Here is a 136,752-nt window from a genome sequence, read left to right as displayed (position 1 = left end):
CCCTGTCTGGTTAGCCATTCACAGGGGCTGATGGGAGTTGTAGTCAGGCTTGTGAATATAAGCATGCAATATTGGGCAAGAAGGTATCTGAGTGGCAGGGCAACTGGGTCACCACAGGAGCTCACTGGGGAGCTATTGAAACAAAGACATTGTGAAAGGAAAGGGGTCTTTCCTTCATTTATTCATTCAGCCACATTGATCTGAACGAAGAAATGAAGAAATGAAATGTGGGACCTTCTCCCCCAATCCCAGATATCGTGACCCCCAATGGACTGAATGTGAAGAAATTCTCTGCCATGCATGAGTTCCAGAACCTCCATGCTCAGAGCAAGGCTCGAATCCAGGAGTTTGTGCGGGGCCATTTTTATGGGTATGTAGGCCAGATACCTAGGTCTTGAGAGAGAGGGTGGTTGGGAACCCAGACTCCTGGGGCCAACAGAGGGGACAGCTGAGGACTCAGCCTCTTGAGTTCTTGAGCGCCAGAACAATGGCTGAGTATTTAAGGAAATCCCCATCTAAGCAGAAAAGAACATTTCCCAGGAGTTCCCATGATGCCTCTGTCCTAAGATGTTCTTTGCCCCTGTGGCTTCTGGGGTTTGTAGTTTCAAGGCTGGGGCTAGTGGGTGAGGGTCTTGGCTTCACCCTGTGCTGTGGCTTCTATAGGCACCTGGACTTCAACTTGGACAAGACCTTGTACTTCTTTATCGCTGGCCGCTATGAATTCTCCAACAAGGGGGCCGATGTCTTCCTGGAGGCCTTGGCCCGGCTCAACTATCTGCTCAGAGTAAGGCCTGGGCTGCAAGGGGACAAGGAGGATGAGAAAATCAGTACATGACTGGGGAGAACGGAGACCTGGGGAGGTGGGGGCAGGGAAACCCATGTGTAAAACAGGAGTGTAGGGACCCAGAAAGAAGATCAGAGTCCCCGTGGGAATGGTAGTTCTGTCCTATAATTCTCCTTGACAGTGAGGGGCATGGCAGGGTCCTCGTGGTCTTGGGGGGTGGAAAAGGGTGGGACAGCCTTCTCCCATGTGATCCTCACACACTCACACGCACATACACACACACACACACCCTCCCTTTCCTCTGCCCCAGGTGAATGGCAGCGAGCAGACAGTGGTTGCCTTCTTCATCATGCCAGCTCGGACCAACAATTTCAACGTGGAAACCCTTAAGGGCCAAGCCGTGCGCAAGCAGCTTTGGTCAGCAGCCCTCAGCCCGGCATCCCTGCTGCTCCCACTCCCAGCTGTGTGCTTTGGGTCCCCTGTTTCTCCTGGAGTCTCAGTTTTGTCATCTGTGACATGATCAACCCATCCCCCACCTGATTCCCAGCAAAGTTACTTGCTCCAGATGCCTGCAACTCGGGGGCAGTACGAAGTCGCAGTCGCAGGCAGGACAAGTGTGACAGCATGACCAGGGCTCTGGTATCAAGCTGGCGAGATCCCGCTCATGCCCCTGTCCTGCTCTGGCTTTGTGACTTTAGGCAAACCACTCCCCGTCTTCAAGCCTCAGTTTCCTCATCTGTAAAAAACGCGTATTAGCCATCAGCTATTTCTTGAGCTCCTACTGTGTGCCAGGTGCTGTTCTAGGCACTGGAACACAGCTGTGAGGCAGAAAGATAAAATCCCTGCCCTTATTGTGTTCACATTCTAGAAAGTTCTATAGAAAGTGCTCTGGCAAAAAAAAGCAGGACTGGAATATGAGACAGGGTTGTCAGGACAGGCCACACTGAGTAAGTGCCAGCAAGTAGAGACCAAGAGAGGAAACAAGGGAGGAAACCCTGTGTGTATCTGGGGAACAGCATTTCAGGCAGAGGGAATGGCAAGTGCAAAGGCCCTGAGGCATGTTTGAGAAACAGCAAGGAAGCCAGCGGGGCTGAAGCAGAGTACCCTAGGGAGATGGGGTAGAAAATGAGGCTAGAGCTACGAGAGGACCATGAACAGAGGAATGTCAATGAAGTTGTAGGGTGGCACTCTTTGCTAGCTTTACTTGTGTCCATACATTTTCCTCTCTCAGAATGTAATTTTCCCTTTTTATAAAATGGGGCTTAGCATCACGACTACCAGGACTAGCCTAAAGTCCTAATAATAGCTGACATTTTTGGAAGGCTCACTGTGTGATGGGCACTGTGCACTTTTTGTCATGACCTCATCGAATTCTCACTGCAAACCTTTGAGGTTGCTTCTATTTTTATCCCCATCTGACAGATGAGGCATTGAAGTCAGAGAGGGAAGGCCACCTGTCCCTGGCCGCAGAGCTGATGCAAAGCACAAGGGATCCGAGCCTTCCAGGGCCTATTCCCTGAGTCTCCATCCTCCAGCCAGAAATATCCAGAGCTTCTCTGCTCAGACCTCAACTTCCCAGCTGCCCCAGAAGCCTAACAATAAATGGCAGCTGGTCTATAAGTGATGTTGTCGCTCTGCTCCTTCCAGGGATACGGCCAACACAGTGAAGGAGAAGTTTGGGAGGAAGCTTTACGAATCCTTGCTGGTGTGAGTGTCCCGCCCTCAGCCCTGCATCCTCCTGGGCTCTAAACCCTCTCATCACCCATTCCCAGATGCATCCCACTGCTCACCTTACAGGGGGAGCCTCCCAGACATGAACAAGATGCTGGACAAGGAGGACTTCACTATGATGAAGAGAGCCATCTTTGCCACGCAGGTATGGTTTGGACTCCTGAGTTGAAAGATGGCGATTCCCAGCAGCCCTGGAGGCAGGTTGCCGTGTTAGCTCTGACCCCAGAGATGGCTGGGAGTTCTGCTTTGTTGGCAGTCCTTATTCAAGGAACCAGTTCTGAAGTCAGAAGGGTGTGTGTGAGCTGACTGGTAGAACTTGAATTCCCAGAAGCCTTTAGGGCAGCCTGCTTTCCCACAGCTTTTTCTGCCACAGAGGCTTCTGGGAGTTGTAGTTTCTTTGAGTCCTTGGGGATCCATGAACAAAAGGTGGAAGGGACCTTAAACTAAAGTCAAGATAGCCACAAAAGGAGAGCTGCAACTCCCAGCTAACCCTGGGCCTTGCTGCAAGCTACCTCCACCTCTTCCCCCAGAGACTGCTGGGAGTGGTAGTTTTGTTGGGCCTCTAGGGATAGAGCCAGGTCAGCTAAAAAAATTATTTCGGGACTTCCCTGGCAGTCCAGGGGTTAAGACTCTGTGCTTCAAATACAGGGGGTGCGGGTTCGATCCCTGCTTGGGGACTAAGATCCCACGTGCCGCATGGTGCGATCAAAGAAGAAGAAAAAACAACAAAAACAACAAAAAACAACAGTTATTCACTGAAGAACATTGAAAACTTTCAGCAGCTACTGTTTCTTATCCCACTGGTTGTGTCTTAGTCTCCAAATACCCCTGGGAGTTGTAGCTTCTTTAGATACCTGGGGTTAATTAGATGGGTGGGAAACCTTAGAGAAAATTAGCAGTCACAAAATGAGAACCACAACTCCCAGCAGCCCCCAGGGCTTTCTGCTACCTTGACTCTTCCCTTGCCCCAGAAACTTCTGGGAATTAGAGTTCTTTTATTCTCTGGAGTCAAGGGTTTTTGGTACCTATAGTCAGGGTTGGTGATTTCCCCCAATCCTGGGGAATGGAAACCCAGACAGCCAAGTTGCACAAACAAGGTGTGAATTGTTTCTGGCCAAACTATAATTTCCGGTAGTTCCTAAGGCAGTCGGCCTCACTGAGGATGTTTCTGCCATGGGGCTGCTGGGAGTTGTAGTTTCCTGGGCTCCTGGAGTCAGTAAACTGAAGATGAGTAGATCTTTTAATGAGAGGAATAATGGGACAGCTGCAAAGAACTATATATCCCAGCAGCCCCTGGGACTGCTGTCACACTAGCTCTGTCTTCCTCCAGTGGCTCTTGGGAATTGTGGTTTCTTTGGGCCTCTTTTGAGGGTGGAGGTGGAGAGAATACAGGATGGAGAGTAAAAGGAACTTGGAGAGAAAGAGATCCAGGATTTTCATAAGAAAACTATAACTTCCGGCAAGCAGCCCCTGAAAGGCACAGCCCCCATCAACTGCTGGGAGTTACAGTCTCTTTGGGTTTCTTTGATGAAAGCCCAGAGTACAGAACAAGATAGCTACAACTCCCTCTAGTCTATGAGGCATGTTAACACTGGCTCTGCCTCTAAGACAGCTGGGATTGTAGTTTCTTTTCGGCTTATGGTGGTTAAAGGGAAAAGAAAACCTTTACAGATAGAGCCAAGTAGGAAATCTACAACTCCTGGTAATCTCTTGGGTTTGTTGCTCCACAACCTGATGGGAATTGTCTCCTTAGATCCCCAGGATGAGCATGGCTCATGGGGAAGTAGGAAGCCCTCTGTCCCTTCCCTGACCCCCCCACCCCACTTGTGGCCCCTACAGCGGCAGTCTTTCCCTCCTGTGTGCACCCACAATATGCTGGACGACTCCTCAGATCCTATTTTGACCACCATCCGCCGAATTGGCCTCTTCAATAGTAGTGCCGACAGGGTCAAGGTGAGGGCACTGGCCAGGGTGGGTTGGGCATGGGGGGGTGGGGGGGTGCTGGGGAGGGCGGTGATATGGGGGCTGGAGCCTGAGCCTCACATTCCCCATCTCCCCTGGTATGTCAAAGGATTGCAATGTTTAGAAAGAACCTTTGCTTCTGAGGCAGACTTGGATTCCAGTCTTTGTCCTGACTCTGTCTTGTGTGGCTTTAGACAACTTTTTCATCCTCTCTGGGATCCCCAGGGAGTAGCTAAATAAGGTGCTCGGGCTGAGCCCTTGTTTTCCACTGCCAGGTGATTTTTCACCCGGAGTTCCTCTCCTCCACGAGCCCCCTGCTCCCTGTGGACTATGAGGAGTTTGTCCGCGGCTGCCACCTGGGCGTCTTCCCCTCCTACTATGAGCCTTGGGGCTACACACCAGGTGAGTTCAGCGTCTGGCGTGATCCCAGGACAAGGGACTGGCCCTTCCTGAGCTCCAGACTCCTCCTTTGCAAAACAGGAACAATGGAAACAAGTCTGTTCATGTGTTTTTGTGACACAGTAGCTCATGTGAGTAACTAGAGGGCTGATGTCAGGGTTCACACGTGATTTCTCCCAATTTGCTACTGTTTGGTTCCCCAAAACAACAACAGCTAAATGCACAGCTTGTTCTCTAACAATCAAGCTACTTTCATATGTTTTTAAGGCAAAATAAATACCACATTTGCTGTAATATTTCTTAAATGATGAGTGATTTGACAAGTTTGCCAGTTTCATCCACGGTTAAAATGGTGCATAGGTTTTGTGTGACCAGCTCCAACCCTATTTTTCCCATAAGCCTTGTTATATGTAGTGCCTACTTTTGCAGCTTACAGAGGTTTTTAGAAACACTTATATAAAAATTATAATAAACTCCTTGAAGCATTTCTCAGCGTTATTTAAGGGAGTAAGCGAGGTGTAGTAGGTGCTCTGTACACAGTGATAGTAATAATGAGAGACCTTGTCTTACCTCTTGTCAAAACAGACTGTAAAGCTATGACAACCAAAACAGTGCAGTCTGGCACAAAAAGGTGTCTTATAGGTCATGAGGATAAATTAAAATGGTAGACATTGGCCCAGAATACCGTGCTCAATAAATTAGCATCCTTATTACCCAATTATGGACTCTTCCTTACCCTGAGGCCTTGGGGCAAATCAATTCCCTTTTCTGAGCCTAGTAGCTTCCCCTCTAAGGAATAGGGACTATCATACTTTAATGCACAGCCTAATTTGTCTGGTTCCTGACTTGCGCGGCACAGCGCCCGGCTCTTATTAAAGGCGCCAATAGAGGGCGCCATTGGGGCTTTCACTGGGATTTAAGGCGATAAAGAGGGGCAAGCTAAGCGGACCTTTCTCACGCCTTCCCGCAGCTGAGTGCACGGTTATGGGTATCCCCAGTGTCTCCACCAACCTTTCTGGTTTCGGCTGCTTCATGGAGGAACACATCGCAGACCCCTCAGCTTACGGTCAGCGCCCAGAATGAGAGCCGGGACTCTTGGATCCTGGGAAGGAGGGGCGTGGTCTCTTGGGTCACTAAGAGAGGAGGGGGTGGACTCCTGAGTCCCAGTGGGAGGAGGCGTCCTGGTGTCCGCAGAGTCCCAGAGACAATGAAGGTTTCCCCAATCTGTTTTCTGAGACTCTTCCTGGCCCCGACAGGCATCTACATTCTGGACCGGCGTTTCCGAGGCCTGGATGATTCTTGCTCGCAGCTCACCTCCTTCCTCTACAGTTTCTGCCAGCAGAGCCGGCGGCAGCGCATTATCCAGCGGAACCGCACGGAGCGCCTCTCCGACCTTCTGGACTGGAAATACCTAGGCCGGGTATAATTCCCCTCCCTGTCCTCTGCTGTGAATAAGTCACTTACGGCTCTGGGTCTCTGATTCCCCGTGCCTCGAAAGCTGGCGCAAAGGGCATGGTCTCTTCCTATTTGTAACGCTTGCTGTCCCTTTAAGAAAAGAATCAACTTTCAGACTGGAAGACCACCGAGGTGGGAAGTTCTCTATTTGCATAAGGGTGCGGCCAAAGAGGTACCTGACTGGAGAATTCCGCCCCTGTTAAAGGAGTGTGGCTCAGAGACTGTCCATTCACAGCTCTGCTTATCTGCCTAAGGGGTGGAGCCTGAAAGATGGATGATTGGCAGAGGGGCCAACTGGAAACCACGGCAGGTTGTGCTCATCTGCGTAAAACGTGTAACCAGGGCTCACCCCCCCTCCAAACCTGCTGGGGGCGGGGTCAGGCTCCTGCCCCCTGATGCCCACTCCTCTTCTTTCCCCCCAACAAGTACTACATGTCTGCGCGCCACATGGCGCTGGCCAAGGCCTTTCCAGAACAGTTCACCTACGAGCCCCACGAGGCTGATGCGGTAAGTGGATCCGGGGTCTCTCTAGGGGGGGCCAGGAGCTAGAAGGGTGGGGTGAAGTAGGGTGTCCCTCCTGGAGTTGCAAGGCCTCAAGGACGCTGGACGCCCAGGCAGGCTGTAGAGGCCTCTGCTCACTATGCGGTTTGTGCCCACACCTCCGTACGCAGACCCAGGGCTACCGCTACCCGCGGCCAGCCTCAGTGCCACCATCGCCTTCACTGTCGAGACACTCCAGCCCGCACCAGAGCGAGGATGAGGAGGAGCCCCGGGACGGACCACCCGATGAAGATGGCGAGCGCTACGACGAGGACGAGGAGGCTGCCAAGGACCGGCGCAATATCCGCGCCCCGGAGTGGCCGCGCCGCGCCTCCTGCACGTCTTCAACCGGCGGGAGCAAGCGCGGCTCGGTGGACACAGCGCCCTCCAGCTCAGTCAGCACCCCCAGCGAGCCCCTCAGCCCCGCCAGCTCCCTGGGCGAGGAGCGCAACTAAGTCCCCTGACCCGCACTCCCCTGCCAACCCTGCCTCCCTTATCTTGAGGGTGGATGCAGAATGGCGCTGTCCCTAAACTCCACTCCAGATCCCTAGCCCTCTGTGGGGTCCACAGCTCTACCCCCTCCGCCATACACTCCAGCCCCTCTAGCTCCTCTCTCGAAATCCCAAACACTCCAGAATCCTCAACGCCGTGCCTTTCTTGGGTTCCAGAATGCATAATCTGTGCCCTGGAGTCCCCCAGGCCATCCCAGAGGCCAGGAATCTGCCATTATCCTGCCGTGGTGCCAGAGGTTTTCAGAAACCTGCTCTGTTGCCTTCTATGCTGGGGCTCCTTGAGCCCCTTGCGGCTTGCTAATTTTACAGCATACAGAGCCTGCCATGCCCAGGCCTGGCCCGGGGCCACCAAACACTGGAAACCACGTGGAGTCCCTGCTACTGAGACAATCAAGTCCAGAGCTGGGGCACTTTCAGGGACTTAATGCAGGTTAACTCCAGAACTTGGGCTCCAGGCCAGTGCACTCGTGTTTACTCTGATTTAGCCCTCCCTGGGGTGTCCGGCTCTGCCTGGAGGATCCCTCCACCCCTGCTCCCTTCTTCCTCTGCACTTTGGCCAAGCAAGTGGGGGCAGAACCACTTGGTTTCTCATTCCTACTGGAGAACAAGCTGTCTTGGTCTAGATGCCTTTCTGGACCAGACCCTACTCCTTCTTCCCTGAGTCTGAACTCTTCCCCATATCTCTAAACTCCTGCGCCCTACAGGGAATCCCTCTGCTGAGGACAACTGGCTGCCTTCCCCAGTACCTGCACACATAACCCCCAACCATGAAACCACTGGATTCTAGGTCCCAGCTGCCAAATTTAGAACCTCGCCACTTTGCTGCATCCTGGTCCCTTCCCTCTGGTCTAGAACTCAGCCCACTGGTTTCTAGAACCTCCATATTTACCTCGAGGCTCTTCCATCCCTAAGCTGTGCCCTGCCCCCAGCTTTGATGAAAGGGAGGGGCCCCTCACGTGTGCTGTGCTGTGTCTGCTGCCCTTGGTTTGCAATTGGGAGGGGGGAGGGCAGAAGGGGTGTGATTGAAGTGTGTCCAGAGATGAAAAAATACATCTATATTTAAGAATCTCAGGTCTAGTCTGACCGGAGGGCTTGGTGGGCCTCAATCCTGGCCCCACTCTCCTCTTCCTTCCCTCTTCACCTCTTGATTCCTCCCTGTGCCCACTGCTGGGTCCCGGTTCTCTTGTCTCATTCTACTGTCTTAGAGACTTGGATTGCCACTGGATTCCAGTGTTATTTCAAAGGAAGGCAACTCTCTTGTTTTTGACTCGACTTGCAAGTGGCAAAGTTGGCTCAGGCTCTTAAATTCCTCAGTAGCACTAGCCATATGCAAGGGCTCAATAGCCACTGTGGCCACAACATGTGGCCCATGGCTACCCTATTGGACAGCAGATACAGAACACTTCCATCACTGCAAAAAGTTCTGTTGGACAGCACTGGCTTAGAGCATGTTTCTAGGACCCTGGCCTCTGGACTTTGGCCCTACTGTCCCCTGGATGACTCTACTTTTGGAAAAAAATCTTTTTCTCCTTTCAGTTCTAATCATCCCTAGGCTACACGTGCATCTCTGAATCAGTCGCTTTTCAGGGGAGTAGAAAGCTCTGATTGTTTGAATTTGGATGTGTGATCATCTGTTAGCCGCAGTGTTTGTGACACCCAAGAGTCCCCTCCCCCACCAGAATTACCAGCAGGAGAGGCATGGTGCTGAGCAGACCAAAGAACAGCTGTATAGCAGCCATTTCCTCTTAGATTCAGCTACCAAAAATAGGATGGGGTAGGGGGGTCAGAGTTGACATCGTTTTATTGCTTGGACCCAGCAGCTAAGTCATCTTCAAGCTTCTTCAGTTCCCATTTGGATAATTTCACATCCCATTTCTGTCTGTGCTGAGCCCTGAACCCCTAGCTCAGCACCTTTCACCTCATGTGCCCTCAGCTGCTCAGACCCACTAGCCAGGTTCTACCTATTATGTGCCTTGAATTCCACACCTGTAACCAACAGCCTTTGGAGGTCAGACCTGGGTGTGCCTCCCGGTTACCATGGGTAATTTACACAGTTTGTCTCAACTTACCCATATAAAGGAGCTCACATTTCTACTTAGCCTCCCAGAATTGAGGCAGAGTACTTTCAGAGCTTGGCAAGTGCCTAGCAACATAACTCACGTGAACCAGTTTCTCATTACTGATCTCCTTAACAGCTGTCTGCTTCCAGCTAGCAACCCCAGGTTTTACTAGACTCTTCCTGGAGTCTGGGCTCTACCATCTTAGGAGGGGCAGTTAACAGCCTGGCAAAGCAGAAAACCCACTACAGCAACACCCCACAGGTGTTATGATGTCTTAGAAGTAGAGCGCCAAACTCCTCGCTCCCTGCCAGCCCAGTGCAGCCAGAGGCCTTGTGAAAACAGACCCCACCTTTTTCCCAGGATACACACATAAAACCACTAGGTGCTGCAAAAAGCTTTACTGTTTCCATCTGGTCCAAGGCTGGGGAGAGGGCTCCGGGGCGGTTAACAAGCTGCCTGCTGGCTGCAGAGGGGCTTCAGGTAAAAGCCCTGACACCAGAGGGGCTCCTCAAAGGCCGCTGGGCTCCGGAGGCTCCTAATCGTGCTTGAGAGTGAGCCTTTCGAAGAGATACTCGCCCAGCCCAGCCTGGGGACCAGCCAGCCTGCGGAGGTTGGTCAGGTGGTCACCCATCTTCTTGATGAGTTTCACCTCCTCATCTAGGAAGTGGCTCTCCAGGAAGTCGCAGAGCTGAGTGATAAGAGAGGAGAAAATGTTGCCACGTACAGATCTAACAATGTGACAGATGGGGGAAGGAGGCTCAGAAGGAAATCTGCCCAATCAAATGAGGCCAATGCTTGGTATGTAAGCATCATTCCAGGGAAGGTCTTATAGACATGACTGGAGATACTTACGTGGGGGTCTGCGCGGGCACAAGCCAGGGCATGCAGATCCAGAAGGGCCTGGTTCAGGTTCTTCTCCATTTTAATGGCGGCTTCCATAGCGTCCTGAGTTTTACCCCACTCATCTTGAGATGGCTTCTATACCGAAAACAAACGGCTCAGTACTAGCCACATACTCTGGAAAGAACTAAAAACTAATTTTCCAGTAGTTGCGAGAGTAGAGGGCTTAATCGGAAAAGAAAACGTCTAAGAGTTTGTATCTATCATTCCCCAGTGTCCTATAACTACACGTCCCAGGATACTACACGCTGCGCTCTAGACCGCCACGTCTTGGGAGAACTGGGTGCGCCTCGATCTCCAGCTGTAATAACCCACAAAAGACGGAACTCAATCTCCGAAAGGCCTACGCGGTGCCTAAACCGCTACAGTCAAGGGGCCTCTAGTGCAGGGGCTGTTGGGAGATGTAGTCCAATGCCCACACACTATTTACCTGCACGTCCTGGAAGAGGGCGCGGCCGCCGCGTTGGTTTTGCATTTTCAAGAGACGCTTGGCGCCCTCGTGCTTCTCTTCGGCCAATTCGCGGAAAAAGTGGCGCACGCCCTCCAGAGCCACATCGTCGCGGTCGAAATAGAAGCCCTGCGGGAAGAGATGGCGGGAACAATGGTTAGCAGGAGGCGAGGCCAGGCATGCGGACTCCGCCTCTGACTATCCAACAGGACAAAGAAGGCCCGCGCGTGCGCAGAGGGCCGGAGGTGCGCAGCTGAGGGGAACTTGGGCTGGGGGCGTCCTGGGGACCCTCACCAGAGAGAGGTAGGTGTAGGAGGCCCGCAGATGCATGTTGACCAGGCGGTTGACGGCGGCCTCCACCTCGGTGGAATAATTCTGACGAATCTGGGAGCTCATGGTTGACCGGTAATAAGGAGTTCGGCTCAAAAAATGGTGTTGGCTGGTCCCGGTGACCGAGGACAGCTGAGTGGCTGACTCCGAAGGTTGGAGGGTGGATAGATGAGTGGCTGACTCCGAAGGTTGGAGGGTGGTCGGAGGCTGGAAGAAAGGGCGACCCTGGGTCTGTTCCGTCCAAACACTGTTGAAGCAAGAGACAGATCCGGGGAACCGCCGAGCGCAATGAAAACGGCTGCGGCCAAGGCGGCTTCTTTTATAGCGCGCAGGCCCTCGGAAGTGGGACGGCCAGGGAGAGCAATCGGCCAATCTGCGGTGGTGGGAGGCGGGGCCTGGAGCCCACGCGTGACCAATCAGGAGCATATAGGACTCCTAGGACCACCCCCAGCCCCCGGAGGTGGGGAAGTCACGCGCCTGTAGGCGACGGCTGTTGTGAAATGGGGAATGGGGGGGTGGGGGTTTTCGCGGGATGCAACAGCTCTGGGGCTAATTCTGGGAAGTCAAGGGATTCTGGGGGGGTGGGGAGGGAGACTCTCTAGTAGGTGAAAGATTAATGAGGACACTGGGAACCCTGGAAAATAATGATTCCTGGGTCCTGGGGGTGTCTCAGGAAAGTAGATCGGATTCTCGTGCTGTGTCAGGGCACGGACTTTACTGGAACCCTGGGGGCGTTCCTCAGAGGTGCGGAAACCTCCAGATGACTGGGGTTTGCGCTGGGAGATAAGGGGGTACCCGGATCATTGAGAAGTTTGGAAGGCTGTGAGATGATATTTCTGGAACCTTGGGTCTCTCTCTGGGAGGACCTGGAGCCTTGGGGTTCAAAGGTGGGGGGAGTTTCTGTAGCTTTAGAGTTCACAGTGGAAGTCCATATTTTTCTGGAAACTTCCCCGGGGGGGTAGGGCGATCTTTAGGCCCTTGAAGTGATCTGCGAGATTAAAAGGACAGTTGTAGAGCCCTGCTGTTCAGCCCCGGAGTGGGGGAGAGGGATGTTTCCAGAAGGCTAGTAGGGGCTTTTTAAAGAGGTCAGGGGTCTTGGAGAGCCTTTTGGAGCCCTCGAAAGATTGTCTGAGCCCCTTGGAATACCTAGGGGCTATTTTAGGGGCTCACTTTTTCTGGAAGCTGAGATGGGGATGGGTGAAATGAGACTGGAGTTTTGGGGGTCCCTCTGAGGCTGCACTTCGTGGGGATGACTTTGAAGGAAGCCAGAGACTGGGAATTCTTTTTGACTCTGAAGCAGCCTCGCTGAAATTGTCCCTGTCTTGCCTGACACATGCTCCTTCAAGATGACGGAGAAGTACTGAGTCCTGGTGAAACAAGGAGGGTCTGGGGATCTATGGATGGGATGTCTGTCTTTAACCAATGGACATTTTTAAAGTGTGTCTGGTCCAGGCTGGTGCCTGGGTGGCAGAGCTGGCTGAAGGAGCCCTCCAGGAGCTCCCATTGTGGTTGTTTGCGGGGAAGGAGAAACAAAGACAGAACTTTGACCCTCTTTCAGTGCCCTAATGGAGGCAGCTGTCCGGCTGGGGCAGGAAAGCTGAAGCCGCTGGGGCGTTGGGAGCAGAGGTCAGGGCTCACCTTGCAGAGAAGCCTCTCCAAGCAGCGCGGGCAGGGTACTCCCTGATCGAGGGGACGCCAGTCAGGCTGGTATCTGGGGTCCTCAAGGGGTGTCTGGGCCAGTGGCCAGGAGAGCAGCCGTGCTGAGTCATGCTGAACTCAGCTCTGGAAGGGGCTCCCGCAGAGGGGCGGGGTGGAGCCCGCTCGCTGACCTCATCTACTTTGGGTGGACTGCAGTCTGCCTGCGACCCGGGGAACTAGGCCTGGCTGGGCCCCAAGTCTGCCCCCCTCCCCCACGGTGCCACCTTGAGTGCTTTGTCTCAAGGCACTGTCTTTTTTAGTTCCCTTGATGGTTTCCCTGGGCTCCCGCCGGTGGCCATATTGTCCCCTCTCTCTGGGTGGTGACTCAGTCTCCCCTCACTTCTGTCTTATCTGACATCTCTCCCCTGACTTGCCGTCTCTGCGGCAAGCCTCTGGGGAGGGGCAGTTGCCCCAGGCACACAGTCACAATGGGGTCTGAGTTACTCATTCACCAAATTTCATACCTCAGCCCAAAGACCTTTAGCCTGGGAAAGGAGAGGTGACCTGGGAAGTGCTCACAGGTGGAGGGAGAGGAAGGGGTGAGATAAAGATTATCTGAAGAAGGTGGGGTGAATCAGGGGGGATGGGAGAAGACAAGTGACCCAGGGAAACAGGGAGAGAGACACAGGGGGACAGAAAGACCCAGAGAGGGACAAAGAGACAGGAACAGAGACAGAGAAGGGGACAGAAGGACCCAAGAGAGAGGGGGATGGAGAGCCAGAGGGGTGGGACTTCCCTGGTGGTGCAGTGGTTAAGAATCCGCCTGCCAGTGCAGGGGACACGGGTTCGAGCCCTGGTCGGGGAATATCCCACATGCCGCAGAGCAACTAAGCCCACGAGCCACAACTACTGAGCCCGCCTGCCCTTGGGCCTGCGTGCCTCAACTACTGAAGCCCGCGCGCCTAAAGCCCATGCTCCGCAACAAGAGAAGCCCAGGCACCGCAATGAAGAGTAGCCCCCGCTCACCGCAACTAGAGAGAAAAAAAACCTGCGCATAGCAACGAAGACCCAACGCGGCCAAAGAAAGACAGCCAGAGAGGTGACAACCAACTGTGACTCTCCGAGTGACCTTATTCTCTGTAATTCCCTTTTCTGATTCTCCTTCTGTGGTTCAATCTACTGTGCCTCTTTGTGAGCGCAGCACCTTCCCAGGGGGCTGCCCCTCTCCTGGAGGGCCCTTCCCATTTACGGGGCCAGACCCTGGACTCCTCCTCCTCCAGCCCCTCCCTCCACAACCTGTCAGTCTCCAGCCTGTGTGTCTCCTCTGCAACCACACAGCTCAAGCTCAGGCCTCCCCTGGAGTCCTCCCTTGGACCCTCTCCAGCCTCCTCAGCCTTCCAGCCTCCAGGGCCTTCCCCAAAAGGCTCCAGAGCCCTCCCCTGCTTTCCTAGTCCTCCCGAGGTCTATCCCCCTCCAGCTTCTTCCCCATTTCTCCACCTCAGTAAATGTGCAACTTCCTGTGGTCCCATATGGTGGAAGCTTCCAGGCCCTAGTTCCCAGGGTCCAGGAGGCTGCTTTGCACCCTGCTACCCTGATATCCACCCCCCACCCCCGCCCCCGCCCCAGCCCCCTCTGCCGGGTTTGGGCCTGGCACAGTGCTGCCTCTAACACAGTACCCTAGGCCGTGACACATGAGTCATGTGATCTCGAGCCACCTCGGTTCCCCTCAGGACTGTGGGCTCCTTAAGGGCAGGGCCAAGACTTAACTCACCACCTACCCATAGAGGGCACCAGACAACCTCAGAATAAGATGGGTCAGCACGTGAAGCCTGGCCTCCTGCGACAGCCAGGAAGTGGGCCCAGTGACTCAGACTCTGGAAGTGTGGCCCGAAAGAGGTTTATTGCCCCCCGAAGACCACTCCTCCCCACCCCACCCCAATAATTACAAAAGTAAGAAAAATGCCCATGGCCCCCAGTCCCCACCCCTCCCGAAAAATGCCATAATTTATGCAGAAAAGACACAGTCCAAGGCCGCTGGTGGCCTCAGCCCATCTTCTTCCAGATGGTAAGCGAGGCAGTGAGTACTCCGGCCACGAAGATGGTCACTGTCTGCCACGTGGGTGTCCCAAAGTAGGAGAGGAGGCCGTCCTGGGGATAGGGACATGAGGCACTTCAGCAGCTCAGCCAAGGGGCAGGCCCTGGGCCAGCACGTGAGGGGTCACAGAGAGGTCAGAGGGCATGAGTGGGGGCAAGGGCCTAAGATTAATGGTACTAAAGAGTTGGGGGCCAAAGAGTTATCACAGAACTTGAGGGATTCCGAAGGAAGTAGAGGCACCAGGGAGGGCAGAAGGCACTAGTTGGGTCAGAGGTCACCAGGAGGTCAAGGGTCATGGAGAGGTCAGTGGGTGCCATATGAATCAGGGTTGATCAGACATGTAAGAAAACGCATTACAGAGTACATCTCATGATCCGAAAATGGGGAGGGGGGCACCACTGTGGTGGGCTCAGGAAGGCCCAGGGGTCCCAGAGGAGTGGGGGATTGGATGGGGTTAGGGGCCTCACCCAACCACCCTGGTCCTGGATCCAGCCCAGCAGTCGCTCTCGAAGAAAGTCCAGGGTCCAGCCCATGATGGTCCTGATCAGCTGGGGCACCTTGGTGCACAGGGCCTGCAGGGAGTGGGCTGGGCCTTAGGGACTAAGCCTTGTCCCCACTGCCTGGGGCCATGGCCCCCAGCCTCCTTTCTCAACTCTCTGCCTCCCCTCCTGCCCTTCTGCAGTCTCTTTTCCACTCACAGTCAGAATGAGCTTCATAAATTGTAAAGTGGATCTGGTCACTGTCAACTTCCCTGCTCACAAACCATCTATGGCTCCCTAGTACCTCTGGGATAAAAAATCAAAAGCACATCTTGGCCCACAAGGCTCTGTGTGAAGCCTCTGACCTGATCACATTCCAATTTTCCTCTTCTTTTCTGTGCCTCACTGCCCTTCTTCCATATCTTTTTTTCTTTTTTAATTTTAAACTTTTTTTATTTTTTCTTTGGCCACTCCACACAGCTCGTGGGATCTTAGTTCCCCAACCCGGGATCGAACCCGTGCCCCCTGCAGTGGAAGCACGGAGTCCTAACCACTGGACCACCAGGGAATTCCCACCCTTCTTCCATATCTTCATTCCCACCAAATTCTTAACCTGCTTCAGGACCTTTGCACATGCTGATTCTGCTGCCTCAATGGACCTCAACCAAGGGAATTTTCACTCATCCCTCACAGCTCAGGTCTAATGTCACTTCCCCAGAGAGGGCTTTCTGACCTTCAGACCAGGTAAGGCCTGACGCCTGCTCTTCAACTCCCTAAGCTTCCCTACTCAGCCTTTATCTCGCTGCTTCTCACCTGCTGTCCCCAGCTCCACACGGAGCCCTACCATCACCCTGACTGCTGTCCCCCTCATCTCTAACATTCAAGCCCCATCAGCTCAATCTTGCAAACACATCAAGAAATCTACTTCTCCACCTCCAATGCTGCCCCCTGACTCCAGGTCAGTCTTCCGTTAGCCAGGACTATTACAGGTACCTCTTTGTCAGCGTCCCAGTTTTTGCCCTTGTGCCCCATAATCCATTTTTCTACCCAAAAGGGCCAAAATAATTTGCTGGGCTTCCCCTCCCCCAATATTTTACAATGAGAATCTTCAGAGAGAAAAGTTAAAAAAATTTCTAAGCGTACAGGCATATACACACAACCTAGATTCTACAATTAACATTTTGCTCTCCTTGCTTGAAAAGTCTTTTCTCTTTACAAATCAGGTCACCTCACTCTCTTGTTTAAAACCAGCCAATCGCTCCTGTCGCAGAGTAAAGCTAGTCTTTACAGCGGCCCACAAGACCCTCGCAATCTGCCCTCATCTCTCACCTTCTCCCCCTCCTCACTCTGTTCTAACCACATGGGCCTCCTCATTGCCCACAACACACTAGGCTTGGCCCTACCTCAGGGCCTTTGCATGTTCTGCCCCTCTACGGGATGCCTTTTCCCCCATCTTTATGCAATATATCACTGCATCTTTCTTGTCATTCCAACTTTAGCTTTCACGTCACCTCCTCTTAGAAGTCTTTCCTGACCACTTTGCCCAATCACGTCACCCGAGTTTACTTCGCTCAGCACTCATCATACGACGTGGGCTCCCTGAGAGCAGGCACCTAGCCTTTTCCGTTCTGTGTCCTGGGTGCCGAGTACAGGCCACACACACCATAGGCCCCATAAATGTTTGTTGAATGAATAAATGAATGAAAAAGCAGACAAGCGGTCCATAGCTGCCTCTCTCCATTCCCTCTGTGGTTACTGGGCTGCCACAGGGGTTGACCTCACAAGTCCCAGGTCCTCATAGGGGAGCCTGCCTGGGCTCACAGCCCTGCAGCCGCCCACCTTGAGCACCAGTTTGCTGGCAAAGTAGAACAGGGCGACAACCCGGCCCCAGTTGAAGTTGCCGTCAGAAAACATTTCGGCCGCCACTCGGAAAAAGACCTCTCGGGGGGAGTCTGTGTCCACGGCCGCGATCATCCTGCAGGAGAGAGGAGAGCCAGTGCTGGGGAGGGAGGATCAGGTGGAGTGTGGAAACTCTGGTGTCCACCCCATACCAAAGATAAGGAAACTGAGGCCTGAGCCAGGAAGCCATCAAGGGGGAGAGCCACGAGGTGGACATTGAGGAAACTGGGGAAAATGACTCCCTGAAGGAGAGTTTCAAGATCCTAGGGCAGGGGAGGGCTGGGAGTCCAGAGTGCTGAGTTGAGTGGTGGGGCCCTGGACCCCTGGGTCTGACGGAAAAGGGGGCTGTGGGCCTGGACTCCAGGCTCCCAGGGAAAGTGGGGGCTGGGAGCTGGGACTCCTGGGTTCTGAGGGAGAAGGGGCTCACTGGCTGGACTCCTGGGTTCCAGGGACCACACCTCTGCAGCTCCATGTTACTGTCCAGTTCATCTCCAATGCGCTTGAGACACTCGCTCAGCTTCTTGGTGGATGCGTCCTGGGGCGCCTGCTCCAGGCCCAGCTCGGGTGTCTCTCCCCCCATTCGCCCTGCTCGATCCTGGATGAAACTAGAGTGGAAATGGAGTTGCAGGGAATGCAGAATCAGAATGGGGCCTCACTCCTCAAATCTGCTCCGCAATAATCAGACCTCAAACTCACCCCTGAAGCAAAAGGGCCCCTGTCTTCATGATCTGCTCAGAGCTGGTGGGCCCTAGAGGAGAAAGAAGGTAAGAGGTGCCTGGACTCTTGGGTCCTAGGGGGATCCAGGGAACTGGAGTGGCTCATGATCCCTGAGGGAGGACAACGCCAGGGGACCCTGCATTTCTGGGTCCCTGGTAGATAAAGTGACTGGGGGCCCAGGCAGCTGAGTCCCTGATGGAGAAAGAGGCAGGAGTCCTGGGCCTGTATCCTTCATTCTTCCGGGGGAGGAGGCTGAGGGAACACTTCATGCAACCAGACCCCTGGCCTGAGGGGACTGAGGGGAGACCCGCCCCTCCCACCAGGAAGTGGTGCCGGCAACAAGCCCGGGCCTGCCCCGTGGGCTTGGATTATGGGGTTCCCCAGCTTCTCGGGGGTCCGAAAGCGCCAGACAGGAAGGGATCCGGACGCAGAGGCCAGAGAGCCCGGGACCCCGGGAGTGGGTGGAAGCTGGCAGCGCCGGATCCCGGAGTTTCTGCCCCGGAGTGCTTGGCGATCGCACGGCCGCATACCGGCAGGAGGGATCCTGGGGTCGGCCGGCGAGGGGCTCGCCCTCCTCCCGCCCGTCCGCCTCCCGCCTCACCCCCGCCTCTGGGTTGCTCCCCGGACCCGTCCATCACCGCCGCTCCCGCCGCCGCCTCTCGCCGGGTCCGCCCGGGCGGCCGCAGCACGCCCCTGGTCACGTGAGCGCCCCGCTGAGCGTGCGTCCTCTCACGTGATCGCCCCGCAAAATGGCTGCTGCGAGCCGCTGCCCCGCAGGGCTACCCGGACACAGGACCGCACCTGCCTCACCTGCTCCGGGAAGGTTCGGCCCCTATCACGTGACTGCCCAATCAGCACTTCCCCTTAGGAACTGGTTGTGGCGCCATTCCACCAGGCACGCATTCAATCGCAGTTATAACTTTTATTCATTCATTCATTCCTGCAATATTTTCAAAAGTTTCGGTTGGGACTTGAGCCCTTGCCAGGACAGAAGGAATATCAGAGGCCGAAGATAGGATTCTTTGAGGCAGGACGTTCCAGATGACTAAAGTCTATGAATGTTTATATGTGTTTCTGTGAAAATAAAAAGAATCTGAAGTTCAAAAAGTGATAGATTGTTTCCCATCAGATCTGAACCTTGGTCTTGGTGGTCGTAAGAGGAGGAATAGTAGTACTGAAGCTATGCTCATGGCGTCTGTTTATATAGCATGTGGGCTAGTTTCAAACAAGGTTGAAAAAAAAAAAAATGATAGATTGGTGATAGATTGGCAGGGTGAGGACAGAGAGGCTCCTGGGGTGTCCGAAATGTGCTATATATTTATCTGGGTGGTGATTACTTGGGCATACACATATTTAAAAATTCACTGAGTTGTACACATAAGACGTGCAGTTTACTGTATGGAAATGATTATATCTCCCTTTCAAAAGAAAATAGTAAGAAGAAAAAAGAACTGAGATTAGAAAAATAGGCTGGGGCCAGATGATGAATGGTTTGGGCATATAAGAGAAGGGAATCTATGTCCCAAGGGTGGCTGGGAGCCACGGCGTTTGAGGATTATAGGTATCTTAATCCATCAGCCTGACAACACCAGGAATATAGTCTGACAAATTAAAGTTTATTGACCCACTGAGATGATGGAGACCACACAACAGAGAAACCATGGAGCATCTTGACAAAGGAAAAGGTAGAGTTATTATAGGATTTGGAGGAAGAGTGGAATTTAGGTGATGACTGTATGTTAGGCTCAAAGCCAAGCAGTGTGTGGACTGCAAAAGGAACCAGGGTCCTGTATCCTTGCAAACTACAAGATGAATGTAGATGTGTAGTGTTGGGTCCAGAAACCCTTTACTCTGCACCTGGGTTGGAAATCAAGGCTGCTACTATGTATCAAATGACTTCAATCCTACAGGCAAGAGTGGGATGTTTCATTTTTACTGATAGAATTTCCAACAGTGTGAGTAAGAAAGCATGTCCTTGGGAAATAGTGTTTCGTATTAACTTTGAAGCTGGCTTTATTTGTGTCTGTTATTCCAGCCCAATGAATTAGCCCTCCCTCCATCCCAGTTACAGAGAAGGAAGAAAGGGCTATTAATGCAGCCACAGACCTCTAAATGGTACAGCTGTTGGGTAGAGGGGAAAAAACTTTTGAGATAGTTCTGAAGTCAATATTGTTTACAATAATAAAGATACTATATCAGAACTCTGAAGCCCACCTCCAAGATGGACCCCAATGATTCTCACCTCCAGGTATTCAGGCCCCTGTGTAGTCTCCTCCCACATTGAATAGGGCTGACGGTGTGACTAACAGGGCGTTGTGGAAATGGCAGTGTAACTTCCAAGGTTAGGTCATAAAAGTCACTGCAGCTTCTGCCTGACTCTCTCTAGGATCACTCACTTTAGAGGAAGCAGCTGCCACATTGTGAGGACACTCAAGCAGTCATCCGCTGGAGAAACACACGTGTCGAGGAACCAAGTCCTCCAGCCCCAGTCAAGCCTTCAGGTGACAGCTGTCCCCACCAACATCCTGACTGCAACCTTGTGAGAGAGCCTAAGCCAGAACCCCACAGCTCAGCCATTCATTGATTTCCAACCCTCAGAAATTGTGTTAGACAATAAACGTTTATTGTTGCTTTAAACTGCTAAGTTTGGGGGCAATTTGTTACACAGCAATACATAACTAATACATCTAGGATAATTATGGCCTATTTATAGATGCAGAAACCAGAGCCCAGAGAAGGAGGTGGATTTGCCAGAATTGTACGGTTCTTGTGGGTGCTGTCATGTCTCCAGCTTGACCTGTGTCACTTGGACAGGGCTTTCTTACTCAGCCCCACTCATAGGCCCCAACCTCCTGTCCCTCCCCTCCAGCCCATCTTCCACATGAACCTAGATGGGTTTTTCTATATCCAGAGCTGGCCCTGGTCCTCACCTGCTCACAGCCCTCCCATGGCTCACTGGTAATAGTAAATCTCTCTTACACATTATTATAAGACAATGAATCTAGTACAATCTGTTATTTATTGTATATCCAAAGGGATAAGACAGAAAATGATGTTTTAAGACTTTTTTGGGGGGGGGCATGCCGCATGACTTGTGGGATCTTAGTTCCGAGACCAGGGATGGAACCCGTGCCCCCTGCGGTGGAAGCGCAGTCTTAACACCTGGACCACCAGGGAAGTAACTTAAGACTCTTCTAACAAAGGAAAATACAGTTTATAGGTGTTTTAAAGTTACCGATGTATATTACAAGATGGACATAATCGGTGGGATCTGGGGGTGGCTTACTTGGGTCCTCTGCTTTGCATTCCCTCACAAGGCTATAAAAAAGGTGTCAGCTGAGGTTCTGGTCTCATCCAATGACTCATCTGGGGAAGGATCCATTTCCAAGCACCCATAAATGGTTGTTGGGAAGATCCAGTCACATGAGAGATGCTGGACTGAGGGCCAGCATCTTGGTTCCTTGTTGGCTGGAACTCCTTTCTTTGCCATGGGACCCCTTCATAGTGCAGCTCACAACACGGCAGCAAGCTTAATCAAAGTGAGCAGGCAAGACTGAAGTCATAGTCTATTATAACCTAGTCTCGGAAGGGACATCCCATCACTTTTGCCATGAGCGGCAGGTCACTAGGTCCAGCACAGTCACAGGAGAGGGGATTATATGAGGACATGAATATCAGGACGTGGAGGTCATTGAGAGCCATTTTAGAAACTGATTACCCCAGAGAAAACTCTAATTCGAAAAGACGCATGCACTCCTATGCTCATAGCAGCTCTATTTACAATAGCTAAGACATGGAAGCAACCTAAATGTCCATCGATAGATGAATGGATAAAGAAGATGTGATCTATATACACAATGGAATATTAGTCATAAAAAAGAATAAAATAATGCCATTTGCAGTAACATGGGTGGACCTAGAGATTACCATATTACCAAGTGAAGTAAGTCAGACAGTGAAAGACTAATATCATATGATATCATTTATATGTGGAACATAAAAAAATGATACAAATGAACTAATTTACAAAACAGAAATACACTCACAGACACAGAAAACAAACAAAGGGGATAGTGCAGGGGTGGGGGGAGGAGAGAATTTAGGAGTTTGGGGTTAACAGATATAGGCTACTACATATAAAATAGATAAACAACAGGAACCTACTGTAAAGCACAGGGAGCTGTATTCAATATCTTGTAATAACCTATAATGGAAAAGAATATGAAAAAGAATATATATATTCAATATATATATAACTGAATGACTTTGCTGTACACTTGAAAGTAACATGACGTTGTAAGTTCACTATACTTCAATGAAAGAAAGAAAGAAGAGAAAAGAAAAGAAAAGAAACTGACTACCACTCCAGGAAAGGAAGAACGCTTTGCACATAGAGGAAGGACAGCAAAGGAGAGGGCTAACATGTTGTAGATGCTAAGTTATTCAGGGGAAGAGGACCCTGGTGGCTGATCTAGTGAAGGTTCTGGGGTGGAGAAGAGTGAGTAGGATTTGGGGGTTCCACTTCTGCTTAGACATACTAAAAATGAATCCATCTCTCCCACTATAAAAGTTATACCAGATGTTCTGGTTCACTATTGCTGTGTAACAAATCACCCCAGAGCTTAGTGGCTTAAAACAACAATTATTTTATTATCTTTGATAGGCCCGTGGGTAGTGAGACTGGGAAGGGCTCTCTGGGCAGTTCCAGCTTGGGGTCACTCAGTGTCTGCAGTCAGTAGTGGCTGGAACTGAAAGAGCAGGGAGACTGGAGGGTGTCGGGACTTGGTGGAGCATATATTTTCATGGAGCCTCAAGCCTTTCCATGTAGTTTGTTTGTGTGGGATAGCTTGAGCTTCCTTGTAGCTTGGTGGCTTCAGGGCAGCTGAACTACTTGCCTGATGGCTGAAGGTTTCAAGAGTATTTCAGCTAACAAAGAAATTGCATTGCCTTCCCTGATTTGACCTCAAAAATCATGCAGCATCGCTCTTCTGCCATGTCGCAACAGCTACATATTAGTCATGAACGCACACCACTTCAGGGGAAGGGGAACTCGACTCTGCTTCTTAATGGGGGAAGTGAGTGGGGACAGGAGATATCTTTGGAAAATATAAGGTAGAACACCAATTCAGCTGCTTTAGCAAAGACCATGATAACAATGACTTAAACAACACAGAAGTTTATTTCCCTCTCATGTAACAGTCCAAGAATATGCAACCTTAAGTGATAATAACAGTGAGTAAAGTTCCACAGTGTCAGGAACTATGATGGTTAATTTTATATGTTAACTTTGCTGGGCCAGCTTGACAGGGTACCCAGATGTTTGGTTTAACATTATTCTGAGTGTTTCTCTCAGGGTGTTTTTGCATGAGATCAATATTACATCAGGAAACTTAGTAAAGAAGATTGCATAAAAGGCCTGAATTGAACAAAAGGCTGACTCTCCTCTGAATAAGAAAGAATTCTTTCTGCCTTACTACCTTTGAACTAGGACATGAGGGACTTCCCTGGTGGCGCAATGGTTAAGGCTCTGCGCTCCCAGTTCAGGGGGCCCAGTTCGATCCCCGGTCAGGAAAATAGATTCTGCATGCTGCAACTAAAGACCCCTCACGCCACAATGAAGATCCTGCATGCTGCAACTAAGACCCTGTACAGCGAAATAAATAAACAAACAAATAAATAAATTATTTTTTTTAAAAAAAAGGAACTAGGACATCAGCTTTCTTCCTGCCTTCAGGCTCAAACTGAAACATTGGCTCTTCCTGGGTCTCAAGATGAAACTGCACAATTCAGATGGGACTTGAACCCAAGGGGTGGGACTTAAACCCAGTGTCTTTTTTTTTTTTTTTTTGACGGCGCCACATGGCATGTGGGATCTTAGTTCCCTGACCAGGGGTCGAACCTGCGCCCCCTTCAGTGGAAGCCCAGAGTCTCAACCACTGGACTGCCAGGGAATTGACCCCGCCAGTGTCTGTTTTAAAAAATATATATAAATTTCTTTATTTTAATTTTATTTTTGGCTGCATTGGGTCTTCGTTGCTGCGTGCGGGCTTTCTCTGGTTGTGGTGAACGGGGGCTACTCTTCATTGTGGTGCGCGGGCTTCTCATTGCGGTGGCTTCTCTTGTTGCGGAGCACGAGCTCTAGGCACACGGGCTTGAGTAGTTGTGGCACGCAGGCTCAGCTGTTGTGGCTCACAGACTCTATATCTCAGGCTCAGTAGTTATGGCGCATGGGCTTAGTTGCTCCGCGGCACGTGGGATCTTTCTGGACCAGGGCTCAATCCTGTGTCCCCTGCAGTGGCAGGCGGATTCTTAACCACTGTACCACCAGGGAAGTATTCCCCCCACACACTGTCTCTTAACTGAGATCACACACCAGGTCTCAGATCTTAATGAAGCTCAGGTTCTTTATGTCTCATCGCAGAAAGAATTCAGTGAGAGACAAATTGATAGGTAAGAAGTGGATTTATTTAGAGAGAAACACAGTCCACAGAGTGTGGACCATCTCAGAAGGCGAGAGGCTCCGAAATATGGGGTGATTGGTTTTTATGGGTTGGGTAATTTTATAGGCTAAAGAGTGGGAGGATTATTCCAACTATCTTGGAGAAGGGGTGGAGATTTCCAGTAATTGGGCCATTGCCCACTTTTTGGCCTTTTATGGTCAGCCTCGGAACTGTCATGGCACCTGTGGGTGTGTCCTTTAGCATATGCGAATGTATTACAATGAGCATAGAATGAGGCTCAAGGTCTACTGTAAGTCAAATCTTCTGCCGTCTTGGACCTAGTTGGTTCTAACCAGTTTATGTCCTATCCTCAAGGGCTATGCCATTCTTTTAGACGTTGTGCCCTGCCCCCTTCCCTCCTGTTTCAGAGCTGCCAGCCTTCAGACAACAACTACACCATCAGCTGTCCTGGTACTCATGCCTTCAAACTTGGACTGGAACTAAACATTGGCTCTCCTGGGTCTCCAGTTTGCCAATTCATCCTGAAGATTTTGGGGCATGCCTACTTCCATAATCATGTCTTTCTTCTAGCCTTCTAGCTTGTTGCCCTACCATTCACAACACAGCACTTCCATCTCAGTGTAAGATGGACACACCAATGCCCAACACATCCCTACACCAGGAAGGGAGAGACTGAAAGGGATGTCATCCTCCTTGCCTTTTAAGGCCATATCTCAGATGCTGCAGACATCCCACTGGCCAGAAACCATTTACATGGCAAGAAACTGGTTGCAAGGGAGCCTGGGAAATGTAGTCTTTAGCTGTGCAGCCGTATGTCCAGTGAAACTTCCCTATCAGAGGCGAATAATTATTAAGGGGACATCTAGGCATATCGGCCACACGATCAAATGATTGAAACCAAGCAAGCAGAGGGCTGAATGGTTTCACACTGTGATGATAGCTGAATGATATGTAATGGGACTTGGAATAGGCAAACAACAGAAAACTCATTTAACTGATTTCTAATCTCTCAATGTTCTGAAATTTCTACCAATTTGCTTATGTGCTCAGAGCGAGAGTTATTAGTGTCATAAACCCAATATATCCATCTCCATCTTCTGGAGTGTGGTAGAATTGAACTTCCCAGACTCTCTGTGGTTCATTCAAGTCACATGACTAGTTTTGGCCAATAAATTCTAAGAGATTATGTATGTCATTTTTGTGTCAGAACATTTAAGTACTGGTACAAGAGCTTCCAGGGTGTTCTTCCTTGGCCACACTTGACCGGCAGGACTCCAGAGGGTAGTGGCTCTGTCAGCCTGGGTCCCAGACATATACAGCCCAGAACCCTCAGTCAATATATAACACAAGTGAGAAAAAAAACCTTGTTATGCTAAGCTGAGATTTGGGGTTGTTTGTTACTGCAGCATAACCTAACCTATTCTATTATAGAAAAATATGAAAGTTAGATCTTTCCTAGAGCACAGAGTTAACCCTAATTCGTTGGCCAAGCACCCACATATAGCCCCCCTCCAACTGCTTGTAAGTTGGGTGGGAATGATCTCCTACCCCTTCCACACAGAGGGGCATATGACCCGGGCTTTGCCAATAAGGCCACTGAAACACTTGTGAACGTTCCTGTTGAAATGACTCTCTATACCTTAATGGAGGCCTGGAGCTTCTGGAGGCCTGACCTCAAAGTGAAGGGCCAATCAGCTAACATCTATAGAGAACCTGCTGTGTGCTAGGGCCTGTTGTATACCATCCCATTTACTCCTCACCAGAGGGTGGATAGTGTGGTATCTCCCCTTTACTGGTGAGGAGACAAAGGCAGAGAGAGGCTAAGGGAGGGTGCAGTTAGGGACACCTCCTACCCATATACTGTTGCCTGCCCAAGGTCACACAGGCTGAGGCAGGCAAACTGTGGATTTGCTCACACACGTCTGCTCCAGGAGCTTGTGGGAAATGTGATCCTGACCGCCCGCCCCCGCACATCCTTCCTCCCGATTTATGCTCTAGTGACCCCTTGGATGGTGGGCTCCCTCCAGCTCCCATCAAACCACCACTGCCAAGATCTCTGTGGCGCAGTGGTTGAGAGTCCGCCTGCTAATGCAGGGGACACGGGTTCGTGCCCCGGTCCGGGAAGATCCCACATGCTGCGGAGCGGCTGGGCCCGTGAGCCATGGCCGCTGAGCCTGCGCATCTGGAGCCTGTGCTCCGCAACGAGAAAGGCCACAACAGTGAGAGGCCCGCGTACCGCAAAAAAAAAAAAAAAAAAAAAAAATGTAAAAAGCATCCTGGGTGACTAGAGTGGGTTTCCTTAGATATGGGAGTCAAGGACAGGCTCCCAGAGACATAAGTTGTATAGACATGTCCATTTAATAGCAATAACAGCTATTACTTGCTAACCTCAAATTTCAGCCCAGAAGCTATGCCACTCGTGTGTATTATTATTTTCAGATCCTTCAAAGGATGCTAGAAAGCTGCTACCATTTTATGCCCATTTTCCAGATTGGGTCACTAAGGCCCAGCTCCCAGTTTTCCAAGAGAACCAGAGAGGCTGTGGCTGTTTGCAAAGGTCATTTTTGTTGAGGTTCAGCAGGGCAAAAGGGCGGGCGTGGCACATGTACCTTCCCAGGAAATTTCCTTGGACATTCCAGGGTCTGGGAATATGTATTGTTAATGAGCATCCCAGATAATTTTTCATCACTGGGGCCTCCTTCACATTTCTTCCTCTCTTTGGACACTAAACTAGACCTGTCTCATGCCCAGTGACATGTTGGTAAACAGGCTCTGGGGGGGTGGGAAGAGGCTCTGATTTGTAGCCTCTGCCAATTTCCTTTGTCAGCTGTTAGTGCAGACAGGTGTGGCATCCAGAGCAGGTGCAGCCACTTTGGGACAAGAGGAGTACAGCCCCCCCACACCTCCCACAGCAGGGCTAGGAGATGGGAGAACCTGGTTCCCTGAAGGCTTTGGAGTCACCCTATCTTGGGACTTCTTGTTTTGGGCAATAATACATTTTTCTTTATTGTTTAAGCCTAGGTTTGGGTTTTCTGTCCTTGTGGCTGAAGGGATCCTACTGAAGGTGCGTGTGTGTGTGTGCGTGTGCGTAGGCAGCGGACCCATCAGGAGAGGACAAAGATGCCAGGACAGAGCCTCTCAGAAATGATGCTTGAATTGATTCTTAAAGAATGAGGAGGACTTTGGCAGGTGAAGCATGGCTGAAGTTTCAGAAGGAAAAGGATTTACAAAGAAACAGACGCATGGATTTGTTCCAGGAAGTGTATTTGGTTGGAACCAGAGTACAGAGCAGGGCAGGGAGCCATGTGAGATAAGGCCAGAAAGGCTGAGGGGCTGGAACCTGATCCTGGGGTGGAGTCAGCTCTGTGACCCTTCTGGGGTTGTGTGGGGAAGGGGCTAGGGGCCAAGACGTCAGGGCTCCTGGTATGAGAGGTGATCAGCTATGCTGAGGACTCTTCTGGCCCTCACACCCAGCCGTGGGGGAGACACTGTTTTTGAGGCATCACTGGTCCCACAAAAGGTAGAGAAAGGTCTTAAGGGACCACCCAAGCCCCATAAACCAACAGAAGCTGGGCCCAGAGCAGCAGGCAGGATTCCAGTAGCTGTGGGGATGCAGGATTCCAGAGTGGCCACAACCTGGGCATTGAGGCCAAAGCAACTAGAAAGGCAGGCATGGAGCAGACCATTTTGGGAGGGAGGGGGCTTCCCTAAGGTAGGCTGAGCCAGTGAGCACTTGACTGGACAAGCGAAGGCAGGTCCCTCGGAGGGGGACAGAAAGAAGGGACCACAGACTGGAAGGCTGTGGAAGCTGAGGCAGCAGATACATGGCTTGGGCAGCAATATGGAAAGTGCCATCCTGTCCCCGTATCCCACCCCACCTAGCAGGCCACAGGTGTTGCCAGGCCCCCAAAGAAGGTTGACTGTGACACCTCATCCCCCTCCCATCAGCTTCAGTAGGAACCCGGGGTCCCAGAAGGATCACAGGTGCTGTGACTCCAGCTGGGGCAGCTTGGGGGTCTGTTCTGGAACTTTCTTTTCTGAAGGATCCACATCCTTCTGGTCACCAGCTGGAGCTGGGACAGGTGCATCATCTGGAAATGGAGGAAGAAAATGGTAGCACTAGACGTACCAGCCCCTCCTCCCTCAGACCCAGGAGTCTGGGCCCCCAGCTCCTTCCCTGCCCCCTGGGCCCAGGGGCCAGCACCTGTGTCTGGTTGGAACTTGAGCTGTCCCTCAGGGCCGGGTGCTGGGTTGTTGTGGACTTGCTGCTGCTGTTTCCTCTGTTCCATTTGCAGAACGGCCTGCAGGGCGTGGGGGAGATCACAGAGGCAAGAGGGTATGATGTTGAGTCTCCATGGCAACCTGCTAAGTGGTCATGGACCAGTCCCTTCTCCATGGGCCTCAGTTTTTCTCCCTCATTGAGAGTTGGGCTTAATACTAGTTAAAGATCCAGTTCTCCCTCCCTGGTCATGGCTTGGGTCACACCTTGGGACAGGGAAGCCTCCTCCTCCCTCCTCGGCCTTTCCCCTCTCTCCTGCTTACAACCTCACTGCCCTTATCCAACATGGCAGCCACGGATGGGGACAACGTCTGCCCTTACTCAAGATGGCAGCTGCTACCCAAAGATCTACCAGTGATTAACACAGTGGCTGTAAGCCTTCCACACTTCTGGACACACTAGGACAAGGGCCGCCAGGGGCTCAGAGGATGGACCCCCTTCCCTGGCCAGTCACCTGCTGCAGCTCTCTCTTCTGGGCCTCCAGGCGGCCCTGGGAGCGACCCAGAGCTTCAGTTTCCTGGCTGAGGCGCTGGGCCTTGGCATTGAGCTCTGCCTCCCGGGCAGCCAGCTCCTCCTCAAAGCGCCTCAGCTCGTCCTCCGTGTAGGCAGGGTGCATCTCCACTGTCTGCCGGGGTGAGGACAGGGGCCATCAGCAGGGGGGCTCTAGCCCTGGCCCCGCTAATGGAGGAGGTTCAGGGAAGGCTGGGAGGCCTCGGCCATGCGTGTGGATGGAGAGACCTGAGTGGGAGGTGGGAAGGGAGATAAAGACCCAGAGTGGAGCAGTGGGAGAACAGGGACCCAGAGAGGGGGAGACAACGACCCAGGAGGTTGGGGGGGACAGAGAGCTGGGGGGCTTGGAGGTCAGAGACCCAGAGAGAAAGAGAAGTGGCCAGAGACCCCGAAAGAAGGGTTAGGTCTGGGAGAGAGAGACACAGTCAGGATCCAGAGTATCTTCCGTGTCCTCACCTCCCAGCCCTCCCCGGTGTCCCCGAACTCCTTCCTCTGCGTGGATACAAGGAACTCCTCCAGGGTCACGAGGCGGTCCTGGTTGGTGTCCACCTGGGGAGCCAGGTAAGGGTAAGCAACAGAGCTGGACCTCCCTCCGCCCCTACCCCCGCCCTCACCCACGGCCCGGGGCCCTCCTCTCACATTCTTCATCACGTGCTCCCGCATGCGCAGCCGCTCCTCCTCCATCTCCCGCATGTCATCTTCCTCATTCTTGGGGTCATACACCTTCTCCAGCTGCAGGGTCAAGCAAAAAGCAGGATGTACTGAGAGGTCCGGGGCAAGCTCCTTCCCAGGCTACCCAACCTCTTAACACACACAGACAACTTCAACTCCCATCAGTCCTTGGGACACCCTGCCACTCCTGGCAGCCTCTTTTTGCCTCAGGGGCTGCTGGGAGTTGTAGTTTTCCCCCGAACGCACATCCAGGGGGACCTGAGGGGACTACTAGGATCCCGAGGGGACACGTTGCTGACCTGGGCATCCTCTGCGCCCATGGCTTCCAAGATACTTACCTCCTTGGTGAAGAGGGCCTCCAGCTCCTGCTCATCCAGGACACCATCACTGTTGATATCTGAGGAAGAGACAACAAGGTGTCTTGGGGGACTGAAGACGGAGTGGGTCAAGTTCCTAAGTGACCTGTTGGAGAAGGAATTCTGGGCTGATGCGAGGTCTGTTCTCAGCGGATAGGTAACAACGGGTCTCCGACAGTAGGATGGTGGCCTTCAGGCTTCAGTGCCCCATTGGCCCGTTGCTAAGACAGCCCTTTCCCTACCAGGGTCCTGAGACTCCATTGGGACCATTCTTGGGCCCATTGTCATGCAGAATGACTTGATCTCTAGCTCCCAGTGACCTGGGCACAGGATCAGCCCTTTGCCCAGGATACAGGGGTGTCAGGGACGTCTCCCAGAGAACCAGCCCAGGGCTGACTCTGATCGCCAAAGAATCCTCTCCCTGCCAATCAGACTCCTCCACCACATGCACCTTGCTCACTGCCTTCGCCTCCTCTGCTCACTCAGATCAGCACCCACACTGGTCCCAGGGAGGCGGCCAGGAACCCTGACCTTGCAAATCCAATGGTTAAGCTTTAGCCTGCACCTTACTTGACTTTCTGCCTTTGGCTCTCAGAACATCACCCTCTCCTCTCCAGCTGCCCTTATTTTCCTTCACTGGCCCTGTCCTCTTCCTGACCTCTACGGGTGGTGTAGGGGACAGGGGACAATGACTTCTTCCCTATCAAATATTCAGATGTGTCCAATATGGTTGCCACTAACCACATGGGCTGTTTAAATAAAATTAAAATTTCAGTTTATCAGTCCTACTTGCTACATGGCAAGCACTCAGTAGCCACATATGGCTGGTGGCCGCCATACTGGGCAGCAGAGAGCATCATTACAGAAACAGTTCTACTGGCAAGACTTCCTTAGATGGGTTCCTCCAGTCCCTCGTCTTTAATGCCATCCGCAAGCTGCCTCCACACCTGAATACCCAACTGCCTACTCTCCATCTCCACATAAATGTCTAATAGCCATCTCTAGCTTGACATGGACAGACCCAGTTCCCAATCTTCCCTGACAAACATGCTTGCCCTTCTCTCTCCATCCTTCCAGTTGCTCAGGCCAAATACCTCGGAGTCACCCTTGGCTCTCTTGTTCCATTACAGTCCTCATCAAGTCCATCCTCAAGTCCTACCAGCTTGACCTTCAAGACAAATCCAGAATATGACCACTCTTCCCTACTTCCATGGTCCAGTCACCAGCATCTCAGGCCTCCTAACTAGCGTCCTGGCTTTGGCCCTGGCCCCTACAGCCTGTCCTCAACACAGCACCTAGACGGATCCTGCCAACCCTTAAAGCAGATGGGGTCAGTTCCTCTGCTCAAAATCCTTTTGCTGTGTCTCACCCAAGACAGAATAAAATCCAAATTCCTTACCCTTAGGGTGGCTGTTACCTCCCTAGCAGTCTTTATCATTCTTCTTTTTTGTTTTTGGCTGCGTTTGTGGGATCTTAGTTCCCTGAGCACAGATTGAACCCGCGCCCTTGGCAGTGAAAGCGCAGAGTGCTAACCACTGGACCGCCAGGAAATTCCTTTTTTTTTACACTTGACAATGGTTAAATTGGTAATTTTTTTTAAAAAATTTATTTATTTATTTTTGGCTGCGTTGGGTCTTCGTTGCTGTGCGCAGGCTTTCTCTAGTTGTGGCGAGCAGGGGCTACTCTTTGTTGCGGTGCGTGGCTTCTCTTGTTGCGGAGCACGGGCTGTAGGCGCGCGGGCTTCAGTAGTTGTGGCTCACGGGCTCTAGAGCACAGGCTCAGTAGTTGTGGCGCACGGGCTTAGTTGCTCCGCGGCATGTGGGATCTTCCCGGACCAGGGCTCAAACCTGTGTCCCCTGCATTGGCAGGCAGACTCTTAACCACTGCGCCACCAGGGAAGTCCAGTAATTTTTATCTATGAGTTTTTTTTTTTTTTGGAGTATAGTTGCTTTACACTATTGTGTTAGTTTCTACTGTACAGCAAAGCGAGCCAGCTATACGTATACATATATCCCCTCTTTTTTGGATTTTCTTCCCATTTAGGTCACCACAGAGCACTGAGTAGAGTTCCCTGTGCTGTACAGTAGGTTCTCATTAGTTACCTATTTTATACATAGTATCAATAGTGTATAGATGTCAATCCCAATCTCCCAATTCATCCCACGCCCCCCAGGAATTCCCTTTCTTATCATTCTTCTCTTCAAGCGCTCGGCTCCAGTGACCTTGGAAACCCACCAAGTTCATTCTCCCCTGCGTCTGCTTGCTATGCCCCCCATCTAGACAAATATCTTCGAGGCTCACCCCCTCACTTCACTGAGGTCTTGGTTCAAATGTCATCTCTCTTGAGCGGTGCTGTCCAATCCAGCGGCCACTAGCCACATGGGGCAAATGAAATTTAAATGAGTTACAATCAAATACAAGGAAAGATTCATTTTCTTGACATTATGCTAAGTGAAATAAGCCAGTCATAAAAAAGACAAATACTCTACAATTCCACTTATATGAGGTAGCTAGAAGAGTCAGATTCATAGACCAAAGAGAACAGAAGTTACGAGGGGATGTGGGAGGGGTCATGGGGAGTTGAGGATTAATACAGAGCTTCAGTTTCGTAAGGATGAAAAGACTCCTGCACAATAATGCGTGCTCAGCACTACTGATATGTACACTTAAAAATGGCTAAGATGGTAGATTTTATGTCAAGTGTATTTTACCACAATTACAAATTTTAAAAAATTTAATTGATCAGGGGCTTCCCTGGTGGTACAGCCATTAAGGATCTGCCTGCCAATGCAGGGGACATGGGTTCGAGCCCTGGTCTGGGAAGATCCCACATACTGCGGAGCAACTAAGCCCGTGTGCCACAACTACTGAGCCCGCGTGCTACAACTACTGAAGCCCACGCGCCTAGACCCCGTGCTCCGCAACAAGAGAAGCCACCGCTGTGAGAAGTCCGCTCACTGCAACGTAGAGTAGCCCCTGCTCAATGCAGCTAGAGAAAGTGCGCACGCAGCAATGAAGACCCAATGCAGCCAAAAATAAATAAATTTAATAAATTAAAAAATTTTGGTTGATTAAAATTCAATTTCTTAGTTGTAAAACCCACATTTCAAGTGCTTAATTAATAATAATAGCCACATGGGAACTAATAAGAACCTACTGTATAGCACAGGGAACTCTACTCAATACTCTATAATGACCTATATGGGAAAAAAATCTAAAAAAGACTGGATATATGTATATGCATAACTGATTCACTTTGCTGTATAGCAGAAACTAACACAACACTGTAAATCAACTATACTCCAATAAAAATTAACTAAAATGAAAGAACAAATGATGCTGGGTTAATAAATTGCCTCATTCGTTTAAAAAAAAAAAACAGGGACTTCCCTGGCGGTCCACTGGTTAGGACTCCGTGCTTCCACTGCAGGGGGCACAGGTTTGATCCCTGGTCAGGGAACTAAGATCCCACATGCCATGCTGTACAGCCAAAAAAGAAAAAGAAAATAAAGCCAAATGGGGCTGGTGGCTGCTGTACTGGACAACACAGCTGCAGAACACTTCCATCGGCATAGGAAGTTCTATTGGACAGTGCTGGTCTAGCACAAATCTTTCCAGGCCAGGCTATCTAAAATCATCATTCTAGACCTTTAATCCCACTGTCCTCCTTTCCATGGTAATGTGACTACCTGATCATCTACTATAGAACCTACTTCACTGATTCTAAGATGCACTTTTTTTCTCCCCATATTTTATCATCCATAAAATTGGGAGGCATCTTATCATCGATGATGTGTTAGTTTCATGGGCAGTTTATGTAAAATTCAAGTGTTCAAGTGTTCATCTTATGTTCCAATGGTCACTTAGATTCACTGAACTACAGAACTATCTGTTTGCCTGATCACTGGTTCTGTGATGCCAGGGGCACTTTCTTTTGTTCACAGCTGTACACACAGGGTCTCAGTGAAGCTTGGTCCTTAGAGGTCTCTTCGTAAACATTTGCTGAATGAATGAATCAGACCCTGCTAAGCTCTGGTGACAGGCTATAGAATTTGGTTTGGGTTCCTGGGCACACCTGAGGGGGCCTGGCAAAAAGTGGTATCAGGGGAATTCCCTGGTGATCCAGCGGTTAGGACTCCGCACTTTCACTGCCAAGGGCCCCGGTTCGGTCCCTGGTCGGGGAACTAAGCTCCCGCAAGCCGCATGGTGCAAAAAAAAAGTAGTGACATCAGGACATAAGATCCAGATGCAGAGCAAAACGCCTGGCGTTTGGAGATTGGAATTAGAGGCTGGACACAGAGGTGATGTTTCCAGACAGGAAGAAAATGAAGGGGACCATGCCCCTGAATCACCATGGAGAAGGGGCTTCCCGGGTCCCTGGAGGCCTGGTTACTAGGGAGCAGCCCCTGCTTAGCGATAGAGCCCCCAGAAGCGACCGGGGCTTCTGGGCTGCCATGGGAGGGGGGCCCAGGCCTAGACAAGCCTGGTTTGCTCAGTTACGGACACCAGTCAGTCCTTAGAACCCAGAGGCCTGGTGTATCCCAGAAAAAAGGACGAGCTCTTCCATGGAAGATCCTATTCCCAACAACAGGGAGGGACAGGGCCTTCTAGACCACCAGGGGAGAGGGGCTCAGACCTCTTTGGCCTCCCTAAGCCCCATGAGTTAGGGAGACCCCTTCTTAGCATTCAGGCCCCAGAAAGGTCAGAGCCTCAGCGTTAGCCTGGGTCTTGGGACTCCCTCCTTACCATGCAGTATGAAGAAGGTCTTGGGGTTAAACCTGTTGGGGTCCAATCCATCCAGTTCCTCCCACACCTCCTTCAACTGGGCTTGGCTACCCTGTGGAAGGGAGAGCCGGGGGCTCATGAGCAAGAGGTCTGGGTCCCATAGGATAAAGCTAGAGAACCCTTTACCCCCATCCCTCAAATGTCATTCCCCTCAAGCAATAAAACTACAACTCCCAGCAGCCCCTGGAGGTAGCTGGGTACATTAAAAGGGGCCTTTTGCCTCAAGGTCTGCTGGGAGTTGTAGTTTTTCAGCTACTTTCTTGTGGAGCTTGGAAAGTTGGACATGGTTGTGGGGGGTAGGCATGAATGGGGGTCCTTACAGGCACATTGACTTTGGGGTGTTCTCGGTGCCGGCGCTGTTGCTCTTCCAGCTTCCTCTCTGCCTCCTTTCGCTGCTCCTCTCCCAGGGACTCCAGATAACGGCGTCTTTCGTGTTCCTTGAGCATCTCGTAGCGCTTGAACTCTTCATGATGGGCTGCGTCGTACTGGGCAAGGTCCCGGGTGGCCTGGGGAAAGGCAGACGGTCACTCTCACCTCACTTCTATGCCCAGCCCCTAATTCCAAACTCCGAATGCCAGGCCTTTGGCTCTGAACCTGGCCCAACTTCCACGTGTGCTGGGTCTTATGTCCCGATGTCACTTTTGTCCCATAATACATAGCCTCCTCTCTTCGGTCAAAAGAAGAGGATGGTTACACAATAGCAACTTTAACTCACTTCTTTCAAGTCCTCCACAATCTCAAGATCTTGGAGGAATAAATAATAAGGAACAGCACATGAGGTGACTTAATATGGAAAGCAGTACAGCTAGGGGGTAAACAACATGAGGTCTCTAATTATTCTGCCCAGGGTTCAAATCTAGGCTCTGCCATGTGAACAAATCCTGCTAGCTGTGTGACCTTGGACAAGTTACTCATTCTCTCTGTGCCTCAGTTTCTGCCTCTGGAAAATGGTGATAACAATACTATACTGGGTTGTATAGGGTCCCCCCAGAATTCATGTGCACCCAGAACCTCAGAATGTGACTTTATTTGGAAACAGGATCTTTGCAGACGTAATTAGTTAAGATGAGGTCCTGCTGGATTAGGGTGGCCCCTAATTCTAATGACTAGTGTCTTTACAAGAAGGCTACAGAGAAGACACAGAGAGACACAGGGAGAATGCCACGTGATGGTGGAGGCAGAGACTGGAGTGATGTGTCTACAAGCCAAGGAATGCTGGCAACCCCCAGAAGCTGGAAGAGGCAAGAAGCAGATGCCTCTAAGGAAACCTTGGTTTTGGTCCAGTGATACCGATTTTCAACTACTGGCCTCCAGAACTGTAAGAGGATAGCTTTCTGTTGTCTTAAGTCACTGAGTCTGTGGTAATTTGTTATATGGCAGCAATAGAAAACCAATACAGCTGTTGTGTGGGGAACAGACGGAGGTTCTCAACCTGGGGTGACTGCGGTCCCCAGGGGACAGCAGTCAATGTTTGAAGATATTGTTGGTTGTCACAACTAGGGGAGGTCTACTGGAATCTAGTGGGTAGAGGCCAGGGATGCTGCTAAACATCACACAATGCACAAATAACCCCCAGAGCAAAGAATTATCCAGCCCCAAGTGTCAAGAGTGCCGAGTTGAGAAACCCTGCTGTTGAGTGTGGAAGGCAGAAGCAAGGAGCCCATCTCTGGGGTTGAGACCAGGAGAATGACAGAGCGGCTGCAGGAAAGCGGACAGTTTCTGGAATGTTCTGGAAATAAGCGGTAGAACCATCTCTCGGGGACGAAGGTCAGGCGTGGACTCAATCAAATGGCTGCTATTATCTTCATGGCCACTAGATGGAGCTCCAGTTAGCCAGAAAAGCAGGCTGAGGCTCAAGTCAGGCAGAGAGGTAGGTTCTGTCCTGGGGGTGCTGGGGAGCTACAGAAGGGATGTGAGCAGGGAAGAGGCAGGGGCAGACCTGAGCATCCCGTGCCACTCCCCAGCCACGAACTTGGCCTTCCCCACGAGGCAGGGTTGTAGATCCTACTTCTCACATGAAGACTACGTTTGTTCCTGTGCTGCTCTAACAAATTATTATTCATTGTGGCTTAACACGCACTCATCATCTTAACAGCATGCAGGCCAGGGTCCGAAATCAGTTTCACTGGGCTGCAGTTACAGTGTTGGCAGAGACGTGCTCCTTCCGGAGACTCTAGGAGAGAACGCCCTTCTCTGCCTTTTCCAGTTTCTAGAGCTGCATACGTGCCTGTGGCCCCTTCATCCATCTTCAAAGTCAGCAGCAGAGCCACCTTGCTTTGGTCGTCACACTGTCGCCCTCTACTGTAGTCAGATCTCCCTCAGCTTCCCTCTTTTTAAATTTTATGTTATGTTATGTTATTTATTAATTTCTTTGGCCGTACCGCATGGCTTACGGGATCTCAGTTCCCCAACCAGGGACTGAACCTGGGCCTTGGCAGTGAAAGCCCAGAATCCTAACCACTAGGCCACCAGGGAACTCCCTGCATCCCTCTTACAAGGACCCTTGTGATGACACTTAGGGCCCACCTGGATAACCCAGGCTCACCCCCGCCATCGCAAGCTCCTCAGCTTAATCACAACTGCGAAGTCTGTTTTGCCACATCAGGTCACAGAGCCAGAGGTTCCGCAGACAGCATGTGACGTCTTTTGAGGGGCCATTATTCTGCCTACAGCAAGGACACAGAGGGAATTCCTGCTCCCAGTCATAGGAGAGGGATTTGAATCCAGATGTGAGTGGAGCCAACCCCCCAACCCCGACACACACGCACACAACTCCGCTTTCCTGTAGAGAATCTGGGGAAGGTTTTTAGGCGCGACCAGCCCTTCTGCAGCCACTAGCCTCAGAGAACATCAGGCTGGGGTGAGTGGGCTCACATCCCAGCCTCTGCTCCCTTCTCCCTCTCTACAAAGCTTCCCTCAGTCCTCTGCCCCCAGGTCCCCCTCCACCTACTGTCTGGATCAGCAGCTCCAGGTCCCGGGCCTCGAATGTGTGCTGATTCTGAGGGTCCAGGTGTTCAAACTGCTTCAGGAGGCTCAGGTGATCCAACTGTACATCTGGATGAGAGGGAAGACGGGGGGGTGGGGGGGTGAACAACTCATGGAACGTTCTTTCTTTCAAAATCCCTATTCTGTGGGAATTCCCTGGAAGTCCAGTGGTTAGGACTCAGCGCTTCCACTGCCGGGGGCCCTGTTCGATCCCTGGTTGGGAAACTAAGATCCCACAAGCCGCATAGCACAGCAAAAAAACAAACAAAAATCAAACAAACAAAAACTATCCTGGGCTGGATGTGCTCTAAAGGAGATCACAGACGGCACAGGAGAAGCCCACAGAGGATGGCTTGAATGAGCCTAGAGCAATCAGGGAGGGCTTCCTGGACGAGGTGATGCCACAATTGAGTCTGATGCTGAAAATAATAATAACCATGATGATAACCAACATGTACCAAACATGTACTATGTGCCAAGCCCTGCTCTAAATATATTAATGCATTTACTTTTCACAAAAATCTCACATAGGTTCTGTGATTATCCCATTTTATGGATGTGAAAACTGAGGCCCAGAGAGGGGAAGTGACGTCTAGGTCACCATCTAGGAAGAGGCAGAGTGAGGATTAGTTGGGTTCCAGAGCACATGACACTTAATTCTGTTATGGGTTGAATTGCGTGCCCCCAAATTCACAGGGAGGATGATAGCCCCCAGTATCTCAGAATGTGACCTTATTTGGAAAGTGGGGTTTTACAGAGGTGATCAAGTTAAAATGAGGTCATGAGGATGAGCCCTAATCCCATATGACAGGAGTCCTTATAAAAAGAGAAAATTTGGACACAGAGACACACACAGAGGGAAGACAATGTGAGTAGACATGGCGGGGCGGGGGGGGGGGGGGGGGAGTGGCCATCTCCAAATCAAAGAGAAAGACCCAGAACAGATTCTCCCGCACAGCCCTCGGAAGGAACCACCCCCTGCTCACACCCTGATTTTTGACTTCTGGCTTCCAGAACTGTGAGACAATCAATGCCTATTGTTTAAGCCACCCGGTCTGTAGTACTTTGTTACAGAAGCCCTAGCAAAGTAATGCAGCCTCCTTGTATGAGAGTTTCCCGGCAGAGAGGGAGAGACCAGGACACACTTGGCACCCACTCATCCACTGGACACACATCTTGAGAGGCCTCCTGGGGGCCCCCATGTGAATCAGACCAGGGCCTGCACCTCCAGTGGCTCCTGGGCTGGTGGGGGTGAAAGGCACACACACAGGCAGCTGGAATCCAGGTGACTCAGGCTGTAGTGGCGGCAGCTCTGGGCCTGGGTGAGCCCAGAGGAGGGACAGACCCAGGAGACAGGCACAGATCAAGTCTCATAATTCGTTATTCATGCCACAGATACGTGTTGAGCCATACTCTGGGCCCGACCCTGTGCCTAGCACTGTGGACACAGCAGGAAACAGACGGTGACGGCATCTGTCCCCTGGAGCACCCGGTCAAGATGGAGAACAGGTGAGTAAGGGACAAACACACGACCACAAAGGACTCAAACAAATGGAGGACTCTTCACGCAGGACGGTCAGGGCAGGACGAGGGAGGCGACATCTGGGCTGAGACCAAAGCTCCACTGGCCATGCCAAGAGCCCCAAGAAAGAATGTCACAGGCAAAAGTCCCAAGGTGAGAAAGATGTGTTACCCTCCGTACTAAAAATGCTGATGCCAGAGGGTCGGGTGAGAGGGCACACATGTGAAGGGAGGGGCTAGGAGGGGCGTGGCAGGGCTCAGCTTGGCCTCCAACTAGCAAGGAGTGTGGACTTGATCCTGAGGGCACTGGGGAGCCATGGCTGGTTCTGAGCACAGGAGGGACAGGATTTGAACTGGGTGCTGTGATAGGCTGAATAAAAGGCCTCCCCACCAAGATGTCCACATCTGAATCCCTGGAACCTATGAATATGTGATCTCATGGGGCAAAAGGGACTTTGCAGATGTGATCAAATTAAGGATATTGAGATGGGGAGATGATCCTGGATTAACTGGAGAAGGGGGCTAAATGTAATCCTTGTAAGAGGATTGTAAGAGGGAAAGCAGCAGGGGTCTGACTACAGAAGAATGCCATGTGATGACTGGAGAAAAACGCTACGCTGCTGGATTTGAAGAGGTTCCCAGCCTAGGAATGAAGCTTTGGAAGCTGGAAAAGGCAAGGAAACAGATTCCTCCCCTAGCACCTCCAGAACTAACAGAGCCCTGCTGACACCTTGATTTTGGCCCAGTGAAACTGATTTTGGATTTCTGATCTCCAAAAGGTAAAGAGAATAAATGTGTGTTGTTTTAAGCCACTAAGTTGTTGCTGATTTGTTACAGTGGCCACAGGAAATGAATCCAGATATTAACAGGATTCTGTTAAGAACGGCTGTTCTACGGGAAATAGTGGGAAAAGCAAGGGCGGCGGCAGGGTGCCCAGGGAGGAGGAGACTGCGCTGATCCAAGTGGGACCCAGTGACAGCAATGGACGTGGAGAGAAGTAATCAGATTCCGGAGATTCCTGAGTTGCTGAAGGGACAAAAGTTGAAGTACATAGCTTAGCGTATGGGATGTAATAAGCAACCAACTGATGGGAGGGATTTTTTCTCATTCATGACAAGGGAACATCCAGTTTACCAGAGATCAAGTCAGACTCCGAAACTGTAGTAATTAAAACAGCAAGACAGAGAAGGCATGGATGGTTATGCAGAAGGAGGCCGGAGACCATGCCCGTCTGGTCACCTTAGAGCCCCAGCACCCTGCTCAGTGCCTGGCACAGAGTAGAACTCAAGACATATTTGATCAATGGATAAGAGGCATCAGATAGGAATGAAAACAAAGCTCAGCTCTCTTACTGACCCTTAACACCATCTACCAACGTTCAGAGTCCCCATCTGTAACACAGGAGCCTCAAGGGGGTCAGGAGATTAAAGAAGAAGCTGGAGGTAAATCTCAGTAAAATGGGATTGTTCTTACACTTAGTGACGAGCCAAAAGGTGCCCCAGGAGTACCAGAATATCCCACAAAGCTACAATGAGTAAAACAGCATGGTTCATTGTAGCCAATGGATGCAAACAACGCATATCCATCAATGGATGAATGGACAAACTAAATATGGTAGATCCAGACAAGGGAGTATTACTTGGCCCTAAAAAGGAATAAAGCAGTAATGCATGCTACAGTGTGGATGAACCTTGAAAATATTACACTAGAAGAAGCCAGACACAAAAGATCACTTATCGTATGATTCCATCTATACAAAATGTCCATAACAGGCAAATTTATAGAGACAGAAAGTAGGTTGCCAGGGGTGCAGGGGGGAATAGAGGGGTGATAGATACATGGTCTAGTGATTCTTTTTGGAGTGATAAAGGTGTTCTAAAATTGATGATGGTTGCACATACCTGTGAATATACTAATCACTGAACTGTATACTTCAAATGGGTAAATTGTTTGGTATACGAATCATATCTCAATAAAGTCATTTAAAAGAAATAGCATGGTCCAGACACATGCTCCAAGAAACTGTATCTAGGAATGTCAGAAATAAGATAGGATCTTGGAATTTAAATCCACTCAAATCTCCCTCTTCCAGGTACATTTTTCTTTCTTTTCTTTCTTTGTTTTTCTTTTTTAGCCATACAATTAGACTATAAAATATAGCCTCACATATAAATACCAGGAAATTAGAATCATTCTAGTGGGGGAGAGAAAGAATAAGTAAGCAATGAAAAGTACAGTGTAACCTGTTGAACTTCCTGACTTTGATCACTGTACTATAGTATTGTAGGAGAACATTGTTGTTCTAAGAAAAATCACACTGAAATATTTAGGCATAAAGGAATACGGTGTCTGCAAGGAACTCAAATGTGAACTACAGATAAATGGAGCAAACGTTAACAATTACAGAATCTGGGCTAAGGGTATTTGAGAGCTTTTGGTAGTATTCTTGCAACTTTTCTGTAAGTTTGAAGTGACATCAAAATTTTAAATGACCCTGATTTGTTAAAATAAAAATTAAAAACACATCAAAAACCACCCAAGCAACTAAAATTACTAACATCTCCCGAGTAATGTTAATAGTAGCTTGTGCTAGGAAGAAAACTCGATCAATCTTCCATGCAGATTTTACAGGGGTGGAGAGAATGACGCCCCAGTTGGCTCCACCTGCCAAAATCACCTGGAGGCCGGGGAGGGAGGCTGCCCCATGACCCCCAACATCGCCAGCTCCACCCACCCCACCGGCCTGCTTACTGGGCTCCTGCTGGGCGTCCATCTTGGCCTTGAGCAGCATCCGCAGCCTTGACACCTCCTGCCGCTTGAGTTCATCCAGTTTGGTGCGGACATGGTGGCTGACGAAGTCCAGCTCCCGGCTCAGCTTCCCGCTCTGCCCGGGAGAGAGGGGACACAAATCAGGCTGCCCTCTCTAGAGCCTTCTAAGAGCTTTCTGATGCCTCCTGGGGTTCCCCAGAGGCCCAGAGACAAGATTCCAGCCCCTCAGCCTGGCACTGGAGGCCCTTCTTATTTCCTGTCACTCATCAGATCACACTCATGGCTCACGTCTCTTTCCCACTTCTAGGCCTTTACACATGCTGGTCCCTCTGCCTGGGATCCTCCCTGTCACTGCTTTCCAAGCCTAACCAGGTCCTTACAGTCCTTCAAAACTCAAAGCATACTGTAGAGCACAGGGAACTCTATTCAATGTCCTGCGATGAACCACAATGGAAAAGAATATGAAAAAGAATACAGATATGTATAACTGAGTCACCTTGCTGTACAGAAGAAATTAACACAACATTGTAAACCAACTGTATCTCAATAAAATTAAAACAAACAAGCAAAATAAACTCAAAGCAGACGGCACCTCCCTTGGAAGAATCCCCAACCCCCTTGACGCCACCACATACACACACACACTCACTCTCTCTCTCTCTCTCTCTCTCTCTCTCTCACACACGTGCTGAGCAGGGTACCTTCTCTGAGTTACCTCTATCATCACTTTGGATTATGTCTGTTTCTCAATTGTGCTGACCCCACCCCTCTCTTTCTCACAGTCCCCCACCCCCGTGGCTCCCCAATGCCCACAGGACCGAATCCCTGGGCCTAACACTGAAGATCCTGCAAGATCCTGCATCTGCCCATGCCTACCCCTCCTCCCTGCTGTCCCCGCTCCAGCCCCATCCCTCTGTCTTTATGTCAGTTATAAGGAGCCAGCAGCAGACAGCTGAAGGTACCAGAATGCTTCACTGGTACACACAGTTCTACTGTTGAAACCTCGCCCTTCCCCCCTCCCCCCTGTTTCAACTTTTATACCAGACACTCCCACTCAGAATTCAAACCTCACTTGGGAGAATCCATTCCCTAGAAGCTTTCTCTCACTGTCAGACGGACTGGGTCCCTCCTCCAGCCACCCCAGCACCCTGCACTGTCTCAGATGGCTTTCTCAGCCACTCGTTTGGGTCTCTCCAGCCTGCAGGGGCCGTGGCCTTTGCAGAGGCAGCAGGACAAAGGGACTGCAGTGCCAGTCATGTTAACCTCAACCAGTCAGGCACCTATGATGAGTCAAGTCCTGCACTGGACTCACTGAGTCCGTCCTCTAATCCTGCCCACAACCCCATTTTATAGATGAACAAACTGAGGCTCAGGAGGAGAAGCCCCTGGCCCAAGGTTCCTCAGACAGTGAGGACAGGAGGCCAGCTTCCAGCCTGGTGACACAGGTGGCGTCATGTCTCCCCAGAGTGAGAGTCCTGGGGCCTGGGTTCAAATCCCAGTCCTGGCACCACTGCACTGCGTGACCCCAGCACACTGTTCCCCTACTCTGGACCTCAAAAATGGGGCTCAGATTATTACCACCAGTAACAAGGACAAGTGACATTTACTGAAGGCTGATGGCAGGCTGGACCAAAGCCTCAAAGTGGGGATTATCGCTGATTCACACAACCCCACCCCCATCTCCCCGCAACAGAAAGTGCTGCATGAGCCTCCCCGTTTTCTGAGAAGGAAACCAAGGCACAGAGGGGTGTGACCACTTGCGCAGAAGAGCATGAGGTGGAGCTGGGATTGGAACCTGCCACTGTCCCACTCCAGAACCTGCCTGCCTACGTGGCCACTGTTTCTGATGTCATTTCCCACTTGTATGACCTTGGACAAGCTGGGTGGCCTATAGGGCCTCCGTTTCCTCAGCTGGGCAGTGGGATGGGCTGGGCTCGGCAGTCTCTAGTTATGCCCGTCCATTGTCCGGGGCCAGGTGGATGGGGATGGACAAGAGCCCAAGGAATGCTGGGAGGTTTTGGGGAGAGCGGGGCTGCCCTACCCCCATCAGTCCCAGGCCCTGGGGCCTCCTCTGGCCCAAGGTGTTTGGAGAACTCGGGGTGGATCCCCCAGGTGGGATGTTCCAACATGCACCTGAACAGGGAGGGGAATCTAGGTGGGGTGGGGTGGTGGCAGGCAGTGTTGTCTCCTCATGGCGTGTGCGTGTGCGTGTGCGTGTGCGTGTGTGTGTGTGTGTGTGTCAGCATCCTTTCCGAGGAACACTGCTTGGGGGATGGGGTGGGATGTGGGCTCCAGGCTCAGTCAGTCCAGGGATTGAGACCCAGGCCTCCAGGAAGGACAAACCCTGCTACTAGAGCCTCAGTGTCCACCTCTGTAAAATGAGGAGAATCACAGCTCCTCTAGAGATGTAACATGAAAGTTAGAGATGATGTGAGTAATGACAGCATCTCCCGTGTTTTGAATTCTTCCTGTGTAAAGAGCACTGCTGAGAACTCACAGAACCAGCCCTCAGACTGCGCTTACTGAGAATGGCCACTGTGCACATCCGTGCCTTTTACACGTTTTACCTCGGACAGGCCTATGATGCAGGTTCTATTATTACCCCATTTTACAGATGGGGAAACTGAGGCACAGTGAAGGGAGGCCACACAGCTGGGAGAGCTGATACTGGGAGGCAGGTACCATCCACATGCACACTTAACCACACATTCTGTCTTCTCCAGATCCCTTCCCAGCTATGTGACCCCGAGAAGTGAATTCTCCCGAGTCTCAGTTTTGTGATGGCTGGAAGGTTCCCCTTTAGGGAACCTGGTTCGTTCTGGAATTCTGCCCTCTGAGCATGCATGCCCTCCCAGTGTGCTCGCACCCAGCCGCACCTTGATGTCCTCAGCATTGGCGGCCTGCAGCTTTTCCCGGAAGTGCCCGTCCGTCTCCAGCACGTTGATGACTTCCTGGAGGTACCGGTGGTAGTACAGGCCTGTGTCCTAAGGCAACAAGAATGAACATAGTAGTCTCAGCCCTTGTCCCTCTCTGGTTCTTCCCTGCAGGTAGGACCCAGGCTCTGCTCCCCTGGGCACCTGCTGAGGGGCCCAGAGGTCAGCCCCCAACCCTGAGCGGGAGGCCTGCCGCATGGGATAAAGGCTCTAGAGCCAGCAGACCCTGGTTGCTCTGTCACCCCAGGCAAATTGCCTGATCCTCCAGGCCACAGCTCTTACTTCTTCCCAGGTCTGTCTGTAGTGGAGATGAAATTAAAATCACAAGGGTAAACACCCAGCTCAACACTGCCCATAGAGTGGACACACTGGTATTTGTTGGAAAGCAGTGAAACATACATTCATTCATTCAACAAGCATGCAGCGAGCCCCTACCATGTGCCAGGCACTGTTCTATGGGGCACAGCAAGTGAACAAGACAGACAAAAATCCCTGGGCTCCTGGTCCTAGCCCTGCCATGTGTAGCTGGCTGGTACTTTCCTCTTCCTGGGCCTCACTCTTCCATTTGTAAAATAGGCAATAAATTTCTTACCTCTCAGAGCTGTGGTGAAAAGTAAGAGATAAAAAGCCTGGCACCAAAAAAAAAAAAAAAAAAAAGCCTGGCACCACGGTAAGGCTTTAGAAGATACTCAGTCTACTATAGCTATTATTACATTTTTTTTTTTTTTTTTTTTTTGCGGTACGCGGGCCTCTCACTGTTGTGGCCTCTCCCGTTGCGGAGCACAGGCTCCGGACACGCAGGCTCAGCGGCCATGGCTCACGGGCCCAGCCGCTCCGCGGCACGTGGGATCTTCCCGGACCAGGGCATGAACCCGCGTCCACTGCATCGGCAGGCGGACTCTCAACCACTGCGCCACCAGGGAAGCCCGCTATCATTACATTTGCTGAGGAACACACCATGGGTGATAAATGGGAGCCGATCACCCAGCTATGGCACTGTGGGTGTACTAATCTCCTATTGCTGCTGTAACAAAGTATCACAAACTTAAGGGGCTTAGAGTAATGAAAATGTATTCTCTTAGAGTTCTGGAGGTCAGAAGTCCAAGATGGTTCAGCAGAGCTGAGCTTATGTTGGAGACTTTAGGGAACAATCTGCTTTCTTGCCTTTTCCAGCTTGTAGAGGCTGCCTACACTCCTGGGCTTGTGGCCTTGCATCACTCTGACCTCTGCTTACATCATCACATCGCTTCTGACCCTGACTTTCTTGTCTGGCTCTTATATGGAACCCTTGTGATTAAATTGGGCTCACCTGGATAAGCCAGGATAATTTCTCCACCTAACTCAATCATACCTGCAAACACTCTTTTGCCATATATTCACAGGTTCTGGGGATTAGGGCATGGACATCTTTGGGGGCCATCATTCAGCCAAACACAGTGGGCTGGAATCCCAAATCTGCCAATTACTAGCTATGTGACCTTGTTCGGACTGCTAGGATGCCTAGTTAAATTTAAATTTCAGATAAAACAATGAATAACTTTCAGTATATTATACTAATGGTTATTCGTTGTTTATCTGAAACCCACTCAATTTTAACTGAGTGTCCTGTGTCTTTATTTGCTAAGTCTGGCAATCTTAGTCCTTGGGCAAGTTACTTAACGTCTCTGTGCCTCAGTTTCCGCACCTGTAAAGTAAGGCTAGTGAGTACCCACCTCATAGGGACTGTTGTGAGGATTAGAGCAGTTAATATCTTTAAATATTTAACTCGGCACTTAGTAAGAGCTGTCAACGTTATTATGATTGTTGTTATCGACATTTATAACACTCTAGTAGCCTCAGAATAAAGGAAGTCTCCACCATGGCCCACAAGGCCCCGTGGGATCTCCCCCTGTTCCTTCTCTGACCTATTCTCCCCCTCACTCACTCTGTTTCAGCCACACTGGCCTCCTGTAAGTCCTTCTACTCACTGTGCTCTCCTCCACCACGCAGCCTTTGCCCAGGCTTTTCCTTTTGCCTGGAATGTTCTTCCCTGCACTTCAGATCTTAGCTCAAATGACCCTTCCTTCCTCCCTGACCATCACCCCTGGTGTCCATTCTCAGAGGGACCTGCTGATTGTCTTCCCAGCAAACTAAGCTGGTCTGTGAGGGCAGGGGGCTTGCTCTAGCACTGTGCCTGGCTCCTAGAAGATGCTCAAGAAATGTGTGGAATGAATGAAAAGCAAGGGGACTCAAGCTGCCCTTCTGTGTCTGCAAAGATTTCACGGAGCAAAGGCCTCACTTGCTGGGTGGGGACCTGTCATACAGGAGCATGGGATGATTTGTTCCAGAGACAGTGGTGTGTCCATTCCTAGTGGGAGCTGTAGGATTCGGGCCACAAATCAGGGCACTGGCCTTGAGGATCTTTTCAAGTTCCAAATTCCCTAAGACCAAAGGTTTCATAGTGTTCGATAAACACAAGTTGGAATAAATGAGCAGTTACCGTGCCCTATCATAATTTAAACTACAACTCCCATGAGCTCCATGATGTGAGGACACCCCAGTTAACTAACACCACCTGCTTAAGATGCTACTGGGAAATGTAGTTTTTTATTTGAGTCCTTCTCGAGGGGAGGGCGTCTTAAAAGAGCAGAGAGGTTTAGGTGGGGCGGGGGGGGGGTGATGCAGATTTTTCATCTAAAATCTGACCTGATTTTCCATATCTCAAAGTCAAGGGCTTAGAAATCTCACACACACACACACACACACACACACACACACACCCAAGTTTTTCACCACGTCAAAGCCCTGGGACGGCAAAGAATGGCAGGCAAACTCCAAGCCGAATCCGTAGCCAGCCAGGGGCCACGGGGGCACGGGAATTGTAGTACCACGGCAAACACCTGGCTGGCGAGCAGGGCACGCCACTCACGGGGCTTTCGGTCGCGGGATTCTCCTTCTTGGACGCCCCCCGCTCCAGGGGCACGGTCAGAATGGCGCGCAGCAGCAGCAGAAGTGACAGGAGAAGGAGGGCTGCACGGGGCCCAGCGGGAGGCATGGCGGCGTGGTCTGTGGGGGCGGAGAGGTGGAATAAGTCTGTCCCAAGCCGCCTTCTCCCCTGGACCCAGGAGTCTGGACTCCCGGCGCCGCTCCCTGCCCCCTTCCAAGAATCAAGACGCAAAGCGTCTCGTTTCCTGGGAGCCAGGATTCCGAGCCTCCAGCCTTTCCTTCCTCAGACCCAGGAGTCCTGGCTTCCAGCACCCTCTTCGCTTAGACTAGGATTCCGGGATCTCGACCCCCTCTTTCCCCAGGCCCAAAGGTCCAGGGCCCCAGCCTCCTCTTTTCCCAGGATCTGGAGGTACTGGTGTCCTCAGAGACTCAGTTTTCCAGCCCTCTGGTGCCCCGCTTCCCTTCTCCCCAGGACCCAAGAGTCCAGGACCCTCCAGCCCCTTACCTCTCCTTCACCGCAGAGGGCGTTTTCCTGGGCTAGGACCTCCGGTGTGTTCTCTGCGATTTCCCCCCTAGGCCACGCCCACTTTCCCCCGCAGAGGATCCGCTCTCAGCAGCCTGATTGGTCCGCGATGGCTCCAGGTTTCGGGCCCCTGTCTAGCGGCCCCGCCCCTTGTCGAAGTCGCTGGCCTTTTCTCAAAAGCCGAGCCTCCTTTCTCGGAAGCCCTACCTTTTGACGCCACATACCCTGCTTTTTAGGCGAAAGAACGGAGACTTTGAAAGAGAACTACAACTCCCTGTTGGGCCAGGGGAAAATGAGTCAGCTTCCTAGGGCATCTTGGCCTCTTCGCCTCATGGGAGTTGTAGTTTTCCCATTTATTGTCTCTCCTAGAAGTGGCTGTAAATTACAGATCGGTAGTAGTTGGCACAGGTCACGTTATAAGTTTCTTGTATAAGAGAGAGGTGTAGAGCGAGCTTCCGATGCGGCCTCTGTCAGGTCCCTTTAAGGAACACCTGCATGCTCTTCCAATTCAGAACCCCTGGAGCAGGGTTGCCTGGCTACAGCAGAAGCCAGGGGTCATTGCTTTGTTGGAAGTGGAACGTGGGGAGCCAGGAGGGAGGGGATTAGGGCAGGTTCCAGTGGGAATCCCCCCTCCCTCTAAGCCCTCTTTTTCTCCCCTGCTTACTTCCCAGAGACCCAGAGATTATGTCACTGGTTCCCAAAGATAGGGTCAGGTATGTTTAGAAATTGGCCAGAGAGGCAAGGAACTGAGGTGTGAATGTGAAAAGCCTCTCCAGGCACGAGAGGAGGAAAGGGAGTCTCCAGGATCTTAGGGAGGTGGGTGCTGGGGGTCTAGAATCACTGGGGATGGGGTGTTTGGGGTCCAGAGTCCTGAGTTCTCATGTCTGGTTGAAGGAGAGAGGTAGGTATTTGGGGAAGAGAGAGCTGGACTCCTGGGCTCCTGATAGTGACGAAAGCTGGAAACAGGCTGCTGGGTCCCTAGCAAGTGTTGGTGCTGGAATTCGGGCTGCCTGGGTCAGGGGAAAATTTAAAGCTTAAGATCAGGTGTTGAAGGGAAGAGTCCACTGGGATGTTGGGTCTGGGTCCTGACGCCTCATTTTGCTTCTCCAGGATGTCTCAGGAGAATGACACATGGAAGAAAGAGTGAGTGGGGGAAATGAGATGCGCAGGGGTGGAGTTGGGGTTGCAAGGGGGAGCTCAAAGTCTGATTATGCCCACACCTACTCAGCTCTGGTCTCATAATGATGTTTGCAGGTTCAGCACCATTGGCCTTGCAGGAAGGGCCTGGGGGCTTGGATTTCTGGGTCCTACCTAAAGGGAGGGAGCTATAAATGAGGACTCCTGGGTCTGAAAGAGGAAGGGATGGGGGGTTTGAGTCCTGGGACAGGAGGGGCCTGGGATCTCTGACTCCTGGATTCTAGACAGGCCAGTGCTGTGAGAAAGAGCTTCAGAACTGGTGGAGCAGGCTCAGGGTCTGCCTCTTCTGTGTCCTCACAAACGTTCAGAACCCTAAGTTGGTCAGGGGGAAGAAGGGGAGGGGCTCTTGGGCAACCAGGGTGCCCTGCTTGCTGTCACTATGAACCTGCACCTCTCTCAGGGCCCTGGGGGATGAGCTTGGCGCCATGAGGCTGCAGAAGCTGGAACAGCAGGTACTGTGCTCAGGAATCCTGCCACCCCCGACTCTTCCATCTTCCATACCTCCCCAGGAACCCCACCCCAAGGACTTGCTCTGGGACTCCTGGTCCTCGTTGGTTCTCTCGGAGCCTCAAGTTTTGCAATTGGGAAATGAGAAAATAGGAATTTGGGATCCTCAAGTAGCAAACCTTGGTGATGAGACTCCAAAATTTCTAAGGAACAAGGGTTCTGGAGAGCAGGACTCCTAGGTCCTGGGGGAGGAGGGGCCTGGGAGCCAGGACTCCTGGATCTAAGGAAGGAGTTGCTGAGGGACTGAAGGCCTGGAACTCTCCCACCGACGCAGGACGGCCCTTGCCCCAGGCCCCCTTTCACCCATGTCTTCTGGTCCGGTTCCAACACTCCCATTCCCGCCCATACACCCTTTTCCCGCTCGCGCAGCGGCGGTTGTTTGAGGTGAAGCAGCGACGGAAGCGCCAAGAACCCCTCATGGTTCAGGCCAATCCTGACGCTCCCCTGAGGCCCCGGCGACCGCGGCAGCGGGAGGAGCGCTTCTCGGGTGACAGCGGTGAGGAAAGGTTCCCAGGGTCGGGCAGGAGCACAGCCCTGGAGGGAGGGGTCTGTGGGAGTGCGGAGCCTAAAGGGCTTAGAGGGGAAGGGCCTGGCAGAGCCCTGGGGCGGGGACTTGTAGAGCACGAGAGCGGGGCCTGACAGAACCCTTGGGTGGAGCCCAGGAGAGCCTGAGTGCAGGGCCTGTGAGGGCCCAGGGGAAGGACCTGTGAGAGTTCGGGGGCGGGGTCAGGGAGAGTGCGGGTGCGGGGTGTGGTGCAACTAGAGGTGGGGCCCGAAAGAGTCCTGTGATTGGGCTTGTTAGAGCTCCGGGGCGGAGCCTGGGGGAGCTGGGGACCGCCCAGAAAGTGCTGGGGCGGGGCCTGGGAAAGCTCCGGGTTGCAGTTAGGCAGAAGAAACCTCACTGCTGAAGTAGGCGAAACCCGAGGGCTGGGGCTGGGTTATTTAGAGCCGAGGTACTGGAGAGCCCGCGTGGGATTGTTTACACGCGGAATCGAGACAATTTAGCGGTAGGGCTGTGCTTGTTTGAGTCTTGGGATGGAGTTAGGGTCCTGAGTGGGTCTTGGGGGTTTGGGTAGTCAGTTAATCAGGGAAGATATCTCGGAGACCAGTGAGGAGGCGGATCTTCTCAGATGACCGGAATTTGTACATCGTGTTAATGGCCCTCGCCGTACCTTCTCCCAGGCCCCGGGAACCCTTTCCTTCAGGAGAACGTGCCAGAGACACATCTGCGACCTGGTGCCCGCAGTGTCCTGAGCACCGTGAGCTGCGGTGGAGATGGCAGTGGCGAGCGTGGACCCCTGGTATCGCCGACAGAAGCAGGTAATCTCAAATCCTTGGGCCGCCTATACACTGGAACTCCACTCCCACTAGAACCCAGGAGTCTGGATCCTCAGTCCTTGCTCTCCAAAGGACCCCCAGGGGCCCCGTTTCCTTCACACCAAGGAGTCCAGGTCCTGAACCTTCTCCTTCTCCAACACGCAAGAATCTGAATCTCCAGCCCTCTCCTCCCCCAGTATTCAGAAATCCCAGTCTCCAGACCCGCCCCCCCCCATCCTGATTACCAGGCAGTTCCGATCTCGAGTTGGAGGAAGTCTCCGTGGAGGATAATCCTGCCTCACCACCTCCTTATGAAGAGCCTCCGGGGACTCGGCGCAGGGGTTGGCCAGCCCGCCAACGACCTGGTAATTTCTGGGACATTGGGTGAAATCTGGCCCCCTGGTCCATGTGGCAAATCCTCCCCCTTTTTGGTAACAGCTTTGTCGAGATATATTTCACATACTATACAATTCACTCATTTAAAGTTTACAATTCTATGGTTTTCAGTATATTTACCAAGATGTGCAACAATTACCACAATGAATTCTAGAACATTATCATCACCCACAAAAGAAAGCCCTATACCTTTTATCAGTCAACCCCCCCCAATTTCTCCCAGACCTAAGTAACCACTAATCTAATTTCTGTCTCTTTAGATTTGCCTATTTTGGATATTTCTATATTCATATATAGAATAATACAGTATATAATCGTTTGTGATTGGCTTCTTTTGCTTAGCATGCTTTCAATGTTCATCTATGTTGTAGCATTATCAGTATTTCATTCCTTTTTATTTCTTAATATTCCACTGTGGTGACATTTCCTTTTATTCTCATGACATGACCAACGATTTCAATAACAGGACTCTGGGTTACCACTCCAAACTCCGCTCCCTCCTCCCGGATGCTCTCTCTGGGACAAGGGAAAGAGAGGACTCTAACTACTCCCTGTCCTTAGATCCAGAGAGCAGTCAAAGACAGTAGGGTTCGGAAACCCAGGGGTTCTGGCCTTCTCCAGCTAGCACTGATGACCTTGTCCCGAGCTCCTGGGACCCAGGTGTCCTGAGCTCAGTCTTCTTCGGGCTTCTTCCACCCTTTAGGGGGCAGTGCTGAGGACGAGAGCGAATCCCAGGATGTTGGAGATGAATACGAGGTGCCCAGTCCGAGACCAAACCCTGGAATGGTTGGTGACGGGGGCCATGGAGACTTAGCCTCCAACAAGGTGGGAGGTGGCACAGGCAATAAGGACATAGGAGGAGGAGAGCTAGTTTCGGACTCTAGGGGGGACGGGACTCTAAAATTCTGCAGCCCAGTCAAGGGCCCTTTTTACTGGTGAGTGGAACCTGTTATGTTTGGGCTAGCAGAGGCGCACCATTTATTGAGTCAATCTAGAGGATTTGAATTGGTGTGAGCACATACATTAAAACCCAGCCCCTCGAAAGGCAGCGAGCTTTGGAAAGGGTGAGAAAGGGCCAACTGGCACTCACTTTGCTACTGATGAAAGTGAGATTGTTTCAGTTGAGTAGATCTGGGCGGTACTATATGTTATCTAGACCCAATGAACATTGGTATTAGAGGAATGGGCAATGCTTTCAAAGGGATTCTCCAATCGGTAGGTGGAATGGGTGTGGCTGCAGAGGGAGGCTAATAATGGTGCTGGCCAATCAACACTTGAAGAGGGCTTGGTGGGGTGGGCCCCTTGAATGTACTGGCCAATCAGAAAGTGGCTTAGATGCTTGACCAATAGACAGAAAACTTGGTCGAAAGAGGGCGTAACCCTGAGCTGGAATGGCCAATCGCTAGTTGGCAAGGCGTGGGGGGGGGGGGGGGGCGGGTCTCGGCTGTCCCTCAACTTGAATGTGGCACGTGGGCTAGGGCGAAGACCTGCAAGAGAAGAAAGAGGAGTCGGAGTCTACAGTGAGGAACTCCCCATGGGCGACCGACGAAGAGGTGTCCGAGGCCCCGGAAGGCGCGGGCGGCGCGGGCAACAGCGATGTGGGGAGCTCGCTCCGCTCGCCTCCCCGCGCCCCAGGCCCTCGGCTGGGCGAGGACATGGAAGCGTATGTGCTGCGGCCAGCGCTGCGCGGTCGCACGGTGCAGTGTCGCATCAGCCGCGACAAGCGCGGGGTAGACAAGGGCATGTTCCCTTTCTACTATCTCTACCTGGAGGCGGCCGACGGCCGAAAGGTGCGGTCTGGTAGCCTCGGAAGCAAGTCCCACCTCCCAAGGGCAAGTCCCGCCCCTTTCTGAGCGACAGCAAGACTTAGGCGAATCCAGGCCTTGCTCGTCATTGAACTAGGACTAGTCAGCTCCAGTGCCAAGTCCTGCCCTTCACAGCACTAGGATTCCTTCCTCTCAGAGCCCGATAGGCCCTCCCCATCCCATAATCCAGCCCTGTCCACTCTCGAGTTGGGCCCGCCTTTCTCAAGGCTAGGCCGCGCCCTTTCGGAAGGTCCCAAGCCCCACCTCTTACAGACCCTCGTGAGGTACTGGCCTCATCTTTTTTTTTTTTTTTTTTTTAATTTATTTATTTATTTATATTATTATTTTTTGAGGTACGCGGGCCTCTCACTGTTGTGGCCTCTCCCGCTGCAGAGCACAGGCTCCGGACGCGCAGGCTCACCAGCCATGGCTCATGGGCCCAGCCGCTCCGCGGCATGTGGGATCCTCCCGGACCGGGGCACGATCCCGCGTCCCCTGCATCGGCAGGCAGACTCTCAACCACTGCGCCACCAGGGAAGCCCCTGGCCTCATCTTTTTCGATCCAAGTCTGGTCCCTCAGTGAGCCTTCTGTGTTATCAGGCCCCACCCAATCCTGGGACAGGCCCCGCCTCTCAGGAGTCAAGCCCCTTGCTTCGTGGATTTTCCACCCAAAGCCAAGCGACTCCCCTCTCAGTCTGGCCATTCCTGTCTCAAGTGTGGCCGCTTCTCCTCAATTACTCATTCTCTCCCAGAAAGAGGCTTTTCCCCTACTCAGTGCCAGACCTGTTTTTTCCCCGATGAAACACGTACTGAAGTCCTGCTGCGATGTTCCAAGTGAGGCTCTTCCCTATTCTCCAAAGCCAGGCCCTGCCTGCCAGTCAGGCTCGCCCCTCCCTGGGCTCAGCCCCAACCCTGAACCCAATGGCCGAAGGAATAAGGGGCAGATATTAAGATGTGAAATGGGGCTTCCCTGGTGGCGCAGTGGTTGAGAGTCCGCCTGCCGATGCAGGGTACACGGGTTCGTGCCCCGGTCCGGGAAGATCCCGCGTGCCGCGCAGTGGCTAGGCCCGTGAGCCATGGCTGCTGAGCCTGCGCGTCCGGAGCCTGTGCTCCGCAACGGGAGAAGCCACAACAGCGAGAAGCCCGCGTACCGCAAAAAAAAAAAAAAAAGATGTGAAATGAAGCTCCCCATTCAGGACCCAGCTGATTCAGTGAGAACCGCATCTCCCAGCAAGCCTTGGGACGCTTATTGCTCCATTACCCTTTCCTCTGCCTTGGGGACCTGGTGTTTCCTTGTCTTTGGACCCCTCGCCCTAGCCAAATACCAGAAATCGACTCTAATGGGCTGTTTCTCACATCCACAGCACTTCCTTCTGGCTGGGCGCAAGAGAAAAAGGAGCAAAACCTCTAATTACCTCGTCTCCCTGGACCCCACAGACCTATCTCGGGATGGGGAAAATTTTGTGGGCAAAGTCAGGTGGGCAGAGTCCTGATGTGTGTGATAAACAGGTGGCAGAGGGCCGGGGGTTGGGGGGGGGGGCAAGGGGACAATTGAACTACATTTCCCAGCGGGCTGTAGAGTACAAGTTCCACCTGCCCTACAATTTTTTCTCTTGGGGACTGATGGGTTTTGTAGTTCTTCAAGTTGCAACTCCAGGGTGGTTGGGAATTGAACTGAAGGCTTTGGAGCAGAGGTTGGCATTTAAGACATTTGACTTCTTGAGAGACACGGGGCTGGCATTCCTAAGTTCCTGTGGGAGAAGAGGGCTGGGATATGTGAGTTCTTTTGTCTTGGAAGGGCGTTCCTAAAGGGCCAAGGCAGGAGGCTAAAATCATGGCTCACCAAAGAAAGAGAGGGGGCTGGGACTAGGTACATGGAACATGGAACATGAGTCTTTTGTAGAGGATTGATCGGAAGAGTTCATGAGATGACATGGGAAAGCAGTTAATGTAAAATAGGAATAATTATTATTTTTATCTGACCACTTCCCTCCTGGAGCAGATCTAATGTCTTGGGCACCAAATTCACCATCTTCGACAATGGGGTGAATCCAGAAAGGAAGAATTTTGTCCCAGAGACTGCTCGGATCAGGGAGGAGCTGGGGGCTGTGTGTTATGTGAGTGTCTGGGAGACGAGAGAGAGTGGAGCAGGACGGTGGGGAGGGAGAAAGAAGAAGGCCAAATGGAGCATACTACCCTCAGGAGACCAACATCTTGGGATTCCGAGGGCCCCGGAAAATGACTGTGATCATTCCAGGAATCGACGCCCAGAACCAGAGAATCAGTGTCCAGCCACAAAATGTGAGTGCGCCAAGGTTGAGTGTCCCTGGGTCAATGGGGAGGAAGGGCTGGGGGACCGGCCATAGGTCCTAAGGGGAGAGGGAGCCGATGGACTGCATAAGGTCATATATGAAGCCGGTAGGACTTTGTCAGACTTATGTTTCTCAGGAAGGAGAGCCTAGGGACTCAAAATTCTGCGTCTGGAGGAAAAAAGCTGGTTGGTAGTTGGTTAACCGCGTCCCCACTTTACCCTCTAGGAACAGGAGTCGCTATTGAGTCGCCTCCAACGGGGGGCCAACCAGGGGCTGGTCCTGCTGCAAAATAAAGCCCCATCGTGGAGCGACAAGAGCGGCGCCTACGTACTCAATTTTCATGGTCGCGTCACTAGGACCTCGGTGAAGAACTTCCAGATCGTGCATCCGGATGACCGTGAGTTCCTAGGAACTGGTTTACCTGGGCAAGGGAGCAGGACAAGAACTACTTCTCCCATTAGCACTTGAGCGTTTTTCTAGGCAGGGCCGACTCCACGCTATTGCAAAGCCTATTGGGAAGTGTAGTTTACAAGGCCCTCTGCCATATAAACTGCACTTCCGGAGGATTCCGCGCATAGTGAGGGCGCCGCACAGCCTCTCGGGAGTCGTAGTTCTCGCGGCTCAGAGGCCCGCGGCAGGGATACGACACCCGCTCCCCTTAGTTCCTGACTTCCTTCTCAGCGGACTACCTGGTGCTCCAGTTCGGTCGCGTAGCCCCAGACACGTTCACCATGGACTTCCGTTTCCCACTTTGTCCGCTCCAAGCCTTCGCCATCTGCTTGTCCAGTTTCGATGGGAAGCTGGCATGTGAGTAGTTCAATGAAAATACTCTCATCAGCTTGTGTGCCTACTCATTTGGAGAAAGGGCCCCAGCGTGCCTTCTTTTGCACCAGTTTACTAATAACCAACACTTATTAGACGCCGCCTGAGTGCCCCGTCCTGTGCTCTAGGCAGTGGGCTGTTCGGCAGCACTTGCTCTCCTGAAATCACAGTCCGATCATGGGGGATGGGTCTTAAACAACAAAAAAATCAAAATGCTCGTCTGCTATGAATGAGGAAGGCACACAAGTTGGCTGGGTCAGAGCAAGATATCTCTTAAAAAAAAAAAAAAAAATTCATCTACATCTGAAGAATCACAAGGAACTAGCTGAGCCAGAGGGGTCAGGGACGGGAACAGACAGTAGCCACAGCTCATACAGAGCTCTTAAGGTGGAAGGGGGCTTGGTCGGTTTGGGAATGAAAGGAGAGTGTAGCAGGAGCCTGGGGAACCAATGGGGAGGGACAAGGTGTGAGGCTGGATAGGGTGCAGGATGTTTGGGCCACTCTTTTTTTTTTTTAATTAACTAATTTTATTTATTTATTAATTTTATTTTTTATTTTTGGCTGTGTTCGGTCTTCATTGCTGTGCGCCGGCTTTCTCTAGTTGTGGCGAGCAGGAGCTTCTCTTCGTTGTGGTGCATGGGCTTCTCATCCCGGTGGCTTCTCTTGTTGCGGAGCATGGGCTCTAGCCACATGGGCTTCAGTAGTTGCGGCACGCAGGCTCAGTAGTTGTGGCATGTAGGCTCTAGAGCGCAGGCTTAGTAGTTGTGGTGCACGGGCTTAGTTGCTCCATGGCATGTGGGATCTTCCCAGACCAGGGCTCGAACCCGAACCCGTGTGCCCTGCATTGGCAGGTGGATTCTTAACCACTGAGTCACCAGGGAAGCCCCACCCCCACCCCAGCCACTTTTGTTTGAACTGCTGTGAAGAGTTCTAAGCTGGTGAGGTAAAGTAGGATGGGTAATTGGAAGACATCCATGAGAGTAAGAATAAATACTAGCCAACACTTATGTTATTTGACAAACATTGTTTTAATTATGACTTCCTTTGGGGCCTTACAAACTCATAAGGTATGTGCAATTGTTAGCCGCATTTTACAGATAAGGAAACTGAGTCTATGGACACATGATTTATAAATGTGAAATCAGGCCCACTCATAAATGTGAACGCCTCGAGGAACTCACCACGTCTGCCAGTAGGAGGATGAGTCTTTGTATTCCAAGGACACACAGAAAACTGGAGCTTAACCCTTTTTTGGTGAGTCCAGTTCCCAGCTGCCTTGGGGAGATAACTGTCCGGGGTTTAATCAAATATAGGTGGAAGCCAAAGAAAAATGACAAAACCCACCAGTCCTTAGTTCAAAAGAAGCCTCGGAATGGGAAGAGGGATGATGGGAAATGTAATTTATCCTCTATTGAGAGGCTCGCCTTTATGCTGTCCCCCCGCAACTGTTTTGGGGACCCAGGAGTAGTGGATGGTGTCAGTTCAGACACACACGGAGACGCTGCTCACTATGAAAAGCTTTATTCCTTATATAAATCAACACTTAAAAATAAATAGGTAATAACATGAAAACTACTTCATCTTAGCCACGCCTCCCACTGAGGTCCAGGCAAGGAGACACACAGGGAGGAGATGGAGAGGCCAGAATGTGGCTCAAAGGTGTGGTCTGCATGGGGACATGGGTAAGGTCGGGGTAGGGGCAGGTATGGTGGCCAGAGAAGTGGGAGGGTTCCCGAGGCGTGCCCAGGCCCTGGCCCGGGCGGCAGGGGTGAGGTAGGGACCCAGCTCCTCTTGGGCTTGGGCGATGCGTCGGGCAAAGCGGCTGCGATCCCGGGCGAACTGCTCCCAGGGGCCTCTGCGGGCGGCCTGGGCGGGTCCCGCCCAGACAGCCAGGAGATGGACGGAGACCTTCTCAGAGAAGCGCACCTGGAGATGGACCGTCACAGACATGGGGAGACACAGAGATACAGACACAATATACAAACGGCCACAGGTTGGGGGGTGTGGGGAGAGGGAGGGAGACAGAGAGAGAGAACCAAACAAAAATTAGTTGCACAACAACGCTTGTTGTCTGGATAGTCATTCACCCACCAGCGGATCCTCCATCTGACTCCCTGAAGATGGAGGTAGTTCCCTGGGGTTGACATGAGTGCAGCTGCTCCTTCATCCCACAAGGGCTCAGCCTCTTGCAAAGGATTGCATTACAGTGAACACAGCCGTCCCAACGGAGCTCACATGCAACCCTCTGCAACACGGGGGACCCAGGAATCGGGGCCTCCAGCCCTTTGGCCCCCAGGCCCAGGAGTTCCAGCTCCCAGCCCTCTCCTCGCTAACCTCAAGAATCTGAGCCCTCAGCACCCACCTTTCTGGTCTTCAGGGGAGGTTCAGGGTCCCGATGCCTGGTGGGGGTTTCTGCAGACTTGAGGCGCATTTGCAGACGGAGGGGCAGCCGAGGAGGAGCCCAAGGAGGTGGGGCCTTCTCTCCAGGTAAATAGATGGCCACTCGGAAGGGGCAGGGCTCAGCTTCTCCCCACTCTGTGGCAGCTTCCCCTCCCTCTGTTTCCTCTCCAGGCTGATATATCCGGTCCCTGAAGAGGGCACTCTGGGTCTGAAGGGAGGGACTTGGTTCCAAGTCAGCTGCTTCTGATTCGTCATCTTCATCCTCATTCTCACCCTCACACTCAGTTTCCTCCTCTGTGTCCTCTCCTGGTCGGTACACCCAGGCCCTCAGGAAGGCACTTTTGTGTGGGATGGAAGAGGAAGCCTCAGCTTCTCCTGAATCACTGTCCTCCTCCTCCTCTTCCTCCTCTGTGATCTCACTGGATTGGTGCTGCCAGGTCCTGAGCAGAGGGCTCTGGGCTGGAACTGGGGAGTGTGGCTCTGGGTCAGCTTCTCCTTTCTCAGGTTTTTTGGGCTTCTCCTCCTCAGGCTCCTCTCCTGAACAACACTCCCAGGCCCTGAGGTGGGAGCCTGCAGATGAGGGGCAAATGGAGGTCTTCGTGGCTGCTTTATTCTCTGTTCTTTCTTCCTCTGTGGCTCCATCCACGGGGCAGCACACCCAAGCTCTGGGCTTGGATCCCAGAGCTAAGGGAGAGGCAGATGTTCTAGGAGCTTCTTTATTTACAGCTTCTTCATCCTCCTCCTCTTCCTCCACCCCTGGACAACATTCCCAGTGTGATGGAGGAAAAGAGAACATGATCACTTCTTTATCTTCAGTAACCCCTTCTTCCTTAGATTCCTCCTCCCCAGGAAGGTCTTGCAGGGATGTTACCAGAAGGCTGGGGCACAGGGGAGCAGGCTGGCCATCCATAAATTCACTTCCCTGCTCTCTAGGGATACTGGTTGCTTCTTCCCTGCCATACTCTTCGTCGTCATTATCTGAAAGTCCCCAGGCTTCAAGAAGAGAACACTTGGTTTCCAGGTCAGGGCAGGCCCCCCGGGATGCTTCTCCATCCTTCTCAGCTGCTCCACTGTCTCCAGTCTCCTCTTGAGGGTGCCTGCCCTTGGGGGCATGGTGAGTGGCCAGAGAAGCCTTAGCTTCTCCCTCCGGGACAGCTTCTCCCTGATCTGTTCCGGTTACTGCTTCCACCAACCAGGGCTCTGGAGATCTTGGGCCTCTCAGGTGGCTCCAGGTCCAGCTGAGAAGGCCCACCAGCGGGGACACGAGGTAGAAGGGGTGGGTATCCCTCCAGGGGGCAGGCTGATGGGGCACTTGGCCTGGGGCCATCTGTCTGGACTGGGAAAAAGGGAGAAAAAAAAGGAATCAAGTGGGGCTTCCCTGGTGGCGCAGTGGTTGAGAGTCCGCCTGCCGATTCAGGGGACACGGGTTCGTGCCCCGGTCCGGGAAGATCCCACATGCCGCAGAGCGGCTGGGCCCGTGAGCCATGGCCACTGAGCCTGCGCGTCCGGAGCCTGTGCTCCGCAACGGGAGAAGCCACAACAGTGAGAGGCCCGCGTACCGCAAAAAAAAAAAAAAAAAAAGGAATCAAGTTTAGAAGCCATTTAGGGGATAGTATCAGAGGATGACCCTGAGTCATAGCAACGGAAACAGTAACACAAATAGCAACAGGAAAGTCCCTGCCCACATTCCTTTCTGATCCCAGCCACTCCCACCTCTGTCCCTTGTTTCGCCACCTCTTCTCTCAATACCCAAGAGTCTGGGTCTCAACAAGCCTCTAGCCCCATCTGCTCTCACGCATTAAGTGCTAGTCCCAAGAAGAGAGAACACAGGTCCTCTACTTGCTTCTCTTGGGGACAAAGTCCTGGTCCCTGCTTCTCGCCCCCTCCTGAGGATTGACAAATCAGACCCCCATCACCCTCCTCCCTCGGAGACTCAAAAATTCCGATCCCCAGTTGGTTCCTTCATTGGGGACCCAAGAGCCTGGCTCCCAGAACCCTCCTCCGTCTGGCTCAGGACTCCAAGTTCCCAATTCCTTCTGCTTCCGAAGTCCGAGCCCTAGGGTCCGTCCCACCCCTCCATACACAAGAGTTCAGGTTCCCAGGCCCTCCTTAGGACCCAGGAGTCCGGGCCCCGAACCCTCCTATTTCGGAACCCTGAAGTCCGAGCACCCTCCTCATGACTGACCCGCAGTCTGATCCCAGCCCCCAAACCCCTGGGGACCTAGGTGTTCCGACCCCCCAACTCACCGGCTCGGGACCGTGCGTCACCCTGGGGGCAGGAGGGCCGGCTGGGGCTGCCACAAGCGATCACAGGTTCGGACGGCTCGGGAGGCCAGCGCGTTCATCTCCCCCTCCGGCGTTGGGCTCAGGGACTCAAGTTGTCACCGGCTGACGCAAGTGCTGTCGCGACAAACGGGCGCGGGATCGTGCCGGGAGACGCAAAAAGACAAACAAGTGGGAAACTAAACGGGTTTGCGCTGACGCTACCCGCAGGGCTTTTATAGGCCAACGCTGCCGGACGTGCTAACGCCAAGAGGGGAGGCGGGGTTTCGAAACGTAAACGTGAGGATCTGAACGGAAAACAAGGTTGGACTTCTCGCGGAGATTCCGGGCTTTGTGACGTCACGGCGGCGGCGGTGTTTCCAAGCGTGGCCACGCCCCAAGCAAGAGAGCTGTCACTCAAACGCGTGAACTGCTTAAGCAGTGAGGGAGCTCGCGTAACCCCTGTTGCAGACAGATGCCTCCCCCCTTATTTAACCAGCAGGCCCCAGTCTAGAGTCTCCCACTTTCCCGTCCGGTCGGCTTCCTACCCGGTGTGGGAGAGTATTATTGTTTCCATTTCACAGATGGGGAAACTGAGGCTTGGGAATGAAATCACTTGCTCAAGGTGGTCACAGCAGAGTCTAGATTCATTGCAAAAAAGACAGAATGTGTAAGCCCCCTGAAGGCGGGCACCTTGCATTGCTCACTGCCTGGCACATAGTAGGTGCTCAACAAATATGTGGTGAGGGGATATGAAACCAAAAACTCGGACCCCTTCCCTGTCTTAGGCACAAGGTTCCACTCTTAGGTTTCACCTGCTTCAAATCTGTACAAAACCTCTGCTTACACAAACTGAAATTCTGGCTGGGGAGCATCAACGGAACCTCATGGGAGAGTGGGGTCTTCTGCCACAAATTCCAGGCCCAGGGACACAATCCCAGTCCCGCTGCACCACCCACCCCTGACCTGGTTCGTAATGTTTTCCCTCAAAATACACCCAGAACCCATGTCTCCCTCCTGAGGGGGTCAACCTCAGTCTAGAAGAGAATTTTCATCTGAATCTGAGGTGGAGATTGACACTGGCCATTTGACCATTCTCTCGCCAGCACCCAGGGATCGGGGGCCACTCCCTCCTCACTGGAGGTCCATCCACTTAAAGCCACACTTCCAGACCCCCAGCTCTATTCACAGCTCCGGAGTCCTGACTCCTAGCTCACACCTTCCCAGGTACCCTGGAGTCTCAGCCCCCACCCCTTCCAAGATCCTAGCCATCTCCTTTCGGGGGAGGGCGCGTGGTGCCCATGACTTAGGCCCCTGACTACCACCAGCCCACTGAGGCCCTGGAGTCCAGGCCCAGCTCCTACTCTCCAAACATTGAGGAATCCCAGCTTCAGCCTCTATGGGACCCTGGCTCCCCAGGCTCCAGCCCAACAGGGACGTAGGAATCGGGGAGGGGTGTGTGTGTGGCCCCTCAGCATGGGGTCAGCTGAGCCAGAGGTCAGGCTGTGGTGGGGAGGCCAAGAGGGGCGGGGTCAGCCGGGATTGGGAGGGGAGGCAGCCGCGTGGGCGGCTGGCAGACGGAGGGAAGGACCCGCAGAGAGGAAAGAGAAACTGGGAGAGCGGGGAAGAGAGAAAGTCAGAAGGGAAATCTGAGCGAGGAGGAAACAGTAGACGTGGAGGGCCACGGAGAAAGAGAAAGAGATTGAGTGTACGGAAGAGAGAGAGACAAGGGGGAACAGAGAGGGAGAGAGCAAGAGCGAGAGCGAGAGAGCGAGAGAGCGAGAGCGAGCGAGAGAGAGAGAGAGAGAGAGAGAGAGAGAACAGGATGGAGACTTAAAGAAGAGACTCCATGAGTCCCAGAAAAAGATTTGGACAGAACCAGAAAGATTGGGAGAGAAAGTGATATGGGGGTGGGGATGCTGCCGAGGAGGGAATGAGTAAGAGAGAGATTGGAAGAGACAGAGATTAGAGAGTGAGAGAGACAGAAGGTGAGACTGGAGAGAGAGACAGTATAAGAGGAAGGTAGAGCGTGAGAGGAAGACTCACTATCAGAGACAAAGAGACAAAAGGGTGTGAATGAGCAGGTGAGAACTGAGGGCTATGAGAGTCATCCCCTAAGGGGCAGAGGAGGAGGGGGACTGTGCCTGGGTGTCCCAGGTTCCACGCTGCCCTCTTGTGCTCTCTGTCCTTGGGACCCCAGAGCTGGTAAGTTCCCTGGCTTGGCTGGGAGGGAGGAGCTGCCTGGGTGCACATTCCTGGTGCCCGGGTCTCAGTGGGGATGTTCTGGGGGTGCACGTGGGAGGGCAGGAGACAGGTAGCTGGGGGGCGGCTGGAAAGAGACAGGGAATGGGGGGTCTTGAGCACAGAGAGGGTCAAATTCCTGGCCAGTGTGCAGGGGGGGCAAGAATAAAGGGGCTCCTATTCTCTGTCTCTAGCTGCAGACAGCTGCCCCCTCCCCGCAGCTGCCAGTGCCGCCCACCTCTCTTGGCATCACTCTTGGTATGCAGTCCCGGGCCAGGGCCTCCCCCAGTCCCCCGAGGCCCCAAACAACAGGCTCTTTCTCCTCAGCCTCCTCCGACCTGCAAGCCCCTGACCCTGTCTCTGTCCCCAGCCGGGTCATCTGCAGAGAGGCACACACAGCCCCTTTTTTTTCCTCTCCCCAAGCCCTTGATGGAGGAAGGCAGACCTCGGAGCAGCCTCAGCCTGGCCAGCAGCGCCTCTACCATCTCCTCGCTTGGCAGCCTGAGCACCAAGGTTCGAGCTTCTTGGTGGGGCTGGGGAGGAGGGGGGTGCTCTGGGCTGCCCCATCCTCCTGTTTCCGAACCCTGGTTTCGGTGCCACCTGAGGGACTCTGATTGTCAAAAGCAAGGATCTTTAGCAACGGGGTGTGCCGAACCTAGCAAGGTCCCAAATTTCCCACCCGCCACAGCTAGGAATTCAGAGGCACTCCCAGCTGTCCCCACCCCTTGTATTTTCCTAATTCGAAGCCAGAGTAACAGCCCTGCTTAACTCTGGTTGCTAAGATAAGGCCACTCCCCAGCCGTGACCTCCCCTCTCCCCAGCCAGGAACTCAGTGGCTACTCTTATTAGGACTGAGAAATCCGTGTCCTGTCTCTAGCCATCCCATCTACCCAGTTCTGAAATCTGATAAAGGAAAGACCCTACTCCAACAATAAATATGCCCCATGTGGCCTGAGATTCTTGCATCCCAAATCATCACCCCAGCCCACAGTTCAGTCATGACATTCATTTTCTTGTCCTCCAGACATTCCCCTCACTCATTTCTAGCTTCCCAAGTTCAGATTCTGTAGATTTGAACCTGACCTGGATCAGCATCGTCACCAAGGAGGGGCATCCTGTGGGAATCTGGCCATGGGTGCCTGGGATATCTGTGTGCACAGGAGAGGGAGGCCCATCTACTGGGATGAAGGGATTTGGAGCTCCCACCGCCACCCTGGACATGATCGCTAAGGAATGTCATTCCTTGGCACTGAGGTATCCTTTGATTCCAGCTGACCCATCACTAGGGACTCAGCACAGAGGTCCTTCCTGATCATGGGGACCTCCCAGGCAGTATTGCCATCTTGGGTCCCAAAGGCTCTACTACATCTTGGGCTCTGGTGGCCAAGAGCATCCTCTCCTTGGCAGTGGACGCTTGACTCCCAAATTCCCTCCGCAGTGGCCAGTAGCCTCTTCCTTGCCTCCAGACACCTCCCGCCACGCATGAAAAGTGTCTGTCAACTCTGCACTATGCACATGCAATTCTCATCCCCAAACTCAGATCCCTCTTTATTTATTTTTTAATCTCAGTTCCCCGACCAGGGATTGAACCCGGACCACGGCAGTGAAAGCGCCGAATCCTAACCACTAGGCCACCAGGGAACTCCCTAAGGTCCCTCCTTGACCCAGCTTCTAAAGGCAGCTGAGGAGGGCCTCGGGTTGCCTCAGTCCCACTGCACCGCCTCCCCAAGTCCATCCCAAGGCCATGTTCACTTCTGTCCTCCTTGTCTCTTCAGAAGTCCACCCGGGCGGTAAGCAAGGTGCATGCCTTCGGGAAGAGGGGCAATGCGCTCAGAAGGGACCCTAACCTCCCCGTGCACATCCGAGGCTGGCTTCATAAGCAGGTAGAGTGAGCAGAAGAAGGGAAAGCACACTCCAAGTGATGTTAGAGGCTGTGCCCCTGGCTGTCCACTGTTTCTCTCCTTCCAAGTCTTCTCCAAATATATATATATTTTGATCACTGCTTCCTCCCTTATTCTGTCGTTTCGTTCATTCATTCATTCAATGACCACTTTTTTTTCATAAATTTATTTATGCTTTCTTTTATTTTTGGCTGCATTGGGTCTTCGTTGCTGCGCGCAGGCTTTCTCTAGTTGCAGCGAACGGGGGCTACTCTTCGTTGCGGTGCGCGGGCTTCTCACTGCGGTGGCTCCTCTTGTTGCGGAGCACGGGCTCTAGGCACGCGGGCTTCAGTAGTTGTGGCTCGCGGGCTCAGTAGTTGTGGCGCGCGGGCTTAGTTGCTCTGCAGCATGTGGGATCTTCCCGGACCAGGGCTCGAACCCGTGTCCCCTGCATTGGCAGGCGGATTCTTAACCACTGCACCACCAGGGAAGTCCAACGACCACTTCTTGAACATTTACAACGTGCCAAGCCCTGGGTCACATACCATGCAAATAAGACAAATAAGTATCTATCTACATTCAAGATGGGAGTGGGACAGGGATGGATAATAAATTAGTATAAAACAAGTGGACTAAATGATTTTGGATGGTGGGAAATGAAGCACTGTGAAGAAATAACGCAGGAGAATGTGCTGGAAAGTGGCTGAGGGATGAGAGCTACTTTTGACTGTTGGTCGGGGAAGGCGTCTCTGAGGAGATGACATTTGAGCTGAGAATTATATGTCAAGAAGGAGCCCATTGTGTTAAGATCTGGGGGGCAGAGGGAATCTGAAAGCAAAGGGCCCTGCAGCAGGCCAAAGTTTGGTGTTTGGAGCAAGCCAAGGTGAGAGAGAGGAGGGGCGGCAGGGCGACGGGGCGAGCTTCTCTAAGTGTGGTCCCAGACCAGCAGCGCCAGCATCACCCGGGAAATTTCTAGAAATGCAAATTGTCAGCTCCCACCTCAGATCTACTGACTGGAGAACTCTGGGGATGGGACCCAGGAATCCATGTTTTAATGAGCCCTCCTGGTGATTCTTACGTGCACCCAAGTTTTAGATTCCCTGTAAGCCAGCAAATTAGGGTAAGGAACTTGAGATTTATGCTAAGTGTGACGGGAAGCTCTGTTTTGAGCAGGGGACTCACATGGTCTGATTTATAATTTTAAAAGATCATGCTGCTTCTGTGGGAATGGATTGAAGGGGAGAAGAGGGGCACAAGGTTAGAGATGGAGCAGTTCTGGAAGAGGAGATGGGGAGATGCAGGATTCAGGGTATGGCTCAGCATCACCTTCCTGGCCTCTCTGTGTCTCACACTCCATAATGATCGGGCCAAGTCTTCCTATATAAAGCCACTGCCCGTGTGTGGTACAGTATCTGTCCCAATCTTCCTGTAACTTCTCAATCCCCAATTGACACATGAGGAAAAAATGAGGTTTCTAGTGGGGAAATGACTTGCTTAAGGGCACAGTTTGAAAGTGGTGGAGCTAAGAGTCAAACTCAGGTCCACCTGTGTCCAGAATCTATGTCCTCTCAACTGCAACCCACTGGTTTCCAGTCCTCCATCTGAATCTATCGCACCAAACATGTGTCTCTGCCCCTCTCCTTTCTTTGGGTCTTTGGCCCCAAGTGTCACTGTCTCCATCTCCTTTTTTCCCTCCCCCCTCTACTCCCACTCTGTCTCTCCAGGACAGCTCCGGGCTCCGGCTCTGGAAACGCCGCTGGTTCGTCCTCTCTGGCCATTGCCTCTTCTATTACAAGGGTCAGTGCCCCAGCTGGCATGGGGTGGGCGGGCCCGCCTCCCACCTTCCCTTTCCACTAGCCTCTTGGCCTCTAGATCCCTGTGTGACACTTGACCCCAGGCTGTCTTTTGCAGACAGCCGCGAGGAGAGCGTCCTGGGAAGCGTCCTGCTCCCCAGCTACAGTATCAGGCCAGATGGTCCAGGAGCCCCCCGAGGGCGGCGCTTCACCTTCACCGTGAGTCCATCCAACCCCCATGGGCACTAAGGCACTAGGCGATGGGGGCAGGCATGGAGCATCCATTACTGGAGATAAAGACCAGGTTCCATGGCATCCTTCTTTTTAGAGGGCCCGGCGGCCGGGTCCTCCAGCTCTCTCTTCCCGCAGGCGGAGCACCCGGGCATGAGGACCTACGTTCTGGCGGCTGACACGCTAGAAGACCTGAGGGGCTGGCTACGGGCACTGGGGCGGGCCTCCCGCGCGGAGGGGGACGATTGGTGAGTATAAGTACAGGCCACGCCCCTGACACTCTACCTCCAGTCTGGGTCCTGCAAATTATCCGGCTAACCCCTCCCTTTAAAACCCTGCCCTCTTCAGTGTCCAATCACTATTCTTCTAGCTGTGGAAACTCCGCCCTTCAGGCCCCACGTCCAGGGGACTTCATCTCCAATCAGCAAAGAGTCTATCTCTTGTAAGCTCCGCCCACCGTTTTGTCCATCAGTATTGCTCACTCTCTAACTGGCTCCCGCAGAAGTCTCCACCCCCTGAGGCTGCCACCTAAAAAATGTTAGATTAAAAAAAAAAGGAAGGCTCCAGGCTCTGTCTGCCTGTCCCAATTTTCAGGCTGGAGACGCATAGTCTAGGGCATTGGGCCCAGCGACCTGGATGGACCTTGTGGCCCTGCACAAGTCACTTCCAACTCGGGCCTCAGTTTCCCCATCTGCAAAATGGGGAAAACAATTTACAGTACACTACCTCCCCTTTTTTCTTTGTAGGTTCCTGTGTCCTTACCTGTGAAATGGCAATTAGGGCTGTTATAAAGTTCAAAGGAGTGATGTCTTTTTCTGTGTCCACTCGTTAGTGGGCAACCCAGGTCATCTGCACGTCCCCAGACTGGGGAGGGCCCTGGCGGCCCCGGTGGTCCCCCAGAGGTGAGCAGAGGGGAAGAGGGGCGCGGCTCAGAATCACCGGAGGTGGCTCGTCTCTCCAGAGGTCGTGGCCGGATGCTCACCCCCAGCCCCATGGCTGACCTCCAATCTGGACCCCGAATTCGGAGGACAAGGAGCCCAGAGTGAGTTGGACGAGGGAGTCTGGGACGAGAAGTTTCTATAGGGCTGAGCTTCAGTGGAAATGCTGTGGGCGTGGCCGAGGGGCGTGGCTGGGACTGATTAGGGGAGTGACTTAGTGCTTTCTCACTGATGTGTGTGACTTGCTGGGTTCTTGTGGGGTCAGTGCCTGTTGGGGAGAAGTCTTAAGGAGGGGATACCATAAAGAGGGAAATTATTCAGGATCTGGTTACTAGAGGAGGGTTCTACTCCAGAGGGACAGTGAGACACCCTGAAGAGAGACAGATCTTTGAGGCTGGCTTGATGGGTCGTGGGATGAGGGGGCTCTAGTTGACGCAGTTCGCCTATTCTCTCTTCCCTACAGCCTGTTCACACCCTTCTCTCGCCCTCCCTCCCCTCTGAGCCTCCCCCGGCCCCGTTCTGCTCCTGCACGCAGACCCCCTCCCTCCTCTGGAGACACAGCACCTTCTGCCAGACCCCATACCCCCTTGAGTCGCATCGATGTCCGGCCTCCCCTGGATTGGGCCCCCCAGCGCCAGACACTCTCCAGGCCCCCCACTCCCCGACGAGGACCCTCCTCCGAGGCTGGGGGAGGAAGGGACCCCAGGAGTCCCCAGCACTGGAGTCAGGAGGCCAGAACACCGGTGAGCAGAGCTGATGGGGAGAGGGACTAAACCTCCCATTTGGCCATGGGGCTGTCTTTCCAGGCTGGTCTCTAGGCCACTGGCCCCTGGGCATCATGGGGATTGTAGTTCAGCATAATCACAGCTGGGTTCAGATGTGAAAGGGAGAGTGAACTTTAACTCCCATGAGTTCTCAGGGCTCTCCTCAGGCTGGTCTTTGGCCGTTACCCCTTAAGCATTAGGGAGATTGTAGTCCAGAATACTCTCCTCTAGGACAATGCTGTGAGAGGTAGCGTCGATTGCATCTGCCTTGTGTCTCCAGTTTATCTTTCTAAGTTGGTCACCTACTATTTCCTCTGAGCATCATGGGACTGTAGTCCCGAAAATCCACAGCTAACCACGAATGTGAGAGTGAGAGTAGACTGCAACTTCCATTGGTCCGTGGGACTGTTTTGCCAGGCTCTCCACTTATTAGCATTCTCTGTGTCCCAATGGCACACAGCTGGAGAGTAGATAGTTGAGGAAGTTCTGGGGGCCCAGTTCTGAACCTCAGAGAGTCTCCTAAGGCACTGCAATTCGGGACACATCCATTCTAATATTTGTTAGTAAGACATGCCAATTTCTAAACATCTCTATATCAGTATTCCTCCCAGGCCCCCTCTGGTTCCTCCACATATCTCCAGCTCCCTCCAAGGCCTCCTGGGACCCGGGCTTCCATGGTTTTATTGGTAGGTATCCTGGGGCACCTCGAATCTGCCAGAGCCCCTTCCCTTGCTTTCTTTGCTATGGTGAATGTCATCTCCTGGACTAGTGTGCCTAGAGAAAACTGGGTATTTCAAGGTGCCTGGATATATATTAGTTTCCTAGGGCTGCTGAAAACTGGGTGGCATATATATATAGAATATCTCTCCATTCATTCATATAATTTTCTAGGTCTGTCATTTGAGTTTTTCCATAGAGATTTTTGTGCTATTAGTTAAGGTAATTAAGGTAATTCCTAAATTCCTGATAGTTTTTTGTTTTTTTTGGCCACACTGTGAGGCTTGAGGGATCTTAGTCTCCTGACTAGGGTTTGAACCCAGGTCACTGGCAGTGAGAGCGCCGAGTCCTAACCACTGGACCACCAGGGAATTCCCTACTGATAGTTTTTATAGTTATTTGAATGGTATATTCTTCTTTTTTAAAAAATATTTTCTAGTTATTGATGGTGTAGAGATATGCTATTAATGTTTGTAACTTCATTTTACACCTGGCATCCTTCCTGAATTCTCTTATTTATTCTAATAATTTTTTTATGCTATTTTTTGGGGGGAGTAGATGAGCACATCATCTATAAATAATGATGGTTTTATCATTCCCCTTCCTATCCTTACACTATTTTCTTATCTTATAGCATTGGTCAAGATCTCTAATAGTGTGTTAAACTGTAACAGTGGTAGTGAGCATCCTTATTTTATTCTCAGTCATAAAGGAACTCTCTAAGTTTTCTCCATTAATTATTTATTTGCTATAGCTATTTGGTAGCAAAGACCACTTCCTAAAGCCCAAAGTCTGGCAATTGGTCTACTGAGGTTTGCTAAAGCTTGGAACAAAGCTAATAAGGACAGAGGTGTCTGTTAGTAGCAACAGGGCTCAGCGCTGAGCTACAATAAGGACCTGTTTGGGCACGTGACCTCCAACCTTTCTCTTTCTCCTCAGCCGGGTCCCCCTCTAGACTCAACCTTCCACCAAAGCTTGGAGACAGATGTAAGTTCTCCTGATTGAACCCTTGCTGAGTTCCCAGAGCTGGGGAGAGAATGTTTAAATTGTGGGGCAGGGGGAAGAGCCAGATCTGGTCCATAAATAGCTCCTGTCCTCCTTTCTCCAGACTCTGTTGACCAAGCTGTGTGGGCAGGACCGGCTCCTGAGGAGGCTGCAGGAGGAAATAGATCAGAGGCAGGAGGAGAAGGTACAGGGCTCTGGGACAGGGGAGGGGCATCTGGCCTCTCCACGTGCCCTTAGCCCATCCTGATCCCCAGCATACCCAAGGATATAGGAAGACACCTTTTCTCTCTTCCTGAGGCTGGGGGTGGTTTCAGAAGTCTAACCATCTTCCCTTTCGGTGCAGGAGCAGCTAGAAGCAGCCCTGGAATTGACTCGACAGCAGCTGGGCCAAACAACCAGGGAGGCTGCAGCTCCTGGGAGGGCTTGGGGGCGCCAGCGCCTCCTGCAGGACCGACTAGTCAGTGTGAGGGCCGCTCTTTGTCACCTGACCCAGGTGAACATCTGGGAAGGGGCATACCTCCAAGGAGACCCCAGGATTCTACAGGTTGTTACTAAAGGGAACTTGCCCCCAAAGGCTCTTGGGAAGGTGGTTCTTGAGAATCCCCCCAATTTTAAGCCAATGATCTTGACATTCCTAGAGGGTGAGGGGCATGCAGCCAAGAAACAGTAGTATTTAATTTAGCCATTTAAGTGGGAGATTTTTTTTTTTTTGAGATAGATTTAGTTTCCAGTCTAGTAAGTTCTTTTTTATTTATTTATTTTTGGCTGCGTTGGGTCTTCATTGTTGCGCGAGGGCTTTCTCTAGTTGCGGCGAGTGGGGGCTACTCTTCGTTGTGGTGCACGGGCTTCTCGTTGCGGTGGCTTCTCTTGTTGCAGAACACGGGCTGTAGGCGCACGGGCTTCCGTAGTTGTGGCACGCAGGCTCAGTAGTTGTGGCACACGGGCTTAGTTGCTCCACGGCATGTGGGATCTTCCCGAACCAGGGCTCGAACCCGTGTTCCCTCCATTGGCAGGTGGATTCTTAACCACTCTGCCACCAGGGAAGTCCCAAGGGGGTGATTTTGATACGGACTTCCTGGCTTTGAATCTCAGTTTCCACTCATAGTTGCTTTGTGACCTTAGAGAATTTACTTAATCCCTCTGGGCCTTAGATGCCTCTCATATAAACTTGAGATAATAAAAATAATATTTACTTCATAGGGCTATTGTGAAGTTTTCATAAATATATGTAAATGAAGGAATGTTTAACACTTTTGTACCTAGTATATGGTAAGCAATACTTACGTTAGCTGTAATTATTACTATCTGTAAAATGGAGACATTAACAGTACCTACCTCAAAAGAATTAAATGAGAGCTAAGAACAGTGCCTGGCACATAGTAAGTGCCAAATAAATGTTAGCTGCAAAAAAAAAAAAAAGAAAAAGAAAAGTCTGTTTAGGGCTTCCCTGGTGGCGCAGTGGTTGAGAGTCCACCTGCCGATGCAGGAGACACGGGTTCATACCCCGGTCCGGGAAGATCCCACATGCCGCGGAGCGGCTGGGCCCGTGAGCCATGGCCGCTGAGCCTGCGCGTCCGGAGCCTGTGCTCAGCAACGGGAGAGGCCACAACAGTGAGAGGCCCGCGTACCACACACACACACACACACACAAAAAGTTAGCTGCTCTTGTTATTGGTATTGGCAAGGAAGTTTCCGCTGCCCAGGGGTGTATAGGTCTCATGGTCTTGTCTGTTTCAAGAATTCATTAGATCTGTAGACTCTGCCGCCCTAGAGGAGTGCAGAGGTAATCCAGAAGATTCAGGGAAAGCTGTTATTGTCTACACTAGCAGTTCATTGGAATGGCAGGTTCAATACAGACTCTGGGGTTCCCAGTAGTCTGAGCAAAGAGGCCCTTGGGACTTGCAGTCCATATACCCCACAGGGCACCTGGGGCCAGGCCACCCTTCCTCCTGCTAATCTAGGAAAAGATGGGATTGGGGAAGATCTGGTGGGAGGACATGCTAACTCTCTGTCTCCCCCTTTCTGGGACCTGAGGAGCGAGAGCGGGTTTGGGACACGTACAACAGCCTGGAACAGGAGCTGAGCACCTTGAGAGAGACCCTTGAGTACCTGCTGCACCTCGGGTCCCCCCAGGTACACCCCTGCCCCAAGCCCCCAAGCCCCACCCTGCACTCCAAGATCACTTGGAAACCCTTTTGGCATTTAAGCCCATCCCATAGAATCAAAGCCCCTCCCATGTTATCTTTAGCTCCTCCCCCTCTGCCTTTTCCTTTCATTTATACCCAATAATTAAGACAGTGCCCTTAATTTCAAGACCTATCTTCAGATTTGGAACTACTGCCCCGTCTGGTTCTAAATCTCTCCTCTTACTTTGAAGCCCTACCCTTGGGGTCAAAACTCTGCCCCTCAGCCCTGTCCCATCCTGCAAGTTCATCTCTTGCATTCTGCATCCTGACTTTCACTTTTAAATTTATCCTCTGGAGGCTCCAGTTCTAAATCCAATCCCTTACTTCAAGCCCCACTCCTGAAGCCCCCATTGCTTGGCCTCAGACCCACGTCTTCATTCTAAGCCTAGCAATAGAGTTTCTAAATCATATACCTTCAACTAAACATTCTGGCTTCTAGTATTAAATGCATACTCACAGGTTTAAGCCCCACCCTCTTCATACTAACCCCCTCCCACTTCCTCCTAAAATCCACCCCTCAACGCTAATCCCCCACCTACTGGTGTTAGATATTCCTCAGCACCAGCAATATATGAAAAGAACAATACATCACAACCAAATTAGGCTTCTTACAGGAATGCAAGGTTAATTTAACACCTGAAAATAAGTTCATGTAGTTCACTACATTTAATAAAATAAAGAAAAAAAACCACATGGTCACCTCAATAAATGCAGGAAAAACATTTTAAAAATTTAATATCCATTCATGATAAAATCTCTCAGCAAAGTAGGAATATAAATCAACTTCCTTAATCTGATAAGGCATCTATAAGAAACTTAAACTTACAGCAAACATGATTGTTGGCAGTGAAATGTTGAAAACTTTTCCCCAGTATTTGGAATAAGACAAGTTCTCAGACCCAGGATCCAGACCCCCAGCCCCTCCTAGTTCTAGTCAGCATTGTCCCAGGGATTCTAGGCAGTACAAGGGAGTCTGAGACATAAATTAAAGGTATAAGGACCAAAGAGGAAGACGTAAAGCTGTTTTTATTTAAAGATGACAAAACTGTGTATGTAGAAAATCCAGAATAATCTCCGGAAAGATTGGTAGGATAAGCCGATCCAGCAAGGTAGCTGAATGCAAGGATAACATGCAAAAATCACTTGTCTTCCTGTATGCTAATAACAAACAATTAGAAAATAAATATTCATAAACAATAGTGTTTACAATTAACATAAACAGATTAAATATCTAGGGAGAAATATAATGAAAGACATGCACGACATCTACTCTGAACGCCACAAAATGCCATTGAGAGAAATTGAAGACCGATATAAATGGAGAGATGTACCATGTTCGTGGATAGGAAAGACACTAATGTAAAGATGTGGTCTCCCCAAATTGATTTCCCCAGTGGGGATATTCGATCCCAATACAAATCCAGAAGGCTTTTATGTGGAATTTGACAAACTGACTCTAAATTCTATCTGGAAGTGCAAAAGGCCAAATGTAGACAAGGCAACCTGCAAAAACAAAGCTGGAGGACTAACACAACTGGATATCAATCAAGTCTGACTGTAAAGCTACAGTTAATAAGAGGGCAGTATAGTATTGACACAACATTAGACAAATGGAACAAAGGAAAGAATAGAATATTCAGAAACAGACTCACATCTATTTATATGGTCACCTATTTATAACAGAGGTAACACTACAGAGCCATACAGAAAAACAATGTTTATGATAAATGATAATGGGTAAGTGGGATATCTAAATGGAAATTTCAGACCCTTTCCATGGCCTATCAACTTTAACCCTCCTTGCATTTTCCCACCTTTGAGTAACAAATTCCTTTCCTCTCCCCAGGACAGAGCATCTGCTCAACAGCAACTATGGATGGTGGAAGACACACTGGCAGGTCTGGGGGGCCCCCAGAAACCACCCCACCACACTGACCCTGACTCCCCATCCCCTGCACTCCAAGGCAAGGAGTCCTCAGAGAGGGAGGTGAGACTCACCTTTTTCCCCACGCCCAGCTTCCTGTTCCATCTGCCCCTGGCCCAGCTCATTACCTACTCCCCTCTTTCTCTCTCCCTTGACCAGCTAACCAACCTCAGGCATGTGTCCTAAGCCCTGGAAGCCTTTGTTTTCTTATTCGTTGTACTATGATCATTGTCCAGTGATGTGCTGGACCCAGTTCCCAGCACCTCCCAAGGTCCAATTGCCTGCCTTTCTTCTCAACTCCACATTCAGTGATGTCATGTTGGTAGCTTGAAATTGACCATGGTGGGAGTGTTTACACCGTGGAAACTGGCAAATGCTACAAACCAGGGCTCTTTTCTCCCAGAGGGCATTTGTTAAACATTTACCAGACACTGCTGATCTTAACCCCTACCTTGCGGGGACTGTGAGAAGGAGAAACTGTGACTAGAATGTGCCTGACATATAGAGTAAGCCGTCAGGAATCAGGAGCCACAATGGTTGTAGGCGGTCATCAGATCATGTATCCCGGAGACCTGGGTTTAGATCTCAGCTTTGCTATCTTTGTGACATCAGTCATTGACCTCAATCTCTGAGCCTCAGTTTCCCCATATATCAAATAGGGATAATAATAGCTGTCTCGTAGATTTACCGAGGGGATTCAATGAGATAATGCTGGTAAAGTACTTAGCACCATGCCAGATGCATAATCATTATAAAACCTCACACATATAATGCCCTGCCATGTGCCAGGCACTGTTCTAAGTACCTTACATGTATCGATTCAGTCCTCATATCAGGGACTCCCCTGGTGGTCCAGTGGTAAAGAATCCTCCTTACAATGCAGGGGACGCAGGTTTGATCCCTGGTCAGGGAACTAAGATCCCGCATGCCACGGTGCAGCTAAGCCCTCGCGCCACAACTACAGAGCCCACGTGCCCTGGAGCCTGTGCACCACAGCTAGAGAGTAGCCTGCATGCTGCAATGAAGAGCCCACGTGCCACGAGGAAAGATCCCGCATGCCTCAAAGAAGATCCTGTGTGCTGCAACTAAGACCTGACGCAGCCAAAAAAAAAAAAAAAAAAAAGCTGTAGGTTAATATCCTCATATCAAAAGGTGAAATATGGCACAGAGCGGTAAAGTAACTTGCCCAAGGTCACACAGCAAAAAAAAATGGCAGAACTGAGGTTTGGAAACCAGATCTGGCTCCTGGTTTTCAATCTTAATCCTACTTATGCAGTGTCTCAATTGCTAAGTGCTTGAAAATGGTAATAATAGTGGTAATGATAATTATTATTCCCCTTTCCTGACCTCTCCAGAGCCTGCCTGAGTCCTTGGAACTGAGCCTACCCCGGTCCCCTGAGGCTGACTGGGGGCAGCCCCCAGGGGGCGACAGAGAGCTTGCCAGCCCTCGGTCAGGTAAGCGTCTGAAGTGGGGAGGGACTTGCTCGGCATTCCTGGTCCTCACCAGTCCCATTCTACTTCTCCAGGTCTTGGATCTCCAAGGGTCTCCCGGGCTTCCAGCCCTGAGGGTCGCCGCCCCCCTTCCCCACAGCCAGGAACCAAGGTAGGCTGTCCATCTGGCCTGCTCAGGTCCACTGTAACCCTTTGACCACCACAGGAAGGACCCCCTGTCCCCACTCTTGGGGAAACATCTGGGAGAGGAGTTTTAAGGCCACATCCTAGAGCAGAGACAGCCAGATTTATTAAGAGTGTTGGGAGTGAATTTTGTCTCTGCCACTTCTAAGCTGTGTGACTTTGGGTCAGTTATGAAATTTCTCTGCCTCCATTTTACCATCTGCAAAATGGAGCTAATAGCGGTGTCTACCACCTCGGGCTGATTGAAGAGTCAAAGTAGATGAATGCCCATAAAGCTTGAAAGTAGTGCCTTAGAGCAAGCACTTCATTCATTCATTCATTCATCAATCATTCATTCAATATATACTTATTAAATACCCTCTTCACTGTCTAATAAGGTAGCCAGTAGTCACATGGGGCTATTTAAATTTAAATGAATTTAAATGAAATACAAGAAAAAATTCACTCTCACTCGCTAAATTTCAAGTGTTCAGGAGACATAAGTGGCCAGTGGCTACCCTGTTGGACAGTGAAAATATAGAACATTTCCATCATTCAGGAAAGTTCTAGCACAGAGAGCTGTTTAGATGCTCAGGACCCAAATGTGAACAAGATGAAAAAAAAAATCCTTCTCTCATGAATCTGACATTCTAGTGGGAAGAGGCAGGTAATAAATAATTTACTATAAATTACTTTATATGTTCTAAGTGCTAAATAAATAAAAACAGCACGGTGAGGGGATTTGGGATACTTGGAGAAGAGGTGCAATTGTCAATGGCTTGGTCTGGGGAGGCTTCTGGAGAGGTGATGCTTGTGCAGATACCCGGAGGAGGTAAGGGAGCAAGCCTTGGGGATGTCTGGTGGAAGAGCATTAGAGGCAAAGGGAACAGTGTTTGCAAAGGTTCCGAGGCAGAAGACTCTGGCGTGTTGGAGGAGCAGCTAGAAAGCCAGTGTGGCCGTAACCGAGTAACCGAGCAAAGGGAGAGGGGTGCTGTTGAGGACAGAGGGCTAATAGGGGCAGATCGTGCTGGGCCTTGTGGTCCAAGGTGAGGGCTTAGCTGTGACACTGGGTGAGCCCAGAGCCGTGGAGTATCTCAGCAGGCACGGAGATGCTGTAAATGGGCACTGGCGCCCTCTGGCGGCCACATGTGGGAACAGACAGTAAACAAGGGCTGAGGCAGGGAACCAGTGAGAAGGTGACTGGGCTATTGCAGCGGGGAGAGAACAGTTGTTTGCACTAGGTTAGAAAAAGTGGAGATGTCGAGACAGAGTCGGATTCTAGATATAGCGGTTTTCGAACCTTGTTCAAAACCCTTGGGACCAGGTGTTGTTTAAAATGCAAAGTTTTGCAGATTCTAGTAATTCGGTGCCTGCGCTGTGTACTGTGTGTTCTATAACACCGCCTGCCGTGTCTGCAGCAGCACACTTAATCAAACACATTACCGTTTCTCCAATAAAATGTATGAATATGCATACGAAATGGGATAAAAGCTATAAATAACATCACCATTTAAATGTCAAGTTAAAAAAAATAGCAATGAATTACTTAAATGGAGTCAGGGGGATAAAAATAGCTTATAAATATCAGGAGCTTTTAATTTTTTTATTTTTTGGAGAGTTATTTATCTTTTTGAATTTTATTTAATTTATTTTTTTATACAGCAGGTTCTTATTAGTTATCCATTTTATACATATTAGTGTATATATGTCAATCCCAATCTCCCAATTCATCCCACCACCACCACGCACCCACGCCACTTTCCCCCCTTGGTGTCCAGACGTTTGTTCTGTACATCTGTGTCTCAATTTCTTCCCCAGGCGCTTTTTATTTCTGAGGAAAATGTCCTGGGTTCCTGATGCCTGCAACCAGTATGCAGTTTTTGTTTTTTGATTTTTTTAAGGCGGTGGGTGGTTTATCCTTTCTCTTCACGGAGTGTGAAATTCTATTGTTACAAGCTGTATGTACAGATGCCACAATTTCTTTTCTTTTCTTTTTTTTTGCGGTACACGGGCCTCTCACTGTTGTGGCCTCTCCCGTTGCGGAGCACAGGCTCCGGACGCGCAGGCTCAGCGGCCATGGCTCACGGGCCCAGCCGCCCCGCGGCATGTGGGATCTTCCCAGACCGGGGCACGAACCCGTGTCCCCCGCATCGGCAGGCGGACTCTCAACCACTGCGCCACCAGGGAAGCCCCCTCGGTGACATTTTTACAGGAGCACAGAGACATTATGGAGCTCTTTGATCCACCGTATACATTTTTTTCAGAACTCAGTTTTCATCAGCTGTTATCTTAGGAAACTCATCAATTGTAATTTCTGACCTGCAGATGCTCTGCCACCCAGGTATTAAAATATTTTACATCACATACTTCTTTAGTGTTGCCAGCTGATGCTCATGATCAATGTTGTGGTCTTCATGGAATGTTCTAGCTTGTTGCATGACCAAAGGCCATTCAGGGGCATCCAGTTACTTCCTCATGAACACAGGGTCCGGATCTTCAGATTTTGCCCTCTGCAGAGTTTCTCTACTTGTCATCAGTTCCTGGTGTCACTGTCCCAGTAAAACTTCCGCAACGTGTCTTTCTGTTTATGTCACATCACATCTTGAGGGTCCTATTTAGTGAGATGTCCCTGTAGAGGCTCCACAATCCTGTTCCTGACGTGATTCTACTTTCTGAGCTCTTGGAAGTGACAGATGCTTCTGTTTCTTTTCACTCTCTTTGGGGCGATCTTTGGCTCTTTTTGACACCTTCAGAGAGCAATTAAACTAGAAGTCGTAAGTAACAAAACAAAACACAAAGCAAGAAAATTGCAATTGACGGCAGAAGCCCGATGGGTGTGACTCAGGCGATGCCTCACATCACGAGCACTGGGTGCATATTGGCACCGATTTAGAAAAACAAATGTCAGTTTCAGATTTTTTTTTTTTTTTTTGGAAATGACAGATAAGAAATTTGGGGAACTGACTTTGAAGGTGGAGCCAACAAGTCTGCCATTCTCATTGGTGCTGGGGTGGTCCTTGGCCTCTTGTGGACTGGGTTTTGTCCGGCCACTGGGGTTCCTGAACTGAATCAGGCCAGATCCCAGGCATCAGGAACCTCAGACACAAGCACTATCAGAACAGGCGGAGGCGTGTGCTGAGATGGGGAAAGCACGAGGCCCTGGGGGACTTCAGGGGACAGCTCCCAGGCAGCCTGGGCATGTTGGGGATGGTTTCCTGGAGGCAAGACAGACCTTAAAGATTGAGTTAGAATTTATCCCTGGCAAAGCAGGGAAACAGCTAGTGCAAATGTCCAGACTGAGGTGGGGATTTAGGAAGCCAGGGCTTCTGCTAGCCTACAGAATGCCTTTTTGTGAATGAGAGACAGGCTCCCCCTTCTGCGTGGATGGAACCTGGCGTGGTCAACGGAGGGCTTAGCCCTTGGGCAGTAAGCAACACATACAACCGCACGTGGTCACTTGGGAGCACAGAGTTCTGACCTCTGGAATGCCATCTGCCAACTGCAGGTTGTTCAATTCAGGTCCACGAATTCCTCAGACCCTTCTTGACTGCCAGGCTCTACAAGGCGAGGTCCCCAGACCAGTCCCTGTTTTCAAGGACCTACCCTTCTGAGTTTGCCACGTAGTGAATCTCTGCATCACAACCCCTATTTTTCTGTGGCTTCCCCCATCCTGAAACTGGCAAAGGGGTCCGGCAGGAAAAGTATGGCTGATGGACTTGGCAGGACCACTCCAATGCCCACTAAGCCATCAGCAGATGACCAATCCAAGTAGAGTGTCAAGAGCAGTTGCTATCTCTCCCCTTCTCCCTCAACTTTGGCCAGTGCAGGAAGAAATCCCGAATTCCCTTATTTGCTCATCATACTGGTCTTCTAGGGACCAGCCCCTGTGGAAGGTGTTGGGGGCACCCTGCCATGAATTAGTCCTGATGCTGGAGTCTGATGGGGGAGAGGCATGAATGCAATCCTCATACACATCCGACAGGGCTGAGCCATTTCATAGGGGGACTCAGAGCATTGGGAAGCCTTTTAAAGGTTAGGTAAGGTGAGTCTGGATGAATGAAAAAAGTTTGGCCATGCAGGAAGCAGTACTCCAAACAGGGAACAGGCTATGTACGCAAAGGCATGGAGGGGATAAAGAAGCTGCAGCTCTGTATCGGAAACAAAGCTGAATTTATTACTTGCTTAAGCAAGACAGACCTCTTTTAAGATACAGTCGCTCTGAGCAAAGCGGAGAGCTGATGTCATATGGCGCAGAGCTCGGAAACCGGTGGACTTTCGTATATACGACCTTAAGATGCGGAAGCTTTGTGTCTGTTGTTGATTGGCTGATTTTCAGAAACGCGGGGCCATCGTTGATTGGCTGACTTTCAGGAGCGTGGTTTCGGGGGTGCCAGTTACGATTGCTTGTTCGAATAGGTGGTGGTGTTTTTCCCCCCCCCCCTTGGCAGTGCCACGCGGCATGCGGGATCTTAGCTCCCCGATCGGGGATGAAGCCTGTGCCCCTGCAGTGGAAGCACGGAGTATTAACCGATGGACAGCCAGGGACGTCCCCTCGAATAGGTTTAAAAGCATTTTTGGTGCTTCCTTATTATCCGTGGAAACCAAGTAATCAATCTGTCCTTTCTTAGGAGGAGAGGAACTTTATTCTTAGTGGTGTGTATAAAGGACATGGATTGTTGGAGCTGCGCCGAATAACACTTAATCTTGGGAATGGCTCCTCCCTCAGCCGTACCGCGGCCAGCATCCAGGGATGGTGTAAGGTTCTAGGTATTTCAGAGCTGATCAAGGAAAAAGATATGACCAGTAGGTGGAAGTAGCACACAGAGCTTTAGTTGGTCCACACTGACAGATTTGCCTGTGGGAAAAGTCCCTGACAGCATGAGATCCTCCAGAGGTTACTGCTTCGGGGCCACTGCCCAGGAGGAGGGGCGGGGGGGCGGGACAAGGGAACTCCCAGGAGAGAAGGAGATTAGAGAAGGGACTTAAGGGTCTAGGTGATGTGCTTAGCCGCACAGAAGGGAGTCTCTGGGTCAGAGAGCTCCTAAGGGCAGCAGCCTGTTGGGGGCTTTTTTTGTTTGTTTGTTTTTGTCCCGCCGCGAGGCATGCGGGATCTTAGCTCCCCGACCAGGGATGAAACCCGTGCCCCCTGCAGTGGAAGAGCGGAGCCCTTCAAACCACTGAACCTCCAGGGAATTCCCCTGTTGGGGGCTTTTATAGCTACAGGTTGATCTTACCTATGGCTAGCAGATGCTGGTACAACTTCACGGAGTATTCAAAACAGGCAGGCTCTAAGTGGCTAAAAATATCTGTCTACTTGAGCTATCTTTGAAACAAGGGATGTGTAAAAGTTTCAGTTTGGCCCTAGCAGGCTTTCGGGTCAGTGGTCTGGCCTGCCATGAAGAAATAAATGACATAGGGTCAATTTACAGGGACCATGATGTATCTAACAGGTGGGCATGTGACTCAGGATCGACCAAATCAGAGTCACGTAGAGTAAACTGCAGTGATTGGTCCTACAATAGCAACAGATCTAAGCTGTCTGCCTAGAATGTTCTAGTTGGAGACTGCAGTGGAGAGTTCTCTCCCCACCCCCATCCCCTTTGTTTTTTGCTTAAACAATAAATTTACTGTCTTACAGTTCTGTAGGCTAGAAGTCTGAAATCAAGGTGTTGTCGGGCCACGCCCTTTTTTTTTTTTTAAACTTAATTAATTAATTTGGCCGCGCTGCACGGCACGTGGGATCTTAGTTCTCTGACCAGGGATCCAACCCGCGCCCCCTGCAGTGGAAGCCTGGAGCCTTAACCATTGGACCACCTGGGAAGTCCTGGGCCATGCTCCTTCTGAAGGAGCTAGGGAGGGATCCGTTCCTTGGCTTGTGGCATCATAACTTCAGTTGTCACGTGGCGTTCTCCCTAGGTGCATGTCTGTGTCCAAATTACCCCCTTTCTGGAAGGATAACACGTTTGAAGCTCTATTGGCCACTTTCCTGCCTGTAGCATCCCAGCTGTCTGACGGCCTTCCTTCATTTTGTCCCATCTCTGTCCCCTTCAGTTTGGCTTGGCAGCTTTTCTGCTGAGTTGGTTTACTGGATCCACACGTCATCACATGCCTAATGTCTCAGCAAATGGTTTCACGGACACACCCTTGGTGCTCTCTTCAGAACACGCTTCCTTGCAATACACGTAGGCTGCGAATGTTCCAAATGTTCAAGTTCAAGTTCCCCTTTGATTTGTCTCCGTCCTGTTGCATTTTAAGTTCTTAAGGCTATAAGTGAGTGATCACGATCAAGGTGTCATCAGAACCATATTTCTGGTAGCTTCTGGTAAAGCTCCTTGGCTTGTGGCAGCATAACTGCCATTGTCACATGACAGTCTCCCTGTGTGTCTCTTCCCTCTGGTTTTGAGGGCGCGAGAGAGCTTGTAAAGTCCTCCCTCAGACAAACCCAAAGTGATCCTCCTGACGATCGAGTTACACGATAAATCTCATTCTTCCTTTTAATGTTTTCAAAGCTGATTCAGAGGTTTTTTTGTTTGTTTGTTTTTTTTAATCACAAGCAACCCGGAGTCCTGACTACCACTGCAAAGAGACTTGATCTGTCCAGGGAAGTGTGGGTGTTTGTCAGTCTGGGGCTTCGGGTTTGAACAGGGCAGCTGATGGAGTTGAGGCTGGAGAGGTGGGTAGGGACCAGGCCACAAGGGGCCTCCAATGCCTTTGTCCTGAAAGCGCTTGGGGGCCATGGAAGGACTTGAGCAGCAGAGGGACAGCCTGTGCTCCGGGTGTAGAAGTAGCCCTCGAGAGCAGAGGTGAACTTATTGGGAAGGGCAAGGCAGGGGGCTGAGAGGTTCAGGGAAGAGAGAAAACGGAGGCCAAGGTTGGAGTATCGCGGTGTTTCTCATCTCCCCAGGTCCCCCTGGCCCGGCCCCGGATGAGTGCTCAGGAGCAATTGGAGAGAATGCGCAGACACCAGGAGTACAGTCGGCCTCTCCCTCGCCCAGCCTCCCCCCGGCTCCTCACTCTGGGGAGGACACTGTCCCCAGCCGGACGCCTGCCTGACGCAGAACAAAAAGTGAGGGAAATGGGTGGGGTGGTGAAGCAGCAGTGGGTTCTTAGTTCCTAGTTGGAGCCTCAGTTTTCCTCTCTGTAAAATGGGGATGTTTCCTTCCTCCGTACCCAGAACAGGTTTCCAGATTTTACCCCGCTGTACCTGTGCTGAAATCAGCATCCTGCCTCCCTTATCGGTGGAAGACAGGGTGGGCCAGAGACAACATCTCCACCTCACCAGCGTTCTCCCTTCTCAGGGAGGGGGTGGGGGTCACGGGTCTGGATTGGAAGCTCAATTTTCCTTTTCAGTTACTATGTGTTGTCAAAGGCAAAAAAGGAAAAGAAGAAAAATTGATCAAGTAAGGAAATAGATTTTATTCATGTTATGGTGCTGGGGAGAGGACTCCAGATCCAACGATCAGAGTGATCCGGGCAGGACGGTATTTTTTGTTTGTTTGTTTGGTTAGCTGTTGGTGGGTTTTTTTGTTGTTGTTGTTTTTTTTGGCCACGCCATTGCGCAGTGGCTTGTGGGATTTTAGTTTCCCCACTAGGAATTGAACCCAGGCCCTCTGCAGTGAGAGTGTGGAGTCCTAACCACTGGACCGCCAGGCAGTTCCCCATGGATGGTTTCATCTTAGACTTTTCTAGGAAGGAATTAGACAAGTGGGGTGATTTTACAGTTGGGATTGTTTTTGTAAACAGGGAGCATCTCAAGTCAGCTGAACACCAAACATTTATCTCTATGTCTAGCTACTTTGGGAGGGACAAAGAGTCCAGCTAATCATTTATGACAAAAGGAATGTGAATTTGGAGGGTCTGTTTCTGGCCTTGTCACAGGTAAACGGGGTGGGGCGGGGGTCAACTGTGAATCTTGTCGACGAAAATTCTATTAAAAACAAGTTAACAAGAAACAAAGGGAATTTTATTTGAGCGAAACAGGATTATAACCTGGGAGACAGACTCTCAGAAAGCTCTGAGAACTGTTCCATGTGTTAGAAGTCAAAAGGCACACTCATATCCATTTTCCAGACAAAGGATCCTACATCAAAATGACATACTGATGGGCTTCCCTGGTGGCGCAGTGGTTGGGAATCTGCCTGCCAATGCAGGGGACACGGGTTTGAGCCCTGGTCTGGGAGGATCCCACATGCCGCGGAGCAACTAGGCCCGTGCGCCACAGCTACTGAGCCTGCGCTCTAGAGCCCACGTGCCACAGCTACTGAGCCCGCGTGCCATGGCTACTGAAGCCCACGCACCTAGAACCCATGCTCCGCAGCAGGAGAGGCCATAGCAGTGAGAGGCCCGCACACTGTAACAGGAGTGACCCCTGCTCACCCCAACTGGAGAAAAGCCCAGGGCAGCAGCGAAGACCCAATGCAGCCAAAAAAAAAAAAAAAAAAAAAAAAGATAAATAAAATAAATAAATGTAAAAAATAATAATAACTTTAAAAAAATGACATACTGTTATTTTTACATAAAAAGTTCACCAAGGATACATAGCCTAGGGAAGAACATACAAAGCCAGCAGCAAGTCACCGTGATCTCCTACAGAGTTGGAAAAGAATACTGTTCTTTTAAGAAGTTACATTGGTAGTGTCGGAAGAAAGGGGGGAAAAATGATCTTTACGATAGAGGAGGCACTGCCATCTCTGAGGAGCTCTGGTTAATGTGTAATGCAGATGCACACTGCACATTAGGGAGGGAGGGAGGACACTCAAGCACGCAGAAAATTTTATGTTTAATTTTTCTTGTCCTGCCTTAAAATAGCAATTTTACTTCATTAGTCTTATCTAAGTCATATGCAGAAGAGGGGTTCTTTGCAGTAAGCCTTTTACCAGAATGCAAAAGGGCTGGTGGGTGGGGGGGGCGGTGATTTTCCGAACTCTTCTTGTTTTCCAGGAGCTCAAGTAAAGTTAAAAATTGGCAGTGTCTTTGGGGCAGTTTTATCCCCTTTCTGAACCCCTTCACCCTCAAAATGAGAATATGAGGACTTCCAGATGAGGAATTCTAATGCCCCAATTCCTTTGCAGCCTGTCTTGGGACACTCAGGAGCCCAGAAATGGCTTAGAAGCTCGGGGTCCTGGAGCAGGTAAGGAATTGGAGATCGGGGCAAGGAGCAGGGAAATCAGCAAAGGGGAGGAGAGTAGCATTGCTATTAATGTCTCCTAAGTACTCGTGAGTACTAAAGTACAGATCGCAGAATCTTTTAGAGACGCTTGAGTTCCTGAGGAATCAGAAAGCCCTAGTTCGTAGTGAGAACTGCAGTTCCTTGGTCGATATCAAACTCCGCCCCTCCGTCAGGAAATCTGAGAAAATTTCCGGCAACCGGACTATAAATCCCACAATGCACGCGGGCTTTTTAAAAGAGGGTCGCGCCCAGTTTAAAATCCTTTAGAGACACGTGCTAGGGACTACAACTCCCAGAAGGCCACGCGTGGCCCTTAATGTACTGGCTAACTATACAAGTTCCCCAAATCTCTTTCTTTCTAGTCCAAGGAACACCACCCCTTATTTGCCGACATCCGAAGGGCACCGGGAGCGAGTTCTCAGCCTTTCTCAAGCCCTGGCCACTGAGGCGTCGCGGTGGCACAGAATGATGACAGGTGAGAATGGGCTGGGGACTTTGGGCTACTGGGTTTTAGGGAAGAGGGAGTCGGAGGCCTGGAATCGTAGGTGCTGATGGGTAGGGGTCTGAGGAATCCTTTATCTTTATGAGGAGAGAGCTGGACAGGGCTTGGGAGTTCTAGATCCCAGGAAGGAGGGGCCCAGGGTCCAGGAATTCTGGGTTTGGGAGAGGAGGGAGCTGGGAGGTCGGACTCCTAGGTCTGAGAGGAAAGGCCTGGGGGAGTCTGGACTTCTGGGTCCAAGAGTTTGCCATTCTCATACCCCATTCGTCCTCTCCAGGTGGAAATTTGGAGTCTCGAGGAGACCCTCTTCCCCCTGCCCCGCGGCCTCCGTCAGAGCCCCCGCCCCAGGTGTCCTCCCCCCCAAGATCTCCTCCAGCTGCCAATTCCCGCTCCTCGGGGTTCTCCCGCAGAGGTAGTGGGCGCGGCGCAGGCCCCGCCTCCTGGGAGGCGACGTGGGATTCCGGGATCGCCCCTCCCGCCCTAACCCAAGACGAGGGGGCGTGGCCTCTTCGAGTCACTCTGCTGCAGTCTAGCTTCTGACCCGCCTAAGCGTAGCAACCAATCAGAGAGTGAGGGCGTGGCCTGGAGATACCCCCCGGAGAGCTGGAGCCTCTCCGGGAACCTGGGGGCGTGATCTGGTCCCCTCAGGTGGCCTAGAAGGGGAGGGGTTTCTATGGCCAAAGTTTGGTTTTCCCAACACTTGTCCAGATTTGGATTAAAACTTTGAACTTTTAGTCAAGAACTCTCTGTCTGAGGTTGTTACGCTGGTGTCTCTGAGGGGTAGAGCCGGAGTAGTGGGCTTCTGGGCCCCGAGGGAGAAGGGGACAAGGACCTCGGACTTGTAGATCTGAGGAAGGAGGAAGCTCGGGGTCCAGGTTACTGGTTCTGAGGGAGGAGGGGGCTGGGGACCAGGATTCCTGGATCTGAAAGAAGAGAAGACTAGGGACCTGGAGTTTTGGGTCCGAGGGCAGAGAGGGCAAGACGGCAGGAGTCCTGAGTTTGAGGGAGGAGGGGCTTGGGGATCCGCACCTCTGGGTCTGAGGGAGGACGGGGCTGGGACCAACCTTCCAGGCTTCTGGCTTTCCTGGCGACGCCCCCCAGGGCCGGGCTTCCAGGATCCAGCCCCTATTTACCCTTCGACCCCACGACCTCACCGGATTTTGAGGTGGATAGAATCCTGGAGTGAGTGACAGAGGGAGAGACAGTCTCACGCGGAGTGGCAACGGGAACGCGCTATGCTGGGAAGGGGGTCGTCGTGACCGGGGGCGGGCGCGGCATCGGAGCCGGGATCGTTCGAGCCTTCGGTGAGTGGGGTCTGGCTGGCTCTGAATGTTGGGAGTCTGGGAGAGGAGGGACCCTGGGGGGCTAATTAATGGGTGTGGAAAGAAGTATCTTCTGTACTGGAATCTAGATTCTTATTTTATAAAATCCCATTTGCAAAGTTAATGAAAAGATAGGCAGTGGTAGCCTGGGGCCTGAGATTTTGGCGGATTTCCAAACGCCATTGACTCCCTTTCGGCGGGTCTCAGTAATGGCTACAAAACGGGTGGTTTGGGGGAACATGCCTCTTGCAGATTTAGGGTTTACTCTGGAACCAGGGATGGAGGCTCAGGAGCTCCAGCAAGCACCTGGAGCAGCCAAGGAGAATATGTGTCAAAGCTTCTGCCCTTTGTCCTAGGGGATTAACATGAGACTTTGGGGTCACGAGGGGAGCATAGTGGGAGACGGCCCCACTTCAGGTGGCCACTAGAGGGCACCAGAGGGCTTCGCAAAGGCCTGTGCTGGGTTAACCAGTTCTCTTCCCATCCTCAGTGGAAAGCGGTGCCCAAGTGGTTATCTGTGACAAGGATGGTGAGTGAGGGTCCCTCAGTCCTCACCCCCATCCCTCCAGGAGGAGTCCGGGTCCCCAGACCCTTCCTCCCTCTGACCCAAGAGTCCAGACCCCCAGCCCTTCTCTTCCTGCAGAGTCCGGGGGTCGGGCGCTGGAGCGGGAGCTTCCTGGCACTGTCTTTCTGCTCTGTGATGTGACTCAGGAGGAAGATGTGAGGGTGAGTGTATTTTCTGTCCCTACCCCCGGTATCTTCACTTGTTTCTCCACCCAGCCCCAGGCTTTTGCACATGCTGTTCCCTCTGCCTTTCCCCCTTCTCCTGGCTAAATTGTACCCATCCCAGAGGTTTCAGCTCAGTATCATTTCAAGGCTTTCCCTAACTCTGCCGACCAGGTCCTGTGTCTCCTGGGAAGATTCTCATTTATCTCCCACTCCCTCAAGGCTCTAGTCACACATGTCATGTGGATTGGGACAAATAAACTCCTCACAGTGGGTCTCTTTCTGTAAGAGTTTTTCTCTTTCCTCAGGGTTTCTGGTCTTTCTCTTTAGCCAGTATCTCTGACATCTGCCCCCGCACCCCGGTCCCAGGTCTCTGGAGTAGTGACCACAGTGTGAATGTCACCAGCCCTCTGGTGTCTGGCCCCTCAGCTGTGACTCCTGTCCCCACCTCGCTTTTGGACCCTCGGCTCCAAAAGGCCTGGTGCCATCACTGCTCACTCACGAGATATCTTTCTCCCCAGACCCTCATTTCTGAGACCATCCACCGTTTCGGCCGCCTGGATTGTGTAGTCAACAGCGCTGGCTGCCGTGAGTCATGAGTCCTGAGGGTTGTTCTCCACTGGTGTCAACCCACCTCCTGGCTTCCCACCCCAATGCTGGCTCTGTTCCATCCCTGCTGTGTGCCCCCAGGCCTGTGCCCTTAGCCCTTTTATGCATCCGTTTCTACATCTCTAAAATGAAAATCACCATCCTTGTCATCATTATAGGGTCGTTGTGAGTATGGAATAGTGTAACTGCTCAGCCTCATAATTACCGGAATTGTCTTGGGCACATAGCTGCCATCTTGTAGCCTCAGTTTCTTATCTATGAAGTGAGGCTGATGGCCCTTCTCTTTTTCCATGACTGAGGTGATGTACTCTCTACACATGGTCTATAGGGCTTGGTGTGGAGGCTTTGAAGGGAAATTGCCATCAGCTTCCTGCTTACCCTTCGTAAGAATGCCTCATGTTGGTAAACCAAGGCTCAGAGAGGTGAATTGATTGGACTGGGGTCACACAGCAAGGCCATGGTAGAAAGAAGCCTCTCTTATTGGCTGGGCAACTTTGAGCAATTGACTTACCCTCTCTGGGCTGCACTTCCCTTCTCTGTTGTAAGAATTTAGAGACGGCAGATACTAGTGCATCCTTTCTCTTTGTGTCCTTGATCCTTTCAACAGATATTTATTGAGCATCTACTATGCCCCACATTCTGTCCTAGGGACTGGGGATTTAGCAGTGAACAAAACTGGCCAAGCATTCCTGTCCTCATGGGATTCACATTGTAGAGGAAGGAAATAGACAAGAAAAGACAGATACAGTTAATCCTCATTATTTGCGGATTCCGTATTTGCGAACTCACCTCCTTGCAGGGTGGGTTGTAACCCCAGAATCAGTACTCACTGCGCTTTCCCGGGATTCATGGACATGTGCAGAGAGGCAGTGTCTGTAAGGAGCTCCCTCTGGGGCCAGCTGGATGGGTTTGAATCCCAGCTCTGGCATCTGTGAGTGGGGCAGCCTCAGGCAAGTCACTTAACACTTCCTTATTTGCAAAATAAATAAAATAGAGTCTGCCAGTATGGGTTGTTTTTAGGATTTAAGATTATAATATTTATGTTAGATAGCCATATAACTATATACATATACATATGTACATATATACACACACATATACGTCCTGTCTTAGTCTATTCATGCTGCTATAACAGAAATACCATGGACTGGGTGGCTTAAACGACAAACATTTATTTCTCACAGTTCTGGAGGCTGGAAAGTCCAAGATCAAGTCAGAAGCAGATTTGGTGTCTGGTGAGGGCCTGCTTGCTGGGGCCTCACATGGTGGAAGGAACGAAGGACCTCATGGGGGTCTCTTTTATAAGGGCACTAATCCCATTCAAGAGGGAGCCGTCCTCATGACTTAACTCCCATAGAACCCCACCTCCAAATACCATCACATTGGAGGTTAGGATTTTAACATATGGAATTTGAGGGGGGGGACACAAACTTTCAGTTAATAGCATGTATATGTTATAATGTAATATTACATATATGTATTTCCCCTAGGAGCAATGGGTCAATAGTCACTAATTCAGTGTTCGCTGTGACTTTGTGGACTATAGCTGCCTCGAATAAGGATAATTGATTGTATATATTAGCATTTCTGGTAGTGATAAAGGCTATGAAGAAAAATAAATCTGATTGAGGGCTTAGAGAATGGCAGGGGCTGTTTTGTACAGAGGGTCTGGGGTGGATTCTCTGAAGATGTTTGAACCGTTCTCTGAAGGAAGCAAGGCCATAAGCCCTGGGTCTCCAGGAGGAATAATCCAATATTTCATTAACTTTCCATTGTCTTGTTTCCCATCTCTCTGTCCCTTCATCCACTTTGACTCTTAAAGCCTTTGGAAGGTTCAGGGTCCATTTTTCCCAGTTTCTATTTTTTTTTCCTGTTCTTACTCCTATCTTTCCTGCTTCTTTTCTTCTGAATGTTGATTTTTCTGTCCCTCTTCCATCCACCCAGTTCTTTCTATTTTTAAAAAAAATATTTATTTATTTGGCTGTGCCGGGTCTTAGTTGCAACACGTGGGATCTTTTAGTTGTGGCTTACAGGATCTAGTTCCCTGACCGGGGATCGAAGCCAGGCTCCCTGCATTGGGAGTGCAGAGTCTTAACCACTGGACCACCAGGCAAGTCCCCTCTTTCTATTTATTTAACAAACACATTTATAGTACTAAGTGTCAGGCACAAATATTGACTTGTGAAATGTCTAAGCCTGAGAACAAAGTGTTATCCTCATTCTGCAGATGAGGAAACAGGCACAGAGGGGCAAAGTGAATTGCCTAAAGTCACACAGCCAAGAAGTGTCAGAGCTAAGATTTGAACCCAGACCTTCTGGCCCTGAGACTGGTTTTTTGTTTGTTTTTTCTTTTGATGCTTCTTTTAATTTTTTAAATATTTGTTTATTTATTTGGTTGCACCAGGTCTTAATTGTGGCTCCAGGACTCCTTTAGTTGCGGCTTGCCAGCTCCTTAGTTGCAAACTCTTAGTTGCGGCATGCATGTGGGATCTAGTTCCCTGACTGGGGATCAAACGTAGGCCCCCTGCATTGGGAGAGCAGAGTCTTATCCACTGTGCCACCAGGGAAGTCCCTGCTCCTTTTAATTTTTTTAATTGAAGTATAGTTAATTTATAGTCTTATGTTAGCTTCAGGTGTACACCATAGTGATTCAGTATTTTTGCAGACTATATTCCATTATAGGTTATTTCAGGATATATAATTATTTCAGGATAATTCCCTGTGCTATACCATATATCTTTGTTGCTTATCTACTTTATACATAGTAGTTTGTATCTGTAGTAGTTTGGACACTCCTAATTTGTCCCTCTCTCCTTCCTTCTCCCCTTTGGTAACCACAAGTTTGTTTTCTATATCTGAGTCTGTTTCCATTTTGCATATATATTTACTTGTATTATTTGTTAGATTTCACATATAAGTGATATCATACAGTTTTTGTCTTTCTCTGACTTATTTCACTAAGCATAATATTCTCTAGGTTCATCCATGTTGCTGCAAATGGCAATATTTCATTCTTCTTCTTCTTTTTTTTTTTTTGCGGTACGCGGGCCTCTCACTGTCGTGGCCTCTCCCGTTGTGAAGCACAGGCTCCGGACGCTCAGGCTCAGCGGCCATGGCTCACGGGCCCAGCCGCTCCGCGGCATGTGGGATCTTCCCGGACCGGGGCACGAACCCATGTCCCCTGCATCGGCAGGCGGACTCTCAACAACTGCACCACCAGGGAAGCCCCCATTCTTTCTTTTAAGGCTAATATTCCAAGTGTACATACAAACCACATCTTCTTAATCCAATTTTGAGACTACTTTTTTAGTAACCACTATGCAGCCTCCTTTCCTTTTCAGGACCCTTGACCCTCTTGTCTGCCACTCCTCCCCCCTGCACCCCGCAGTGCCTATTCCCCTTCCCTGCTCTCCTGTCTTCATGGTTCCCTCATCCTCTCCTCTCTCTCTCTTCCACCCCCACCCTTAGATCCACCTCCGCAGTGGCCCGAGGAGACCTCTGCCCAGGGCTTCCGGCAGCTGCTGGAGCTGAACCTGCTGGGGACGTACACCCTGACCAAGGTGAGCAGCCGCCTGACAGTGAGATTGTCAGACCCACTTTGTCTCAGAGCCAAATGTTTTCTGTGCCTTGCTTTGATCTTATTCCAGAAGGACTCCATTTTTGTAGAAAAGAAATGCATGCAGATCCCTACATCTGGCCAAAGCTACCTGTGTTGCTACATAGCCCAGTCTTCTTAGGAACCTTCCAGAGCCTTCCAAAGTGGTGTGGTGGTAGTGGTGGGGGATGTTAAGGATCTGGAGAAAGGAGTTAGGACAGGGAATCAGTAATAGACAGTCACAGCTTTGCTACCCAGTGAATAGCTATCAGGAGCAAAGAGTATCTCCTTCTACCTCTACGCCTTTCCTCTGAATCTTCCCCAAATCGCCTCCTACTTACTATCTCAGTTCAAATACCATCTCTTCAGAAAGGCCTTTCCTGACTACTCGCTCATATGGCAGCTACATGTACATGTACATATTCGTTCTCTATGATAACTTATTTTCATCAAAGTACTTTTTATTTATTTAATTTACCATCATAATACTTTTTTTTTTTTTGCTGTGCTGTGGGACTTGTAGGATCTTTGTTCCCCGACCAGGGATCGAACCCGTGCTTCCTGCAGTGGAAGCGCAGAGTCCTAACCACTAGACCGCCAGGGAATTCCCCATTATAATACTTTTTAAAAATTATTTATTTATTTATTTATTTTTGGCTGCGTTGGGTCTTCATTGCCGCGCGCCGGCTTTCTCCAGTTGTGGCGAGCGGGGGCTACCCTTTGTTGCAGTATGTGGGCTTCTCATTGCGGTGGCTTCTCTTTGTTGCGGAGCACGGGCCCTAGAGCGTGTGGGCTCAGTAGTTGTGGTGCACGGGCTTTGTTGCTCCGCGGCATGTGGGATCTTCCCGGACCAGGGATCAAACTTGTGTCCCCTGCATTGGCAGGCGGATTCTTAATCACTGCGCCACCAGGGAGGCCCCTATTCTGTCATTCTTGTTTCTTGTTGACTCCTCACTTTTTCTTTTCTTTACCTTTTCTGGAGTATTTGAAAGCAAATCTCAGATATCATTATTTCACCCATAAATAAAATAATTCAGTATGATCTTTACTAGATAAGGGTTTTTTTTTTGTTTTTTAAGTGTGTATCTGTGTGCTCTTTTAGACAGGGTGGGTGGTCAGAAGGCTTCTCTAAGAGGTAACATTTGAGTCAAGACCCCAAGGAGGTATGTGGGCAATTGTGGTCCAGCAGAGGAGCAGCCAGTGCAAAGGCCCTGGGGTGGGAGTGCTTGGCGTGTAGCAGGGACAGCGAGGAAGGCAGCGTGACTGAAGCAGACGAAGCAGGGAGAGGCTGGAAGTTGAGGGCAGATCGTGCTGGGTCTTGTAAACCTTGGAGAGGACTTGGGTTTGACACTGTCTGAGCTGGGAGCCATAGAGTGTTCGGAGCAGAGGAACTCGAACTGTTGTAAGTGGGATCTGGTGCCGTCTGGTGGCCAGGTGGGGAACAAAGTGGGGGGCAAGGGCAGAGGCCAGGAAGCCAGTGAGGAGGTGACGATGGGATGGTCCAGGCCAGAGGAGGTGATGTTGGATCCCACCAGGCTGGTGGCTGTGGATTTGGTGAGAAATGGTCTGATTCTGCATACACTTTTTTCGTAAGTTTTTCTGTTTATTTATTTATTTGGCTGTCTCGGGTCTTAGTTGCAGCTCGCGGGATCTTCGTTGCAGCGAGAGGGCTCTTCATTGCTGCTTGTGGGCTTCTCTCTAGTTGTGGTGCTGGGACTCCAGAGTGCACAGTCTCAGTAGTTGCGGTGTTAGGGCTTTCTAGTTGTGGCACGCGGGCTTAGTTGCCCTGTGGCGTGTGGGATCTTAGTTCCCTGATCAGGGACCGAACTCGAGTTCCCTGCATTGGAAGGCGGATTCTTAACCACTGGACCACCAGGGAAATCCCTGGATGCATTTTAAAGGTAGACTTGTTAAGATTTCCTTATAGACTAGATGTGGCGGCCGACTTAAGAAAGAAAGGAGTGGGTAGGGTTTTTGTTTGTTTGTTTCCCGCAACCCCAATCCCCAGCATCTGGCAGGAAGGCGTTGCCATCTGCTGCCCTGGGGAAGCCTGGGGAGGAGCAGGCGGGGCGGGGGGCTGTCAAGTGAGAGATGCCCACCAGACATCTGCGTGCGGGCCATGGGTCTAGGGCAAAGGTTGAGGCCTGGAGACATCAGTTCGGAGCGCACCAGCTTGCGGCTAGAGGAGCTCAGGAAAGCGAATGTAAACAGAGGGAAGAGGGGCATGGAGTGGGTCAGGGGTCACCTGTGTGGAGAAGCTCAGGTGCTTCCCCAGATCTCATCCGAGATCCAGGTGAAATATCCCCAAGCAGTTGGATAATCTGTCTCTCGACCAATCAACCCTGGCTTCTGTCCCCAGTTTCTGTTCACCTTCTAAGATTGGCCCCTCCTGGGAATTCCCTGGCGGTCCAGTGGTTAGGACTGCGCGCTTTCACTGGGGAGGGCACGGGTTCAATCCCTGGTCTGGGAACTAAGATCCCGCAAGTCAGTGGTACGCGGCCAAAATAATAATACTAAAAGATTGGCACCTCCGTACAATAAGGCATGCACACACCACAGCCCGTAAAGGATATGTGCGTGTGTGTATTTTTTTTCCCTTCCTTGGCCGTGCCGATGGCATGTGAGACCTTAGCTGCCCCACCACGGACCGAACCTGAGCCCCTTGCACTGGAAGCAGGGATCCTTAACCACTGGACCACCAGGGGCTTCCCATGTGTGTGTGGTTTTTTTTTTCTTTCTCTCCCTCCCTCATTAATTGCCAGCATTTTTTAAAAGAGAGAAATTTCTCACAAACAACTGGATTTCTGGTTTCTCTTGAAAAGTTGGCCAACTGGATCCATGGCAAGGGCGACAGTCTGCTAAATGTGGCCTGGCTCCCCACTGTACCCCAGTCCCCAGCTCTCCCTCCTTGGCCTCCTGACTCTGTTACCTGTGAGTGGCTGGTGCAGAAGCCTCACATGAGGGTCTAGATCTGGGGTCCACCTGCCTGGGTTCTCTGTCACTTCCTACTTGTAACATCAGGCAAGATTCTCAGTCTCTCTGCACCTAGGTTTTCTCATCTGTAGAAGGAGGCTAATAGTGGTAGTAATTCACAGCGTTGTCCTGAGAATTGAATGAGGTTAAATTAAATACCCACAAAGTCCTTAGAACATACCTGGCACAGAGGTTACTGTCTGCAAGGTATTATTGTTTATCGCGAACCTTGCCCCATTCTGTGTCTTGCGGCCAATCCACCTCACTCAGTTTGCAGTCTCTGAGATACATATTGGGCAAATGAATCCTGGGAGAAGTAGAAGGGAAAAGGTGAAGTTTGAGCTCAACCTTGAATGGGAGGGAAGGAAGTAGAGAAGTAGGACACAGCGTGTTTCACTTGCCAAAAGAGTGTGCAAAGGCCCTGGGGCAGAAACAACCTGGGTGTATTTTAAGAACAGGAGAACCTCCATCTCCTTCTCCCTTTAGCAATTATAAGCATTTTGTTAAGCTTGTTCTATCCATTGCCTCCTGCCATCCCCTACCCAGACATCATATAATTTCATTAGTAAGAACTTCATAAATACTACCAATGGATTAGAACGTTTATTTATTTTTATTTTGACATAATTTAAGACTTATTTATGACTTATTGCCCGGATAATACAGAGGAGTCCTATATACGCAGACTCCCCGTTGTTAACATTTTACCACATTTGCTTTATTCTTCTATCTCTCTTTTTGAGAGTAAGTTGCAAGCATGATGTCTATTTACCCTTCAGTGCTTTGGAGGGTATTTCCTAAAAACGAGAACATTCTCTTACACAGTCATAGTAACATTAACACTGATATCATGATCTTAGCTAATCTAGAGACTTTCTTATTCAGATTATTAGAATTCGTATCACGGTACCGTGGCCACACCTGTGTTAGTCGGGGTTCCCCCAGAAGCAGAGTCCAGGTGGGGGTTGAAAGGCAGGATGGATGGAAGGCGATCCCAGGAATTGCTTCCTTCAGCCTGGGGGGTAGTTGCTAGGCCGCTGATGAAGGGCGTCACCAAGCAAGTTACCACCAGGTGGGGCACCATCTCCTGGGGGCACTCTGGGATTCAGCTAGAAACATGCACCTCAGGGTTATCCCCCCCATCTAAGAGGCAAGGGAGAGCCAAATACCGTTTTAACTTAAAAATACATTTGGGGGTCTTCCCTGGTGGTCCAGTGGTTAGGACTCCACGCGTTCACTGCCAAGGGCCTGGGTTCAATCCCTGGTCTGGGAATTAAGATCCTGCAAGCAGTGTGGGGTGACCAAAAAAAAAAAAAAAAAAATTTAACTTCATGTTAATAATTAAAATTAAGACTTTTTTACATGACCAAATTACTATTAGATCTCCTAAGAAAATTAACAGTAATTTCTTAATACCATTTAATACCCAAGCCCTATTTAAATTCACCTAGTTGTTCGCAAATGTCTTATTATAGTTGGTTTGTTCACACCAAGCTCCAAAGTCTGCCGATTGCATTTGGTTTTTCAGAGGGCAGAGACTTTTGTCTGCTTCTTCCTGCCTCTGTCCCAGTGCCTGTTGTAAAGCAATTTGTCAACATGTGTAAGTTGCTGCCATTATCACCATTGTCATCATTATAACCCTCACCACCATCACCATCATCATTCCCATCACCACCATGGCTCCCATCACCCTCACTGTCATCATTATTAAACCATCATCATGACCGTCTTCACCATCATCGCCATCACCACCATCACCACCATCATTCCCATCACCACCATGGCTCCCATCACCCTCACTGTCATCATTATTAAACCATCATCATGCCCGTCTTCACCATCATCGTCATCACCACCACCAATGTCCCTTGAAAGCTCTTTAAATGTTGATTCTGGGACCCCAGGCCTCCTGAATCAGAATCTCTGGGTCTTTGGCCTCCCTGGTGGATTCTGACACAAGCCAAAGTGAGCCATTCCCTAGGCTAGAGAAAACAACAGAGGAATTAGGGATATTTATATAGCTAAGGAAATGAGATCTTGTCAGTAGGGATCGCAGAAGATGTTTGAGCACAGGAGTGTCTATTGTAGACTCTCAGAGCTGGATTGGTTCTTAGAGACCTATCCATTCGTTCATCTATTTAGTCATCAAAGACTGACCAAGCATTCGTAGGTGCTGGGGATACACCACGTGGTCTTTGCCCTTGTGGAGTTTATAGTCATGGGGCAGCCAAGTGTTACTAAATAAACAAGAGACGAGTTTATATGGGTGAGCGTGTTCTGGTGCTGGTTTGTTCTGGCCATCAGGGTAGGCTTTTTGGAGGAAGTGAAACATGAATGACATTAACTAGGGGAGAGGTGGGGCAAAGGGAGGGAGTCAGGCCATTAACAGTCCGGTGGGTCCTTGATGGAGCTACACGGATGCAGGTGTTCCTGGCAGAGAACAGCCTGTGCAGAGGCCTGGCCGTGGGAGAGAGTTAGGAGCTCTCAAGGTGCTGAGTGCAGTGAGTGAAGGGGGTGGTACAGGAAGGGGTTGGGGGGCAGATATATCAGGCTTGGATGGCCATGCTGAGGCATCTGGTCTTGACCTCAAGAGCAACAGGAAGCCATAGAAGGTATCTGAGCAAGGAAGTGATGTGAGCCCATTAATACTAACAGATCATTAGTAGTAACAGATCATTCTGTCTCTTGTATGAGGAACAAATCTGTGGGCAAAGTGGGGTGAGAATTCGTATCAGGAGATGATCGTACTTGTGCACGTGAGAAGAGATGGCCTTCAAGGCCTCACACACTCTGGCCCCTGTTGCTCCTCTGATCTCACTTCCCACCGCAGTGGCCTCCTGGCTGCCAAACACACCCAGCCTGGTTCTGCCTCGGGGCCTTTGCGCTCGCTGTTCCCTCTGCCCAGCTTGGTTTTCTCTAAGAAATGCCTACAGCTCACACCTGGACTCAAAATGCTCAAATCTGGGACTTCTCTGGCAGTCCAGTGGTTAAGACTCCAAGCTTCCACTGCAGGGGGCATGGACAGGTTCAATCCCTGGTCCAGGAACTAAGATCCCACAAACTGTGAGGAGAGGCCCCCCAAAAAAGAATGAAAAAAAACCCCCTCAAATCTCACCTTCCCAAAGCCCTCCCTTGGGCACCCTGTTTGAAACTGCACCCAGCCCAACACTCCCATTCCCCCATCTCCTGCTCTCCTTCTTGTTTCATATCCCTAATTACACTCTAGAACATTTCATAGTGCACTTGTATCTGTTTCTTGCTGCCTCCCCATGGAACTTGGGCTCCACGAGGGCAGAAATCTCTCCCGGTCTTGTTTCCTGCAGTATCCACAGCATCTACCCCAGTACCTGGCACATAATAGGTCCTCACGAAATGTTTGTGAAATGAATTAACAAGGTGGAGGGAACTGTAGAGATTCAAGAGCTCCTTGGTGATGGGTCTGATGAGGAACTGAGGGTGAGGGAGACCGCAGCATCTACCCCAGTACCTGGCACATAATAGGTCCTCACGAAATGTTTGTGAAATGAATTAACAAGGTGGAGGGAACTGTAGAGATTCGAGAGCTCCTCAGTGATGGGTCTGATGAGGAACTGAGGGTGAGGGAGGCTCTGGAAGACCCCCAGATCTCCCGGGTCTCCGGCTTGAGAAACTGGGTGGGAGCGGGCCCCATGTCAGAGGCTGGGAACCAGGAAGAGGGGCAGATTTTAGGGGGAGACAATGGGGTAAGTTTTGCACTTGAGACACGGAGATGAAAATGCCCGAGGGGGCCAGGTCAGGAGGTCCAGAAGGGGGCTCCAAGGGCGATTTAGGAGATGCTGGTGGAAACCCAGTAAAGTGGGGGGTTCCCACGGCAGGGTGAGGAGAGCAAGAAGCAGACCCAGGAAGCTGAACATTTAGGAGACCTGGAGTCAGGCCAGGGAGAGCCTGCAGGAGTTCTCTGAGCGAGCCAGGCTGTTTCAAACCGGGCGTCTGAAGGGAGGAAGGGAAAGAAGGACAGGGAAGGTCAGCAGGTCTCTTACCAGCAGGTCCCTGATGCAGCTACACAGAGGTACAGGCGACCTTGGCAGGAGGAGTGGGGGAGGATGCCTGCCAAGGAATGCCTGGGTTAGGGCTGGAAAGGGGCCACGAGGAGCATGGGGCAAATATTTATTGAACGCTAGCTGTGTGCCCAGTGCTGAGATGAGGGTGGTGAATGAACCCGTCTCAGCCCCCATGGACCTCACCTTTGCAGGTTGGGGGAGGGGAGGGAGTTAAACAGCTGGGCAGGGAGTCATGAGGATTAAGGAGAGAAATATGGCCAGGGCAGGGCCTGGGGAGTCAGGGTTTCAAGGCTGGTGAGAGTGAGGGGAGACAGGGAGAACACTTAGAGTTGTCAGAAGTTTCTTTTTTTTTTTAAGATTTTTTTTTTTTCGGTACGAGGGCCTCTCACTGTTGTGGCCTCTCCCGTTGCGGAGCACAGGCTCCAGACGCGCAGGCTCAGCGGCCATGGCTCACGGGCCCAGCCGCTCCGTGGCATGTGGGATCCTCCCGGACTGGGGCACGAACCCGTGTCCCCTGCATTGGCAGGCGGACTCTCAACCACTGCGCCACCAGGGAAGCCCTAGATTTTTTTTTTTTTTTTTGATATGGACCATTTTTAAAGTCTTTATTGAGCTTGTTACAATATTGCTTCTGTTTTATGTTTTGGTTTTTTGTCTGCCAGGCACATGGGATTTTAGCTCCCCGAGCAGGGATCGAACCTGTACCCCCTGCAGTGCAAGAGTGGAGTCTTAACCACTGGACCGCCAGGGAAGTCCCAAGTTGTCAGAAGTTTTTATTTGCTTATGGGTTTTGGTCTCAGATGGCCAAGCCACAAATACTGGCTCGTGACCGATCACATGACCCTCTGAGCATCAGTCACCCTTTCGCTCCTCAGTCTCCTCACCCGGAGGAAGGCGCTGTCGACTAGACCTCATTTTAGGGTTGTCGTGAGGATTAAATGAGCTAATCTGTGTAAAGAGCTGAGAACAGGACTTCCCTGCTGGAGCAGTGGTTAAGAATCTGCCTGCCAATGCAGGGGACACGGGTTGGAGCCCTGGTCCGGGAAGATCCCGCATGCCGCAGAGCAGCTAAGCCCGTGCACTACAACTACTGAGCCTGCGCTCTAGAGCCCGCAAGCCACAACTACTGAGCCTGTGCACCACAACTACTGAGCCTGCGCTCTAGAGCCTGCGAGCCACAACTACTGAGCCCATGTGCTACACTGCTGAAGCTCGCGCGCCTAGAGCCCGAGCTCCGCAACAAGAGAAGCCACCACAATGAGAAGCCCGAGCACTGCAATGCAGAGTAGCGCCCGCTCACCGTGACTAGAGAAAGCCTGTGCGCAGCAACGAAGACCCAGCGCTGCCAGAAATAAATAAATAAATTTATTAAAAAATAGCTGAGAACAGGGGAAGGTGCATAATAGATCCTCAATAAATTCATTCATTGATGCCAAAGATATTTATTGAACACCTACTATGTGCCAGACACCTTAGTATGGGGGATGAATCAAAATAAGAAATTCCAACCGTTCCTCATAGGTTTTTGCATTCTGGTGGGAGAAACACAGAATAAACAAACAAGCAAGTAATAGGGCTTCCCTGGTGGCGCAGTGGTTGAGAGTCCGCCTGCCGATGCAGGGGACACGGGTTCGTGCCCTGGTCCGGGAAGATCCCACATGCCGCGGAGCGGCTGGGACCATGAGCTATGGCCACTGAGCCTGCGTGTCCGGAGCCTGTGCTCTGCAACGGGAGAGGCCACAGCAGTGGGAGGCCCGCGTACCGCAAAAAAAAATAATAATAAATAAGCAAGTAATAAAAATATATGTGGCATGTCAGAAGGAGGTGTGTGACACAGGGAAAAGGAATCAGGAAGAGGGCTGGGGACCCAGGGGTAGGCAGGTTACAGTTTTAAATAGAACAGTGAGGGAATCCTCACTGAGAAGATGACATTTGAACAGGATTTGAAGTTGCTGAGGGGATAGTATTGTCCCACTTTAGCCCTGAAACTGTGGACCGAATGTCCCATGTCCCCAGAAAACTGGGGAAAGTTGGTCACCCTAGGAGTGAGTCACATGCTGTGTCAGGAGAAACATTCTGAGCAGAGGGAACAGCAAATGCAAAGGCCCTGAAGTTGGAACTCGGGGAGTGTTTGAAGATAGAGCACTGAGGACAGGGTGGAGGCTGTTTCTGAGGGAGTGGAGGTTAGAAAGAGCTGGTGGGGTGAACCGGAGAGAGAGAGTTAATTTAGCTTCCCATTCTGAGTATCCCTTGGGTGAGCCAGCTTGTGCCCATTAATCTTTCATGGCAGGAACAGTCCTTGCCCAAGGCAAGCAAGGGGAGGGATAGAATTTGAGTTTATTCAAGGTCATGTGTAATGGAAGAACAGAGACCGACTGGGAGGGAGAGAGAAGGAAAGGGAGAGAGAGAGAGTTGAGAGTTAGTTTAGGGACCTCCGGATAGCCAGGGGTTGCCAATTCTGTTGGCAGAATAGGGAGTACATTTCATGAAGTCTTCCCATGTCACATTCTGACCACAGAGCTTTCCCTAAAACTCAGAGAAACCATCTTCCCCTCCACGGATAAAAGAGATTCCTCCCATTTTTGTAAAATATGCAGCCATCTTGGTCTCTCTTGCATTTTCCTATCTTGTTATGGACAGGAGTTTTTTTTTGTTTGTTTTTGTTTTTTGCGGTACGCAGGCCTCTTACTGTTGTGGCCTCTCCTGTTGCTGAGCACAGGGTCCAGACGCGCAGGGTCAGCAGCCATGGCTCACAGGCCCAGCCGCTCCACGGCATGTGGGATCTTCCCGGACCAGGGCACAAACCCTTGTCCCCTGCATCGGCAGGCAGACTCTCAACCACTGCGCCACCAGGGAAGCCCTGGACAGGAGTTTTGAGTAATATACAAAAAGGCCTAGAGAGAGACACAGGGACCCTGAGAGAGGGGGACAAGGACACAGAAAGGGGAGGCAGAGACAGAAAAATCCCTTCCAGACAAGGAGAGACTCCCTAAGGGGTGAGACCCAGAGACCCTGGGGCAAACCAGAGAAGGTGCACCCAGAACCCTGGCTGCTGCCCCTACAGGTTCCCAGATCAACTAGTGAGCATACCCGGGAGATGGCCATCAGGATGCATTTCAACGGGGCAGGCGGAGATCCAGGGGCTTGGGTGGCTTACTCTGCTTTCTGTCTCCCCAGCTCGCCCTCCCTCACTTGCGCAAGAGCCACGGGAATGTCATCAACATCTCCAGCCTGGTCGGGGCAATTGGCCAGTCCCAGGCGGTTCCCTATGTGGCCACCAAGGTACACCACCGAGGTAGCCTGCCCCTTCCTTCAGGAACCTCAGCCCTGAGGCATGGCCACCTGTGACATGTTGTTATACATCAAGGGTCTCCCAAGAGACAGAGCCTGGTGCAGCCCAATGAAACCTGCAGGGAGAGCGTGACTTCCCTCTTCCGATGCCCCTGCTTGATGCCCCCTGGTTGGGAGGAGAGGACAAAAGGAACCTCATCTTCTCTGGTCTGAACTTTCTCCATGTCCCGTCTTCTGCAGGGGGCAGTAACAGCCATGACCAAAGCCTTGGCCCTGGATGAGAGTCAATATGGTGTCCGTGCCAACTGGTGAGCAGCTCCACGTGGGCTGAGAGCCTCCTGGGGGAGCTGGGAAGACTGGGAGTGAGCCCAAGAGGCAGTATTTGTGGCAGACTTCCCTGACCCCCTCTCCTGCCTCACCCCAGCATCTCCCCAGGAAACATCTGGACCCCACTGTGGGAAGAGCTGGCAGCCTCAACGCCTGACCCCACAGTCACAATCCGAGAGGGCACGCTGGCCCAGGTAGGGTGGGAGCCAGGGCCAGGTGGCATGGGGGTGGCGGTCAGGTGGTGGCTTCTCTTGACCCTCCTTTTCCCCTTGTCTCTCCCCAGCCCCTGGGCCGCATGGGCCAGCCAGCGGAGGTGGGGGCTGCCGCTGTTTTCCTGGCCTCCGAAGCCAGCTTCTGCACTGGGATTGAGCTGCTAGTGACTGGGGGTGCGGAGCTGGGGTATGGGTGCAAGGCAGGTCGGGGCACCCCCGTGGAGGCCCCCACCATCCCTTCGTGATCTCCCACATTTCCACTTGGGCTTCCCTGACTAGGGCTCTCCCACCCAAAACTCAGTCTCCCAAATTCCAGTTTCCCCCCCCCCAACTCTAGACATCAAGCCCACTTACCAATGTGCCAAACCACCGCACAGGTTCCCTTAAAAGCGCTCTGCAGCCAGAAGGAGGAAGCCATCATTACATTTATTTTCGGCCCTTTATGAGTCCTATCACACCATGACCCCGTCCCCCCGCCCCACCCAGCCCCACGCATTCCCACGCGTGGCCTGCACCCGAGGGACTACAACTCCCGGCAGGCTTTGCAGCAGGAGCCTGTAGCCAGGGTCTCCTGGGAAATGTATTGCAGGTCGGCTTCACCAGCACGCTAATTAAAAAGGCCCGTAGGGGAGAGTAAATTAAGCTCCGATTAGGAGATAATGGAGGAGGTAAAGCAAAAAGATCTGCACTTTATTCTTGGCGCTTAGGGAAAAGGAGTTTTGACCTTGCTGCCCGCGGAGTAGGAGGGTGGCCAGCGCCAAAAGTCCTGATGGAAGAGAAAGCCGTCGGGTTGAAACTCCCGGGTCAGAGGAAGGAAAGGCTTGGGGGCTGGACTCCTGGGTTTTTGGAGGAGGAAACTAGGGAGGAGGGAGGAGGAAACTAAGGGGCGTGGACTCCCGGGCTGGGAGGAGGGAGACTCGGTTCCCCGAGGTGGGGAGAGGGGCCCAGTTGGGGGTAAGTCCCCCAGGTGTGGAGGTGGAGCTGCATCGCTGCTGCGGATTGGCCGCGGCGGTGGGCGGTTTGGGGGTGGGGGGCGCGTGAGGCAATCGTTGATTGGCCGCGGCGGAGGCGGGCGCTGTCTCGGCGCCGCGTCCTGACTGCTTCCAGCCGAGGAGGTGGGGGAGGACTGGGGAGGAGGGAAGGAAAACAGGGAGACACCCTACGGGAGAGGGGTCAGAATTTGACTGGCTGGGCCTGTGGCTTTTAGGACTGGGGAACAGAATTTGGGAGCAAAATGTCGCAGGGTAGAATTACGCAGACTCAGTGACCTAGGGAACGGAGTTTGAGGATAGAGGAGGAACAATATTTTGGTGTCACAGCAACCTGGATGCAGGAGTTGGGGGAACTCTGACCACGGAAGGTTTGGGGGGCACAGTGACCGCGGAGCACGATGTAGGGGACACTGGTGCAGGTTTGAATTGCTAGCGATTAGAGGGATCCTGAGGGGCTGTAGTCGTCTAACTCTGCCCCTGGGGGTCATGAAGTTGGGGCGACACTCTTGAAGGGGAGTAACCAGGAAATCCTGCTCTACGGGCTGCTCATTGAAGCTCATTGATGAACTGGGGGATTGAAAATTTTCGGGTGTCACTGATGAAGGGAGCTGGAAGGAGGCATGGTGAACCGAGTGTATGTTTATACCTTAAGAAGTTACAAAGAATACACATATATCTTCTCGTTGGAAAGAAAACGTATATTCAAACAGGGAAGTATCTGGACAGAGTGAAGCTCCCCCTTCATCCCTACCTGCCACCCTCTTCAGAGTCCTTTCCGTTTAACGGTGCATTTTTACATAATATCTGCGCCCACCGACATTTATAGGGTGCTTTTTCTTTTCACCAAGAATCGTGGTATGTGAAGGTTTCTGCTCCCTGCCTTTCCCCCTCGGGTTGCTTATCCTCTTCAGCGCTCCACAACAGTACTGTATCTACTGAAATGCATTTTTGAAAACCTTTGAATGCACGCTCTAGCGTGGGGGCTGGGAGGAGGGTGTATTTCCACGTACTCCCTTCGCCTCGCGGGTTCCAGCGCATGCGCTCTGCAGCAGGGCCCAGCTCCCCGCGGGCGCCCTGTAACTGGGAAGGCCAGGCCGGCCATCCCACGGGAGGAGGCGTGAGCGGGGCGGGGCAGGAACGTCTTTCTCCCGGGCCGCGCCCTGGGCGGGCACAGATACCTGCCTCACAGACCATGGCTGCAGCGGCGTTGAGGGAGGTGGGTTCGCGGACCAGTGCCGGGGGCTAGGGAGCCCTGTGGTGCGGCGCACTTCCGGGCGGACCCCTCTCCGGTGGCCAGTCCGGCGCGGCGCCGCTCCTCCCGCACTCGGGTTCCGCTGCTGGGCCGAGGAGGAGGGGGCCCCTTGGAAGGAGCATTAGGCTTTAAGTGGGGTGAAGGGAGAGAGGTAATCGGTGGGAAGGGGACCCAGATGGGACATATAAGGAAGGATACATGGAGGAGGAGACGGTAATGGGAGAAGCATGGGGCTGGGGTGGCGGGATGGATTAGGAGGGAATAGTCAGCCTTTGGGAGCGCCGGGATAAGACGCCCAGGATTTCTGGAGTGGGAGTAGGATGAACGCAGAGTTCAGTCTCAGGTCTGGACTGGGAATTGGACCCAAGGCCCTATTTTCTTGGAACTAAAGATAGAAGTAGAATGTTGTGTCCCCGAAACCCCTTATCTGAAACTCTGCACCTGGGTTGGAAATCGAGGCAGCATCTCATTGTCAGTGACAGAGATCTTCCAGGCGAGAGTGGGACCCCTCCATTCTTACTGATAGGATGTCAACAGGCAGAGCTTCCGAGAGTCTGTGATTCTAGAGAACAGGGCTTCTCAGTGAGGAAGGAAACAATAACAACTCAAAGAAGGGGATCTTTACAACCCTTGACAGCTGTAGCATAACGTTGGGAGAAGTGGTTCCTGTTAACTTTGCACCTGACTTTATCTGGGACTTTTATCCCAGCCTGATGGATAGCAGGACAGGTGTTTACTTTCTGAGTCTCAATGACTGAGACAGGCCTGGGCTGTGATTGGGACAATCTAGGCTTTGATGATGACACTCCTGCCCTGGGCTGTGACTAGGTCAATGGAGCTTCCATCATATTACAGAGCCCTGCCCTGTGCATACCCCACCATACTCCAAACCATTTCTCATTTCCTGATTCAGCCCCAATCCTTTTATACTCTTTGTCCCAAAGGCTCATCTATCATCTGAGATCTCCTTTGGGCCCAATTCCCCACCCCCACCCCACCCCCATGGTTTGGGGTATCAGACGGTGAAGCACCTTCCCCGAGCTGAAGTGAGACCCCTGCCCCCAGAAAAATGTCCTGGGAGGATGAAGGGAGATTCTCCCAGTGTGACAGGGTCTCTATGGCCAGTACAGATTTATAATCTGGAAACAGTGCCTGGCACCTTCTCTCTGCCCTGTGGGTGTGTTTTTCTGACTCTCCTCTCTGTCTCTCCTGGATATCTCTGTCTCCAAGTATCACTGAGACAGTTTCTCTCCAGCTGTTGGCATTGCTCTGTCTCTCCCAGTGCTTCCTCATTTCCCTAGGTCTCCCTTTCACTTTGTGCTGTCACCTAAGTTGGGTCTTGGCCTGTTCCTCTCCTTTCTCCTGTTCCCTCTCTCATGGCTTCTGTTTATCCTGCCTTCATTATTTTTTCTTGATTTCTCCGGGCTTTACCTTGTCTGAATTTCTCTCCCTCTCGTCTCTTGTCTCAGTTTCGATCTCTCTTTATGATCATATCTATTTTGGCATCTCTTGGCCTTGATTTCTGTTCTTTAAAGTTTTCTATTTCCATGTCTCTCTTTCTCATTCTTACGCTTCCCTATTTTTTCCCATTCGGCCTCCCTCTGAGTCTGAGAGCTGCTTTCCTGCCCACATGCTGGCTGCCTCCGCCCTGCGTATCCCAATTTTCTCCATTCCATGGGTGTCCTGTCCCCTCTTGGACAGAAGCAGGCCAGTGGCTTGGACAGGCTACACAGCGCCACCTAGAGGCCATGCCCAGGACCCACACCCACACTCTGATCATCCCAGAAGCTCTTGGGCCCCATACCATTCAGGACCACTCCTCAGACTTCATGGCCTAGACTTTAGGACATTACAACTCCGCAGCCCCCCTCTCCTCATGACTCACCTACTGACCAGTGACTTCTGCCATTCACATCCGTTCTCAGTTCCCCCAGCTCACAGGGCAGGAGCAGGCTAGGCTGTTCTGTCTCTCCCAAACCTCATGACACAGCTGCCTTCCCACCAGGCTGGGGAAAGGGGTATCGTGAGGTCAGAGACCACTGGGGAGAAGCCATCCTGCTGGACACAGCCAGACCTGCTCTCCCATGCTGGCCTCGGGCAAGACCACAAGGGAAGTGTTCATCTGAGCAGTGTCTCTTGATGACCGGGGTGGTCCTCAGGTCCATGTGGCTGCCCCTCAGCCCTGGGAACTGAAGGGAATTGGAACTGCTGGTGTCCAGGGTGTGGGATTGGGGCTTCAGGTAAGCTGAGCCCAGTTGATCTATTACCCTGAAAGAGAAGGACTTGGGCTCCTGGGTCTGAAGGAGGATGAGGCTGGGGGCCTGGATCCTGGGTCTGAGTGGGGAGGAGCTGGGGGCCTGGATCCTGGGTCTGAGGAAGGAGGGGCTGGGAGCCTGGACTCTGGGTCTGAGGGAGGAGGGGCTGGGGGTCTGGATCCTGGGTCTGAGTGGGGAGGGGCCGGGGGTCTGGACTCCTGGGTCTGAGGGAGGAGGGGCTGGGGTTCTGGAATCCTGGATCTAAGGGAGGATCAGGCTGGGGGCCTGGAATCCTGGGTCTGAAGGGGGAGGGACCTGTGGGCCCTGCTCCTGGGTCCTGGGGAAGCATGACCTATAGGCCCATCACTTTTCTAACTCTTTTCAGGATTTGGGTCCCCCCCGGGGAGGCCTTCACTTACCTGCACACCTTCCTGTGTCGTCCTCTGTCTGGTCTGGTCTCAGGGCTGGGCCAAAGTTCACTGGGGTAGGAGGCGCCTGTGTTTGACTTTGCCCCAGCGTGGAGGAAGGGATGGGAGCTGATTCAGCTCTTTATTGGATGGCCCTCGTGAGGGCAGGGAGGGGACTTGGCCTCCTTTGGGATTTCCTCCTGCCACATGCTGATCAGGACAGGGGAAGTGACTTGGCCAGGGCCACGTGCCCCTTCTAGAATGTACTAGGCCTGGGACAGAGCCAGCCGGAGGGACCTGCCAAGTGCAGGAGGTGGCAAAGATGGTGCCAGGGGTCTCTGCTCTCTCTGTCTGCTGGCCTCACCACCTTTCTTACTTCTGTCCCCACCCCCAGATTTGGACCCGAAAATTTCTCCCTGTCCCTTGGCTTCTGTGTGGTCCCAGAAGATATGACTCATCGAGCTTCAAGGTGACAGGAGGGGACTATACTTTTGGATCTCAAGGAAGAGGGGCTGGGAGCCTGGACCACTGGGTCTGAGGGAGGCAAGGGCTGGGGGCTGGATTTGGGCATCTCCAAAAGGTCCAAGGTCCAAAGGTGAAGGTGGGTGGCAATGGGGTAGCCTAATTGCCCACTATCAGGCCATGGGAAAGAGAAGAAACCACATGTCCCAGAAGCCTCTGGGGCTACAGTTCCCTCTTCTCACTGGGTCTTAGCCCCAGGGATTTGTGGGGCTAAGTTTTTAGTTTTTTAGATTGGAGGTTGTGGTTAGATTCCAGGACACCTGTCTTTTCTCAGGCTGCAGACCTGCAGCTGGAGATGACACAGGAGCCTCATAAGAAGCCTGACCCCAGCAAGCCCCTGCTGTTCGGGAAGACATTCACCGACCACATGCTGATGGTGGAATGGAACAGGGAGAAGGGTTGGGGCCAGCCCCGAATCCAGCCCTTCCAGAACCTCACAGTGCACCCGGCCTGCTCTGCTCTCCACTATTCCCTGCAGGTGGCAGGGCGGCTGCCCTCCATCCCCATCTCTCTCCGCATCTCTTCCCTCTTGCTGTGTCTCTTGCTGGGTTTACCTCCCTGGGTTTGCTTTTTGTGTGTTTCTCATTTCCGTGCACTCCTCATCCGTTTTCTGAGGCTTGTCACGTTCCAGGCCCCGTGTTGGGTGATGCAGGGTTCCCCGAGATGAGCAGACCCAGCTTCTTTGCTTGAAAACCCCACCCAGTGGGATCTGTGCTCAGATGGAGGCAGCTGAGGCATTATGAGAGACCAGGGGAAGAATGCCCACCCTACCTCTAATTTGACAGGAAGTGGGGTCTGTCCTGCAAAGAGGGGAGCTTAGGCTCTTAGAGGGAGAAGAGACATCAGTACAGACATAGTACAAAGAAGAGCCCAGCATGTTTGGGGGGAAGCATGAGGTTGGAGCCTGGTAGGGGTGGCTGAAGATGTCATCAGGACCACAGAGGAGCTGGGATCTTGTCAAGGGTATTGGGAGCCCTGGAGGGCTCCGAACAGGTATAGAGCAGGTAGAGAAAGACCCCTCTCAGGCCATGTGGAGGATGCGCTCGGTCCAGAGCTGGGGGGACGGCCAGGAGGCAAAGAGATTCAGGGGCGGAGAGATTCAGGGACACGAGGGATTTGGCCGGTTGGGCGAGAGATGAGCAGGGAGGGCCGAGGACAGTGCCCTGAGGTTTAGTCAGGTGGCCATGTAGACCACGGGACTGTCTCCATACGGGGACACAGGAGGCGGATGACTTTGCAGGACTTGGTGAGGGACGCGTGAGGAGAGACCCAGAGGCATTTGGTTTCAGACTTCATGCTATGGCTGAAAGCAAAGTCTTTCTGTGGAAGCTTTAATTGTGACAAAATTTGAATGAACACATTGCAGTTCTAGTAGCTGGTTTGCAGTTTTTGTCCCTTAGGGCATTTGGTTCTGTGACATTAGGGATGTTTTCCTTTTTTTCTTTTCTTTTCATAATTTTGACAGTTTTCTTCTTCCCACCTACTCGGGACATTTGACTAGAACCGATCAGTTCTGTGCAGAGGAGACCCAGCTTGGGGAGCAGTTAGGTGCGAAGGACGGACAGTTAGGACATGTCCACAGATCCCCCCAGGAAGGTGGCTTTTGGAGACCAGCATTTGTTTACCTCCCTTTTCAGCCCAACATGCCAGGATGTTCTCCGGCTGGGGACCCAGTACTTTTTCTTTAGTTGAGTGAGTGCAGATGAAGGGGTTGAGCTAAGGCCCTGGCATCCAAAGCATAACGTTCTTTGTGATGTCCTCACACAGGACGCCTGGGGACCTGAGGCCAGCTGAGGGCATGGGAAATTACATCCTCGTGTCATCCCGACTCTGGGGGCAGTGTGGAATAACACCCAGCCACTTGTGTTGTTATTTTTTATTATCGTGGTAATAATGCACATACATAATAATACAGATAACATAAAATGTACCATTTTAACCATTTTAAAGTCTACAGTTCAGTGGCATTGAGTACATTCCCCATGTGGGGCAGAGAGCATTTCCACTCTCTAATTCCAGAACTTTTTCATCATTCAAAACAGAAACCCCATACCCATTAAGGACTCATTCCCCAAGCCCCTGACCCCAGCACCTGCCAACCATTAATCTGCTTTCTGTCCTTATCTCCCCGTATTTTTATTTATTTATCTACTTATCTATCTATTTATTTATTTATTTGGCCATGCGGCTTGCAGGATCTTAGTTCCCCGACCAGGGATCGAACCCAGGGCCCCAGCAATGAAAGCGCCAAGTCCTAACCACTGGACCGCCAGGGAATTCCTCCCCGTATTTTTAAACTTTTAATTTTATTTGGAATGCTTTTCAATTAAAAACACCTCTTTTGAAAAAGGGGTCATATATTTACACAGTTCAAAAAAGAGGGAACAAATATACCTCCCCAGGCCCCAGCCACCTCACTGCCCTTCCTGAAGCATCCCCCCCACCCAGTTGCAGTCCCCAGGTCCTTCCAGAGTTCTGCTTTCTGGATGGCAACACGGATGTGTATAATTGTTTCACTCCATTCTTCCCCCATAAAAGTCAGCATATGGTACGCTCACTCTTCGGCATCCTGCTTCCTTCTGTTAACGTAGCCTGGAGATTCTTGAACAGCCCTTGAAGAGCTTTTTCCTTCTTTTTGCTGCTGTGTAATATTCCATCCTAACAACACCTTGTTTAGGCCGTCCTCTATCGTTGGACACTTAGGTTGTTCCCAGTCTTGTGCTATTATAAACAGCATTACAATAAACCAGGAAACACCTCACTTCCTTAAGAGCAAGTGTATCTCTCAATTTCTGCAACTGTTGGCTCAAAGGGTATGTGTGCTTGTAATTGTGACAGATGTTGAATCATAGCCACCTCTACAGAAGTTGTATCGATTTCCACACTTAACCAGCGGGCCCTGTTTTCCCCATACCCTGGGTGACCCTTGTCAAACTTTTAGATCTCTTCCAATCTCCTAAGTGGTTTTAAAGTTACCTCAAAGTAATTTGAGTAAGTAGAGAAGATGTTGGGGGTAGGAGTTTATTAATTAATTTATTTATTTTTGCTGTGTTGCGTCTTCGTTTCTGTGTGAGGGCTTTCTCTAGTTGTGGCAAGCGGGGGCCACTCTTCATCGCGGTGCGTGGGCCTCTCACTATCGCGGCCTCTCTTGTTGCGGGGCACAGGCTCCAGACGCGCAGTCTCAGTAGTTGTGGCTCATGGGCCCAGTTGCTCCACGGCATATGGGATCCTCCCAGACCAGGGCTTGAACCCGTGTCCCCTGCATTAGCAGGCAGATTCTCAACCACTGCGCCACCAGGGAAGCCCACCTCAAAGTAATTTTAACTTGCATTTTTCCCCTAATTATGAAGTTGACCATCTTTTCACAAGCATAAGAGCCATTTTTAGTTCCTTTCTGTGAACTGTCCATTTTCTTGGCTGATTTTTCTATCAGGGTGGGTTTCAATATTTGTTTATTTGTAGGAGTACTTTGTATATTAGCTAAACCATTTGTGATATGTGTTGAAAGCCTCTGCCCAGTTTGTTTTATTTTTATGCAGTGAAATGTATCAATCTTTTCTTTTTTTTTTTTAACATCTTTATTGGGGTATAATTGCTTTACAATGGTGTGTTAGTTTCTGCTTTATAACAAAGTGAATCAGTTATACATATACATATGTTCCCATATGTCTTCCCTCTTGCGTCTCCCTCCCTCCCACACTCCCTATCCCACCCCTCCAGGTGGTCACAAAGCACCGAGCCAATATCCCTGTGCCATGCGACTGCTTCCCACTAGCTATCTACCTTACGTTTGTTAGTGTATATATGTCCATGACTCTCTCTCACCCTGTCACAGCTCACCCTTCCCCCTCCCCATAGCCTCAAGTCGTTCTCCAGTAGGTTTGTGTCTTTATTCCTGTCTTACCCCTAGGTCAATCTTTTCTTTTTGGTTTCTGTGATTTGTCTTATTTAGAACACCATCCCCAATTCAAAATATGAAACGGTCATCTTTTGTTTTCTTCTGTTGCTTTCATGGTTTAAAAAAATTTTTTTCATTTAAACCTTTAATCCACCTGGAATTTTTCCTGATGTGAAGTATGAGATAGGGATCCAACTTAATTTTTGTTTTTTCCAGAGATGAATATTTGGTTGTTCAGCACCATTTAACTGAATTAATCATATTTTTAAAATTTTTATTGAAATATAGTTGGTTTACAATGTGTTGGTTTCAGGTGTACAGCAAAGTGATTCAGTTACACTATAATACACTTTCCAGTCTCTTCCATTGTTCAATCTGTCAATTCATATGTCAGTGTCACTTTGTTGTAGGTGTATAAGGTGTTTTAATATCTGAGAAGGCTACTTCCCCCTCCTACCTCTTGCAGAGGTATTCTGACTATTCTCGTTTATTTTGCATTCTTCATTCATTTGTCTATTCATTCAGTCAACAGAAGCCTACTGTGAGCCAAGCACTGGGCATAGTGAGGTTGGGGGTGGTGGTTCTCTAGCGACACTTCGGGTCTGGTCCCTGTCCATGGCACTTCGGGTCTCTAGTGAAACAGACATGAAAGAAGCAAAATGAAACCATGGGGGAGGAATCAGGGTGCCCTGACCTATCTGGGAGTGAGGCTACATCATGGTGGCAGCAACAGAGGCCCAGCAGGCAGTGGTAGTCGTTGAGTATAGAAGGCTGGGGATGAGAGAGGCCAGACCTTGTGGGGCCTGGAAGGCCAAGGGGAGGTTTTGGGCTTTCTCCTGAGAACAATAGCGTGGGGATGGGGACCAACTTTTTAAAAAGTTTTTATTATGAGAAATTTCAAAACATAAAGGTATAATAATAATTCTGCCATCCCCCCAAACCCCTGCTTCACCAGTTAGCACTGGTTGGTCACAATCTTCTTTCATCTGGACTTCACTAACGCTTTACCCTTCCTGTATGATTTGGAAGCAAACCCTGGCTGTTGTTGGTGTTGTTGGTGTTTGGCCGCACCACGTGGCTTGTAGGATTTTAGTTCCCCAACCAGGGATTGAACCCAGGGCCTCGGCAGTGAGAGTGTGGAGTCCTAACCACTGGACCGCCAGGGAATTCCTGGACATGATATTTTTTTAAATTTTATTGAAGTATAGCTGATTTACAATGCTGTGTTAGTTTCTTGTGTACAGCAAAGTGATTCGGTTATATATTAATGTATATATGTATATATTTTTTTTTCCATATTTTTTCCATTATGGTTTACTACAGGATATTGAATATGGTTCCCTGTGCTATACAGTAAGACCTTGTTGTTTATCCATTTTTTTTTTTTTTTTGTGGTACGCGGGCCTCTCACTGTTGTGGCCTCTCCCGTTGCGGAGCACAGGCTCTGGACGTGCAGGCTCAGCGGCCATGGCTCACGGGCCCAGCTGCTCCGCGGCATGTGGGATCTTCCCGGACCGGGGCACGAACCCGTGTCCCCTGCACTGGCAGGCGGACTCTCAACCACTGCGCCACCAGGGAAGCCCTATCCATTCTTATATATAATATTTGCATCTGCTAATCTCAAACTCCCAATCCATCCCTCCCCCGCTCCGCCTCCCCCTGGCAATCACAAGTCTGTTCTCTATGTCTGTGAGTCTGTTTCTGTTTTGTAGATAAGTTCATTTGTGTCATATTTTAGATTCCACATGTAAATGACACCATATGGTATTTGTCTTTCTCTTTCTGGCTTACTTAACTTAGTATGGTAATATCTAGGTCTATCCATGTTGCTGCAAATGGCATTATTTCATTCTTTTTTATGACTGAGTAATATTCCATTATATATATATATATACACCACCTCTTCTCTATCCATTCATTTGTTGATGGACATTTAGGTTGCTTCCATGTCTTGGCTATTGTAAACAGTGCTGCTATGGACATAGGGGTGCGTGTATCTTTTCAAATTAGAGTTTTGTCTGGATAGCTGGATGATATGGTAACTCTATTTTTAGTTTTTTGAGGAACTTCCATACTGTTTTCCATAGTGGCTGAACCAATTTACATTCCCACCAGCAGTGTAGGAGGGTTCCCTTTTCTCCAGGCCCTCTCCGGCATTTGTTACTTGTAGACTTTTTAATGATGGCCATTCTGACCCGTGTGAGGTGGTACCTCGTTGTAGTTTTGATTTGCATTTCTCTAATAATTAGTGATGTTGAATCCCCACAAAGGCTCTTTAAAAATGTAACTTCTGGGATTTCCCAGGTGGTCCAGTGGTCAAGACTCCCCGTTCCCAATGCAGGGGGCATGGGTCCGATCCCTGGTCAGGGAACTAGATCCCGCATGCCGCAACTAAAGATCCTGTGAGCCATAACTAAGACCCACTGCAGCCAAATAAATAAATATTAAAAAAAAAAAAAAAAAAGACTCCGTGGTATCACTGTTGAAGGCCCGGGTTCAATCCCTGGTGGGGGAACTAAGATTCCCACAAGCCCTGTGGTGTGGCCAAAATAATAATAATAATTAATTAATTAATTTTTAAAAGAAAGTAACTTCCACATCGTCCTCATTCCTGAGAAATAGTCCTAAAAAAAAAAAAAAAAGAAAAAAAAGAAATAGTCCTAATAACACAGGAAGGGTTTAAGCAAAGCATTCTCCCTGCTCTGGGTCTCTCTGTTCTGCTTTCTCTGGCCTCTGCCCTTTGCTCTCTCCTCTCTTGGTCTTTCTGGTTCTGTTCTCTCTCTTTTTCTCCCCCTCTCTGTGCTAGTAGGTTAGTCTCTTCCGCCGCTCTCTGCCTTTTTTTCTGTGTCTGTATCCCTGTGTATCGGCCTCTGTCCCTGGCTGGCTGAGCTGGTCCCCGAGCCCTGATCACCCGCCTGCCTGTCCCTGCAGCTCTTTGAAGGCATGAAGGCATTCAAAGGCAGGGACCAGTGCGTGCGCCTCTTCCGACCTTGGCTCAACATGGACCGGATGCTGCGCTCGGCCCTGCGCCTCTGCCTGCCGGTGAGCGGGTGGCAGGGGGAGCGGCGGGCTGGGTCCAGGGTCGCGAGGGCCCCATGACTCATCTTCATCCCGCCCAGAGTTTTGACAAGGTCGAGTTGCTCCAGTGCATCCGCCGGCTGGTGGAAGTTGACAAGGACTGGGTTCCCGACAGCTCCGGCACCAGCCTCTATGTGCGGCCTGTGTTAATTGGGAACGAGGTGGGCTGGCTCCCAGGGCTGGGGGTGGGGTGGGGAGCCACGCTTGGGGGAGGGGTGGGGACCCAGACACGGGGCGGGGGAGCGGCCGGGGGCCTGGACTCCTGGATCCCTGATGCCCGCTTCTACCCATCTCAGCCCTCGCTAGGTGTCGGCAACCCCACGCGAGCCCTCCTGTTCGTCATTCTATGCCCGGTGGGCGCGTACTTCCCTGGAGATGCCTTGAGCCCTGTCTCTCTCCTGGCCGACCCATCATTCATCCGGGCCTGGGTGGGTGGGGTCGGTGACTACAAGCTGGGGGGGTAAGTAGTCCCTCGCCCCCCGCCCGCGGGTCTGGTGCACTGGGTGTCAGAGACACAAGGTGTGTCTTTGGATGTCCACTGGCCTTCTCATCCTGTTTCACATGGTTGGGGACAGCTGTGCTTGCATGTTGGGATGTACTGTCATTGGCACCGTGGTGCGGGGATGGAGGGGCGGGTACCAGGGTGTGTGCTAAGTGCTGTGGACAAATCGGCCCAGAGACTGGAAGGGGTTGGGTGGAGGTAAGTGGAGAAACTCGGACTGGCCCTCAGGGAAGCCTCCAGAAATGAAGTTTACACTTAGCTCACTGGTCTCTCCTCCAGGTAGCCTCCCCTGAAAAGCCAGGCTCCGCCAGCTCCCATAGTTCCCTGGGGCTCCAGCGCCCATCACCCTGTGTGTGGACTTTCTGTGTACATCTGTCTTTCCAGGGTCCTTGGCTCAGCAGGGCGAGGAGGGTTAGGACAGAGATAAGGCAGAGGGCGGGGTAAGGGTGTGTTGGGACAGCAAGTGTGGCCCCAGCTGGGAGTTCATTTGGGTCCTTTCAAAATACATCTTGTGAGGTCTCCTGAGGGCCAGGCCCTATGCTGGGTGAAGCTGGGGGACACAGATGAATCAGATCTGGGCCCTGCCCTCCAGGGGCTCCCAGGCTGGTGGGAGCCCCAGTATCTGGGGCAGCATGTGCTCTGGTGGAGGTGACCGGGACATTGTAAAAGTCTTCACAGAGGAGGTCTGATGGGTAGAGAGGAGATGGTTTCCTGGATACAAAAATGGTAAACAATTTCTAATCCTCGGAACACATGTGTAGGGGCAGGGAGGAGGGACAGAGTCAGGGAAGGAAAAATGAGTCTGGTTTTTGCAAAAGGCTTAACAGGTAGTCCTGGACCAGGCCCAGCCCTGAACACTGGACTGAAGGGCTGGGATCTTGTCCCAGAGGCAGTGGGGAGCCATGGGAGGCTTGTGAGCAGGGAAGGGGTGAGGTCCGCTCTGGGTGAGAGACAGTGAGTGTTAAAACAGGGCGATCTGGGAAAACATAGTGGTGGCCCAATTTACTGGGAGAGCCCAGAGAAGGCCTGAAACCCATCCTGGAGGTTCAGTAACGCCTCACAGAGGATGTGACATCACAGGTGGTTTTGAGGGACATTGGAGGATTTGGTCAGTTGAGGAACTGGGTGAGGAGGGTGATCCGCAGAGCAAACAGTGGTGCATTTGTGATCTGCAGAGAGGAGAGATGGAGGAGGGGTGATTGAGAGCCTTGACCCCAGGCTACTGGCCAGGGATTCTGTCCTGGGGCCACTGGGGAGCCATGGAAGGGCTGTGAGTGGGGGAGGAGCAGGGTCAGCCCTGGTCGGGTCCCCATGTCGGGCCACGCTGGGGGAGGATGGGAGTGCCTTACCCTGGTCCACCGTGTTGCTGTCCACCAGGAATTATGGGCCCACCGTGTTTGTGCAGCAGGAGGCCCTAAAGAAGGGGTGTGAACAGGTCCTGTGGCTGTACGGGCCTGACCACCAGCTCACTGAGGTGGGCACCATGAACATCTTCATCTTCTGGACCCACGAGGATGGGGGTGAGCCCACCCATGACCCAAGCCAAGCCCTGGCAGAAGTGGGTGGGAGCAGAATGCTTAGTGGATTGCAGGTCTCAGGGGTTAGGGGCGCGTGGGGTGGCCCCTAAGAGGATGGGAGGGTGTGCTTGAGGGTGTCAGGTAACGCCCCCATCTCGTACACCTGACCCAGCGCTGGAACTGGTGACCCCCCCACTGGACGGTGTCATCCTGCCTGGAGTAGTTCGACAGAGTCTGCTGGACCTGGCTCGGACCTGGGTGAGGGCACGGTGTCTTTGGGTGGCCGGAGTGCTGGGGTACTGCTAGGTTGGGGGGCCGGAGTATGGGAGGGGTGGTCAGGGTGGGCTGGGGCACAATGGCACGTCTTCCCTCCTCCGCCTCCCAGGCGCTGTCCTTACAGAGGGAGCGACAGGGCTCTGCAGCAGGGCAGCCCACCACCGGGCTCAGATGTATCTGTGTCTTGCCTCACAGGGTGAGTTCCGGGTGGCAGAGCGTAAGATCACCATGAAGGAGTTCCTGCAGGCGCTGGAGGACGGCCGGGTTCGAGAAGTCTTCGGTTCAGGGACCGCTTGCCAGGTCTGCCCTGTGCACCGAATCCTGTACCAAGGCAAGGTGAGGAAGGGCTGCCCTTGGCCATGAGAGAGAAGAAGGGGGGGGCGCCTCCTCACAGCCCTTTCTTCCCCAGCACCTCCACATTCCCACCATGGAAAATGGGCCTGAGCTTATCCTCCGCTTCCACAAGGAGCTGAAGGCGATCCAGGTGAGGTGCACTTGCTGGGAAATGGGCTGGATGCTTGTTCCGTTTCGCACAGAAATTCACATCCCGTGAGCCTCTGGACTGAGGCTCCCCTCCCCCTCCCCCATAGTCCCACAGGCTGATAATGGCTCCTCCCATCAGCCTCTGGGCCCGGGATTGAGTTTGCTTTCCTTGAGCCTCTGCGGCCTAGCACACTTCTTGGGGCTAAATGATCCTTTTCTGTGTGCCTCTGGAGCCCTGGCTTGAGAAATCCCCATCCCATGAGCTTCTGGGACCTTAAGCCAGCCTTCTGGCCACTGAGGTCCGATCCCCAAGGATCCCCAGGAGCCCTGGGCTATTCCTCTGGCCTGAGAAATCTTGCTCCTACAAGCCTCTGGACCATGGCCCCCTCTGTGGCCTAGGAATGTTTCCTCTCATAAGCCTCTGGAGGTATCTTCATTCGTCTGGACCGAGGTATCTTGCCTTTCCTGGCACTCGTGTGAGCGTCTGTAAACTCCTGTGTACCCGGACCTAGAACTACACCTCTTGACTCAGCTGAAAACGACTTTTTCCCAGAGCCTTCAGGGTCTTACAAGAACTCCTCTTTGCAGAATTACATCTCCCGTGAGCCTCTGCGCCATACTTGCCACGACTCCCCCTCCCCGTGATGGTTGGTGGGCTTCTGGGAAGTGGAATACACTTCCCATGAGGTCCTGGGGCGCAACTTCGCCAGCACTCAGCCTGGGACGCCGCAGGGCCTGCTGGGAGTTGTAGTGTGGCTTCCCCTCACCTCCGCCTGTGTTATCCCGCAGTATGGAGCAAAAGCCCACGAGTGGATGCTACCTGTGTGATGCTGCGGGCTGTGCCGGACCACTCCACGGATCCACCGACCTGTAGCATCCAGTCCCTGTTGGACCTTCGCCTCCATACCAGTGATTCACCTGAAGTGCAATATGAAATAAAAGGCGGCGGGCCGGGACGCCTGGGTTTCCGGTGCTCCCACGTTACACTCCCAAAGCCATAAGGGCCCGACCCAGGCGTCTTGGCCCCTAGCCCCGCCACTCAGGCCTTGGGGACCTGGACTCCCCGCTGCTCCGTGTTGTGGGGTCAAGGATACACCTTGACTCAGACTCTGCATCTCCATTTTCAGGCCGGATCAACCGGTGCTGCTGTTGACTTTTTTTTCCTAGCTGCAATTTTGAAATAAAATGCCAAAGAACAAGCCATTAGGTGTCATCTCCAATGATGCAACTCAGGGACTCTAGGGTCTTAACCAGGAATCCCCGCGTTCAGCCCATTTCATTTTCAAGGGCCCAGAAATCCAAGCCCCCAGTGTCCTGGTGGTTTCTCTGACGGGAGAGATTTTTCCACTTCCTCACAAGTTGAGCTTAGCATCTTCCCCCACTAAGCCGTGCCTCCCCCGCTGCCGCATCTTGGGGACAGCCCCCTGGTATATTCCAGTCACTAGGCCAGACCCCTCAGCTCTGTACCCCTTCCCCCAAAGCCCATGAGTCCCCATCCCTGTCCTCCTTCCCCAGACTCTGCCCTGTCTGTCTGTTCTTCTTGGCTTCAGCTCAGAGCTTGTCTCCTGCCTGGACCCTTCTCCTGGCCTCCAGTTTGACCCAGAAGGGGTCTTTCTACACCCAGAGCTGCCCCTGCAGGACCAGGTATAACTGGTTGCAGATCTGGCTTCAAACCTGCCTCTGTTATCTGCTTGGTGTGTAACCTGGGGTCTGCCACCTGACCTCTGATCCAGTTTGTTGGAGGGAGACCCTGTGGGACTATTGGGCAGACTCCACCTGTGGCCTGTCCAGCAGCCATCAACTTTGGGACTAGAATTCTGATTTTGGGGGCAGCAGCCAACCAGTGCCACACCCCCTCATTCCCTTTTGTCAATCGTTGCTCAAGGGAAGGCCACAGGCCAAGGGGACACAGGGGGAAATTTGCCTGGAGGCCTCTGGGAAAGCTGTCTTCCCTCGATAAAACACTCCAGAAGAGCTACCTCTTCTTTTCTTCTCTACCTGCTTTGTCTGGGATTACCTGCAAGTGTGATGCTTGGAGCTGCTGCAGCCATTTCTTGGCCAAGAGTGCCAAGGCCTGCACACTGAAAGACCCAGCTCCTCCAACTGGGAAATGTCTGATTTCTGGATTGTTTTGTTAAAAAAAAAAAAGCCACCCCCTTAAGTCACTTTTGTCAGGTCCTTTATCTTTTGTTATTTGCAGTTGTATTTGTGTGTGTGTGTGTGTGTGTGTGTGTGTGTGTGTGTGACTTGCAGTCAAAAGCTTCTTTGCTTCTGTGCATCTCCGGATGGCTAGAGCTGACTGCATCCAGGGAGAATCCCTGATTCTAGTAGCCAGTTCGGTTGCTGGCCAGTGACTTGGTCCCAAATGAAGACCTAAGCCAGATTTTTATCTTAGATTTGAGTCCTAAGGGAATGATCAGGAAGGGGTAAGTAGCTGTTGCCTGGGAAAAAATTACGCAAACTGAAAGTTGAGAATTATGTTTTATTTGGCAGAAAAAACTGGGGACTTAAGCCAGAGACACAGCAACTTAGATTGCTCTAAGATATTGCTCTGAAGAGGCAAGGGGGTGGGGGGAGCCAGGATATATAGGAGTTTTTGCAATGAAGACCAGGTAGTCAGAACGTCAAAACATTACTGTTAGTTAAAGAAAGCCAGGGACTTCCCTGGCAGTCCAGTGGTTAAGACTTTGTAACAGGGAAGAGTCAATTTTGACTCCAAGTTGTATCTGTTTCTTTGACTTTGACCTTTGCTTTCAGTTGCTTTTGTTATTATAATCATACATAATGGCCTGCCTCAGGGAACCCTGCCCCTCTGCCTGAACTTTAGACTAAAGTGCCTTTGTTCAGCTCACAGGGAGACAACCTGACCCTGCCCACCTGTGAATGGCTGCAGGAAAGAAATTAATACATCCCCTCCCCATGCTGGCCGAGCCTGGCCAAATGAATGGCCTTTTTACTTTACTTCCTCACCTCCTCCCCGTCTCTGTTCTATAAAAGAAACTGGCATTCAGACCCCAATAAGATGGTTATTTTGAGACACTAGTCTGCCATCTTCTCAGTCTGCCAGCTTTCTGAATAAAGTCTTTATTCTTTGCCTCAACGCCTCATCTCCGAGTTATTGGCCTGTCGTGCGGGAGCAGAGCGAGCTTGGACTCGGTAACAACTTTGCCTTCCAATGCGGGGGTGCGGGTTCGATCCCTGGTCAGGGAGCTAAGACCCCACATGCCTTGTGGCCAAAAAACCAAAACATAAAGCTGAAGCAATATTGTAACAAATTCAATAAAGACTTTAAAAATGGTCCACATGAAAAAAAAATCTTAAAAAAAAAAAAAAGAAAGATAGAAAACCGGATACCTCAAGTTAAGGAATTTAGCGCCTTGTTTTTGTTTTGCCCAGCCACGCTGGCTTGCAGGATCTCAGATCCCCAACAGGGATTGAACCTGGCCCACGGCAGTAAAAGCCCAGAATCCTAACCATTAGGCCACCAGGGAACTCCCACCCTTTTCTATGTATGGGAAGATGCAAGAGTCTGGGCTCATTGAAATCATTCCTTTGACTTGCACCTCAGCTATCTGGGGCCAGTATCCTGTACTTTCTTATCCTGAGTCTCCTCTGGGTGCACCGTCGGGGGGTGGGACTTGGGGTGTCGGCAACATTTTTTTTTATTGACATAGCCATCGTTTTGAGATAAAAAAGGCAGAGGTCCTCCTGAGGAAACAGGCTCAGAGAGGTAAACTCACTTTTTCTTTCTTTTTAAAAATTTTATTTATATGTATATATTTATTGAAGTATAGTGGATTTACGATGTTGTGTTAATTACTGCTATACAGCAAAGTCAGTTATACATATATATATTCTTTTTGTAAAATATTCTTTTCCATTATGATTTCTCATAGCATATTGAATACAGTTATCTGTGCTATACAGTATAAACTCACTTTTTTTTTTTTAGCTGTGTCGGGTCTTAGTTGCTGCAAGCGGGATCTTCGTTGAGGCACATGGGATCTTTTGTTGCAGCGCGCGGGCTCCAGAGCACGTGGGCTCTGTGGTTTGCAGCACACAGGCTCTCTCATTGAGGCATGCGAGCTCAGGAGTTGCTGTGCGCGGACTGAGTTGCCCCGTGGCATGTGGGATCGTAGTTCCCCGACTAGGGATGCAACCCGCGTCCCCTGCATTGGAAGGCGGATTCTTTACCACTGGACCACCGGGGAAGTCCCTAAACTTACTTTTTAAAAGTCACTTGAGGCAGAAGCACCTGAGAGTAAACAGAGACATATGTTGACATGCAATAGGTAACTATTGTTATTAAGTGAATGAATGAATATTTTGTTAATTTTCTGTCATAATTTCTAATTCTATAAATATGGATAGATGTAACCCACAAAAACTAAAGTTCTTAAATGTTCTCAGTGATTTTTTTTTTTCTTTTCTTTTTTTTTTTTTTTTTTTTTTGGCGGTACACGGGCCTCTCACTGTTGTGGCCTCTCCCGTTGCGGAGCACAGGCTCCGGATGCGCAGGCTCAGCGGCCATGGCTCACGGGCCCAGCCGCTCCGCGGCATGTGGGATCTTCCCGGACCGGGGCATGAACCCGTGTCCCCTGCGTCGGCAGGCGGACTCTCAACCACTGCGCCACCAGGGAAACCCATCCTCAGTGATTTTTAAGAGTGTAAAGTGATTTTTGGTCTCAGGACCAAAAAGTTTAAGAACTGCTGTCCACGGACAATGCCTGGCACTTAGCAAACCGATGTCAGTGTTGGTTAAATAACAAAATAAGCAACAAATCTGATATGGTTGCAATTTATCACATAAAAGAACTTTGTTTCTTGTTTTGCATTCGTAGACATTTTAAAGGGTCCAAGCTTTTTCTGTTTGAGGCAGACATTCCGTAGGAAGATTCCAGCAGGCTTACTTGGCATTATTGCTTCATTTGATCACTTTTCAATGTGAATAAGACACTTATGTTGCAGATGAGAATTATTGGGGTACACATTCACATTTCAGATAACCCTCATATGTTGCCTAATTAAAGATCAACTATTTTCTTTTAAATCCCCTAACAGCTGTGTGATGTGGGGGAAGTGAGTGCACCTCTCTGAACTTCAGTTTTCTCGTTTCTAAAATGAAGATCATAGTACCCACCCATGAAGGCTATACTGAGGATTAAATGAGTGATTAAGTGTAAAGTGCTTAGAACAGGGCCTGACATGTAGAAAGCACTATACAATTGCTCTTATTATTATTTTTATTTTTTTTGCGGTACGCGGGCCTCTCACTGCTGTGGCCTCTCCCGTTGCGGAGCACAGGCTCCGGACGCGCAGGCTCAGCGGCCATGGCTTACGGGCCCAGCCGCTCCGCGGCATGTGGGATCTTCCCGGACCGGGGCACGAACCCGTGTCCACTGCATCGGCAGGTGGGCTTTCAACCACTGCGCCACCAGGGAAGCCCGCTCTTATAATTTTTGACAACTGAATTTGCCTTTTGATTCTGATTTTTCAGCTTTATTGAAAAAGTTGTTGAATTCTGTGGAAAAATGAACATTTGTATAGATTAAGGTATTTAATACAGCTTAATACTTAGGGGACTGTAGATCTTAATGGCTTTAGAAAATTGATTTTGTTCAAAATATTATGTCATCTTCATGCTTAAGGATGTTCTTCATTAGAAAATAATAAATATACACTAAGTGGAAAGAACCAAAATGGGAATCTTCATTTAGTTTAATCAGAATTCTGAAAAGGTCACCAAAAAATCCTTGGATTCATATATAATAAAGCCATTTTGTAAATTTGTTTATCTGAAGCTGTAAATGCCTCAATTTCACTAATCATGTTCGACAATCATGCTTTTGGATACAAACATTGTTACTGGTTTCTAAAAAGCAAACAATAATTAATAAGTCCAAAAAATCAGATTTAGTCTAACTGTGAACGCTAAACACCAATTCTAAGTGATGAAACAATCAAAGAAATTTATAAAAATCACTTATGTTCTATGCAGGAACATCCAGTAATATATAAAAATGATGATGTGAATATTCAATAAATAAATAAATAAGCAAATAAATAAATAAATAACTTTTCCTTGTTATAAGACAAAATAATGAAGAATAAAATTAAATTGAGGGGATTTCCCTGGTAGTACAGTGGTTAAGAATCCGCCTGCCAATTCAGGGGACACAGGTTCGAGCCCTGGTCCGGGAAGATCCCACATGCCGCGGAGCAACTAAGCCCGTGCGCCACAACTACTGAGCCTGTGTGCCACAACTACTGAAGCCCGCGCACCTGGAGCCTGTGCTCCGCAACAAGAGAAGCCACCGCAATGAGAAGCCCGCGCACCACAACGAAGAGCAGCCCCCGCTCCCCGCAAAGAGAGAAAGCCCGCACGCAGCAAGGAAGACCCAATGCAGCCAAAAATAAACTTAAAAAATAAAATAAATGGTAAAGAAATCTCAACTATAGTAGCAATCACTGCGAGCTCCGGTCTCAGGCGCTGCTGCGAGATGCCTCCACCGCCATCTGGCGGCCAAAGTTGGGCTAAAGCCTCAAAGGCGGAAAGAGCAGAAAGGGGATCTACAGTGGGAGCACCCAAAAAAATTTCATCAGTTTTCAATGTGATTGGTTAAAAACAGCTTTATTGCACTATAAAAATTTACAAACATCTGGAGGGACACCTGTTTGAGAAGACTCCTCTTAGGAGGTGTTTAAGAAACACTGGCTTGAGGCGGGCACGGGGAGGGAAGGATTACGAGTTTGGGATTAGCAGATGCAAACTACTATGTATAGGATGGATAAGCAGCAAGGTCCCACTGTATAGCACAGGGAACTATATTCAATATCCTGTGATAAGCCATAATGGAAAAGAATATGAAAAAGAATGTATATATTATATATGTATAACTGAATCACTGTGCTGTACGGCAGAAATTAACACAGCATTGTAAATCAACTCTACTTCAATACATTTTTTTTTGAAAAGAAACACTGGTTTGGGTATTCAAGAAAAGCCCTCAGCATATATTGCACTCAATGGTGAAAGAGTGAAAGCTTTCCTTCTAACATCGGGAGCAAAAAATGATGCTGCCTTTGCCTCTTCTATTCAAAAATCTACTGGAAGTTCTATCCAGAGCAATTAAGCTAGAAAAACAAAATAAGAGGCAGTTAATTTGTAAAGGCAGAAGTAAGACTATCTTTATCTGCAGATAACATGATCTTATACATAGAAAATGCTAAAGAATCCACACAAAAAAACGTGTCAGAACCCCCCCCCCGCTCGCTGCAACTAGAGAAACGCATGCAATGAAGATCCAACACAGCCAAAAAATAAATTTAAAAAAACCTTTTAGAGCTAATAAATAATTTCTGCAGAGTTGCAGATACAAGATCAACACACAAAAATCAGTTATATTTTTTACATTAGCAATGAACGATCTGAAAAGGAAATTAAGAAAGCAGTTTCCTTTACAATAGCATCAAAAAGAATACAATACGTATAAATGAATTTGAGCAAGGAGAGAAAAGTCTCATGCACTGAAATCTGACAAACATGGCTGAAAGAAGTTAAAGGCAACATAAATAAATGGGAAGGTGTCCTGCATTCATGGATTGGAAGACAATATTATTAAGATGACAATACTCCCCAAAGAAATCTAGGGATCCAATTCAATCCTTATCAAAATCCCAAAACAAGACAAAACAAAAACCCAGCCTTTATTTGCAGAAATGGAAAAGGTGACCCTGAACTTCATATGGAATTGCAAGAGACCCCACATATGGAAACAATCTTGGAAAAGAACAAAGTTGGAGGATTCACACTTCTCGATTTCAAACCTGATTACAAAGCTACAGTAATCAAAACAGTGTGGTACTGGCATAAAGACATAGAAATCAGTGGAGTAGACTGAGAGTCCAGAAATCTATACATCAATGGCCAATTGATTTTTTTAAAAAATATATTTATTTATTATAGCTGCACTGGGTCTTAGTTGCAGCATGCATGTGGGCTCACCGACCAGGGATTGAACCCGGGTTGCCTGCATTGGGAGCATGGAGTCTTATGCATTGGATCACCAGGGAAGTCCTGGCCAGTTGATTTTTGACAAGGGAGCCAAGTCGATTCAATGGAGGAAAGAATAGTCTCTTCAATAAATGGTGCTGGAACAGCTGGATATCTCCATGCAAAAGTCTGAAGTTGTACCCCTACATCATACCAGATACAAAAATTAAATCATCAAAGTCTTAAATGTAAGAGCTAAAACTATAAAACTCTTAGAAGAAAAACTAGGGATAAATCGTCATGACTTTTGACTTGGCGATGGTTTCTTAGGACACCAAAAGCACAGGCAACAGAAGAAGAAAATAGATAAATTGGACTTCATCAAAATTAAAAATTTTGTGCATCAAAGGTTACTATTAGGAGAGTGAAAAGACAACCCACAAACGGGAAAAATATTTGCAAATCATATATCTGATAAAGGTCTAGATCCAGAATCTATAAAGGCTCCTAAAACTCCCTGCTCCTCCCACTAGATTCCTACAACTTGAGAGACAACCCAAATCAAAAAGAGGCAAAGGGGGCTTCCCTGGTGGCGCAGTGGTTGAGAGTCCGCCTGCCAATGCAGGGGACGCGTGTTCGTGCCCTGGTCCAGGAGGATCCCACATACAGGAGAGGCTGCAACAGTGAGAGGCCCACGTACCGCAAAAAAAAAAAAAAAAAAAAAAAAAAAGTGCCGAGTCTTAACCACTGGACCGCCAGGAAACTCCCAGAATTGTATACATTAAAATAGTTAAAATGGTGAATTTTATGTTATATGAATTTTAACACACACGCACAATGCGTTAAATGTACAGAATGCTAAAGGCTGCCCATAATAGTCAAATAATAGCTAGCATTTTACCGAGGCTTTCTCTGAACGGGTACTAGGCACCTACCCTACAGTATTTCCTTCCTCTCCATTTACAGATGGGAATGCTAAGATTCAGAGGTTCTCTGCCCATGTTACTTCAGTGATAAGGGGCTGGGTAACTCAGGATGTCTCTCCCCCCAGCCCCTCACCAACCCGCGCCTATATCCTAAATCAAGGTTTATGCTATATGCCCACAATTTGCATGTGATTTCAAAAGATTTAGGAGTCCAGCCCTGATCCATAACTCCTGATTAAGAATCCCTATTCCAGCCCACCCTGCCAATTTCTCAGTTGACGGAGAAGCCGGCAGAAAGCGTAGCCAATCGGATGGCTGAAATCTCATGACGTCAGTGGTCGCTAGGCTTAGGCCTCAGGTCGCGGCTCTGGGTCGGTGGAAATCTGCGGATGCTGAAAGTGACCCAGGTGGCATCGCGCCTTCGTCATTGGGAGGTGGACAGGCCAAGCAGCCAGGGAGGGTGAATGGGATCCCCCTCCACACGCATACTCAAATCCCAGTGGCCAGGAAATGTTTCTTCCAAGAAACTAAATTTATTAAAGGCAAGAGGGTGCAAAGCACGTTAGACTTAACCCACACCCCTCCGCGTGCCCTCCCCAGGAAGTAAGGTTTAGTGGTTAAGAACGTGGACTTCGCGGCTAGACTATGGGTTAAAATCTGACCTCTTCCGTTTTCTAGCTGTGTGGATTTGGGCAAAGTGACCCCCTCTCTGAGCCTCAGTTTCCCCATCTATAAAATGGGAATAATAATAGCACTTCGCTCATGGGCTTGTTGGGAGATTAAATAGGACAACTGTGCCTATTTAATCTCCCAACAAGCCCATGAGCGAAGTGCTCATGAGTGTGTCACACTGTCCGGGACCAGGCAGCGACCGGGAGCAAAAGGGCACTAAAAGTTGGTGGGGTCCAGCTAGACACACACAGAGCAGAGGAAATGCGACCTTGCCCTCCGGGCACCTTAACATCCCAGGAGAACAACCACCTGCTCCCAGGGAACTTTGATCCTGCTCCTGAGGCCCGGGAAGGGGAATTAATTCATGCCACAAATGTTGTTTAAGAGCTTACGGTGTGCCAGGCCCTTAGGCTTGGATTGGAGATCCAGCAGGGGACAAGAGTAAATACCACACATTGGTAAAATCACTATTACAGATTATATACTTTCTGTTGTATATTTATATAAGTATATTTATATATTACATATTTATATTTCTTGTAAAGTATATATATGTATATTATAAAGTCTGTATTTATATATTATATATTAGTAAGCATTTACATACTTATATACTATTAAGTATAATATGTTTAGTTGTTATATCATGAAGTTCATTTATATTTCATGAAGTATAATATGTTTGTACATTTAAATGTATATATTTATTATAAAGTATATACAACTCATATGCGTGTATGTTAAAGATGAGTGCTATGGAAAAAAATGAAGCAGGGAAAGATGATGGAGTATTGGAAGGAAGTATAATTTTAAATATTGTGGTCAGGAAAAGCCTCACTTAGGTGTCATTTAGAAAACCTTTTTGTTAGGAAAAATGTCAAATGTACAGAAAAGTAGAAAGTATAGTACAGTTCACTCCTATATCCAGCACCAGCGTTCAGCAATTTGCCACATTTGCTTCTTCTGTCTGATATATCTTTCTTTCTTTCTTTCTTTTTTTTTGTGGTACGTGGGCCTCTCACTGCTGTGGCCTCTCCCGTTGCGGAGCACAGGCTCTGGACGCGCAGGCTCAGCGGCTGTGGCTCACGGGACCAGCTGCTCCGCGGCACGTGGGATCTTCCCGGACCGGGGCATGAACCCATGTCCCCTGCATCAGCAGGCGGACTCTCAACCACTGCGCCACCAGGGAAGCCCTGTCTGATATTTCTATATCTGTTGAACCAGATTAGAATTCATTTCACACGTCTTCAGTCCCTCCACCCCCCGGCTTCACTTTGTATTTCCAACAATGAGGACATTCTCCTCTGCTATAAATCCTTGTACCACACCTAGAAATTAACAATTCCCTAATATCATCTCATTCCCTGCAGAAAGTGGCATTGGAGAGGTCACCTGAAGCAGGTGAGGGGTGAGCCATGAGGGCTTCTGGGGGGAAGAGCATTCCAAGCCAAGAGAACAGCCAGTGCAAAGGCCCTAAGTCTAGAGGGTGCCATATGTGTCCCAGGAACTTGGAGGAGGCTAGTGTGACTGGAACGGAGTGAGCAAGCCAGGAGACGGTGGAATATGAGGGCGAAGACGAGAGGGGCCAGATGCTTCAGAGCCTTGTAAGTCCACGGTGAGCATGAAAGCTTTTCTAGGACTGAGCCCAAAGCCAGGAAAGAGGCCGGAGCCGAAAAGGACCTTGACCTGCTGTAAATGGAAAGAGTCCAGGTGACGGGGGTAGCAGCAGAGGCAGGCTGGGGCAAGAAGTGATAGAATTCTGGGTGCAGGTCAAAGATCAGACCAACAGGATTTGCTGATGTATTAATTCACACCCCTACCAGCCACGTCTGAGAGGCGAAAGTGAAATAAAATAGGACTTCTTTCACTCAACGCTGTTTTGTGAGATTTTTTTTTCATGCTGTTTTGTATTAGTGGACTCTTTGAAAACTTGAATTTGCTGCCTGCTGGCAACTATTAACACAGCATTTACGTGGTATTTATAACTATTTACATTGTATTAGGTATTATAAGTAACCTAGAGAGGATTTAAAGTACACAGGAGGTTGCAGCCACTGTGGAAAACGGTATGGAGGCTTCTCAGAAAATTAAAAATAGAACCACGTTATGACCCAGCAATTCCACCCCTGGGTATATATCCTCAAAAAACAAAAACACGAATTTGAAAACATACATGCACCCTGACGTTCATAGCAGCCATTATGTACGATAGCCAAGGTATGGAAACAAACTAAGTGTCCATCAACAGATGAATGGCTAAACACCTGGTGTTTTCAGTTTTGTTTATATTTTTAGTTTAGTTTAGGGTTTTGTGTGTGTTTTGTTTTTTCATTTTTTCTTTCCGTTCTGGTGGGGTACTGATTTTTTTACAAATCAACTTTTCAGTTTGGAATAAGTTCATATTTAGTAAGTAAACTTGCAGAGCTAGTACAGAAACTTCTATACCCTTCACCCAGCTTCCCTTAATGCAAACAAACTAATAACAATGGTATATTCGTCAGAACTAAGAAATTAACAGCATGATACTATTAACAAAACGACAGGCTTTATTTGAATGTTCCAACATCCATCGAGGATGCTATATTGTATATAGTTGTCCTATGTCCTTAGTTTCCTCCAATTTGTGAGTTTTCAGTTTTCCCTTGTCTTTCATGACCTTGACAGTTTTGAAGGATATTGGTTGAGTATGTTGCAGAATGCCCTTCAGTTTCAGTCTGTCTAATATTTTCTCATGATTAGACTATACAGCAATTTTCCTCTAGTGTGTGTGGGAAGAAATTGGGTGAGGCAATGTTCTATTGCTTAACCTGGGTGGTGGTGGCTAAGGAATTTGCTTCATACTATTTCTTAAATTGTACGTGGTAGGCTGAAAAATGTCCTTGTAAATGGTATCCAAGTCCTAATTCCTGAAACCAGCAAATGTTACCTTATATAACAAAAAAAGATGATTGCAAATCTGATTAAATTAGTGATCTTGAGATGGGTGATAATCTTAGGTTATCTGGGCAGGTCCTAAATGCAATTACATGTATCCTTATGTGAAGGGGGCAGAGAAATATTTGACACACACAGAAGAGAAGGTGATGTAAAGATGGATCAGAGAGAGATTTGAAGATGCTGGCCTTGAAAATTGGAGTCATGTGGCCACAAGCCAAGGACTGCTGGTAACCATTAAAAGCTGGAGGAGGTAAAGAACAGATTCTCCCTTAAGAGCCTCTGGAGGGAGCATAGCCTTGCCCACACCTTGATTTCTTTCTTTCTTTCTTTCTTTTTAAAAAATATTTTGGCCTCACTGCATGGTACTGCGGCATGCGGGATCTTAGTTCGCCCATCAGGGATTTAACCCACGCCCCCTGCAGTGGAAGCGCGGAGTCTTAACCACTGGACCGCCAGGGAAGTCCCCACACCTTGACTTCGACCTGGTGATTCTGATTTTGGACCTCTGGCCTCCAGAACTGTGAAACAATAATTTCTTGTTATTTTAAGGCACCCAGTTAATAATACTTTGGTCCAGCAACTTTAAGAAACTAATCTACCATACATTTCAGTTTTATTTATGTAGTAAGTGTTTATGCTATATGTCAGGGTAAAAAGTTTAAAAATTAACCTAACAGCTTTCCCTTTTCTTTCATTGGCAAAAGTAATGTTGACAGTTCTTGTGATAAGGCAAATGGATTTTAACCCCAATGGAACTTTCTCCTGCTGAGTATTTCAAAATATTGACGCTCTAATTTACAACTCAGTCTTGCATAGGTAAAGCAGCCACCTGCTAGCTCGGATGCCATGAAAGGGCAAAATGAATCAAACAGGCAGAATATTTGCTATACCCTGCTTCATTGATCTAAGGGGTGCATTTTAACCTCTGAAATAAGTATGCATCTTTTTAAAATTTATTTATCTATTTTTGGCTGTGTTTGGTCTTCGTTGCTGCACACAGGCTTTCTCTAGTTGTGGCGAGCGGGGGCTACTCTTGGATGTGGTGTGCGGGCACTACTCTTCATTGCGGTGTGCTGGCTTCTCATTGTGGTGGCTTCTCTTGTTGTGGAGCACAGGCTCTAGGCACGTGGGCTCAGTAGTTGTGGCGCACGGGCTTAGTTGCTCTGCGGCATGTGGGATCTTCCCGGACCAGGGCTTGAACCCGTGTCCCCTGCATTAGCAGGTGGATTCCCAACCACTGCTCCATCAGGGAAGTCACCTGCCTGGTCTTTTAATAATGCCTTGGCTTTTTTCATTTCTAATCCTTAAAAAAAAGTCTTTAGACATTAGAGCATGTTCATTTTACAGTAGTTAATATTGTAGGTCTTAAGCGTTATTAGAAAGATAAGCTGTGATTTCAAAATTGACCAAAGGCTTTCAATCGAATTGAAACCCAGACCAAGTTTCTTGGTCTGCTGAGGAAAACAGAAACCACCCCAGGTATTTGTTTATTCATTTAATTTATTTTTTTACTTTTGGCTGCATTGGGTCTTCCTTGCGGTGCGCGGGCTTCTCATTGAAGTGGCTTCTCATTGCAGTGGCTTCTCTTGTTGCCGAGCACAGGCAGTAGGCATGTGGGCTTCAGTAGTTGTGGCATGTGGCTCAGTAGTTGTGGTGCACGGGCTTAGTTGCTCTGCGGCATGTGGGATCTTCCCAGGCCAGAGCTCGAAACCGTGTCCCCTGCACTGGCAGGAGGATTCTTAACCACTGTGCCACCAGGGAAGCCCCACTCCAGGTATTTAAAATACAGGGAGTTCATTAAAGGGAATTGGTTACACACGTGCCAGGAGGCTGGAAGAGTAAACAAGACTTGCCCTCTGAGGTACAGTCAGGAGTGACCTGAAGCAGCTCAAACCCCTGGGGATGCAGGAGCTTGGAGGAGTGCTCTCTGCAGGGTAGAACTCAGACCTCTGGGGAGGGGGGTCCAGGCAGCAGGTGCTCTGGCCTGTGAGGGATAGTACCTCTGTCCAAGGAAATTGGAAATCTCCCTGCCAAGGCCATGCAGCTGGCTCTTGCTGGAAGTGCCCAAAGCAGCAGGAACCCTTGTTGCCTGTGGCTGCTGGCAAGATGCAGACTGGAGCTGGAAAAGAAGTTCCTTGACCCCTTGTCCTGGCTCCCCGTCTCCTGCCAGGTCCTCCCTGCCACTCTGGTTAGTTGTCAAAAGGGGTCACAGAGTTGGAAGGTGAGATTCACACTAAAGAGACAGCAGCCCAGCCTCCCGAGAACAAACAGAGGGAAAACAGGCTCACCGTGTGCGCAAAATAAAGAGGACATATTCCACATATTTAACAGGGAAGGCTCCAGAACAAACAGCTGCTAAATAATAGCCTATTAAAATGATATAAAAAAAAGATATGATTCTTGGGGCTTTCCTGGTGGCGCAGTGGTTAAGAATCTGCCCGCCAATGCAGGTAACTCGGGCTCGAGCCCTGGTCCGGGAAGATCCCACATGCCGTGGGGCAACTAAGCCCGTGCTCCACAATACTGAGCCCGCGTGCCACAACTACTGAGCCCACGAGCCACAGCTACTGAAGCCCATGCACCTAGAGCCTGTGCTCCGCAACAACAGAAACCACCGCAATGAGAAGCCCGCGCACTGCAACGAAGAGTAGCCCCCGCAACTAGAGAAAGCCTGCTGGCAGCAATGAAGACCCAATGCAGCCAAAAATAAAATAAATAAATTTATAAAATGATATGACTCTTAAAACATGTTCTTCAGGCTGTACTACAAAGCTATGATGCTCTGAAAAAACAGCTGTGGGAAATAAATCAGGATCACCCAAGTCAATTTCCTAACTCATGCAGTCATGGAGTCATAACAAAGTCTAATTGTCCTGAAACTCAAGCTTGATGAGAATCAATTTAGAAGGGATCCCAGGTCCGAATCTTCAACCATCAAATGGTCAAACTGTTAACTCAGCTGGTAGAGGAGCAAAGACTAACTCTCTTGTAGGTAAGAAATATCACAGGTAAGTATCAAGATTGTTGAATCAAAATCTTTGATCAAAATCGAGGTATTGAAGAAATAAATTTATATCCATGATATAAATATATTTGTAAACAATTTACTGTAAGGAAACCGATCAATGTGATAATCATTGTACTCCTACTTGTATGTCTTTGAAGGTATTTAAAGCATTTGTGAGAATCTGTTATATTAGACTTGAGAAAAATATGATCTAGACTGTATTACTATGGGCCTCTCTCGCCTTCTGAGAGGGACCGCATTCTGCCTATGGAATGCGTATCTCTCTCAATAAACTTGCTTTCATTAAAAAAAAAAAAGGACTGTATTACTCTTTTTCTTCTTTTTTAAAATAAATTTTAAGCTACACTAACTCTCTCTTTTTAAAAAATATATTTATGTAGCTTGCACCGGGTCTTAGTTCCGGCACGCAGCATCTTTGGTGCAACATGTGAATTCGTAGTTGCAGTATGTATGTGGGATCTAGTTCCCAGACCAGGGATCGAACCTGAGCCCCCTGCATTAGGAGCCTGGAGTCTCAGCCACTGGACCACCAGGGAAGTCCCTACTCTTTTTCTTCTCTTCAAGGTTCTTAACTCACTTAAGGGAATCTGAGATCCCAGATTTGTGTTTGTTGATGAAATTTGCAATCCATGTTCAAATGTTTTGGGAAATCTGAAATTGTGAAACTCACGGCTTGCTATTTTTAGCTGTCAAAGTAGTCAGTGAATGTTTAGAGGAAAGTTCATTGTTTGAAAATAATTAATCATTACCAAAAAACTGAATAGTTGTGAATATTTGAGCCTGAACACAAAAGCTCTTCTGACGTTAAAAGATCTCATCAAAAGGGACTTCTTTGGTGGCGCAGTGGTTAAGAATCCACCTGCCAATGCAGGGGACACGGTTCGAGCCCTGGGCGGGGAAGATCCCACATGCCGCGGAGCAACTAAGCCCAGGCGCCACAACCACTGAGCCTGCGCTCTAGAGCCTGCCAGCCACAACTACTGAGCCCACGTGCCACAACTACTGAAGCCCATGCGCCCTAGAGCCCAGCTCTGCAACAAGAGAAGCCATTGTACTGAGAAGCACACACACCTCAACCAAGAGTAGCCCCCTGCTCGCTGCAACTAGAGAAAGCGCACGTGCAGCATCGAAGACCCAAGGCAGCCAAAAACAAACAAATAAGTAAATAAATAAAATTAAATCAAGGACCTAAAACTCTTAGAAGAGAGCTTTTCTTAGGGGAAAATCTTCATGACAATGGATTTAGCAAGAATTTCTTGAATATGACAGCAAAAGCATGGGCAACAAAAGTAAAAATAGATAAATTGGACTACATCGAAACTAAAAACTTTTGTACATCAAAGGACACGATCTACAGATCCAACCTATGGAGTGGGAGAATATATTTGCAAATCATATATCTAATAAGGAGTTAGTAGTCAGAAGACAGAATGAACTTTTACAACTCAACAAAAAGCAAACAACCTAATTAAAAAATGGGCAAAGGACTTGAATAGACATTTCCCCAAAGAAGATATACATATACATCTATATGATATACATATATAAGATATATGTGTGAAAAGATGCTCAGGGGAATTCCCTGGCAGTCCAGTGAATAGGACTTGGCACTTTCACTCCGGGGGCCCGGGTTCGATACCTAGTTGGGGAACTAAGATCCTGCAAGCCATGTGGCATGGCCATAAATAAATAAATAAATAAAGCAAATGCTTTGCATTAAAAAAAAAAAAAGAAAAAAGAAAAGAAAAGATGCTCAACATCACTAATCATTAGGGAAATGCAAATCAAATCTACAATATCACCTCACATAAATGTTCACAGCAATTTGGGGTCTTTTGGGAATTAGTTAATTTTCAAACAATTAACTTTCCTCTAAATGTTCGCTGACTACTTCCACAGCTAAAATACATCAGTGTAGAGTATATATACCATATATGTATCATATAGTATATATATGATATATACTATATATATATATATATGTATATGGAGATTTTATTATAGGAATTGGCTCACATAGCTGTGGAGGTTAAGTCCCATAGTCTCCTATCTAGGAGGAGGAGGAAAGTGGGTGGTATAACTCATTCTGAGGCCAAAGATCTGAAAACCTGGGAGCCTGGTATCTCAAGGCTTGAGAACCAGGACCTCTAATGTCCAAGGGTACAAAAAGATGGATGTTTTGGCTCAAGAAGAGCTAGAGAGAATTTGCCCTTCCTTTGCCTTTTTGTTCCATTTGGACCCTCAATGGGTTGGATGACACCCGTTCACACTG

At 50.4% G+C, this 136,752-nt stretch overlaps 9 protein-coding genes and 1 non-coding gene across 16 annotated transcripts in view; 6 read left to right on the top strand and 4 right to left on the bottom strand.

Moving 5' to 3' along the window:
* Positions 1-9,612, top strand: part of GYS1 (glycogen synthase 1) — a 15,664-nt gene extending 6,052 nt beyond the window's left edge. Inside the window, exons 5-15 of one of the 2 annotated variants that reach the window (XM_029243396.1) lie at positions 253-370; positions 664-784; positions 1,095-1,201; positions 2,432-2,491; positions 2,582-2,660; positions 4,355-4,468; positions 4,753-4,879; positions 5,847-5,942; positions 6,133-6,296; positions 6,758-6,838; positions 7,003-9,612. In XM_029243396.1, coding sequence (XP_029099229.1) covers positions 253-370; positions 664-784; positions 1,095-1,201; positions 2,432-2,491; positions 2,582-2,660; positions 4,355-4,468; positions 4,753-4,879; positions 5,847-5,942; positions 6,133-6,296; positions 6,758-6,838; positions 7,003-7,326 — 1,391 coding nt within the window. In that variant the 3' untranslated portion in view covers positions 7,327-9,612. The remainder of the gene's footprint in view (positions 1-252; positions 371-663; positions 785-1,094; positions 1,202-2,431; positions 2,492-2,581; positions 2,661-4,354; positions 4,469-4,752; positions 4,880-5,846; positions 5,943-6,132; positions 6,297-6,757; positions 6,839-7,002) is intronic. The other variant, XM_029243390.1, reaches the window with a different exon arrangement.
* A 214-nt stretch (positions 9,613-9,826) lies between these two features.
* Positions 9,827-11,424, bottom strand: FTL (ferritin light chain). Its single transcript, XM_029243430.1, has 4 exons — positions 11,086-11,424; positions 10,774-10,920; positions 10,296-10,421; positions 9,827-10,131 (listed from the first exon to the last, which is right to left on the bottom strand). The coding sequence occupies exons 1-4, from the start codon at positions 11,185-11,187 to the stop codon at positions 9,979-9,981; spliced, it is 528 nt and encodes a 175-aa protein (XP_029099263.1). The 5' UTR covers positions 11,188-11,424; the 3' UTR covers positions 9,827-9,978.
* Positions 11,425-14,640: 3,216 nt separating this feature from the next.
* Positions 14,641-18,659, bottom strand: BAX (BCL2 associated X, apoptosis regulator). 2 transcript variants are annotated; one of them, XM_029243409.1, is made up of 6 exons: positions 18,551-18,659; positions 17,929-17,980; positions 17,691-17,837; positions 17,173-17,308; positions 15,322-15,426; positions 14,641-14,907 (listed from the first exon to the last, which is right to left on the bottom strand). In XM_029243409.1, exons 1-6 carry the CDS (start codon positions 18,582-18,584, stop codon positions 14,803-14,805), a joined length of 579 nt encoding a protein of 192 aa, XP_029099242.1. In that variant the 5' UTR covers positions 18,585-18,659; the 3' UTR covers positions 14,641-14,802. The 2 variants fall into 2 exon arrangements, with proteins under 2 accessions (XP_029099242.1, XP_029099250.1); XM_029243417.1 differs by having other exon boundaries at positions 17,660-17,837; positions 18,551-18,641.
* A 404-nt stretch (positions 18,660-19,063) lies between these two features.
* On the top strand, positions 19,064-19,180 carry LOC114890062. The gene has a single exon (XR_003792202.1). It is a non-coding gene; the product is annotated as a small nucleolar RNA SNORA61 (small nucleolar RNA).
* An 8,199-nt stretch (positions 19,181-27,379) lies between these two features.
* On the bottom strand, positions 27,380-48,872 carry NUCB1 (nucleobindin 1). The gene is made up of 13 exons (XM_029211489.1): positions 48,651-48,872; positions 48,129-48,265; positions 45,164-45,271; positions 42,270-42,402; positions 37,963-38,066; positions 35,333-35,518; positions 34,974-35,064; positions 30,210-30,268; positions 29,839-29,931; positions 29,656-29,748; positions 29,144-29,314; positions 28,615-28,711; positions 27,380-28,501 (listed from the first exon to the last, which is right to left on the bottom strand). The coding sequence occupies exons 2-13, from the start codon at positions 48,252-48,254 to the stop codon at positions 28,389-28,391; spliced, it is 1,374 nt and encodes a 457-aa protein (XP_029067322.1). The 5' UTR covers positions 48,255-48,265; positions 48,651-48,872; the 3' UTR covers positions 27,380-28,388.
* Positions 48,873-50,290: 1,418 nt separating this feature from the next.
* On the top strand, positions 50,291-57,555 carry TULP2 (TUB like protein 2). The gene is made up of 12 exons (XM_029236184.1): positions 50,291-50,317; positions 50,742-50,918; positions 51,319-51,379; positions 51,555-51,692; positions 51,938-52,054; positions 52,789-52,910; positions 53,564-53,875; positions 55,255-55,367; positions 55,893-56,007; positions 56,093-56,191; positions 56,428-56,599; positions 56,884-57,555. Exons 1-12 carry the CDS (start codon positions 50,291-50,293, stop codon positions 57,015-57,017), a joined length of 1,587 nt encoding a protein of 528 aa, XP_029092017.1. The 3' UTR covers positions 57,018-57,555.
* A 1,019-nt stretch (positions 57,556-58,574) lies between these two features.
* On the bottom strand, positions 58,575-61,902 carry PPP1R15A (protein phosphatase 1 regulatory subunit 15A). Its single transcript, XM_029213471.1, has 3 exons — positions 61,672-61,902; positions 59,387-60,760; positions 58,575-58,950 (listed from the first exon to the last, which is right to left on the bottom strand). Exons 2-3 carry the CDS (start codon positions 60,749-60,751, stop codon positions 58,678-58,680), a joined length of 1,638 nt encoding a protein of 545 aa, XP_029069304.1. The 5' UTR covers positions 60,752-60,760; positions 61,672-61,902; the 3' UTR covers positions 58,575-58,677.
* A 1,389-nt stretch (positions 61,903-63,291) lies between these two features.
* Positions 63,292-87,381, top strand: PLEKHA4 (pleckstrin homology domain containing A4). Of its 4 annotated transcripts, none has more exons than XM_029213468.1 (20): positions 63,292-63,770; positions 64,351-64,440; positions 65,703-65,810; positions 67,532-67,604; positions 67,719-67,819; positions 67,970-68,079; positions 68,664-68,873; positions 69,233-69,512; positions 70,133-70,219; positions 71,190-71,237; positions 71,359-71,439; positions 71,599-71,748; positions 73,290-73,388; positions 75,288-75,428; positions 76,721-76,820; positions 76,892-76,968; positions 83,884-84,045; positions 86,051-86,109; positions 86,511-86,623; positions 86,925-87,381. In XM_029213468.1, exons 2-20 carry the CDS (start codon positions 64,357-64,359, stop codon positions 87,185-87,187), a joined length of 2,346 nt encoding a protein of 781 aa, XP_029069301.1. In that variant the 5' UTR covers positions 63,292-63,770; positions 64,351-64,356; the 3' UTR covers positions 87,188-87,381. The 4 variants fall into 4 exon arrangements, with proteins under 4 accessions (XP_029069301.1, XP_029069300.1, XP_029069302.1 ...); XM_029213467.1 differs by having other exon boundaries at positions 63,292-63,891; XM_029213469.1 differs by lacking the exon at positions 83,884-84,045 and having other exon boundaries at positions 63,292-63,891.
* HSD17B14 (hydroxysteroid 17-beta dehydrogenase 14) lies at positions 87,321-104,692 on the top strand. Its single transcript, XM_029236171.1, has 11 exons — positions 87,321-87,329; positions 87,432-87,522; positions 87,841-87,951; positions 88,460-88,498; positions 88,613-88,695; positions 89,217-89,283; positions 92,773-92,864; positions 103,090-103,194; positions 103,444-103,511; positions 103,628-103,724; positions 103,814-104,692. The coding sequence occupies exons 1-11, from the start codon at positions 87,321-87,323 to the stop codon at positions 103,985-103,987; spliced, it is 936 nt and encodes a 311-aa protein (XP_029092004.1). The 3' UTR covers positions 103,988-104,692.
* A 206-nt stretch (positions 104,693-104,898) lies between these two features.
* On the top strand, positions 104,899-120,124 carry BCAT2 (branched chain amino acid transaminase 2). 2 transcript variants are annotated; one of them, XM_029213473.1, is made up of 11 exons: positions 104,907-105,950; positions 109,043-109,117; positions 109,445-109,648; positions 116,000-116,110; positions 116,188-116,307; positions 116,443-116,606; positions 118,026-118,168; positions 118,338-118,423; positions 118,637-118,777; positions 118,851-118,925; positions 119,714-120,124. In XM_029213473.1, the coding sequence occupies exons 1-11, from the start codon at positions 105,771-105,773 to the stop codon at positions 119,750-119,752; spliced, it is 1,338 nt and encodes a 445-aa protein (XP_029069306.1). In that variant the 5' UTR covers positions 104,907-105,770; the 3' UTR covers positions 119,753-120,124. The 2 variants fall into 2 exon arrangements, with proteins under 2 accessions (XP_029069305.1, XP_029069306.1); XM_029213472.1 differs by lacking the exon at positions 119,714-120,124 and having other exon boundaries at positions 104,899-105,950; positions 118,851-119,705.
* The last annotated feature ends 16,628 nt before the right edge of the window (positions 120,125-136,752 follow it).

Source organism: Monodon monoceros, unplaced genomic scaffold (genome assembly GCF_005190385.1).
Source record: "Monodon monoceros isolate NGI ecotype Baffin Bay Population unplaced genomic scaffold, NGI_Narwhal_1 Super_Scaffold_10, whole genome shotgun sequence".
Lineage (NCBI taxonomy): Eukaryota > Metazoa > Chordata > Mammalia > Artiodactyla > Monodontidae > Monodon > Monodon monoceros.
Note: the sequence above shows the minus strand (reverse complement) of the source record. Positions and strands in the feature narration are given on the sequence as shown.

Bases quoted from the DNA above. Each gene is read 5' to 3' on its own strand.
- NUCB1 (XM_029211489.1), bottom strand. From the start codon at position 48,254: ATGCCTCCCGCTGGGCCCCGTGCAGCCCTCCTTCTCCTGTCACTTCTG. The intron at 29,932-30,209 runs GTAAGTATCTTG...TTGACCCTGCAG, and splicing joins AGGCCCTCTTCACCAAGGAG to CTGGAGAAGGTGTATGACCC. The intron at 29,315-29,655 runs GTGAGGACACGG...TCACCCCGGCAG, and splicing joins ACACCGGGGAGGGCTGGGAG to ACAGTGGAGATGCACCCTGC.
- PPP1R15A (XM_029213471.1), bottom strand. From the start codon at position 60,751: ATGGCCCCAGGCCAAGTGCCCCATCAGCCTGCCCCCTGGAGGGATACC. The intron at 58,951-59,386 runs GTGGGTGCTGAG...GTCCATCTCCAG, and splicing joins CTCCCCTGAAGACCAGAAAG to GTGCGCTTCTCTGAGAAGGT.
- BCAT2 (XM_029213472.1), top strand. From the start codon at position 105,771: ATGCGCTCTGCAGCAGGGCCCAGCTCCCCGCGGGCGCCCTGTAACTGG. The intron at 116,607-118,025 runs GTAAGTAGTCCC...GCTGTCCACCAG, and splicing joins GGTGACTACAAGCTGGGGGG to GAATTATGGGCCCACCGTGT. The intron at 118,778-118,850 runs GTGAGGAAGGGC...TTTCTTCCCCAG, and splicing joins GAATCCTGTACCAAGGCAAG to CACCTCCACATTCCCACCAT.
- BAX (XM_029243409.1), bottom strand. From the start codon at position 18,584: ATGGACGGGTCCGGGGAGCAACCCAGAGGCGGGG. The intron at 17,309-17,690 runs GTGTGGTCCCTG...TCTCTCCTGCAG, and splicing joins AGTAACATGGAGCTGCAGAG to GATGATCGCGGCCGTGGACA. The intron at 15,427-17,172 runs GTGGGCGGCTGC...CACTCCCTGCAG, and splicing joins CCAGCAAACTGGTGCTCAAG to GCCCTGTGCACCAAGGTGCC.
- HSD17B14 (XM_029236171.1), top strand. The intron at 87,523-87,840 runs GTTACTGGTTCT...AGTGAGTGACAG, and splicing joins GGAGGAAGCTCGGGGTCCAG to AGGGAGAGACAGTCTCACGC. The intron at 89,284-92,772 runs GTGAGTCATGAG...CCCCACCCTTAG, and splicing joins AGTCAACAGCGCTGGCTGCC to ATCCACCTCCGCAGTGGCCC.
- FTL (XM_029243430.1), bottom strand. From the start codon at position 11,187: ATGAGCTCCCAGATTCGTCAGAATTATTCCACCGAGGTGGAGGCCGCC. The intron at 10,422-10,773 runs GTAAATAGTGTG...TTTTCGGTATAG, and splicing joins CCCTCTTCCAGGACGTGCAG to AAGCCATCTCAAGATGAGTG. The intron at 10,132-10,295 runs GTAAGTATCTCC...CTTATCACTCAG, and splicing joins GTGCCCGCGCAGACCCCCAC to CTCTGCGACTTCCTGGAGAG.
- PLEKHA4 (XM_029213468.1), top strand. From the start codon at position 64,357: ATGGAGGAAGGCAGACCTCGGAGCAGCCTCAGCCTGGCCAGCAGCGCC. The intron at 65,811-67,531 runs GTAGAGTGAGCA...CTGTCTCTCCAG, and splicing joins GAGGCTGGCTTCATAAGCAG to GACAGCTCCGGGCTCCGGCT. The intron at 76,821-76,891 runs GTAAGCGTCTGA...CTACTTCTCCAG, and splicing joins GCTTGCCAGCCCTCGGTCAG to GTCTTGGATCTCCAAGGGTC.
- TULP2 (XM_029236184.1), top strand. From the start codon at position 50,291: ATGAGGCTGCAGAAGCTGGAACAGCAG. The intron at 50,919-51,318 runs GTCTGTGGGAGT...TGGGTTATTTAG, and splicing joins GCACAGCCCTGGAGGGAGGG to AGCCGAGGTACTGGAGAGCC. The intron at 56,192-56,427 runs GTGAGTGCGCCA...TTTACCCTCTAG, and splicing joins TCAGTGTCCAGCCACAAAAT to GAACAGGAGTCGCTATTGAG.